The 144,179-nt window shown below is 43.1% G+C and overlaps 2 protein-coding genes and 1 pseudogene across 14 annotated transcripts; all 3 read left to right on the top strand.

Moving 5' to 3' along the window:
- The first annotated feature begins 28,606 nt into the window (after window positions 1-28,606).
- Window positions 28,607-93,646, top strand: WLS (Wnt ligand secretion mediator). 2 transcript variants are annotated; one of them, XM_027825870.3, is made up of 13 exons: window positions 28,607-28,912; window positions 63,536-63,808; window positions 71,970-72,094; window positions 77,554-77,715; window positions 79,041-79,177; window positions 79,943-80,111; window positions 81,608-81,679; window positions 81,807-81,904; window positions 83,274-83,337; window positions 84,361-84,504; window positions 86,195-86,278; window positions 90,228-90,381; window positions 90,793-93,646. In XM_027825870.3, exons 1-13 carry the CDS (start codon window positions 28,807-28,809, stop codon window positions 90,900-90,902), a joined length of 1,698 nt encoding a protein of 565 aa, XP_027681671.1. In that variant the 5' UTR covers window positions 28,607-28,806; the 3' UTR covers window positions 90,903-93,646. The 2 variants fall into 2 exon arrangements, with proteins under 2 accessions (XP_027681671.1, XP_007063491.1); XM_007063429.4 differs by lacking the exon at window positions 81,608-81,679.
- Window positions 93,647-97,990: 4,344 nt separating this feature from the next.
- Window positions 97,991-115,802, top strand: LOC102935542 (annotated as a pseudogene).
- An 11,052-nt stretch (window positions 115,803-126,854) lies between these two features.
- On the top strand, window positions 126,855-135,938 carry DIRAS3 (DIRAS family GTPase 3). Of its 12 annotated transcripts, XM_007063428.4 has the most exons (3): window positions 131,040-131,233; window positions 131,713-132,098; window positions 134,567-135,938. In XM_007063428.4, exon 3 carries the CDS (start codon window positions 134,657-134,659, stop codon window positions 135,251-135,253), a length of 597 nt encoding a protein of 198 aa, XP_007063490.1. In that variant the 5' UTR covers window positions 131,040-131,233; window positions 131,713-132,098; window positions 134,567-134,656; the 3' UTR covers window positions 135,254-135,938. The 12 variants fall into 12 exon arrangements, with proteins under 12 accessions (XP_043377250.1, XP_043377251.1, XP_043377241.1 ...); XM_043521315.1 differs by lacking the exons at window positions 131,040-131,233; window positions 131,713-132,098 and adding an exon at window positions 126,855-126,985; XM_043521316.1 differs by lacking the exons at window positions 131,040-131,233; window positions 131,713-132,098 and adding an exon at window positions 127,485-127,550.
- Window positions 135,939-144,179: the final 8,241 nt, after the last annotated feature.

Here is a 144,179-nt window from a genome sequence, read left to right on the forward strand (position 1 = left end):
CAAGGGAATCTGAATCTTTTCTGGTTTTCAGGTGGTGCCACCACAAGACAAATAATTAATAATAAGAGTACAGACATTTACACTGTAAGTTACTTGGAATTCAACAAGAGGGTATCCTGGATAATTTCCTTCATTCTCTTTAATGCCATATGTGCAGTTATCTTCATCATGTAAGCTTTGTCCTTATGATACCCAGAGTTTAATTCACCCTTTTTAGGAATACTGATAATTAAGGGGAGATAATTAATACTGATGATTAAGTGGGGCCATGGTATAATGGTCCGAGAATGGGAATGTAAGGCAGGAGCTCCTGTATTCTAGTCCTGGCTCTGATACTGACCTCCACTGTGACTTGGGTTAATCATTTAACCTAGCTGCCTCCATTTCCCCATTTGTAAAATTGGGGTGATATATATCTAGCTCATGTGTATCTCAAGAATTAATTTGATATTAATTAACTTTGAGATCTTTGAATGACAGGCACAACAGAAGTGCAAGGAATTATAATTAAGGTACATACAAGCAAATTTAATTTCTTTACATACCCAAACAGAGCTTTTCCAATTTTAGTATTTATTGTTTTGAAAATATTCTCCAGCTGCCCCTATTTATTTTTTATTGTTCTTTTTAAATACAGATCTGTGTTTGTCACTCTCTTGGTGTCAATAGATTCACAGATATTTATTTAGGTCAGAAGGGACCATTATGATCACCTAGTCTGACCTATGCAGGCCACAGAATTTCACCCACCACTCCTGCGAAAGACCTCTCACCTATGTCTGAGCTATTGAAGTCCTCAAATCGTGGTTTAAAGACTTCAAGGAGCAGAGAATCCTCCAGCAAGTGACCCTTGCCCCATGCTACAGAGGAAGGCGAAAAACCTTCAGGGTCTCTTCCAATCTGCCCTAGAGGAAAATTCCTTCCCGACCCCAAATATGGCTACAAGAGTAACATAATTTACATCTTCATTATTAATACTGTTGTAATTGTCTCCTACATAGATAGTAGCTTTTACACTGGGAATTTTTGTACTAGAACCACTATTGCACTGTGATGCATCAAATTTCCAGGAAGACTTAAAATATTTTTCTGGGCTGTAACATACATTAAAGTACAGAATTATTGACACAGTTGTTATGACCTGAATCTAAAGTAATAGTATATTAAAAAACACACAAAACACTGAGCTCAATTATGAACTCCTTACTCAGATTGCTGAACAGGTACTTACACAACTAATGCCACTGACATCAATGGGATTACTTATGTGAGTAACTGCTCACCAGCGTGATTAAAGGGTTCACAGTTTGGCCCATTTTCAGAAAAGGATCATGGCAAAGAGGCAAGCTGCCAGTAGGCCTGAGCAAATAAACCACAGTGAATGATACATCATCCAGCTAATTTAGTCTCTTTCTGTTTGCAGTATATCTAGGAACAGATTGTGATTTCTCCAACTGAATTTATTGTTTGAAATTTATTCAGCATGTTTTTTTCTCCTTTTTCCCCACCAAGATTTGATCACAGTTAGTTTTGTTAAGTTTTTGTATTCCATATTCAAAATGCCAGCTGTGTGGCACAGTTGTGATTTGGCCACATAAATCATAGTCTGGTTTGTGTTCCGCTGTTGGGTGAGCGCACAAGCGCTTCTGTCCATGAATATAAAATTCAGTTTCTGTGAATGTCATGTGCAACTTTGACATTGGCTTTCTACCAAAACCTATTCCAGTAAAACTCAGTTGCTTGAATATTCTCAGAAAATGATCACAAATGGGGCATGAACATGGCCTAAGCAAATTCATTTCAAAATCAGAGTGAAAATTCCCAGAAAACAACATGCAATATTCACCCCTCTCTAGCTAACAAGGATTTCTGGCTTTAATGTTTTCTCCTGTGAATCACAGATAGAGGAACAGATACTGAAGCCTTCTGCTGCTTCCCCCCCCGCCTCTTGTTTCTGGGGGCGCAAGTTAGAGCAGCCTCAGGGTTCCAGAACGAGATCTTTTGTGGAGGAACTGGCCTGCAGGAACTCGGTGGGGGTTGCCAAGGTTTGTCAGCATCTACAGCCAGCTCCAGTCCTCTTTATTAAGAGAATGTGTAATCTTATCATTTTTGGAGGGTTGTATGAATATGGGTAATCTTATTTTATATTCAGTTTTGCTGTAAAAGCATGGCTTATATACTTAAGCAAAGTATTATAACTGTAAAGGATGAAAATGTAATGTAATGAGAAAGATGGGGCATGAAATATGTCTGCCTGCATTTTGCAGTTGGTTTGTGCCTTAATGGTGTGTTTAGGCTTATTCACTTTCATGCTGTCCCTAAATAATTTCTTTGTTCAGCCACTAAGTTCTCTTTTGGGTTCTGTTCTAAGAATACTAGAACTTGTGTTTGGTTTCCAAACTGGAACAGGGTTCCTTGAGGATTTCTCCCATCTTGCTTATATTATTACGTTGTGTATTTAAAATGTCATTTAAGATGCATTTGACAACTAATTAAGTAATATGTAGCCACTGAAAGAGAGACATTTAATTATTCTTTGGCTCAATCTTTCTAACTTCCCCACTATTATTTTCTTAACATTTTTGGTTCAGAGGTGAAGTGGAAACAGTGATGGCACAAAATCTTAGTATCTTCTAAAGGTCTGTGGCCACCCAGAATGTCACAGTCACAACCAAGGGGACAATTTTGGTCCTTCTGCTAGAAAAACATAGACTCCTCCCACTTGGATTAAACAGAGAATCTCAAGTCTATGGCTAGAGCAGGTTCTGACATTACAGTAGAGGGCAGTGGTGATACTCCATCCAGTATTTTACATGTTTCTGTTTAACTTAATTTTTTTTTTTTAAATTCAGTATGTTTTAACATTTTCAGGTGGCAACCATATTGTCTTTGTAGTGTTCTTTGGCCCTTAAAGCATGCTTTTTATTTTAAAACAAAGACTGTGTTGGCTAAACTATGTTAAACTATATTAGGCTCTTCCAAGTTGAAACAGTTTTAAACTTGGTTATAAATGGTAAATGGGGCAGTGGGTTTCTGTCTCCACACCCAATTCTTGTGGCATTCAGAGGCAAGAACAGTGAATGTTGGGATAGCAGAGGTAAGGGTTCTGCAATCTGAATACCCCTGTTCATTACATCACAGTCAGTACTGCAGGCTGGTTATTTACTCTCTATATCACTTCCCAGCAGGGGTTCAAAGAAATCAGCAAATCTCCCCTATCAGAGCTATGAATACCTAGCACAATTCATTCACGCACAGCAGGAAAGCTAAGGATTAATCAGAGGGGGAATGTTGTGAATTCCAGAGAGTTCTTTCTTTCTGTTGCGCAGCTGGTGGCAGAGCATATTGCTACATGAAAGCAGCCCTGTCAGTATCAATCTTCATTACTAGTGCTGCTACATTCCAGAGAATGAATTGGCCTCATTTGGTAACTCCAGTGCTGCTGTTCCCCTCTGCTGGATTATACTCACCAAGAATCCAAATTCAGACACAGTGAATTTGCAAATTGTCATTCAGGTTCTGGGAATTACCACATTCCACAGCTCAGAAATACATCAGTCTCCAGTTCTAATTCTGTATGTGAATCACAGCTTTATGGAAACTAGAAATGGTAAAGACTATTAGAGCATACAGACAGTCCATCTTCTTGCCACTGCTGAATTGTTTACATTTTAATTTTACATCTTCCAAACTTGGAGGCTGCCACCACTTCCCTTGGGAGGCTTTTCCCCAAATGCTTCTTTATATATTTTCAAATAGAACTTTAATTTAGGTTGATAAGATACAAAACAAAGCCAATAAGTGCAGTTCTTTTAATATAATATAGTGGAATCTTGGGAAATTAAGTGTTTTCCACAGGATCATTTTCTTATAAATAGAGGTTAATTTTTGCAGTTCTTGACTTGTTGCAAAACTCTGAAATCTGGGTCTTCCATTTTTTCCTCACAGATTTTTGTTACGTATAGTGAGTCGATTCTGCTGTCTGTATATATTATAATTTATTGGTTATTTGTATTGTAATCCATAGACCAGGACCCCATTGTACCAGGTACTGTATATAACATATTTTTCACACAATGCTCTACAACTACACCAACAAAAATTAATGTTTATCTCTGTTACTTCAGAGATGTTGTTAGCAATGGAAATTAGATAGTACTGCAAGAAGCAATCCCACCACAGACCTGTCTTAATACCAATCATAGGGCACATGCTGGCACTATAACAAACTTCACTGAAGCTAAATTCTTCCAATTTTTCTGCCATATAAGAAAGACAACGAGTTCAAGGACTAGCCATTGCCCATCAGTGAAGGTCTAAAGTATACCCACAAATATAGTAGCTGTTGATTTACTTTTATTGACTAAAATCTGGTTAGCTTTCATAGTAAAGAAGTATCAAGAAGTTTGTAAGGTTATCACTTGATCTGTACTAAAACCTTTTTTTATAATTTTTTAAGCCCATACATAAATTTGCTTTTAAATATCAGAGAGTTACAACTGTGTTAAATGTCTATTCTAAATAATTTGGACTCAGATATTTATCTAAATAGTCTAGGTATGTAAATATTTAACATACCTGCAATTTTACAGCAAGTAAAGACCAAATTTTGCAGCTGGGATATGTTAATTGCATTTCAGATTTTTTAATTTGCTACAAACTTTGCTGATAATTATATAGCTAAGTCTCCTGGCTTTAAATTATTGTCCCTCTTGCTAGGTGGCAATTCTAATAAATGATCAGTATGCAAGATACCATTTTTGTTTAAGGAATGCACATATCCCTGACAAATGTGTGGAGTAAAAGTCCATTTCTAAAAGGACCTTAAAAGCAAGGGAGGCATATTTTACAGTTGGACAGCTCCATGTGGCCAGCCTCTGTTCCAGAGAGAGCAGAACCCCTTGGACAAATTCCACCTCAGTCCAATAGGACCCCTGTAAGTTCTGGAACCACTAGCTTCCAGGCTCCATCTTCAAAGACTGTGCCTGCTTTGTATTTGGGTAGGACCATTAAATCTAAATTACTCCTCTGGGAAGAGCAGAGGGCAGATCCTCAATGGGAATTTTTGGTTAAAGAGGTCTAAATCACCTCATCACTCCTATTTGAAGGAGACTCCATGGCCCAATCTGGGTACCACTGGATCTCTTAGAGTGTGGTACTAGGGCTCCGGTGTTGCCTCAAAAATCAAAATCAGCTGCCTCTGATAGTGAGGCCAAGGCATCATGGATTACCTTAGCACCAAGAGCTTCAGAACCAGTCATTATGGTATCAGCCTCATGAATACCACTCTCTTCAATGCTAATCACTTTCTACTTTCACTAAACACGGCTCCTTGGAAGAAGCATAGGTCTGATGGGTTTTCTGACTGAGCTGTACAGCAGTCTTTTTCTAAGGATATGTCTACACTATGAAATTAGGTTGATTTTATAGAAGTCGATTTTTAGAAATTGATTTTATACAGTTGATTGCATATGTCCACACTAAGCGCATTAAGTCGGTGGAGTGCGTCGTCACTACCATGGCTAGCATTGACTTATGGAGTGGTGCACTAGTTCCCACAGTCTCTGCCGCCCATTGGAATTCTGAGTTAAGCTCCCAATGCCTGATGGGGCAAAAACATGGTCGCGGGTTTTCGGTACATGTCGTCAGTCGCCCCTCCCTCCATGAAAGCAATGGCAGACAATTGTTTCACACCTTTTTTCCGTGCAGATGCCATACCACTGCAAGCATGGAGCCTGCTCAGCTCAGCTCACTGTCACCGCTGCTGTTGTGTCCTGGGTGCTGCTGTCAGCAGACGGTGCAGTACGACTGTTAACTGTCATCATCCACCGCTTCCGCTGCAGCTCTGCTCTCCTGGGTGCCATGAATCCACCTCGCAGGTCCTCTCGTCGTTCTGTATAAATATCTATTCTCTTAGCATCCGTTGTCATCCACTGCTTCCGCTCTAACGCTGCTCTCTTGCAGACGCCATACCACGGCAAGCATGGAGCCCGCTCAGATCACCGCTGTTGTTGTGAGCATTGTAAACACCTCGCGCATTATCCTGGAGTGTATGCAGAACCAGGCTAAGAGACACCAGCATGAGGAGAATTTTTATGAGGACATGGACACAGACATTCCTGAAAGCACGTGCTGTGGCAATTGGGACATCAAGGCGGCAGTGGGGTTGGTTGATACAGTGGAATGCAGATTCTGGGCCCAGCAAACAAGCACAGACTGGAGGGACTGCATAGTATTGCAGATATGGGATGATTCACAGTGGCAGCGAAACTTTCACATGCAAAAGGCCACTTTCCTGGAACTCTGTGAGTTGCTTTCCCCCACCCTGAGGCGCAGGAATACCAAGATGAGAGCTGCCGCAACAGTTGAGAAGTGAGTGGCAATAGCCCTGTGGAAGCTTGCTATGCCTGACTGCTACTGGTCAGTCGGGAATCAATTTGGAGTGGGCAAATCTACTGTGGGAGCTGCTGTGATCCAAGTAGCCAATGCAATCATTGACGTTCTGTTATCAAGGGTAGTGACTCTGGGAAATGTGCAGGTCATTATTGGATGGCTTTGCTGCAATGGGTTTCCCTAACTGTGGTGGGGCAATAGATGGAACGCATATCCCTATCTTGGCACCGGACCACCTTGCCACCCAGTAAGTAAATCACAAGGGGTACTTCTCAATGGTGCTGCAAGCACTGGTGGATCACAAGGGATGTTTCACTGACATCAATGTGGGATGGCCGGGAAAGGTACATGACGCTCACATCTTTAGGAACTCAGGTTTCTGAGCAGCTGCAAGAAGGGACTTACTTCCCAGACCAGAAAATTACCATTGGGGATGTTGAAATGCCAATAGTTATCGTTGGGGACCCAGACTGCCCCTTGCTCCCATGGCTCATGAAGCCTTACACTGGCACCCTGGACAGTAGTAAGGAGCCATTCAACTACAGGCTGAGCAAGTGCAGAATGGTGGTAGAATGTGCCTTTGGACGTTTAAAAGCTCGCTGGCGCTGTCTGCTGCCTATGTCAGACCTCGGCTCAACCAACATTCCCATTGTTGTTGCTGCTTGCTGTGTGCTCCATTATATCTGTGAGAGTAAGGGGGAGACGGTTATGGCAGGGTGGGAGGTTGAGGATTTTGAGCAGCCAGACACCAGGGTGATTAGAAGAGCACAGCAAGGTGCGCTGCACATCAGAGAGGCTTTGAAAACCAGTTTCATGACTGGCCAGGCTTCGGTGTGACATTTGTGTGTATTTCTCCTTGACACAAACCTGCCCCCTTTGTTGGTTTTAATTCCCTGAAAGCCAACCACCTTCCCCCCCTTCAAAATAAAGTAACTGTTGTCTTGAAACCATGCGTTTTTTTTTTTTAAAGGGGGAGATAACTGACAAGGTAGCCCGGGTGGGGGAGGAGGGAAGGACAAGGCCACATTGCTTATTGTAGCCACACTACAAATCAAACCATTTTAATGACAGCCTTCTGTTGCTTGCGCCATCCTCTGGAGTGGAGTGTCTGGGTGCCCGGAGCCTCACATTTAAAAGGAGGGGCTGCGGTTTTTGGGTGGATATGCAGCACACACACCTCCCCCTAACCCACCACGTGGCTATTCTCCGGGATGATCCCTTTTAGCCAAGTGCAAACAGCCCAGCATGAACAGGGTCCGTTTACTGTTCCCTTACAAAAATTCCCCTATTTCAACCAGGTGACCATAAATGATATCACTCTACTGAGGCTAACACAGAACGATATAGACCAAATGTTGCTTGAATGCGACCAAAACCCAGGACTATTTGCTGCCATGCTTTGTGCTGCAGTGATTCCAGAGTACTTTCAGAGTACCTCCAGGAGAGCTTCATGGAGATGTCCTGGGAGGATTCCCACTCCATCCCCAGCCATATGAACAGACTTTTCCAGTAGCTGTAGTGGCTGCGAATGCATCCCAATTCTTCAGGGCAAATCAGACATTAAACACTAGTGCGTTTAAACCCTTTACTGTAGTTACAAATGTGCACTCACCAGAGGTGCCTTCTCCAGCTTCAGGGTTGGGGATCCCACCTTCGGAGGGGATTGGCTCCAGGGGAGAATGGATTAATCGCTTGCCTGCTGCGCATTCTCTTCCTCCTCTTCCTCATCCACAAAATCCTCTTCCCTGTTGCATGAGACTCCCCTTTTGCAGGTGTCCACGGACAGTGGTGGGGTAGTGGTAGGGTCCCCTCCTAGAATGGCATGCAGCTGATCATAGAAGTGGCATGTATGGGGCTCTGACCCGGAGCGACCGTTTGTCTCCTTTGTCTTTTGGTAGGCTTGCCTCAGCTCCTTAACTTTCACATGGCACTGCTGTGTCCCTGTTGTAGCCTCTCTCCAACATGCCCTGTGAGATTTTGGCAAATATATTTGCATTTCTTCTTTTTGATCGGAGTTCTGCCTGCACAGATGCTTCTCCCCATACAGCAATCAGATCCAGTGTCTCCCTTTAGGTCCATGCTGGAGCTCGTGTGCGATTCTGGGGGGACTGCATGGGCACCTGTGCTCCTAAGTTCGCCACGCTGACCAAACAGGAAATGAAATTCAAAAGTTCTCGCGGCTTTTCCTGTGTACCTGGCTAGTGCATTGGAGTTCAAAGGGCCGTCCAGAGCGGTCACAATGGAGCATTCTGGGATAGCTCCTGGAGGCCAATACCGTCGATTTGCGTCTGCACCACCCCAGAATCGATCCAGCAAGGTCGATTTTAGTGCTACTTCCCTCACCGGGGAGGAGTACAGAAGTTGATTTTTAAGATCACTTCTAAGTCGACGGAACAGGGTTCGTTGTGTGGACACATTCATTTTAAAATCGACCTAACATGGCTAAATTTGACCTAACCCCGTAGTGTAGATCAGGCCTCAGTAGACTCCAAACACCCTATTACCTTCACATCAGGTCACTGTTTGTGAGTCACCTGGTGTGCAATACACATGGGCCAGCACTTGATGAAAAAAGAAAAGTTACTTATCTTACAGTAACTGGATTTCTTTAAGTTGTGTTGTCCATATGTATTCCATGGCCTGACCTCCTTCCTGGCTACTAGAGTCTTTTAATGTCTGGATTCTGCAGTGGCAAAGGAACTGAGTTGTAGTTGGACCTGCACTGCACTTTTTGCCGTTGATAGAAGCACAGGGACACTTAGAGCGCATACATGGCTTCAATAGACACTGTTGGTCAAAAGACTCCGATCTCAGGTGCGTGGGGCACATGTCCACATACATATGGGCAACCTATCTTGAAGAATTCCAGTTACTGTAAGACATGTAACTTTTTTCTTTAAAGTAATGACTACCAACTACAGACTTACACAGGAACCCCTTTTTTGTTTGCTATTTGTATATTGCCCAGTTGTATGTCACAGTATTTTATTTTGGTTTATTTTGCTTTCCTCTCCTTTCAAAGATAATCTTTGTTCCTGAAAGTGAAGACTCAAAGCCCTTGCTAAAGTCAAGTCTGGGACTAGGTAGATACTAGTTAAACACATGCTGTCCAGCTTTGCCAGTGTATTTCAATCATCTTTTGTAAAACAGAATTGTTGTCCCATTACTGGGGTTTTTCAGAATAGTTGTCTTACATTGCAGGTGATTTGTATAGCAGAATTGTGATATAAATAAATATTCACTATTATTTGATTTACTCCATCTAATCTAAGACAGATGCATAGATCAAGCTGTTAGAGGTAACTCGCTGTGTCATTTAACTTAGTTACACTAGGTGAAAGCCCATGCTGTCACATGGGCTTAATTCATAAAATATAAAGTAGAAAATGGCTGAGAACTTAAAAATTGGATGGTAACTGATCATGAATCCTAGTGATGACTGAACATGGTGATATTCTAAACAAAAAGAGTTCTCGGCCATGCTTGTCGCTGTTTCCATGACACGCACGGACACGCACACGCGCGCCATCCGACAGTCTAGACTTCAGAGTGACCGTCCTGGAATCTGATTATATAGTTTGCTCGTTTCAGAGTGGTAGCCGTGTTAGTCTGTATCAGCCAAAAGAACGAGGAATACTTTTGGCACCTTAGAGACTAACAAATGTGTTTGTGCATAAGCTTTCATGGGCTAAAACCCACTTCATCGGATGCATGCAGTGAAAAATACAGTAGGAAGATATAGATATATACAGAGAACATGAAAAAATGGGTGTTGCCATACACTATAAGGAGAGTGATCAATTAAGGTGGGCTATTATCAGCAGGAGAAAAAAATCTTTTGTAGTGATAATCAAGATGGCCCATTTCCAACAGTTGACAAGAAGGTGAGAGTAACAGTAGGGAGGAGGGAAATAAGCATAGGGAAATAGTTTTACTTTGTGTAATGACCCATCCACTCCCAGTCTTTATACAATTCAGCAGTCTCTTGTTGGAGATTGCTTCAGTTTTACATTGAAAATCAAATCATTTGCAGCTAGATTGTACCCATGCAAAGGAGTAAGTGCCACACACCTCTTTCCCCATTTGTGTATGCCTGTGCAGGCCACTGAGACATTGGGTCTGGGTGCACAGGAGTAAGTGAAACTACTCACCTTACTTCTTCCCTGGGGCCTCTACTCTCCTTACTCAGAGTAATTGAGCTGGGGTAATAATTTGCTGCTGATACAGGCCAGCAGTAAATGACTACACCCCCAATGACTCCTCCTGCAAAACACAAGGGGCCTGATTCTCCATTGCCTGGCACCTTGTCAATGTAAAATGATACCAGTTCATAATAATAGTGTTTTACACCCATTTTGTAATGCAGGACAATGGAGGCTCAGACCCTCATAACTGACAATAGTTCAAACATCTCATCATCTTTCAAAGTCAGACCAGAAACGTAAAACCTGCTTGAATCTAGTTTGGGTGACTCATGCTTTTTACTGTTCCCAAGGGTGATAAAATTCACTATTGGCAACATGCTCCTTGAACAATCAGATAAAACACCTTCTTCTAGCTTGTGCTAAGCAATGTTTCTGCTATTGCCTAAAACACATGAACATTTCAGCAATAGTCTCTTTAAATACCCATTTCCAGTACTGAATGCATAGTCCAGGGATTGGTAACCTTTGGCCCGTGGCCCGCCAGGGTAAGCCCCCTGGTGGGCCGGGCCAGTTTGTTTACTTGCCGCGTCTGCAGGTTCGGCAGATTGCAGCTTCCACTGGCCGCGGTTCACCGCTCCAGGTCAATAGGGGCTGCAGGAAGCGATGGCCAACACATCCCTTGGCCCATGTCGCTTCCCGCAGCCCCCATTGGCCTGGAGCAGTGAACCGCGGCCAGTGGGAGCTGCAATCAGCCAAACCTGCAGAGGCGGCAGGTAAACAAACTGGCCCAGCCCGCCAGGGCGCTTACCCTGTTGGGCCACTTGCCAAAGGTTGCCAGTCCCTGGCATAGTCATTACTCCTTTGTTCAATGGAATGACCCTCCTTAAACATGTCTAATTCACATTTGGATAGATTCCTTACTTATGAAATCTGAAGCTTACAGACAAGTACTATGAGAAATAAAGGACAGGCTGTTCAGAATACAAAGTTACACATACAAGTGACAGGTAACTGTCACATATCTGCCGAATGTTTGTATATCAACAGTTAGAGTTCACTTTTTTTTATGCTGGTTTAGCATGAGGATTTTGAGGTTTTAAGAGCCTGCCTACCTCTCAACTCTTTGACAGTAACTAAAACTCAGGAGCAGTCTCTGAAAAGTAGTAAAGAAGATCCAAAAAATGTTAACATAACTAGGATATTTTAAAAACTAAATTCAACTGGCATTTTAAAATCTGAGTTCATTGTTCTCTACTCTATGTAATAGTAATTTAATTTTTTATACCTTTCAGCTGAGTTACAAACCACTTTTTAATGAAGCTTAACAACTCTTTCTTGTGAGGGAAGCAAGTATTATCCCCATTTTAAGGATGGGTAAATTATGGAACATAAAGATCAAGTGACTTGGCCAACATTACACATTGAGAAACCTAAAGAAAATTCCTGTTTCAAGGACTACTGCTAAGAGTTTGTAACATGTCCCAGGACAATGATTTCAGGGAAATCTTTGTCTATTGACATACAAAAAGTAAATTCTAAATGTTTTATAAATGATTATTCCTGATGACCACGTTCATTCGTATTACAGAATCAGATGGCCTGAAAGTATATCATTTATGTAAGGTGGTGGGGTGGAGAGATGACCTTCTTCTCCTTCTCTTCCCCTGTCCTTGACATCCATCTTTCTAGCTAAGGAGGGCTGGAGGCTGTAGCCATAAACTTTTGAGCCTGTCAAAATGTATTCTTCCCCAACTCTACAAGTATCAAATGTATACCTATTTCTGGGGACCCAGAAGATCCTGGTCTTGCACTTGGATCCGCATAGGCAGACCATATTCCCATGTGGACTCTGCATGGGCACTGGGGGCTGCCTGCATGGATCTGATTCCAGATAGAGACCTCAGTCATTAGTTCCAATCCAGCACTGGTTAGTAGTCACTGAAAATTGTTACCATTGGTCACCTACATGATGGTGTCCATTCCTATCAGACAAGCATCCGCATCACAACTGATTCCTTGTTTGCAGTCTAAAGAGGCCAAAAACTGAATGAGATGCATCAGTAACCGTATGCTGTTGGAACACAGCAGATACATGCCTCCACCCAATATCGGGCATCAGTGGGATATGGTGTGTAGAACTTTGATGTACATCAAAGCTAATTGTGCTGCATTAGAGAAATGGCTGCATCAGGGAAATGCAAGAAATCTTCCTCACAGCTTAGACAAGAAAGCATGGACAATAGGATATGTATGAAATGTGTGAAAATCCATGTTAGAGCTGAATGGACTACTCTTATCGAACAAAATAAAAGCTCCTTAGAAGGCTAAGGAAATAACAATTGAGTTTGAAGAAAACAACCATGAATTTTTGAGGTCATCAGCATCGTCCAACACACATAGTCTACTGAGGACCGTTGCACCAGTCAGAGTGACCAAGGTCACACCAGGTATCATGTAGTGAAGTTCCCAGATCTGGCTCAATTCTGTGAATCCACAAATCTCTGGGATGGCCCCATGGGAAGTGCCAGGAAAGATAAGTGTATGGATCCCTTCATGTATCAGTGGAGAGTTTTGAGAGCATGGTGTGCTGGGGTGTATTTGTCCCATTTTGGCAACATGGCTGAAGAGGGGGCAACACTGCTTTTGAATATAACGAGCAATTGAAGGAAGGCCAGATCCCTGCGAGATGATGACATTTCTCATAACATTGAACCAATTTTAGAGAGAAAAATATATTTTAAAAGTCTGTCTTGGAGTTAGAGCAGAGACTGTATGTCTGGCAACTTGAGTTCTGTTCTCAAGTCTGCCATTTAGCTGCTGTGTGTTTCACTTGACCACTTTATCTTTTGTAAAATGAGGATAGTAACAATCAATTTTATGAAGTATGATGAGATTTTTTGGCAAGATGCTATACATGTGTGAAGTATTTTTATTATTATTTAGCTCAATGAAATGAAACCAGAACACAGTCAGCAGGACAAGACAGAAGGTCAATCGGAGTTAGTACACTAGGTAGGAGGATTGACTGCATAGACGTATAGTTGGGGTTAAAATGGGAAACATTTGGTGGGGGATTACATTTTCCTTTCTATGTTCTTCCTATATATTACACATTGTTTTATTTTAAGAGGATAACAGAGCTTTTGTGTTCCCTGTCAATTCAATCCCTGGGATTAATATACTAGCTACTTGATGCAGCCCTTTTTTCTTTACTGTCTGCTAAAAATGAAAATATAGTAATAACTGGCAAGAGGAATGTATGTCTAAAGAGAAATGTCAAATTACAGCTCATAGCTATTAGATCATAGGCTTGGCAATTGCCCATTCTGGTTACTCCAACAGAGATGTCTCTTTATAGGAAACCTTTTATACCAATAATAAGCATGGCTTTTTTTTTCTTTTTTTCAAGTGAGATTTTCAGAGCAATCTTACCGGGGTTATACATATCTTCCATTAAAATTAATGGAAGCTGTCTAAATCCCCTAAGATTTCTTTAAGAACAAGGAGTGATTGCTTTGAAAATCTCAACCTTCTAAGCAGTATCAAGGTTTATTGCCTCCAATAATCTGTTAATCTTCCAGGTCCTCAAAATCTTAAAATTCTATTGACTGATATATTTGTCCATATGTACAATCCTAATATTGAGACTGGGGCCAGAATAACCAGAATGGCCACACTGCATAACCTTGTTAACTTATATGGCACCAGAAGAGTATAAAATGCCAAAATTGGTACATATTTGTTGTCCTTTTTGTCATCTAATGCTACAATACTGTTAATGCTGGGACTCCTTGATGAAATCTCTCTCTTTTGGCAAGCTGCCTCAGTCCTCTCACTTAACTAATGTACGTCATCGGCCTTTTCTGAAATTGGATTAAAGCTGCATCTTCGATGCAATAACTCTGAAGCAGGCATTAGAATCCCAAGTGCTCAACCTGAGTTCATTTTCACTCACCTCTGATAGGCTCTGAAAAACTATAGTTTGGTTTAATTGTAGCAGCATCTACTAATTGAACCTTCAGTGCTAATCTGAAAATGGGTTACAACCATCGGTACAAAGGTAACCTTGATGTCCCAAGACAGCAGACTGTATATTATTTTAATATTAAAACTGCCCACAGCTACTAATAAGGACAACTTCCTAGCTTGTTTCCGAGGGGGGGAGATGGGTTTACAAACTGAATAGTGCTAAGAGATATGTTGTTTGTGGTGTATATGTGTGTACAGTATAATCATTTTATACACACACATTATTATACATATACACATATGCACTACACATGTAGTGGTGATATCCATGTAATAAAGAAATGTATCACTTTTTAACCACATCACCTGCCCTCTGCCCACTAGTGCATGCATTATTACATTCCAGACACCTGAGGAGCTCCGAACAACTTCCAGATAAATGTTTCCTCCACCTCTCCCCAAATGTGGGAATTTCCCCCCAAATTACCCCGTCTGCGGCCCATTTTCAGCACGCTTCAGTCCTGGGCCCGCAACAGTTCTGTGTCTGAATATTGGAGGCCAGGTCTAGACTAGAAGCCTCTGTCGTTCAGGTGTGTCATGAGGTGTGATTTGTGACAGTTTCTGTGTTGGCAAAAGCCCCTAGTGTAGATGCCATTATACTGACAAAAATGTGCTTTTGCCAGTATAGCTTATTTCACTTGCAGAGGCTGGAATAACCTATACTGGCAAAAGCACATTTTTCTGATATAAGATGCATTCACACTAGGAGTGCTTTCCCAATATAGTACACTGGTATAGCTATACCAGCAAAGCTTTCTAAGTGAAGACCTGGCCTAAGTCACCTCGCTTTTTGACATGGGTTTGGGGTTCTGTGTTCAGTAATGGGAAGAAGTAATATAATATGGGTTAGGAAAGGGAAAAGAGTGCTGTGGGAGACCCATAAGGTTATTTAGCTGTGGGTTGAGATGAATGTGTTAATTAGTTACATAGAGAGAGTGAAGTGGCACTAAACTGAACTTTATATTGTGGGAGAAGGTTGGACAGAAGTGCTTGGTTATTGGTGGTGGATTTTGGTTAGAATGGACTTCGTGATCTGCCCTGGTGGTTCTTATTTGCTGCAGCCCAATCTATAGATTATGTATTAATTATATAGATTACTAAAGAATTCCCAGTTATCACTTTGAGGATTGACAGGTTCTTGTCCCAAGAACAGGCCCAGTATTGTTAAAATTACTATATTGTTGGGAACCCCGATGTGCACAGCTGCAACACTCACACTATAGAAATGCTTCTACATTTACATTAATTTATAAATACATTTAGCAAAGTCACAAACACTCCAACTTAGTAAGGTAGATAGAGGTAATACAGAAAGTATTTCTGAACATCCATACTCACACTATCCCTTGCAGAACAACCAGACATGTTAACCATTATCTTCCTCATCACCATCATTTTCCTCCTCCCCCACAGTGGCCATCATTCTGGCACCTCCCAAGGGCTACATCTCTCCCTCTGACTGCCCACAGGCTGGGATGCAACTTTTATAGTATGTTATGCTGACGCCACTATGGCTAATGCATATTCAGTAGGGGTTTCTCCCCTCTTCTTTATTTGTATTTTCTCACCCTCCTAGTGTTGAGGTGTCCTTTTCCTACAGGTTAGTATATTAATGCTTTCAACTTATTATCACATATGTCCATTCATTGCCATGGCACTCTTGTGGTTGGATGGTCTTTCCGAAAGCTGGTGTTAGCTCACGTTTCTGTGATTGGCTGATGTCAGGATATGGGCCTGTAGGTTCCTTGCATTACTGCTGAATATAATAGAGGCAGAATATAATGAAGGCAAGGCAATGAATATAATAAAGGCAAGCTAGCCCTATGGGCTAAATGCATTCCCTGCTGCAGCAACTCTGGCCCTTGATGACCCCTTTATGGTGTCAAAGAAAGTTGAACAACACTGAAACATGTGGAGGATGTGGAGTATCCAGACAGCAGTGGTTGTAAGAGTTTGAGGCCCTTGATCCTGTGGTGAGGGCAGAGGCAGATAGATAAAGTAAATAATATTAAATAAAGTATAAGTAAAGTATTGTCTCCTGCAGGGAATCATAGGAGCCTATATTCTCACTGTGAAAGAACAGCATATGTCTTTATCAGATTATGAATTCCATTTTGGTTAACAGGCATCGAGACTTGCCTGAGGGCAGCCTAATGTAATGCATTCCAGACAGCTGCTCTACCTAGGAAAGGTGTTTTGACACCTCTTTGAAGGACTATTCCTCTGGATAACGCAAGAGTTTTACACTTGGACATCTTTACAAACAAATATAAAAGGATTGGTTTATAAAGTGAGAATTTTCCCAACTTCTGTGCACTGGGGATAGCAAGCACCACCCATTTCCTGTACTATGAGATAATTTCCCATGATATCAGTATTCTGCAAAGCAACAAAAACATGTTGAAGCTAATTACAAAAGTATTCGGGACCATCCCTGACCAGTAGATTTAAAACACTTGAACCTGTATAGCCTTTCACCCTTAGCACATGTTTGATGCTGCAGCATCAAAACCCACACTATTGATTGGAGAGAGTAATTGGTTTTTCCTTAGCACCCACAATGTGTGAGGTGTATTCCAAACATAAAAGAATTTGAATATAAATGTTAAAAAAAAAAAAATAGTTGATACACTGTATGGCTGAAAATCCCCCTCTACAGTTCAAGCCTAATTCCAGACACAGTGATAATCTCAAAAAAGTCTTTAGAAGCAATCATTTGGTTATAGTTAGGGAAGAGAATTCTGAACCTTAATTGTCACTTTCTGTTGTGACTATACTGGATGGCATGTTCAATGAGATCCTGCAAGCCAGTGTTGCATCAGACCATGGCGAAGACCTGGAGGGTGAATATTGCGGACAGCCTAGAGAAGGAAAGAGCAGACAGGAGAAAGGCCCAGGTGTCCCAGCAGGAAAAGAAGAGGGAGATGTACCAGGACATAATGGGGCTTCTCTGGCAGCAAACACAGATGCTGCCATGGGCAGAGGGTATAATAGGCCAGGAGAGGCTCTGCCTCCCACCGCGCTGCTGCAGCCGCTGGAACCCCAGTTGTGGGATTTGGTGGTGAAGTATTTGTTTTATTATGCCCCATGCAGGTTCCGGGGCAGCTGAGGAGGCACATACCGTCTCCTCAGCCATCCCAGAACCTGCATGCATGGGGCATATCAAAAGCGTCTTCTGACAGACGCTTTTCCCCTGCTTGGGTTATGTCCTGGGAGGGGAGGCATGGCAGGGCGTGGCTTCAGCCAGCCCAGGGCTCCTCCGGGCAGGGGGCTTCGGCCAGCTCCTTCGAGTGGGCAGGTGGTGGGGGGAGGAGGCTTGAGGCTTCGGCCAGCCCGGGCCTCCTCCAGCTGAGGGGGTGGGCATTCTGTGCTGTGGCCGGTCCAGGGCTCCTCTGGGGGGGTGGGGCTCGGGACTTGGGCTAGCTCCTGCGGCTGGGAGGGGCTTTCTGGGTGGAGGGGGCTTGTGGCTCTAGCCACAAGGGGAAGACGGGGGGCTCAGGGCTCCAGCTATGGGGGGGTGTGGGCAGAAGGGGTGAAGCTGGGAGCTAGCCTCCCCAAAGGGAGGGTTCAAGCTGCCGGCCATGCATGCTGCAGACCATATACACCAAGTTACTAATGTGCTGGGGGGGGTGCTCCCCTATGGCTCTGCCCCAGGCCCACTCCCATTCCACCTCTTCTCCCAAGGCCCTGCCTCCACCCTGCCTCTTCCTGCCCCCACCCCACCTCTTCCCACCCCATTCTGCCCTCTCCCCTGAGTGCAGCCAGCCCTTGCTCCTCCCCCAAGCACCTCCTGCATGACATGGAACAGCTGATCACAGCAGGCAGGAGGTGCTGGGGGGGAGGGGAAGGTGCTGATCGGCAGGGCTAATGGTGGGCTGGAGGCACGGGGGGGAGGAGGAGACACTGATGGGGGGGCTGCCGTGGAGCATTTTTTTCCCTTGGAGCACCCACAGAGTTGGTGCCTACACTGCGGACTTTTGTGGACCTACAGGTTCAATAGTCATTGGCTCACCTCTCTTTGCAGTCTGTGGAGAACTCCATTACAGCACCGCCCTACAACCTGCCCCCCCCCCCAACATTCCACATGGTACTAGGGTCCACATCCCTATCCTTGCCGCTCCACACCGGAGGGACATAAAGGACAACCACAGCCTCACATTACACTGACCTGTGAAAGCCACGGTTGCTGTATGTGTAGGTAAAATGCATATGAATGTTCTTTTCCCTTGTTAAGCTCTGTTCCATTAATGTGTTTGTATTTGCTTTTAAATTGCACAGATTTTTCTTTGCACTGGTTTTGTTACTGAATAAAATTATTTTTGAAAAATAATTCCTCTTTATTAGTTCACAACATATGCTGCAGAGTGCCTGGCAGTTCGGAAAGCAACTACTTTACTTGTTGTTGTACAGCATGACACAACTTATAGGATCAGCAACAAACACAGTGTAATAATCGTAAATGTACAGCAAGCACCACAAAATTAATAGGTGCATCAACAGTGTTATATTCATAAATGTACACCCAGCACCACACAATTCCTAACAGGCCAGGAAGAGCATAGTGCACCACAATGTATTAAAGTGGCTTACTGTTAACGTGCTCTTTCAAAGCCTCCCTGAGCCTTATAGCTCCACTTATAGCTTACATGCTCTTTTAATAGCCCTTGTGTTTGGCAGTTCAAACTCAACCGACTCCACCCTCAACTTCTACCCCAGCAGCAACTTTTCCCCCTTTGCTTCACAGATCTTATGCAGGACACAGATGGCAGCTATAACCATTGGAATACTTTTTTTTTCCACTGAGATTCAATCTCGTGGGTAAACAAGGCCAGGGCCCCTTCAATCTACCAAAAGCACATTCAACTTACTTTCTACACCTGCTGAGCCAGTAGTTGATGCTTTCCTTGGGCCTGGCAAGGTGGTTAGTGTATAGCTTAGTGAGCCAGGGGACCAAGGGGTAGGTTGGGTCCCCCAGGGTCGTTATTGGCATCTTAACGTTGTCATTGGTAATCTGACAGGAAAGAAAGTCCCTGCTCGTAGCTTTCTGAACAGTCCTGTGTTCTTAAAGAAGCAAATGTCATGCACCTTCCCTGACCAGCCACCAACATTGATGTCAGTGAAGTGTCCCCACTGACCCACCAGCACTTGCATAATCGTAGAAAAGTAGTCCTTTCTGTACTCTATGGCAAGATGGGCTGATGGTTAGTTTATCAATGGCAGTTTTATATTATTCAAAATAATAACGTAAACCACTTTTCCAGGTACAGATGGGAGTGTCACCCCTCTCCTGTTATCACAAATAAGCTGGTCCCCCTTTTCGGGGATTTTACAGATGACACCTTGTAACAAAGCGGCCTCTGGTGGGACGCTACTGAGAGTATCAATTCAGGACAAATTGCTTAGAGCAGGGCAGTCACAGCCCAAGGCTGGGGATCTTTCACTACTAAGGCACACCAAACGAGCCAAAGAGAGGACTTCGGTTTTACTCCACTGGCTAACCAGAAGTAATTCCCTCAGATACTCCAGTTCCCTTGTATCACCACCAGCACCATTCCTTATGGGGATGAATGGTTATGAAAACCAATACCCCAGTAAAAGGAAAAAAAAGGTTCTCCCAATCCCAAAGGACCAAGCCCCAGACCCAGGTCAATATACCAGTCAGATCTTACCCACAAATCACACTCCTTTAGAATCTAAAATCCAAAGGTTTATTCATAAAAAGAAAAAAATATAGATGAGAATTAAAATTGGTTACATGGAATCAAATACATCCAACAATTGCAAAGTTCTTAGTTCAGGCTTGTTTCAGGCTCAATGGGATTACTGCTGATTTATACCAACTAAGTCTCTGGAGTACAAACATCCCAGCTTGGGTCGTTCAGTCCTCTGTTCAGAGCATCAGTTTCAAGCACAGTTCCTCCAAAGGTCAGAAGCAGGATTGAAGACAAAACAGAGAGGTTTCCAGGGCCTTTTATATCCTCTGCCACATGTAAGGACCCCTTTGTTCTTATTGTGGAAAATCACAGCAAGCAGCAAGATGGAGTTTGGAGTCACATAGGCAAGTCACATGTCCACGTATGACTCAGTTTGCAGGCGGCAGCCATTGCTCACATGCTACCTTCAACGTTCCCAGGAAGACTCCTCAGATGTGGATTGGAGTCTCCCAAGGTCCATTGTCAGTTAAGTGTTTCTTAATTGGGCACATTGAGATACAAGTACATAGCCAATATTCATAACTTTAAATACAAAAATGATACAGACAGCATAATCATAACCAGCAAATTACATCCTTTTCATAGACACCTCACTTGACCTCCTTTGTACAAGATTGCAACAACGATCTGTACGGTCACAGTGCATGTCAATAACGTCACACACCTCTTCTCCAATCTTTAGGACAAATCTCCTTTTCCCAAACCATTCTTTACAACTTGCACATGTAAATCACAGGTTTCAGAGTAGCAGCCGTATTAGTCTGTATTCGCAAAAAGAAAATGGCACCTCAGAGACTAACAAATTTATTTGAGCATAAGCTTTCGTGAGCTACAGCCCACTTCATCGGATGCATAAAGTGGAAAGTACAGTGAGGAGATTTTATATATACACACAGACCATGAAAAAATATACATTGTAAGGAGAGTGATCAGTTAAGATGAGCTATTACCAGCAGGACAGTGGGGTGGGGGGAGAGAAAACCTTTTGAAGTGATAATCAAGGTGGACCATTTCCAGCACATTTCCAGGAGTTAACAAGAACGTCTCAGGAACGGGGTGGGGGGCGGGGGGAAGAGGAATAAACAAGGAGAAATAGTTTCACTTAGTATAATGACTCAACTACTCCCAGTCTCTATTCAAGCCTAAGTTAATTGTATCCAATCTGCAAATTAATTCCAATTCAGAAGTCTCTCGTTGGAGTCTGTTTTCGAAGTTTTTTTGTTGAAGGATACTCACTTTCAGATCAGAAATCGAGTGACCAGAGAGATTGAAGTGTTCTCTGACTGGTTTTATGAATGTTATAATTCTTGACATCTGATTTGTGTCCATTTATTCTTTTACGTAGAGACTGTCCAATTTGCCCAATGTACATGGCAGAGGGGCCTTGCTGGCACATGATGACATATATCACATTGGTAGATGTGCAGGTGAACGAGCCTCTGATAGTGTGGCTGATGTGATTAGGCCCTATGATGGTGTCCCCTGAATAGATATGTGGGCACAGTTGGCAACGGGCTTTGTTGCAAGGATAGGTTCCTGGGTTAGTGGTTCTGTTGTGTGGTGTGTGGTTGCTGGTGAGTATTTGCTTCAGACTGGGGGGCTGTCTGTAGGCAAGGACTGGCTTGTCTCCCAAGATTTGTGAGAGTGTTGGGTCATCCTTCAGGATAGGTTGTAGATCCTTAATAATGCGTTGGAGAGGTTTTAGTTGGGGGCTGAAGGTGACAGCTAGTGGCGTTCTGTTATTTTCTTTGTTGGGCCTGTCCTGTAGTAGGTGACTTCTGGGTACTCTTCTGGCTCTGTCCATCTGTTTCTTCACTTCAGCAGGTGGGTATTGTAGTTGTAAGCATGCAAGATAGAGATCTTGTAGGTGTTTGTCTCTGTCTGAGGGGTTGGAGCAAATGCAGTTGTATCATAGAGCTTGGCTGTAGACAATGGATCGTGTGGTGTGGTCTGGGTGAAAGCTGGAGGCATGTAGGTAGGCATAGCGGTCAGTAGGTTTCCAGTATAGGGTGGTGTTTATGTGGCCATCGCTTATTAGCACCGTAGTGTCCAGGAAGTGGATTTCTTGTGTGGACTGGTCCAGGCTGAGGTTGATGGTGGGATGGAAATTGTTGAAATCATGGTGGAATTCCTCAAGGGCTTCTTTTCCATGGGTCCAGATGATGAAGATGTCATCAATATAGCGCAAGTAGAGTAGGGGCATTAGGGGGCGAGAGCTGAGGAAGCGTTGTTCTAAGTCAGCCATAAAAATGTTGGCATACTGTGGGGCCATGCAGAACCCATAGCAGTGCTGCTGATTTCAAGGTATACATTGTCCCCAAATGTGAAATAGTTATGGGTGAGGACAAAGTCAAAGTTCAGCCACCAGGTTAGCCATGACATTATTGGGGATACTGTTCCTGACGGCTTGTAGTCCATCTTTGTGTGGAATGTTGGTGTAGAGGGCTTCTACATCCATAGTGGCCAGGATGGTGTTTTCAGGAAGATCACCGATGGATTGTAGTTTCCTCAGGAAGTCAGTGGTGTCTCAAAGGTAGCTGGGAGTGCTGGTAGCGTAGGGCCTGAGGAGGGAGTCTACATAGCCAGACAATCCTGCTGTCAGGGTGCCAATGCCTGAGATGATGGGGTGCCCAGGATTTCCAGGTTTATGGATCTTGGGTAGCAGATAGAATATCCCAGGTCGGGGTTCCAGGGGTGTGTCTGTGCGGATTTGTTCTTGTGCTTTTTCAGGGAGTTTCTTGAGCAAATGGTGTGGTTTCTTTTGGTAACCCTCAGTGGGATCAGAGGGTAATGGCTTGTAAGAAAGTGGTGTTGGAGAGCTGCCGAGCAGCCTCTTGTTCATATTCCGACCTATTCATGATGACGACAGCACCTCCTTTGTCAGCCTTTTTGATTATGGTGTCAGAATTGTTTCTGAGGCTGTGGATGGCATTGTGTTCTGCATGGCTGAGGTTATGGGGTAAGTGATGCTGCTTTTCCACAATTTCAGCCCGTGCACGTTGGCGGAAGCACTCTATGTAGAAGTCCAGTCTGCTGTTTCGACCTTCAGGAGGAGTAATCACTTCCTCTCCATCTTTTAACTTTTCAGCATCTATCGTATCACAATTTGGTGCTTTACCACTCTTTAGGTGGTTTATGGTCTCAGTTACTGCCTCAAAGGCGATTATTTCTAGTGATACAGGTAAGTCTGCTATTTTGCAGATATCGGAGTGTATGGTTCTGGTTGGTTAAGCATAGCCTGGAAATGTTCCAGTCAACAGGGCTCTCTGTCTTTCCTCTGAAGTTAAAATTGTACCATCTTGAGCCTTCACAATGCCACTACAAGGTTCAAGAGTTGTGATGTGATTTTTTTAGATACTAGCAAAATCTTTTTAGAATCCCCTCTCTTGTACACCTCTTCAACTTCTCTGGCTTAATTTTCCATCCATTCTCTTCTGGATGATCTTTTAATTTCCTTGTCTTTGTCCACCTATTCTTGTGGCAGTATAGCTCTTACTGCTGTCTTGTTCTTGTTGAATTATTTTCTTTAATTCGTTTCTCTTTTCATGTATTTAGTTGGAGCCATTCTTTCTTAGGGTTTGTCTACACTGGCAATTTACGGTGCTTCAACTCTCTCGCTCGGGGATGTGAAAAAACACCCCCCTGAGCGCAGCAAGTTTCAGCGCTGTAAAGCGCCAGCGTAGACAGTTCCCCAGCACTGGGAGCTACGCCCCTCATGGAGGTGGTTTTTTAGAGTGCTGGGAGAGCTCTCTCCTAGTGCTGCGCCGTGACCACATAAAGCACATTAAAGCACTGCCAGTGTAGACTAGCCCTTAGACCTTCCATCCCCATTGTAGTCCTGGCTCCATCCACACTTACTTCTTTGAAAAACTGCTGTTGTTCTTTTGTGTCTTCCAGCTTCTTTTAACTCTTCAGATCTATCTATTGCTAAGCTGCAGCTTGAAATACACCTCCCCTGGTGGATCTGCTAAATTTCTAGTATCATACACATACCTTCTGCCTTGCATGATGTTGCCTTCTTTAGTTTTATTTTGATTGACTCAATAACAAGATGGTGATCATTTCTGACATCAGCATTAATATACAGCCTAGAGTTCAACAGCGATCTTCTCCAGCACCTACTAACAGCAGTATGGTCAAGCTGTTTGTGGGTGAAGCCATCATTTGATCTGCACGTCAGTTTATGTCTGTCTTTGGGTGAAAATAGTGTACCCCCCAGTGCAAAGATTGCACAGGTTACAGAGTTCAACAAAGTGTTCTCCATTGTCAGTTTGTCCTGGGATCCCATGTCCGCCCATAATGCTTTCATATCCAGTATTATCATCACCGACCTGTACATTTAGATCTCCCACAAGGAAACAATGTCATATTTACTGATCTTCCAAGGATGCTCTGCAATCTTGCATAGAAATAGTCTGTTCATTACTATTGCCTGTTGGTACATAACACTGAGTTGCACGGTTCATCACAAAGCAAGCAGTCAATATTCCTGACTCTACAGATTCCCATTCCTTCAATGCTTTCGCAGCTTCCTTGCGAAATAATAAGGCTGTACTTTCCCAGTAGTTGTCATCCTCTCTTCCAGAATATAAAGCCATCACCCCTTCAGACAATAATTTGCCTTGTTCAGTCCACCTGATTTCAATCAACCCAAGTATACTTAGGCCAAAAATGTTCATTTATCTGATAACTTGTGTCATTCTATCTGTGCTTCAAAGTGATCTAACATTCCAACTCCCAATTCTTGTCTTAACCTCAGCTGTGAAGTTACCTTGTTTCAGATGAAGAACTTGTGGCTTTGATTTTCCATCATCCAAGCATCAGCTGGATTTGCTGGTTGGCCAGTACTATCTTGTCTTACATCCAGCAGATCGTGGTTCTCCACAGTTGATGATTGTATTTGCAATCTGGGACAGACGCGTCTTGTCTCTCTGGCTTGTTTCCATAACAGAAAGCATTTTTGCATGGACAGGTTGTTAGCCTGACACACAATCCGTACCACAGAAGGCAATCTAATGCTTAATGAATCCAAAGTTCCTCACTACACTATTGGCTGGTCTCCAGTGTCACCCTTCTATTTTTTTCACTTGCCCTTGCTAACATAAGACGTCTGAATAATCTGTATCAGTACCATCTTGCATATAATGAACCTGGAATTAGGGAAGTTGAGTTCTAAGTTCATTAGGTGCAATTTGCCAGTGCTCCCTTAATGACGGAATATGTTGGTTGGAAAGCAGATTCCCTTATTAGTTAAAGAAAATAGTACAAAGGATGGGATTTAGCTGAAGTTATTTAAGCCTTGATCCTGCAACTACATCTGAAAGGGAGGACACATTCTTACATGTGAATGGATGATTTCTAAACCTCTGTTAAGGAAGATAAAAGTACATGAAAAATTACCCCTGGTTAGACCACCCAAAACAATTCTTCTCCCCACCTTGATTTCTATTTATATAAAGTTAACATGTGCCCCCTCATCACCTCATACTAATTGGCCAAGAATTAATTCGCCTAAACTGGCCAGGCTCTTTGTAGTTTACTGTAATCACAAGTCAGTCCCTCCAGACCCTTGCTCTGGTTTATTGCCCTTCTCTGAATTCTTTCTAACTTCTTGTCTTTCTGGTTCTGAGGTGTTAATTATCTGTATTATTGAATGACCAATGGCTTCATTGTTCAGATTCACATAGATAAGATCTTTGTCCCAAAGAAAAGTGAATACAAGTGTTTGGGGGGGTTTTTTGCAGCCATATTGCAGTGCAAACGCTTATCTAATTTTACTGTCACCTCTGTTGGTCTCTTGTGCTATTACTGCTTCCCAGCTACCTACATTTCATTGACTATATATAATGTTTCAGGATATTATTCTTACAGCTTGCTGTTTGCATATTTGCCCAACTGGCTCCCATTTTGATATGCCTTGCCTCTATTCCTATCTCTTCTGTTCCTTTTGTATTGTTTATGTTCTCAAAGATGTTTTCAACAGCTCCCAATCTAGTTTAATCTGTAAATGGTAATGTTCTGTTTATTAAAGATCTCAGAAGTATCAAGATGTTAAATAATCAGGGTTAACAGTGGTCCCTGTGGAATCCCATAAATAACTGAAAACCAGTAATGCCAGAAACCACTAATGAGGGCAGCGGTGAACAGAGTGAATTAATTCTAGATTGTGATATGGCAACATGTGAGCAAACGTACTGTCACAGACCAGCTACTGATAAGCCCTCTCTGTGGCACTGGTGAGATTGCAGCTAAAATGCTACATTCAGTTTTGGGCACCTCCAAACTTTGTATGTAATTTGGAGGAAATTCAAAGGACAGCAACAAAAATAATTAAATGGTTGGAGGAATTGAAGTAAGGAAAGTACTTTGGCTAAAGTATCATTAATTGGAGGAGGAGACATAGCCTTGTAGCATCTGAAGGACCTGAACACCAAAGAGAGAGAGCCTTTATTTGATGATGGCATAACTGGGAAGAAACTGAATATCATAGAAAACTTACTACTGTCTTTATTTGGAGCGGCAACTGTCCTTACTGCTTGTGGACACTAAAGAATTTGTTTTGTTTTGGTGTATGATTTTTGGCGTCCTGACTAAATTTCAACTTAATTCACATTATGACTCATCTAAACTCTTCCTGCTGTATCAGATGAGTAACTTGACCCAAAATTGGGTATATACAATTGTAATTTGAGGATTAACAGGTTCTTGTCCCGAGATCAGGCCCAGTTAGATTATTGTAAAATTAACATATAATTTGGGAACCCCAATGTGCATAGGTGGAACACTCACACTATAGGAACTTTACATAATAGTAATATTATGGTATATAGTAATATGCTGGTAATAGTCAGCAGGAGAGTGAGTTGGGGGGGGGGGGGGCGGAGGGTGAGAAAACCTGGATTTGTGCTGGAAATGGCCCAACTTGATTATCATACACATTGTAAGGAGAGTGATCACTTTAGATAAGCTATTACCAGCAGGAGAGTGGGGTGGGAGGAGGTATTGTTTCATGGTCTCTGTGTATATAATGTCTTCTGCAGTTTCCACAGTATGCATCCGATGAAGTGAGCTGTAGCTCACGAAAGCTTATGCTCAAATAAATTGGTTAGTCTCTAAGGTGCCACAAGTACTCCTTTTCTTTTTGCGAATACAGACTAACACGGCTGTTACTCTGAAACCTATATGTATGATGTTACTCTATTAGCATACATGTCAATTTGTTGTCATGGCGCCTTTGCGGTCAGACGTTCTGTCCGGAACCTTCTGGATGCTGGTGTCAGCTATGTTCTGTGGGTGGCTGATGTCGGTATTCTGGACAAAATTCCCCCTCTTGCGTGCTACTTCCCTATAACTTACGAGTTACTTAAATTTATCTATTCCAAAGGTTATAGGCCTCAAGCCTCATGCCATCAGCTAAAGCCAAATTTTACAGGATAAAAGCCTGTAGCTTCCTTGTATTACTACTAAATATAATAAAACAGAATAACAAAGCAATGAATATAATACAGGTAAGATGGCCCACTGGGCTACAGATGGATGTATAGCCATTATATGAACAAAATACCCTCCTATCTCAATGTCTGTACTTTGACCCGCTAACCTTTTACCCCCAATTGGGGATATTGCAGATTATGTATTCCTTATACCATCCGATCCTAAACCAAACTTTGCGCCCCTTGGTAATCTGTAAATTATTCCCTGATAAACAGAAACTTCTATGCTTAAACTCTGTACCATTTTCTTTTTATTTTAACATCATTTTAATAAAATTAAAATTCTTAATTCTGTTCATTTATGGTGTTAATGTTTACCCTTAAAGGAAGTCTACATCTTGCCCCAGGGTGACTGTTTCAGCAGCATATTAAGTCCTTTCAGTGATGTGTTAAAGTCCTTATCCACTGGGGCATCCTTTATTTACCCTACATTTGTGCTTTGAAATCCTCCTTTTGAAAGGTGCTAAAATAGAACATAATGTTATTAAAACAATGGATAATGCTTAGCACTGAAAGCACTTAGTGTTTGTTATGCATTATGAAAAAAACCCTACTAGGCTAGTACAAACCTCACCCTTAAAACTGCACTGGGGAAGGCCCTAGAGAACACTCTCAAGGGGACACTCCTGGACTGGACTAGCCCTTCTACCTCCAACTTCTGTGTTTGTGCTATTCAAAAACCAAAACAAGCAACCCTTGACTGGGCAGCTCTGGCTGTTCCCGCAGCTGAAGAAGCTGCCACTGCTGCATGAGACTGACACCAATGTCTGCTGCTGCTGAATGGATCAGGGAGGGAAAAGGGGGGGAGTGGAGAGGAGGAGGTAGGTATCATGTGATTCGCTTTCCTGCTCCTTTAAAGCAGCCACATGCAGCCGAGAGCCGGCCACAATCACAGCTCTCAGCAGAGGGGGAGCCAGATCCGGGCGTGCCTGGGCAATCTGTGCTGAGTCTGTCTTCTTTCCATCCCTGCAGCACTTTCAGAGCCTTAAGTTTTGCAGCGAGAGAGAAGGGGGGGCGGAAATCTTTTAAAAAATGGCTGGGGCAATTATAGAAAACATGAGCACTAAAAAGCTGTGCATTGTTGGAGGGATCTTACTGATTTTCCAAGTCATCGCCTTTCTAGTGGGAGGTCTGATTGGTAAGTGTTCAAGGTGCAAACTTTCTCCTTCGCTCTGTCTTGTTTAGCTACTTGTTACTGTATCACTGCCTTGCTTCTATGATCTAATTAGTCCTGCTATTGTAGTTAAGAAAACATAGCTCCACGGGTCTCTTTGTGCACATTTCACTCTAGTGGCTACAAGAAAAGAAGGGGCAGGGAAAAGTTTTTTTGGCCTAGTTTCAGTGTCTGCTCAAAGAACGAGGAAGGGGGAGAAAATCTTAAGCATGGCGACTGATCGTGCATGGAAGTGTTGGGTTACAAAGTTTTGTTTTGTTTTTTTTTCCCCCTTACCTTCAACTCTTTTCTCTCTCTCTGACCCGCCTGCAGGAGGAAATCTAATCTCCTTCAATAAGCCAAAAAAAAAAAAAAAAAAAATCAATGAGAACTGCTCTAGCAGAGGAAAAGAACGTTTTTGTCTGTAATATGCGGTGTTTTGTATTTGGATCACTGTTTACTTTATTCTCCAGCAATCGCCTGTTTTTGGTTGTATTTCAGCCTGTGTGGGGCTTGGGGGGAGGCGTTCCTAACATAATGGGGGGTGGTGGTGGTGATGTGAGCTTTCAGCAAAGCTGGAGTGAGTGGGAGACTTTTGGGTGGGCATAGCAATAAGTTCTGCTCCGGGCTTTGTGCTTTAAAGGGTTTCCTCACCCATCCCCTTCCCCTAGCTCAGAAAGGGGGAGGGGGGAGCCTCCTCTGATCCTGCTTCAAGATGCTTGAGACTGGGGCGGGTGGTTTTTTTTGCCTATTTTTGTTGTTGCTTTTGGGCTTGGAAACACTCCCTTCCCCGAATGTGTATTAGCCTGCGGGTAAGAGATGCTGTCTTGGCCAGTGCTTCCTCACATTCAAATCCCTAGAACCAGGGAGGCTGCTGTGATGGGGCTCCACAGAAGTCCCATAAACTGGATCTTTTTCTTGCTCCCTTTGTTAATGAAGTGCCTGTGACTGCAGCTTCCCAGAGCCTAGCCACTTCCCAAAATTCCCTTTCTGGTGGTAGCCAGCTGGTCCATACTTTTTCAGCAGCACCAAGCTTTCCCACACCCGTGCAAACTCTCCTGGGTAAAACTTTAGAGCCACAGAATTTTTTTTTTCTTGTTGGTTGTTTTGTTTTTTTGCCTTGAAGGGGACAAGTTTATTGTTCACTGCAAAATCTTTATGGAAGTGCTGACATAACTTGTAATCCTCTTTCCCTCTCTTCCCCTGCCCCCCATAGTCTCATTCAGTGCCGATTGTCTAGCTTATTCTGTCTGTGATAGCTGTGATTTTGTTGGGGGGTGGGGTGTGGAGGGAGGGGGAGAACTGCTGATGGAGATCCCAGAGTTTGGACAGTCCTGGAGACATGAATTGTGCATTGGAGTAGTGCCAGAAAGCAGTTTTGTGGGTGGTTTTACTATCTCAGGTGTCAGTTCCTTGCACAGCCACTACAGCATCCAGACAAATATTATCTCTGTGTCTTGATAAATGGAGGAGCTGGTAGCAGGAGCAGCATCTCCTAGGAAAGACTTTGCCCCAAACCAGGTGAACTATAGAATCCCCTAAAATCTTTCCTCTTTTGTCCCTTTCTATTAGGTGGAAACTATCCCACAAACTAGACAAGTATTTGTCCACCACATCTCTGTGTACGGTTACTCAGCTATCTGATGTGAGTGATGGCACTGGCTAAGATTATCTAACAGACACAATTTGCTCATGAGTGGTTTGCTGTTGGATTTTTGACCAGCCATAATTAAAATCTGTACATCTTTTACTTTAGGAATAAAGCAGGGCTATTAACATACCTGACCTTTACCACTCTCTCTGATTTACTTTTATAGCCTATGAACCAATGATCTAGCTACACCCCTAAGAGCAGATCCATTGTGTCATGGTATGCAAGAACACCTTGAGGATTCTCAAATGCAAGTGTCCTACAAATGTAACCTGCAGCACCCCGTGAGGATTTTTACAGCTTGTGTAGAAGTGAGGCATAGACCCTTACTGATCTAGGCAAGGTCAATCACACAGGATGTCTGTGGCAGATCTAGGAAGATCTGGGTATTTCAGTCCTGTGTACTTGAATCATAAAAGGGTAACGTTACAGAGAAAGGGCTAAAGATCCAGACTTGCATACCTCTTAAAAGCTCTGCTCTAGTTTAAGCATGTTATTGGGCTAGATGCCTCAATCATTCTGTGAAATTCTATGGCCTGTGTCATGCAAGAAGGTCTGACTTTTGATGCTCCTAATGGTCCTTTTTTTGTGTGTGTGTCTTAAAAATACATGAATCCATTAACATCCTTATTTCCAATTTTCATTTGAAAATAGGGTGACTGGACAGCAGTATTCCTCATTTTAGTTGTAGAACAGGTGTGAAAAACACAAGAATGCTCATTTAGAGCCAAAATGACTTGGATCCTACAAGTTCAGTTTTCTCTTTTGTATCTACCATGCCACTTGCAAGTTGTGGACACAGCTACTTTGTTGAAAAAGAAATCCTGCTGAAATGAGATGGCAAAGTGGTGGCGTTCAAAGGTGGCACACAAAAATCCTAAAGGGCATTGCACAATGACCTTCTCCTCATAACTGAGGATGTAATTTGTCAGGGACTGCTCTAAAAACAAAGCTACACCAGTTAAAACTACCTCAGTGCCACATAATATCTTTAGTTAAACCAGTGAATCTTCTGTGTGGGGAGAAGGGGAAAAGTCCAAGGTATTTATTGTTAGTGAGCTTTTAATCCTTTTATCAAGGAAGCTGCAAATATAAGTGAAGTTGGACCACCCCCAACAATTTCTTCCCTTTGTGGGGTTTACAACCTTTGGATACATGTAAAGAGTTAAAGGGCTCTCTTTCCTCCCCATCCAGTTTAGTCATTGTCTGGGTAGCTTGCTGGTGAACTCAGTTTCTAATACTCTATCAACAATTGCAAGTATAAGCAAATATTGTATGTGCAAATTTTTTTAAAAGTAAATATGTATATGTAAACTGGGTGTGGTCCTCCAGATCTGGCATGTTGAGGATGTGCTCATGGTGCAAAGTTTACACTGGACCACCTGCACTAAAATGTTACTTCAGTATTCAGCAAGAAATCATCTGAGCTCTTCCTCCCCCAACAGTGGCCCAGTGATCCACACAAACCACCTAGTTAGTTCATACAATGGAAATTTTCTGAGTGGCGTTTGGGGGAAAAGTGGGTCCATGGCAGGATTTTTGTTTTACAAAGTGGCCTGAGTCTTAAAAAGATGAACAACGGCCATAGATTAGTCAATAAACTCTTCATGGTTTTGACAGGAATGGTAACGTCACACATCAGAATCTTGATCTTTTACATGAAATTTTACTACAATACAGGCAGGGATGGGAGCTGAAGATGCAAATGGTGACTTTGGTCTGCTTTGATTAAGTCTAGCATTAAAAAAAAAAAAAAATCCTTGATTTATTTTTAGTCTATCCAGGTCTAGATACATATACAACTGGAGCACAGCTACAAAGCTAAAACACCTCTCACTTATCAGGAAATTAGGTCATGTTTCAGAACAATGGCTAAGTGACGTTCTATGTTAGCAGATTACTCTGATTTAGCAACTGCAACAAAACTGCATGTTGTGAACCTCTGGATCCTGCCAGTGTTGGCTGTCTATATAGTTTTGGACACTAAATGGTATCAATACCTAAAATGTAATAAGGCTGAAGACATGCTGTTTAGGAAGCAGGGCTTTTATCAGTATTCACATGGAATTGTATGTCTGACTGAATTAAGGAGTAAGCTTTGTAGTAATAGTTCATTGATCTATGTGTAGTTCACTCTCCTAAATATTGACAGGTTTCAGAGTAACAGCTGTGTTAGTCTGTATTCGCAAAAAGAAAAGAGTACTTGTGGCACCTTAGAGACTAACCAATTTATTTGAGCATAAGCTTTCGTGAGCTACAGCTCACTTCATCGGATGCATCTGTAGCTGTAGCTCATGAAAGCTTATGCTCAAATAAATTGGTTAGTCTCTAAGGTGCCACAAGTACTCCTTTTTCTTTTTTCTCCTAAATATTGTACACATGTAATTGTAACTTAAATTGTGGGACATGAAGGAGATGAAGAGAAGACTGTCCTGTAAATCAGGAGACAGCTGTTTACACAGCAGAAGTGAAGGGTGGGTGTGCAATATGCCAGACAACACTGGCTAGGCCATGAGAACAAACAGGGACATTTTGTGAAGCCAGTCAGCCACTAAGGTCAGCAGCAGTGATTTGAGTATGAGAAACTAGGGTTGTCGGAACTTGATTTCATTGGTGCCAGGAAGCCCTCATAATCTTTAAGGCCGGAAGGGGCCATCATGATCAGCTAGTCCGACCTCCTGCACATCACAGGCCATAGAACCTCACTCATCCACTCCTGTAATAGACCCCTAACCTCTGGCTGAGTTACTGAAATTGTGGTTTAAAGACTTCAAGTTACAGAGAATCCACCATTTACACTAGTTTAAATCTGCAAGTGATCCATGCCCCATACTGCAGAGGAAGGTGAACACCTCCCCCTCCCGGGTCTAAGCCCTGCCTGCTGACACTGTGCTTACTCTGTTGGCACAGGGGGTGTTCAGGATTTGGGAGCGGTGTGGCCAGGGTGATCTGTCCCCATAACTGCCACCAAGCCATGGAAGTCTTGAGTTGCACTAATTAGCAGCTGGGTCAAACTGGCTCTAGGCAGCTCCAGGGTCAGTATAAGCCACAACTTCCTCTTCCATCTTTTTGCTCCGGTTTCTGCACAAGCATAAATCTGACCATACGCATCTTCCAGGGCGGTGAGCATTGAACTCCAGCATTGGTCTAATTGGGAATGTTCTTTCTTCACAGAAGCTTTGCTTCTCTCTTTCTTTTCTCTTCCCCCCCCCCCCCCCCCCCTTTCAGGTATGGTATTATCCAGCAAAGTGTGGATATGCCCCCTCCACCAGCAGCTCAAACAACCATTGGGTTTGAGTAGTTATTAAAATTGGTCTTCTGAGACTTCTGGGCCTTCTACTGAAGGGCCAGTTCAGGATTGAGGAGTCTCAAAAAAAAAAAAATAACCTGTTGCTAATCTCAAGCAATCTTCACCATAGTCAATATGGAGAATTGTTGACAGTTTTACACACACACACACACACACACACACACACACACACACACACACACACACACACACACACACCTGGGGTGGATGGGAAATTATATATGCAGTAAACTTCTTAGAAAAAATTATGAGTTTTTTCCATTTTTTTTTTTTTTTTTTTTTAAATTTCTTGGAGTCTGAGTGAATATTTTACAATAAATTGTTTTTATTTATGGTCTTAAATAGAACATTAGTTGTGTCCTTAAAGAATTCCATTTGCACTGCTGGTGCTGTGGCAGCATATTATGCAGGGGGGCTTAGACCATACCTGTGCATTACAACATGATTGTGATAATCTTGTGTAGATATGTAATCTTAGACTCGGTACTCCTGCTTAAGGGAGACTGGATTGCTCTATTTTAAATATTTGGAGTAGGGATAGCCTCCCATTGTCCTGGCTCTCCCGTGGCTTAGCATCTGCTGTAATTCCACATCTATATGTCAGTATGATTTGACCTGTGCTTCAGTGGTTTTTTTTTGTTTTTGTTCCCCCTCTTCCCCCGTCCTCCCCCAGTCCTGTAGAAGACCATGTGAAGACCAATGTATGGCTGCAATGAAGAGCATAGGACGTGCAAGAGTTATTGGGAAGTTGTCCTAAGATCTAGGCTTCCCCATAGTTATTAAAATGTTAATTCAAGTGAAGACTACAAACTGTCTTGTCACTAGGATTTTTGTTAACTTGAGTTAAGAACTCATCTTTCTTGTAGTTAAAAAGGAGGCCAAAGAGTGGGAGTATTGCTGAGGCTTGAAAGCATGCCTTACAGCCTTTGGTTTTGCAGGTAACTATTTTTATACAAGAGAAATTGAGGTTTTCATTCTAGTGTATAAAGTTGCTGGGAGGAGAGAGACTCATTTTTAAAACACCGAGCATCACTGCTTGGTTGTACTTGGTCAAGGCTGAGCAAACTCTGAAAAGTCCATGTGCTCCAATCAAAACAATTACTTGCAGGTCTTAACCAGTTAGATAATGAGCCATTTAGATAAATGGTTGAGCAGTTATCAACAATTCCAGTTCATTATCTAAGTATCATCTGCTTCTGTTACTTACCCCTGAGTTTTCTAGGGTTTCGTTTTCTTTTGCTCTGATTTGATTAAATTTTTAGGACTGAACATTGCTCCTGAGAGAACACCGTGCTTGTTTGCGTGGGTACATGGGAAGACCCCCAAAGTAAAATGGTTGTGAATTCCAGCACAAAACAATTTTATATTCCTGATTTTTTTTTATTGTGTGACACTCCAAAACTATGGACAAGTTGTGCTGAACAGGTCCCTGCCGTACTGTGGACACGAATACTGATACTCTCTTGTGTATTGAAAGATTCCTTCAGCCTGAAATCTTGGCAGGGATTCTGGGAGCTGATGGAAAAAACAGAAATGAAAGGTCACGTCTATTTAGTGTAGGTCTACTCAATTCTTCTTTTAAGAGCTGTTACTGTAGCTGAATGGGCAAACGTGCCAGAAGTTGACAATTCCCAGACACAAACTTCTGTCCTTAGAGGTTCGAGGAGCAGGCAGTAAACTCCAGAAGATAATATTTTAGATCCTCTTGTAACTACATATCTTTCAAGATACAATTAACCTGAAAGGTCTGGGTGACAGAAATTCTGTGCTTCATAGTTTATGTAAAGTAAAACAACTGCATGGTTTTCCCTCTTAATTGCGTCTGGTTTTAAGTATAACAAACTTTATTTCTAAATTTTATCTGAAGATTTAGCAAGTGGTGTTCTCGTGTTCATTCTCTCTCTCTCTCTCTCTCTCTCTCTCCCCTTTCTCAGACTAAACAGGAAGTCTTTCCCTGGCAAATAGCATTTGTCCTCTTGCAGTTAAATTACAAGTCTCTCCTGTTAACTCAGGAATGCCTCTGAAGAGGGAAAGGCGTGCACGCATGCATTCCAGTGTTTCCTTAGCACTAGTTCAGGCATGTGTAAAATACTCATACAGCCAACCACATGTCTGGGAGAATCTAAGCTGTTGATTTCAAAAGTGCATAATTAATGTCAGTATCCATGTATTGGGGGAGAGAAGCGGCAAGGAAATGTTAGGTGGGTCACCACTGCAGTTACAGATCTCCATTTTCAGGGATTTACTAGCTTGACTGAGTCTAGCAGGAAACACTTGTTTGATTTGACCTGAAAACTGACAAATGAGAGCTTGGATGAAGATTCAACTTGCTTTGTAATTGGAAAATTTAATTCTAGTATTTTTAAGTTAATAAAATATCTTGGGTGCATGTTTGTGCACCTATAGAACTCAAATTGCTTGTTGTTGTCTGTAAAATGACGACAATCTGTGTACTTAAATGCAGTGTCTGAACACACACTGCTTAAATTTCATTGTGAATCCACATTCCAATTCATGAAATGCTTCCAGCACAGGTGATTCTTTTCCAGGTGCTTTAAAAGCTAAACCCTGTTTCCACAGATGTGAAAAGTTTCATATTTTGGTTTTGTTAATTTAGTTTATATGAGAGGCGCACAGTAAGAATTCAGTACCTTGTGAAACCATGGAAATGGAGCAGTGAGGTACATGCCTGCTCCCTCTTCAGTGCGCCACCAGGTGTAAGTACACCCAGGCTCTTCTTGTGCTACCACTCTACCATATTGCTTACTCTGGGATTTGGGACTGGCAGCAATATCCTTTCCCAAAGATCTTGGCCCTTCTGTATTTGCTGTGAAAGGCCCTCTGAAATGCCTTCTGTCAGAAACCGTACAAAAGGCTCCTATGCCACTGGTCTATATCCTTTGTTTGGTTTGCAAACACGTTGGGAGTAGTTGCTATTACTGATCTGTGAGCAGTAACTTAGGATACCCCAAAAAACCTCTAAACATTTACTTCTCTGAAGGAGAACTTGCTGGGCAGAATTGCTGATTGCCTAGACAACTTCTCCCTCTTACCATCTACGGCCGCAGTTGTACATCTGAGTTCTTGCATAACTGCATCTAGTCCCCATGTGGCAATGTTCCAGGGCAATGATGGTGTGGAGCTGTTTTCCCTCTGCTCACGCCACTCTTTTTTTTTTTTTTTTTTTTTTTTGCTTCTTTTCTTTCTTTCCTGTTTACATGGACTCCCTTCCACACCAGTTACAGGAGTGTATGCCCCTAATCTATTTCCCCCCCCACACACACCCCCAATCACTTTTTACAAATTTTTGAATGATATATTCTTGTTACTTTTCTTGGGACAGTGCATATCTGGTCCTGTTTGGAACTGAACCGTACCAATCGGTCATATAATGTATAAAGCCAACAATAAGTGCGTTCTCTACATCCAATGGACAGTGTCTTAATGATGAACCTATCATAGGTGGTGATGGTTCTGAGAGAGAATCTTGTAAGCAGATCTTGTGTTGCAGTTAGATGGTCCATGCTGGGAGACTGATGTATCTTACTATATTGATGATCAACTAGTAGAGTCATTAGGGCACGGATCTATCTTGTCAAATGTCTCTTGGGTACGGGCAAGAGATGAAATATCTAGCAGAAAGCCCCAACTCAGGTTTACAATGGAAAACAAAAAGAAAAGAAAGACTTGTAGCACCTTAGACTAACAAATTTATTTGAGCATAAGCATTCGTGAGCTACAGCTCACTTCATCGGATGCATTTAGTAGAAAATACAGTGGGGAGATTTATATACATAGAGAACATGAAACAATGGCTGTTACCATACACACTGTAACGAGAGTGATCACTTAAGGTGAGCTATTACCAGCAGGAGAGCCAAGGGTGGGGGAACCTTTTGTAGTGATAATCAAGGTGGGCCATTTCCAGCAGTTGACAAGAACGTCTGAGGAACAGTGGAGGGGGAATAAACATGGGGAAATAGTTTTACTTTGTGTAATGACCCATCCACTCCCACTCTTTATTCAAGCCTAAGTTAATTGTATCCAGTTTGCAAATTAATTCCAATTCAGCACTCTCTCCTTGAAGTCTGTTTTTGAAGTTTTTGTTGTTGAAGAATTGCCACTTTTAGGTTTGTAGTCGAGTACCAAAGAGATTGAAGTGTTCTCAACTGGTTTTTGAATGTTGTAATTCTTGACGTCTGATTTGCCATTTAGTTTTCTAAGTAGAGACTGTCCAATTTGACCAATGTACATGGCAGAGGGGCGTTGCTGGCACATGATGGCATCTATCACATTGGTAGATGTGCAGGTGAACGAGCCTCTGATAGTGTGGCTGATGTGATTAGGCCCTATGATGGTGTCCCCTGAATAGATATGTGGACACAGTTGGCAACGGGCTTTGTTGCAAGGATAGGTTGCTGGGTCAGCGGTTCCGTTATGTGGTTGCTGGTGAGTATTTGCTTCAGGTTGGGCTGTCTGTAGGCAAGGACTGGCCTGTCTCCAAGATTTGTGAGAGTGATGGGTCGTCCTTCAGGGTAGGTTGTAGATCCTTGATAATGTGTTGGAGAGGTTTTAGTTGGGGGCTGAAAGTGATGGCTAGTGGTGTTCTGTTATTTTCTTTGTTGGGCCTGTCCTGTAGTAGGTGACTTCTGGGTACTCTTCTGGCTCTGTCCATCTGTTTCTTCACTTCAGCAGGTGGGTATTGTAGTTGTAAGAACGCTTGATAGAGATCTTGTAGGTGTTTGTCTCTGTCTGAGGGGTTGGAGCAAATGCAGTTGTATCGTAGAGCTTGGCTGTAGACAATGGATCGTGTGGTGTAGTCTGGATGAAAGCTGGAGGCATGTAGGTAGGCATAGCGGTCAGTAGGTTTCCGGTATAGGGTGGTGGTTATGTGGCCATCGCTTATTAGCACCGTAGTGTCCAGGAAGTGGATTTCTTTTGTGTGGACTGGTCCAGGCTGAGGCTGATGGTGGGATGGAAATTTGTTGAAATCATGGTGGAATTCCTCAAGGGCTTCTTTTCCATGGGTCCAGATGATGTCATCAATGTAGGGCAAGTAGAGTAGGGGCATTAGGGGACTAGACCTGAGAAAGCATTGTTCTAAGTCAGCCATAAAAATGTTGGCATACTGTGGGGCCATGCAAGTACCCATGGCAGTGCCGCTGATTTGAAGGTATATATTGTCCCCAAATGTGAAATAGTTATGGGTGAGGACAAAGTTCAGCCACCAGGTTTGCCGTGACGTTATTGGGGATACTGTTCCTGATGGCTTGTAGTCCATCTTTGTGTGGAATGTTGGTGTAGAGGGCTTCTACATCCATAGTGGCCAGGATGGTGTTTTCAGGAAGATCACCGATGGATTGTAGCTTCCTCAGGAAGTCAGTGGTGTCTCAAAGATAGCTGGTAGTGTAGGGCCTGAGGAGGGAGTCTACATAGCCAGATAATCCTGCTGTCAGGGTGCCTGAGATGATGGGGCGTCCAGGATTTCCAGGCTTATGGATCTTGGGTAGCAGAATACCCCTGGTGGGGGTTCCAGGTTACAGACTAACTCGGCTGCTACTCTGAAACCTGTCATTATGGAAAACAAGTTACAGTTGAAATTACAGAGTTACTGTTGCTGCATGGAGTTGCTATCAAAACCTGGCTATGACACTCACGTCTCCAGCACAGGAGTGTGCCTTTTTCTGCATAGCCTTAACTTCTGGGGCCATATAGTTGCACCCGTGTTAGATGGTTAAAGCATGAAAACGGATCGAACTTAATTAACAATTCTGATCTTTGAGCTAGAGTGGAATGAATCTATTCACTTAACTTTGACAGGTTTCAGAGTAACAGCCATGTTAGTCTGTATTCGCAAAAAGAAAAGGAGTACTTGTGGCACCTTAGACACTAACCAGTTTATTTGAGCATAAGCTTTCGTGAGCTACAGCTCACTTCATCGGATAGGAGTGAAAAGTGGCAAAAATGTACTCTTCTAATTACCGTTAGAGGCACTGTTGTCCAATGGATTTGGCACTGCTCTAGGAGTCAGGGCATCTGGGCTCTGTTACTTGATGTACCACTGACTTGCTATGCAGTCTTGGGCAAGACAGCTCCTCAGGGCCTCTTTCCTTTCCCTTGCCACCCCACCCTTTATTTTCTTTTAGACTGTAATCCCTTCAGAATAGGGATGATATTTATTTAAAAAAAAAAGAAACTGTCCCCAGCACAAAGGAGCCCCAAGATCTGTTGTGGGGGGAGGAGGAGAGGAGCCTCTAGGCCCTACCATAATGCAAAAATAAATACCTTATATATACAGGGAATGGGGATCTCTTATACAATAACTTCTGTCCAAAGAAGTGCTGCTATTGGTGATTGGAAGGGGATTTTCACTTAGTCTTGGGAAATTGTACCTGTACTGAAAAATCACCCCAGGAGTCTGATCAATATAATATACATGTTTATGCCAGTAGCAACGCCTTGGCTATCCGAGGTTATGATTTTTTACCTCAGGTTGATATTGCTGTGAATAACTTAAAAATCCACCACCAACAAACTTTTTTTTCAGAATAGTGAAAGCTAGCTTGGACCTGATAAATTAGCTTGTTTATTCCAATCCTGCTGCTGGTTAGTGTAATGAAGCAGAAGTCCATTGTGCATGCTCACTGGGTAGTGGTGGCTCTGCACAGAAGGGGGTAATTGAGTAGAAAAGCAGAATGCTCTTGGTGCATGGGAGAAGTTAATGCCACATGAGGTCACGAGGCTTCAAGCTTTAATCAATGTAGACACAATGCAATTGAGATTTTTCTAAAGGGCTTGTTTATATGGTGAGATCAAGGGTTAGTAGTTAATTTGAAATGCTGTAGGTGCTTCAGAAAAGAAAGTACAGAATATACATCTCACAAATATTGTTCCGAGTAGAATGGGATAGATGTGACCATTTTAAATTTTGGGCTGAACCCCCCTGTATAAGAAATGTTTCAAAACAAGGGCCCCTTAGATTACCTCTCCTCTAAACTACAGTTAATCTATGTACTGCTATAGATGTACCTAGTACTGCAAAATGCAATTCATCTTTTTGTCCAAAAGAACTTGACATCCTTAAACTAAACAGAGCCCTGAATATAGCAGAGCACTGGACAAACAGGGTGGGAGTGCGGTCTCTTGGAGCACTTCATGGGACAGGTGGGTATTCAGGGAGTGTGTGGCTGTCTGCTTCTTGCTGGAGAAGAAACAGGGTGCTTGGTGAATGTCAGTGGGGAAGATTGTTTGATTTATTTATCGGTAGTTAATTCTCTGCACTTGCTACAGCAGAGAAGTTATTGTGACAGCCACCATCTTAGGGCTTGTCTACACTGGCAATTTACAGTGCTGCAACTTTCTTGCTCAGGGGTGTGAAAAAACACCCCCCCTGAGCACAGCAAGTTTCAGCACTGTAAAGCACCAGTGTAAACCATGCACCAGCGCTGGTAGCTATGCCGGTAGCTATGCGGTGTGAGTGTTTTTTTGTTTTTTGAGTGCTAGGAGAGCTCTCCCACTGCGCTGCAAACACACAAGCCATGTTAACGTGCTGCTGCCACAGCGTTTTAGCATTGCCAGTGTAGACTAGCCCCCTTAGCTAACACCAGGATTTGAACCCAGGACCTCCAGAGCTGAATTGAGGACTCTGAGGCCTTGTCTACACTAAAGGGAAAAATCGATCTAAGCTACACAATTTGGGTTACATGAATGGCATAACTCAAATCAACATAACTTAGATCTATTTACTACAGGGTCCATACTATGCAATGTCGACGGGAGACTCTCTTACTCTTCTTGATCAGGTGGAGTTCAGGAGTCAATGGGAGAGCGATTGGCGGTTGATTTTAGCAGGTCTTCATTAGACCCACTAAATTGACTGTCAATGCATCTATTGCCACAGCGTTGATTCTCCGGTAGATGTAGGCAAGCCCTAATACTGATCTGCTTTGTGGAGACTTTGTAGTCGTAAGGATTTCAAGGAGGAGACTTTTCAAGTTCAAAGGGAGGCATAACAAATTGTTTTTAAAGTGGAACAAAGATAATGAAAGGGCCATTTAAATTTTACTCTCAAATAATTTTCAGAAAATGTGGTTTGTGCCTTATTTTACTTTATGATGTATAAAGCCCTGAAAGGCATGTTTTTTGGGGTGTCCTAATTTTCTGCTTGTTTTTTAACTTTTTACAAATAAAGTGAGTGTTAAATATAGCCTTTCCTTGGAGAACTGGCTGAGGTTCTTGGAGGTACATTGTTCCCTCAATTCTTAATTGGAGAGTTGGAGGTGAGGAAGCTTTTTGCTGAAGCTTCATCTTCTCTACGATTCATCAGTCATTTTTGTTAACACCTTACTTCATTTCAATCAAAGTTTGAAAGTGGTGATGGCTTTGTGCCCCGGCTACAGCTGATCAGATGTTTTCCAGTTGGTCTCTTTTTCATTGGAAAATGCAGATTCATCTAAATTGAAGTGTTCCATGCAAATATGTCAATTTTGATGAATTTCCAGTGGAAAACTGCAGGCTCACCAGGCTGTCATGGAGCTGGGACTCTCAGGGCTGCCAGGCTCTTCAGCTCATGAGTCAGCTGGCTCCCTGGACTACTAGAATCCCAGCAGTCTGGAAACCGTGCCCCAGAGCTCCTATCTCCACATCAGCCAGCGAGGTAGAAGTTTAGTTTTGAAATTTTTTAAATAGAACATTAAGTGTTTGTTTTTGTTCTCCTAGAATTTCCCTTCTGTGGGCAACTTAGAAATTTCTACTTTCTGTTTTGAAATTGAATTGTTTGGGAATTTCCCATGGAGGAGAACCCTTCTGTGACACACTTAAATTGGTTTGCAACTGGCTTATGTTAACTTGGGCCCAGATTTGGTTTACAAGCCACACAGGGATTTGCATCCTTTTAGCCAAATATTTTAAAATCAATTTAGTTAAACTGGTGCAAGTTGACTGTTTTCAAAACCACTCGAAAAATCCTTTCTCTTCTCAACTCCTTAATTTTCGCATCCTTGAGATGTCCTCTAATTCAAGTCTGTCTAGCTTGGACAAGACCTGAATATTGAGTGTATATCTTAAAACAAATCCAAAACCAACAATTAACTTCAGGCTCATGCTATATATTTTTTTCCTCCTTTATGTTGTAAAATGAACTTATGAGGAGTTTAAAAAAATTCCTTCACTGCCTTCAGGCCTTCTATATAATGTATAAAGAAACAAAAAAGAGCCCAAGCCTGGTTTCTGGCCCATTCCCTTTTCACTTGCAGGTCCTCCTTAGGAGAAGAGTGCAGCTAACAGAAGGAAAGGATGAGAGCACAGATGTAGACTGGGCAGGCTTATACATGGCCTTAAAGATGAAGGCAAGAACTATGGTGCAGAAGGTAGACTAATCCAGTGGCCCCTCATGACTGGAACAGCTTTAATTTCTTCTTTGAGTAGTGTCCTGTGCATGCTCGACCGCAGGATTTGTATTCTTTGTATTCTTGATTGGAGATTTATTTATTTAATTTTTTTTGTCAGCAGTGTCCATGGTCTGCAACTGCACCCTAGATATTCTCATTCTCTGGTATTGAGGGGTGGGGATGCTGCCACTCCAGTTCCTTCTCAGCCATCTGTGGCTTGAGCGGGGGGGTGTCACTGTGTCTGTTAGCTAGCCATGTGGCTTGTTACCTCTCTCACATTTTCTTTTTTTTAATTTTTTTTTAATCTTTATTTTTACTGATTTTGTTTTCTGTTTAGCACAGTTTGTAGTTTTTAGGGGAGGAGGTTTAGTTGAGGGGAGGGATATCCTCCTCCTCTTCATTCATATGCCTGATAAGGGCCTTAACCCACAGCCTTGAGTAACAGGTTATGCCCAAGACCCATGGGTTTAAACCCTGTTATAGGTCTTATCCCCACAGTGCTGGATGATCAAGCTGCCTCCACTGCTTGGGAGAGACTTTTATCCCCTCCAAGTGTAAGATCTGTTTAGGATTAAAAGCAGATCTAAAAAACGGAGGGAGAACAGGTTAAACTCCTGTTAATGGAACATTCCCTAAAACCCATGGCGTCAGTCACCCTCTGTACATCTGATTCAGTTGCCCAGAGACCTCTTGTGACTGTCGCTGCAGCGACAGTAAGCAAAGACCCTGTGGTTCCCCCAGACCAGGGGACGGCAACCTTTCATAGAAGAGCAGTCATTTTGGTTTGTTTGGGTTTTTTTGTCTTTGACCAAAATATTTCGAGAGCCACATCAGCTAAGCTACTTGTAGAGTTAGAATTGATCAACTAATTGAACATATTAAAGTTATTACTACTCCCCAATACTTTTAATGTGACTTCTGCTGTTGGACATCTTTAGAGAGTTGCTCAATGTTCGGTGAATATGCCATGATTTTCATTTTCAAGCAGGACTAAAGACTAACATCTTGCAGTTGGTGCCTCAGTTGCCTTGGTAATGAGCTGTTTGAATTTGAATATAAACAGGAGGGGGCTCTGGGCAGGGAATTGGGGTGCATGGTCTGGGAGGGAGTTTGGGTGCAGGAGGGGGTACAGCGGAGCTCAAGCAGGCTGCCTACTGAAAGCAGCTGGCTGCTGGCATGTCTGTATGCCCCTGGTGCGGGGGCAGTAGCTCCATGTGCTGCCCCCACCCCTAGCACAGTCCTCACAGCGCCCATTGGCCGGGAACCATTGGCGGGGGCGGTGCTTGCGGGCACGGGCAGCGTATGGAGACCCACTGCTCCCATCTCCACCAAGGGGCGCGCAGAGACACACCAGTTGCTGGCCCGGGAGCTGCCTGAGGTAAGCTCCAGAGCTGCAGGTTGCCAACCCTGCCGCAGACCATCAAAAAAGAAAGAGCCCATTCCTCAGAACAGGATAAGAAGCAGAAAGTCACTCTCTTGGTCTGGATTTCAGGAGCATTGTGTTCCCCCTAAGGGTACTACTGGGGGGGCCCCCATCTCCTCTGGCACAGAGACCCTCGGCACTGGCTAGAAAAACAACCTGTGTACTGAGAAGCCATCTGTTAAACAGCTTACAGCAGCACCGCAGCTGGCACCAGACTCGGTAACTCCAAAGCACAAGGGCTCTAAGGTTAAGCTGAAATCCTGGTCAGTACCACCTTCTGCCGCCAGCAGAAAAGGGCATTGAGATCATACTTCAGCACCGTCTCCAGTACCACCTGACATACTAACTCTTGAGAGTACTTACCCTGTACCATCCAGGCTCTTGCTGGGAGGATCTTTGGATCCTGGAAGAATCTGAGTCACTTTTGCCTCAGGGTAATGAAAGATGCTCCCTGCTGCCACTAACTTACCTTCCAGAATCTACCTACCCTCCAGTACCAAACCAGTCACCAGTTTCTCATTCCAACTGGTACCATCTCATCAGCCAAACAAGACTTGACCGCTGTACTGATGCGATTATTGGATCTTTTCCCCAGCTCCTGGTACCACTCAACTAGCAGTACTAGCACCACTTGCCCCTCTGATGGACCTGGGGTTTGACACCTAATCTGATTCTGAGGTGTCCATGCAAGGCTCCATTCCACTAGGGCTCAGTCTGTCTCTCTTGTCCTACTGACAAGCACATCTATCTTGTGTGTCTACAGAGCAGCCTGGTCTTTAGATGTACGTTTTTCCCAGCCCAAAGCTATTGTGCCTGCTTCCAGAGCTGATGTGGCTTTTGGTGATGCTGTTCTAGTCTGTACTGAATCCATCACTTCTGCACCCTCTTCTGTAATTGAGGCACTGCTTGGGAATCTCCTGTGATGGAACACCCACAGGGACGCTACTTGAAGAGCTTACTTGCCTTGTACAGTAACTCAAGTTCTCTTAGGGGTGGGTGGGTGGGTGTGTGTGTGTGTGTGAATGGGTTCTCCACTACCTGCCCTCCTTCTCCTCTGCCTCAGAATCTTTGTGCTGGACCTTGGAAACTGAAGAGGTGGTGGATCCACCTCTCTTCCCTCCCCTTCCCCGATATGCCCTTGGACCAAAGCACAAAGATATCTAGGGCACAGGCCTGTGGACACTGATTAAAATTTCTGGTCAGGAGTGCACAGATGTAAACCCACTTCGTAGTGGAGCACCCCTAGGGAGACACATCTCAAAGACCTCCAGTTACTGTGCAAGGTAAGTAGCACATACTCAAAGTTTTATGCCAGAGGAAGGCAAGAGTACTCTTGTGTGACTGTGTTAAGGCATCAGTTAATTCTGAATATTTGATATCAAACATGTAACAAACTTCCACGTCTTACCTTATAGGAGAGTGGTCTGTATGTAGTCTAAAAAAACTGAGCTGACAGTTAAGTATATTAACTATTGGAGGTCATTGGGACATTCCTTTATTAAGGACTTGGCATCAAACACTCTGCAACAACCTACATAGGCTTTTGCAGCCTGGTGGGGTTGTTTCAGATCAAATACTGGCACAAGTGAACTTGAGATCTTGCAGTGGGGGCTTGTCTACATGGGGAAGTTAGTGTGAAATGACTAGGGTGGTAAGTTAGTGCGATATAGCTGTGATTGTCCACATGGGGAGTTAAAATACACTCTTATTCTGCATTTAAGAGTGCCTCTTTGTGTTATAGGTTAATCTTTCCTAAACCACAAAAAGGCACTGGTAGGGCATGTCTGCAGTATAATCAGCTGTTGTGACTGCATGTGCAGCATGTACAGTATAAACATACTTGAGCTAGCTGTGGTCACACTAGATCAAAGCTACCTCCATTAACAATAGCAGTGGAGCTGAAGCTGTATGGGTTAGTGGCACCCCCTTGGGACGTTGGGTACGTACTCAAGCGGGTGCTTCACTGCTGCAGTTGTTAGTTGAACTAGCTTTGATCTGGTTAGATCAAAGCTAGCTCATATATCATGTGCTGCAGTCACACTTCCCGATTGCAATGCAGATGTACCTTCTCTGCAGAGTAAGATTGTTCACAGGTGGAGCTAGTGCACAATAGCTATTCTGAGCTGGCTATTATGGGCTTTTTTCCCATGTAGACAAGCCATAACAATATAAGAAACATGGCCCTAGGTTTTTGGGTAAAGGTTGAATCTGGGTGCTCTGGAGGAGAGACTATTAGAGTCCCAAAAAATAGGAATGCAGCATTAGGATTAAAAAAAAATGGCTGAGGTATGTACGAACTGGCAATAATAGCTAGCAATTTAAATAAAATAATGACAATCTCACTATCAAGAATTCAAGGTTGTAGGGTTTTTTTTAAAAAGGTCCTGAGAACAGTGCAGCACTACCAGCTTCAGTCTTCTGGCTTCCTAGAACTGATTGATCTATGATAAATAATACTTAAGTTCTAGCTTAAGTCTTTGGTTGCATCCGATGAAGTGAGCTGTAGCTCATGAAAACTTATGCTCAAATAAATTGGTTAGTCTCTAAGGTGCCACAAGTCCTCCTTTTCTTTTTGTGAGTACAGACTAACATGGCTGCTACTCTGAAACCTGAAGTTACATGAATTACTCAAATTGAAATACCCCTAACCCTAATAAATGATGGCTTGTTTCATGGATATGACTTGAGTGGAAGACCCATGTATCATTAGCTACAGAATTACTTTTAATATTAAAAGTTGGAAAAATTGTGTAGGAAATTATGAGGGTGGTACCACAGTGTATAGTGAGGAGTAATGCAATAACAGCAAAGGAAACTTAGCTGAAAATTCAAGAAAACCTCTTCATAAGGAGAGTTACTAGATTTAGCAAGAGGGAGAAATGTTGCCTGAGAGATCTGTTTTACCCTAACTAGATTATCGACTAAAAATATCAAAGGGTATAGTGCTTCCCTGGCAGGCTGTTGTGCAGGCTGCTGCATAGTCTGGCTAACTCCATGTAAACTGGAATATTCTTTCCCAAGGCTTATGGCTTTTTTTTTGAGAGTAAGGAATCTTTGCAGTTGCTCGTTGCAGAGGTAGAACAATCTGACCCCCTACTTAGTCAGACAGAGATGACCAGAGTTTGTCAGCAAATACCTTCCAGACAAACTTGTTACAATATGGATATGAACAAGCTCTGAACAGTGTTGTAGCCATGTTGGCTCCAGGATATCTGAGAGACCAGGTGGGTGAAGTAATGTCTCTCTTATTAGACCAAATTCTGTGGGTGAGAGGAACAAGCTTTTGAGCTACACAGAGTTCTTCTTCAGGTCACCTGTAGCTTGAAAGCTTGTCTCTCTCATGAACATAAGTCGGTCTGATTAAAATACTGTATTTAATACTATATTACCTCCTCCCCCTTGTCTCTTTGAACATAGTGTGAGAAATGGCAAATATTCATTGCTTGAATCAGGACTTCTTTGAAGAGCAGTGAGCTGCAATAGACAGGCTACTGAGGTGCCTCTTGTGTTCATCTTCTATGTCTGCCCACCTGTGAGTGTTCTCTGGGTATCCAGGACTGTGAGTTAGTTACCTTGTTACCTCCTGCCTCTAGCGAGAGGGAGTCATCTTGTGGGTGTCAGCTCCCGAACACTGCAGTGCTCGCCCTTCAGTCACTCAGTCTGTCTCCATTGGGCTATGCCAGCCCTTCCTTCACCTTGCAGGTTAACAATGGGTGAAGCCTAATCCCTGAATCCCTTTGATTGTTCCCCTGTGATATCCAGCTCCTGATACTAGCTAATCCCAGATCCTTTGCACCCAAAGATGCAACATACCCCAGTTTACAAGTTTTTCCTGGAAATAACACTCCTGTAAACCACACGCCACTTGTGAGTAAAAACAAAGTAGGTTTATTTGAGAGAATAAAGATTTAACTAGAAATGAGAGAGTGATGGAAAAGCAAGTGGTTACCGTACAATACAAAACAAAATCATAAACACACTTATCGATAGCTTCCTTTCCTATCTATTCAACTGAACTGGCGGAGGGGGCAGGATTAATTTAAAAAAAAAATCCCCTTACTCTATTGCCAAGAAGGCTGGCTTCTCGGTAACCTTGATCCAAAATGTTCGTGAGAGCTCACTTGCTCTTCCCATGAGGTTTTCTCAGTGAATGGAGCCAGAGTGCCCTTTCCTGTACTCTGATACTGGAAAGTCTTTCTTTTTGTTTGTGTTCACAGCCAGGGTGAAGCTCTGTCTGCAGTAATGACCCCTTCTCAGCCCCTCTCCCCACCACAAATAGGTTTTGATTGATTGGTGATGTCTTTGGTGGTTTTCCATTAATAGTTCTGGGAGGGAGCAAGCTTGGTCAGTTGAGCCTTGCTTTACCTCACTGGCTGATTAGGGAGGAGTGACAACTCCCTCCTGCCTGGATGGGCCATCCCTGAGGCCCATTACTTCTTGGTGATTTAAGCTCTACTCCAGTCCATAAAGCAAACTTCCAATATAAATACATTGTTCCTTTAAATGTGACCTGTACATACCTCTTGTAATGATTTTGAGTCTTGGTAAGTTACAAGCTTTCTGTAGACACCTCATGATATCCCTTAAGGATAAATGCCCTGCAAGATGTGTGTTTAGTAGTGTAATGAGTCTGTCAATAGCTTTCACCTCAGACCTGACAAAGAGCAGGGGGATCCTTTGCCAAGCAGTCTGTTACACCATCACAAAACTGGGGGGAGGAGGGAAATCTGGATAAACCTTGGTGGTAAGGAGACTTGGAGGTGACCATTAGTTACTCCTGATGCATCACCAATATTGCATGCACACTCACGCCTTGGAGATTCAGCCTCACCACCCAAGAAGTGAGTGCTATGAGTTGCTGTCTCGACTTGGCTAGAGGAAGGATTTTTCATCCAAAAATTCTACTGATACCTTTCAGGTCAACCAGCGTTAGCAACGGTGGGAACTCTAGCATAGCTGGCTTTCTGGCTCCAGAAGCTGTTTTCAGCACTATGTTAATTAGAGGGCTCGGAGCAAGTGTGTTCAGCACAATGTCTGCTTACACTTGCAGGTGCCAGTTTCCCAGTTGGGCTTCCAATGTGGCAAACTCTGGAGGTGTTTAGTGGTGGTAGTAGAGCAGTGGTCCTCAGACTGTGGGGCCCTGCCGTCTGGAGTGGGGGAGTGTTACAAACTTTTCGGGGGGGGAGGCCCAGTGGGGCCCAGGACAGCCCACACAGGGTTAGGGAGGAAGTGCTGCCCAGCCCTGCTCTGCCTTCAGGCTACACTCTGGCCCTGCCCCATGTGCTCCTGGCTATGGCCCCAGCCACAACTCCAGCCCCGACTGTGGCCCCTGGCTCCTGGGGGGAGACCAAAAAAGTTTGGGGACCCCTGTGTTAAAGGTATTTTCTGTTAAACCTTGCCTACACCAGTGGCTCTCAACCTTTCCAGACTACTGTACCATTTTCAGGAGTCTGGTGTGTTTTTTTTTTTTTGGGGGGGGGGGTCTTGTCTACCCTCAAAGTTACTCCTCACTAAAACTACTTGCTTAGGCCTGGTCTACACTACGAGTTTATGTTGAATTTAGCAGTGTTAAATCGAATTAACCCTGTACCCGTCCACACAACGAAGCCTTTTTTTTTTTTTTTTTAACGTAAAGGGCTCTTAAAACCGATTTTCTGTACTCTTCCCCCACCGAGGGGATTAGTGCTGAAATCGACATTGCCGTTTCGATTTAGGGTTAGTGTGGACACAATTCAAAGGTATTGGTCTCCGGGAGCTGTCCCGTAGTGCACCATTGTGACTGCTCTGGACAGCACTCTTAACATGGATGCACTGGCCAGGTAGACAGGAAAAGCTCCGGGAACTTTAGAATCTCATTTCCTGTTCGGCCATGCAGAGCTCATCAGCACAGGGGTGACCATGTAGTCCCAGAATCGAAAGAGCTCCAGCATGGACCGAACGGGAGGTACTGGATCTGATCACTGTATGGGGAGAGGAATCTGTGCTATCAGAACTACATTCCAAAAGACGAAATGCCAAAACATTTCAAAAAATCTCTGAGGCCATGAGGGACAGAGGCTACAGCAGGGACACAACACAATGCCATGTGAAACTTAAGGAGCTCGGAAACCAAAGAATCAAATGGATGCTCGGGGACAGAGCCACAGACATACCACTTCTACGCTGAGCTGCATGCAATTCGGGGGGGGGGGAGCTGCCACCACTACCCTACCCCTGTCCGTGGACTCCGATGATGGGGTACTCTCCGCCATGCCTGAGGATTTTGTGGATGGGGAAGATGAGGAGGAGGAGGAGGAGGAGGAGGAGGAGGACGAGCTTGAGGAGAGCACACAGCACACCGTTCTCTCCGACAGCCAGGATCTTTTTATCACCCTGGCTGAAATACCCTCCCAACCCAATGAAGCTGGAGAAGGGACCTCTGGTGAGTGTACCTTTTTTTTAAATATAATACATGATATAAAAGCAAGCGTTTTTAAATGATTAAGTAGCCCTGACGTCTTGGGATGCATTTGTGGCCAGTACAGCTACTGGAAAAGTCTGTTAATGTGTCTGGGGATGGAGCGGAAATCCTCCAGGGACATCTCCAGGAGAGCTTCATGGAGGTACTCTAAAAGCCTTTCCAGAAGGTTTCTGGGGAGAGCAGCCTTATTCCGTCCTCCATGGTAGAACACTTTACCACGCCATGCTAGTAGCAAGTAATCTGGTATCATTGCATGACAAAGCCTGGCAGCGTATGGTCCTGGTGTTTGCTGGCATTCAAACAACATCTGTTCTTTATCTCTCTGTTATCCTCAGGAGAGTGATATCGTTCATGGTAACCTGGTTGGTTGAAATAGGGGAATTTAATTAAGGGGACATTCAGAGGTGGCTGTTCCTACTGGGCTGTTTGCCTGTGGCTGAAAAGAAATCCTCCCTGCAGTTAGCCATGCAGTGGGTGGGGGGCATTGGCACTGAGCTGTTCGTGTTTGGCTAGCAGCCACGTGGTGGGGGGAGGGGTAAAACGATCATCCCCAGAGAATTGGATTGCGGGGGGGGATGACGGGGGTTAGTTTGGCTGCTGCATGTTAACAGGAAAACCACAGCACTAAATGGCCAACTCAACATGCTTTGCTTGGTATGGGAGAGGAGGACACTGCTGTTAAGAAGGTTGCAGAAGCCAAAAGACTATGGCTTTCCATGGCCACCTGCAAGCCGAATTCTGTTGCCTGGCACTGAATGTGTGATCTCTAACATCAAAACCGCAGGCACTCAATATAAGATGCAAAATGCAACCTTGTACCAATATCACATGTGCTATGTAATGTGAATAGTGTTGTTCACCGTGAAAGAGTATAGCTATTGTTCTGTAAAATGTATCTTCACTCCCTTTTTTTTTCTCCAGCAGCTGCAAATGTTTCAAGCCTCCCTCCTCTGTCCCAAAGGCTATCTCAGATAAGGCGGCGAAAAAAAAGCACGTGCGATGAAATGTTCTGAGCTCATGCAGTCGTCCAGCGCTGACCGAGCTCAGCAGAATGTGTGGAGGGACACAATAGCAGAGTACAAGAAAGTGGCCGATGAACATGAGGAGAAATGGCCGCAGGAAGATCAGAGGAGGCATGAGGCAACGATGGGGCTACTGCGGGATCAAACGGACATGCTCCACCATCTGGTGGAGGTTCATGAATGGCAGCAGGATCACAGACTGCTGCTGCAGCCCCTGTTTAACTGCCCTCCCTCCTTCCCAAGTTCCATAGCCTCCCCACCCAGATGCCCAAGAACGTGGGGGGGAGGCTCTGGGCACCCAACCACTCCACCCCAGTGGACAGTCCAAGCAACAGAAGGCTGTCATTCAAGAAGTTTTAAAGTGGCCTTTTCCTTCCCTCCTCCCACACCCCACCTGGGCTACCTTGTGAGTTATCTCCCTATTTTTATAATCCATTAATAAAGAATACATGTTTTTTAAATGATAGTGACTTTATTTCCTTTGCAAGCAAGATGTGATCAAAGGGGAGAGGGCAGGTGGCTTACAGGGAATTTAGAGGCAACCAAGGGGGCGGGTTTTCATCAAGGAGAAACAAACAAGTGTCACACAGTACCCTGTCCAGTCATGAAACTGGTTTTCAAAGCTTCTCTGATGCGCACCGCGCCCTCCTGTGCTCTTCTAACCGCCCTGGTGTCTGGCTGCACGTAACCACCAGCCAGGCAATTTGCCTCAACCTCCCACCCCGCCATAAACGTCTTCCCCCTTACTTGCATAGAGATTGTGGAGCACACAGCAAGCAGCAATAACAATGGGAATACTGGTTTCGCTAAGGTCTGAGTGAGTCAGTAAACTGCACAAGCGACCCTTTAAACATCCAAATGCACATTCTACCACCATTCTGCACTTGCTCAGCCTATAGTTAAACAGCTCCTTACTACTGTCCAGGGTGTCTGTGTACGGCTTCATGAGCCAGGGCTTTAAGGGGTAGGCTGGGTCCCCAAGGATAACTATAGGCATTTTAACATCCCCAACAGTTATTTTCTGGTCTGGGAAGTAAATCCCTTCCTGCAGCCATTTAAACAGACCAGAGTTCCGATGACACGAGCGTCATGAACCTTTCCTGGCCATCCCACGTTGATGTTGGTGAAATGTCCCTTGGGATCCACCAGTGCTTGCAGCATCATTGAAAAGTACCCCTTGCAGTTTATGTACGGGCTGCCCTGGTGGTCCTGTCCCAAGATAGGGATATGCGTTCCCCGTCTATAGCCCCACCACAGTTAGGGAATCCCATTGCAGCAAAGCCATCTAGTATGACCTGCACATTTCCCAGAGTCATTAGCTTTGATAGCAGCAGCTCAATGATTGCGTTTGGCTACGTGCATTACAGCAACCCCCACAGTAGATTTGCCCACTCTGAATTGATTACCAGCTGACTGGTAGCTGTCTGTTGCAAGCTTCCACAGGGCTATTGCCACTGGCTTGTGATCTGTGAGGGCTGCTCTCATCTTGGCATTCTTGTGCTTCAGGGCAGGGGAAAGCAAGTCACAAAGTTCCATGAAAGTGTCATTACACATGCGAAAGTTTCGCAGCCACTGGGAATCATCACAGACCCGCAACGCTGTGCGGTCCCACCAGTCTGTGCTTGTTTCCCGGGCCCAGAATCAGCGTTCCACAGCATGAGCCTGCCCCATTAACACCATGATCTCCAAATTGCTGGGGACTGCGGTTTTAGAGAAAACTGAGTTCATGTCCCCATCATCACGCTTCCATCACCTCCTTGCCTGTTTTTTCAGGTGCTGGTTCTGCATAAACTGCACAATAATGCATGAGGTGTTTACAGTGGCCATAACTGCTGCAGTGAGCTGAACGGGCTCCATGCTTGCTGTGCTATGGCATCTGCTTGGGCAATCCAGGGAAAAGAGCGTGAAATGATTGTCTGCTGTTGCTTTCCCGGAGGGAGGGAGGGTTGACTGACGACATTTACCCAAATCACCCGCAACAAATTTTTGGCCCCATCAGGCATTGGGAGCTCAGCCCAGAATTCCAATGGGCAGCGGGAACTGTGGGATAGCTACCCACAGTGCACCGCTCGGAATGTCGATGCTTGCTTGGACACACACCGCCGAATTAATGTGCTTAGTGTGGACGCATGCACTTGACTGTCCCCCAAAATTGATGTCTGTAAAATCGGAGTACTTTCATAGTGTAGACATGGCCTAAGAGACAGTCTGTTTCTGTTGGTCATTACTCAGTTTATTGCATGCACTGGAACTGGTGGCGGCATTATCTTCATGTAAGTTCTTAACCGAGGAGTCTGAGGTATTTGCACAACTATCAGCACATTCATTATAATTCAGTTTGTCTGCTCCTTTTCTTATATTAACAATCAGACCTAAAAAGACAAAAGTGTCAAAGCACCTATTACTGAAAAATTGCTTACTGTCTCATTTTTACCATATAATTATAAAATAAATCAATTGGAATATAAATATTGTACTTGTATTTCAGTGTGTATAGAGCAGTATAAATAACTAATCATATGAAATTTCAGTTTGTACTGATTTAGCTAGTGCTTTTTATGTAGCCTGTTGTAAAACTAGTCAAGTATCTAGGTGAGTTCATGACCCCCTAGAAGACTCTGTATACCCTCGGGGGTATGTGGTACCCCTGGTTGAGAACTACTGACCTACACTAAAGAATTTCTGAAAAGCTCCCCATTCTATGACACGCTTCCTGATTAATAGTCCTTGTACTTGGTTACCTCTAGTAAATTATCTAAACAGTAATTACTGCATTTGTTTTTCATTACAACAGCAATTGTAGATCTCAGGCTAGCAATACCACACTGTATTATGCTCAGAAATGTCATTTTTAATGATCTTTCTACTGAAATATACCAAGGCACATGTACAACTGAACCAAATGCAAGCATGTAAACAGCATGGTTAAAAACAGCATGCTTGGCACCAATATTTAACTGAAATCTCTTGATGGTAGAGTTGTTTTGCATAGCACTTTGTAATACTGTTAGTTGACTTGGCTGCAGTTTCACAAACCGTTTTCTCCACTTGGTTTAACGCTTTCTCCAATTTAATGGGATCTGAGCCAAACAAGTAATGTAAGCCAAGTGGCAATGCTTGTTTGGTGTACAGTTCCTGACAAGAAATATATAGAGATTGTCTTTTCTTTCTCAGAGCTATAACTTTGGCTGGGGAGATATCTGAGGTTGCAGGCCAAGTATCTAAAATCATAATCAGCCAGCAACGAAAACATATATTTAAAGCCATAATGAGTTGCATCAAAGCAGGAAACATTAAAGAAGAAATCATGATCCCTCTTAATTCAGAAATGCCTGCTTTAAATCAAAGACCTTACAATGTGTATAAAAGCTCCAGGAGAGCTTTTTTTCTTTTTATTTAAAAAAAACAAAACTAGAATTCAAACTCTTCATGCAAAGCTGCTGGTTTTTTGTTAGTCATTAGTGCTAGATTACTGTCTTGTGGGGCTAAAGGAATTTAACACTCTACTGCGAAGGTGCATGTTTAATGGGGTGGTGGGGGATGGAAAAAAACAAAGACACAAATCTGTTACATAATCATGGACACAGTTGCCTTTTAAAAACCTATTTCTTGGCTTTAACCATAGAATTATCAGGGATTTGTTTTTGCTGGGGCTGTGGTAGCCTATACTTTGCTTCTCATGGCTCCCTAGTGGGGCCTGTGGAAGCAGTGAGTAGGTGGAATGCAGTTCAGGGACTATTGGAGAGGGGCAGTATATGTCTGAGGAGATCCACTGCCTTGATGGTGCTACAATGGCATAAAGGGCCATCTGGGCACGACTTAGTCAGGTCTGTATGGTTTTTATAGTGGAGGGCAGAGACAACAAAAGGGATCTTTGTGACAAAAAGATCAAAAGTTGTGTGATCTGTTCTGTAGCTAACTGCCTTTAATAACCTTCCCAGATGAAACCCATTCAAAGCTGTAACTAGACATTTTAGTGCCCAGGAACAGCAAGCATATTTGCACCCCCTGCTGGGTTTTTTCCCCATGTGACGTTATTGACATGAACGGGAACCATATAGATCATCATTGCAACCAAGGCCCTGTAGTGGCACCAAATCTTGTATAAAGGGAGTCAAATAAGGTGTCTAAGACAAGGTTCTAGTTTGCTGCTTATGATTAGGTTATCTGTGTGCATGTATCATTTTTGTATTTAAGGTTATAAGTATTAGCTCTATACTGTGTGTAGTTCAAACTTATGCTATGCTTCTGGGAGACACACCAGACAAGTTGGTGTCAGCTCTGCCTAGCCTGCTTGATGGCCCATTAAGAACCATCAGCTACACAACTGACCCATTGAAAGAAGGCAGACACACCTTTCAGAGTAGAAGCCCTGTTAGTCTGTATCCGCAAAAAGAAAAGGAGGACTTGTGGCACCTTAGAGACTAACAAATTTATCTGAGCATAAGCTTTCGTGAGCTACAGCTCACTTCATCACTGTCTGATTCGTGAGCCATTTTATCTGTGTTTGAGCTTGCTGGCATGTGTGCTCCAACTAATTATAAAAATCAGACTGACCAGGATTTTGTCCTGTGAATTCCTACACCTTGCTGTATAATTGGAATTGCTGCAATCTGCATGTGGGTTTTATTACTTTGTGAGTAAATCAACATACCAAAAAGCATTACCAGCAAGTTCTTTACTGGTTGTTGAGAGCTAGTGGTGACAGCACGATATGCTATGCATCCGATGAAGTGAGCTGTAGCTCACGAAAGCTCATGCTCAAATAAACTGGTTAGTCTCTAAGGTGCCACAAGTACTCCTTTTCTTTTTACGAATACAGACTAACACGGCTGTTACTCTGAAGCATGAAAACAGAATTCTGTAGGAGCTTAGAGTCTGCATTGACTCTAGCCCCCTTCTTTCATATTTAAAACGACTTACTATGTCGTTTTCTTCCTGTAGATGTTTTGGCTTGGATCACTGGCATTCTGCATGCTATTTTTTTTTCTCCCCTCTCTAGGTGTTAGAGTGAAAATATGTAAATGGTTGGAAACGGTGTTTTGAATCTTTCCCTTTCAAGTAATTTTAGATGAAGTTTCCATTTATATTTTCATATCACCAGGGCACTTGTTGACATCATCTGTAATGATTCTGAGGAAAGCTGTTTGTTTTGGTACACAAAAAGTTTAGTTTGGGGAAATTTTTTTTAATTTTTTGTATGTGGAAAATTTTTCACTTTTCAAAACGTTCTGGTGTTTCAATGAAACAAAAATCAAAAGAACATTTTTTTTCAGAAAATACTTCTCTGACCAGCTCTAGCTCTGATTTAAAAAAAACTGGATAATTGAAATAAATGCAATACGGAGTATCTTATATTAATGCTACATCACTCGTAATGCTTCAGAAAGCTGGATATCAGTTGTTAAACTAGGACTGTGGTAGGAATGATCTAGTGGACGTTATTGAGAGCTCAAACTATATTGAATTGGTTGCTATGAAGAATCGTGGAGTGTGTTCTGGTTTGTAGTGACTCTCTTTTTAGTTCATTTGGTATAATGCACATCTAGACATAGCCTTATACTGTAAATACTTGTCATAATATTTTAGACCTATTATTACTTCCAGCACTTACCAAGTGTTGTGATATTTGAGAAAATGCCAGAGAGCTCTACTGGATGAACCAGAATGCAAGCTGATGTCACTTCCTTTTTTTAAATATTGGTTGTGGGTTTTTAATGGTTGGTGGTGGTGGTGGGGAAAGGAATATAACATTTAAGGAATGTCTTGATTGCCTCACTCTTCTGAGGGGCTAGTCATTGTAGCTCAGTTGCTAATTGTAATGACCATTAAAAGAGAACTGGTGGGAGACCAGATAAATGCGTACCACACTTCTTATTACTCCTTGTGTACTAGGGCAAACATTTATTAAACTGAGATGTTTTGCATCTCTGAACCCCTGACCCTAATTTAGGTAATCACTATTTAAGACAGTCCTTACGTCCCACTGAAATCAAATGTAAAGTTCAATGTGTTTCAGATGCTTTCCTGGATTGGGGCTAATGCAAACGCTTTCCCTTCTGGTCATAATAACCTGATTGTACTCTAAACGTCCTGTATCTAGAGACAGTGTGGCATATATTCTAAGATTCTTTTGGGGGGTATTTTTGATTTTTTTTTTTATACTAATGGCAGTTGGTTGTAAAGAGGAAAAAGATTGTTTTCATTTAACAAAATAATACAACATTTTTGTGATGCCACAATTTCCATAACCAATTGATACCAGAGCCCTGGCTTTTTAGACTTTGGTTTAAGCAGAAGCAGCAAGAATGTTTTCGTTTAATGTTAGCTGGTCCTCTCTTCTCCTTTTTAAATGCCACAGATGGGATAGTTTCCCTGACATGTTTTCTGCTTTGTATGTAGAGAATGTTTGTTTGTCTTTAGAAGCACCAATCTGGAAGTGATTGCATGCTTCATGAAATGCCCAAATGCTGTGAAAAGCACAAAACTTCTTCTCTTTTCCTGGTTCAATTTTTCTACTGCCACTTCCCACTCTGGAAAATAATTCCTACTGTGTATCACACAAGACTGCAGAAATATGAACACTCAGCTAGGAATGGGAGAACTCTGTCATATTTAGAACCCTCTCAAAATCATGATTGCTAGATTCAGAATCAGAATGATTCCAGTTCCACTTAGCTCCAGGGTTTGTGAGTTCTCTGATGCATATGTGTAGTTTTAAAATATTTATTTCCCAGGTGACATTAGAAACATGGCAGAACTACTTTCACACAAGAATGATCATTGTTTGCATAGTAGAAGCGATGTTAAAACAAAACCTTTATTTCTAAGAGAGAAGAACTTTAAAAACCCCCGAACACCATCAAATTCTTTGATTCCTACATCCAGTACTGAAGGATTTGTTGGGGTTTCATCTGTTTTATTTACCTTTTAAGTCTAAGGGAGTAACTCTTTTCTCATATTGGTGTAAATCAGGAGTAACTATTAAAGACCGTGGAGGTTCACTTGTGCGAAACGAGTTTAAGTGAGAGGAGACTAGGACCCCAAGTGCTTGCTTTCAGTCACATCTCTGGCCCACCATTGCTTTGAAGTGGGTAGCAGTCTAGATTAGACACTAGCCATTCCACTGAGATAAAACATAGTTTGTGCCATGGAGTAAAACTTGCTGATCTCTGAAGTGCTGCCAGACAGCTTCAGAATCCAGATGTCTTATAAATTTCTCTTTACTTCTCCACATGTCCTCAAAAGATGAGCAGCAGGGGCACAGAACAGCATATTTTTGAAGCATTCAAAGAGAGCTGCTAAAACTGCCATGAATCCCAAGTGTCCTGGTGGTGTTCTGACTTAACACAATAAAATAAATCTCCATACAAAACATTTCTCCTCGGCTGTTACCAGTCCAACTGGAAGAGCAAGGAACTTTAGAGAACCTTATTGCACCAACTTCTGCTTTGTGTGAGGAGCCAGTGGGTGGTATTAGGTTTCACCTGGGCTGCAGAACCTAGGCAATGGTGAGACCACTAGTGATCAGATGTCTTAGGCGATGTCTACACTTGCAGAATTTTTGTGCTGTGATAGGGAACTGGTGAAAGTAAAGCGCTGGTTTGTGTACTCACTTAATTCTGGAGGCGTCAGAGTGTTTACATTAGCAGCACTTCCATCCCCGATGAGAGCAGCGCTCTAGGGCAGCTATCCCCCAGTGCAGCTCTCTCCAGTTTGATGATGGGTCTTGTGGGAGGAGGGGGGTGTGATCGCCAGGCATCCTGGGTCACTGCACAGCCTCCTCTTCCCCCAAACACTGATAAGCTCCAGTAGCTCTGTATTGCTCCAAGCAGGGGATCGTTTGCTCCATGGAGCAGGCATTGTCGCCTGGCCAGATAAGTGAGCACTTGCCAAGAAAATAAGAAAGGGAGTTTCAAAGTTCCCGGGGCTTTACAGGGGGAGGGGTGGGTGTCTGTTTACCTGGCCTCCGAGCTGCTGGTCCCCTAGGCATTGTGGGAGATCCCCCAGAGGCTAAAAGCTGTGTAAACAGGAAGAACGTGTCTTCACTTGTATCTCACTACAAAAGCATCACCGGTAAGAGCTGTACGCCTCTTCGTGGTGGTGGTTTTCTTTTTGCAGTGAAACTTCTGAGTTTCTCTGCAAAAAGTCATTAGCAAGTGTAGATGCTCCCATGGTGTTTGCGCAAAAAGGACTTTTTCCGCTTTAAATGGCAAGTGTAGACACGCCCTTAGTCACTGTTGCCTAAACGGTCTCTGAACAAGTTTTAGACCACAAAGTGGCTGGTAACTGCTGGTCTGTCTACAATAGTGTTCTCTACCATTGCGACCACTAAGCTGACAGCAATGGTGGGAAACTTTCATGGAAAAACAGCATAATGTAGACAAGGCCATTGGGTATGAATACAATGGCAATCAAACGTAATTGGGTTTCTTTGTTTTGTCCAAATAAACCTTCTCTACGCTAATTACATAAAATAATCTGATTGCAACACAGATAAATCTTGTAGGGTAGACTGAATGTAGCCCTGCCTGCATAACAGGGTTAGGTCCCATCTACACTTGAGCTCTTTATCCAAGTTGTAATTGTGTGTCCTCTGAACTGGTTATAGCTGTGTAGTGTAACGGGTCTGTGACTTACTCACTCACACATAGGGAAATCAGATCTGTTCTGGGGGCTAGGGCAAGGGGAGAGAGGACGATGAATGCAGCAGCACTGAATTTCAATGCTAGAAACTGTTAAATTCATGGCTGTCTTCCAGATGGGACAGTAGCTTCAGACACTCATTGTACTATCCAACTTGCTTTTTTTTTGCTTTTTAAGTCATGATCCAGCAGCAAGAGAAATACACTTTTACCCGAGCAACATGCTTTGATTCAGTTAATCAGAGCAGGTCATTGTCTCATCTGCATGATAAGGTTCATGATACGGTTATTTATCAGTTACTGATATGAGCTTTACACAGGGACTTGCTCATTGGGACATATTGAAAGGGAATGTGTGCAAAGTAAATTGCTGCGACCAATAATATTCAGTTCATCTCTGTTATTGTTGAAGGTACCTGGAGCTGAATCCATTTATTCCTTTTCCACCAGCTAATCTTATTTTGATCCCACTGTGAAGTCACCCTCCTATGTCTGCTTACCTACTTGAGCACTTTTTAACTTCGCTGCAAGATTAAGCAGAAACTGGGCCATGAAGGATAAATATTTGTTGGAATATAAGCCTCTTGGGTAATTTATTAATATGCTAACTGAACATGGGGACTGTACGTTTTGAGAAACTTCTCCTCATAGAAGTCTTTAAAGAAACAGTATTTTTATTGGCAATACGCTGATCTTCATTAGGTAGGGCTCTGTCTCTCATACCAACCGAACTCGAAGAGGCAATTTCTGTGCATTCGTGTCTCCATTCAATTAATCTGCTGCCACACCTCTTCACAAACGTGAGAGAGAGAGGCTATATTCTTCTGACCCCTACATTCTTGGGCGTAAACAAACTAGGGAAATACAGCCCTATATGGAGCTGTTATAAGGTAGGTGCGTAATTGTGCAGGGAGTTTTTCCACACTGTAGAAACATATCTGGATGCCTAATTTGAAGATGTGTAGATCTCTCCCCCCCCCGGGCCACCTCATCCCGCAGCATATAGGAGAATATCCAGCAGATAGAGGTTGATGGGTGGCTACTACAGTCTGAAGGTTGCATAATGGTATAGTGTAGCTCTGCAGGCTGAGAGCATTCCTGCTAGCTCTACCGCCACATTTTGCAGAACTCTAATGCACAGGCCACTTACTCTGGTAACTCTCTGGGAAGAGCATTCTCCCCCCCTAAATGCACATCATGAGCATGAGGTCATGCATTTATCTGAACCCAACGTGTCAACCTGGGCAGTCCTGCAGACTCTTTCCTCTACCACTTTGCTGCTGTTCCCCAAGGTTTCACTTGATGGGCAGAGTCAAAGTTGAGGGGAAGCCTCATCTGTTGTTGCTACAACTCTGTAGCACCCAATGAAAAGGCATCCGAGTTGCTAACTCTTGTGAAAAGGCATTGTGAAATCTTGTTCAGGGGCCACAGTGATATCTCTGGCCCCAGCTGCACAGGATGCAAGTATGGCACAACTGCAGAAACTTGAATTAGTGACTGCAAAGACTGAGAGCCTCACAGCCCAGAGATTTTTAAGGTGACATTTCTAGCAAGCTACAAAAAGCGCAATAAAGCCTCTTACTCCTGGTTTGTAAAGCCCATCTATCAAAATTTCCTGTGAGTGATGGTGTCTCCTAGAGACCTGCTGCCATGAATGGAAGTCATTCGTTAATCCAGAAGTAGTAATGTTACCATGAGCGCTGTTTTGAAGACTAATTCAGTTTAAAATGTGTTAACATGGCTTAACCAACTGGGGTGGATGGAGCCAAATGGTGTCTCGTCTCAAGCTCTATGCATTCAGCTGGCTAAATCATGCTGATGCAATTTAAAAACAACTTGCATTCAAATTTCTCTCTGCAGAAATAAGGCTAAAGGCAAGGAATGGCTTTGTATTTAAGAACTAGGAGCGATATGTTTTCTAGCTAGATAAAGTAAGCTGGGATGCATGTGGCTTTTTGTTTTTTATAATGCCTCATCCTGGTCTCCCTTCTTATGTTAGAAATCTCCTTGGACAAGTATCTAGATGTGCAAGTGACATAACATGACTGAACCCACAAATTAGATATATTGTTGTCTAATGTCTAATATGACCCTCCGGCTAGTTTTTTTGTCTCTCAAATAAATAATTACAAGCACAAGAAAAGAGGCTAGATTTTGAAAATCTGTAATTGCCTCTCTCTTAAAGAAGTTGAAATGCATAGGTGGCACATTCACATCTGTAAATTCTTCCACTATGCCATGTAGCAACTGATCTAGTAAAATCACAGCGCACAGTTTACAGAAATGTCTTTTGAGACCACATTTCCTTTAGTCACTCCGAAGGGCCATAAGTTGGACAACACTGCCTGATCCAGTGGATAGACATACTACGTTCTGCATCTCACTTCCGGTTGGCCTCCTTTAAAAGTGGCCCTCGTGGTCACAGTGGCTACTCCATCATGTGATGCAAAATGCCACTGGCGTGCCTAGTCAGTGGAACAAGGCTAAAACTTTCTCACCTAGAAACTTCTTTACTTAACTACTGTGTTGCTTCTTGCATACGTTGAAAGGATTCCTAAAGTATTTTTAAAAGGCTAATAGCAATGACTGCTCTCTTGTAACTGGTTTCCTGTACTTTTCTGTGGGGTTGAGGGGATAATCTGGTTTTATAAACTGTTAGTCATGTAACATGTTAAAGATTCTAAAAATGTGGCTTGTTTCAATTTCAGCTCCAAGTCCCACTTCGGCTGTGCCCTACTTGTCAATAAAATGTGTAGATGTCCGGAAAAACCACCACAAAACCAAATGGCTAATGCCCTGGGGACCCAACCAGTGTGAGAGGATCCGAGATCTTGACGAGGCAATGAGCAGACAAATAGAAGCCAATGACATTGTGTTTGCTGTTCACATCCCCCTCCCCACCAAGGAGATGAGTCCGTGGTTCCAGTTCATACTTGTTATCCTGCAGCTGGACATTGCGTTCAAGAAAAATAATGAGATAAGTATGTCACTCACCGTATCCCCCCAAATGTTTGATCAGTACAAGAAAACGTTGACCATAGTGTGTGCGGTTTTTTGTTTTTAATTTCTCTTAAAATGTATTTTAATTTTCTATGTAGACAAAGTTGAGCTACATGGGGTACATACGAACTGAGAACATATAAATGCTGTTCCCTTTTGAAACCATCATCTTAAAGAGAATTTTAACGTCCCGAGGCTCTGTCAATTTATGGATTATTTACTGTGTATAAAATCATGGAAAAATCAAAATATCCCCCAACCATACAAAAGGGAGTGACCATGGTAAGAGCAGTGTCTTCTCCAAATCCCCCTTTGCCAGATGCTACTATATAACAAACCATTTTGTGCTTTAATACCGCTCCCACTGAACTTGGTGGAACTAGGACTTGAACCATAAAACAAAGGTCACTAGCTGGGATCCACGATCTCCCTCTGCATGGGAGAAAATTAGAAAAGTTCCAGAAACTATGCTAGGTTAGTGATGCTAACGAGATAGTGCTGTTTTAATCTGACGTGCAGCATTTTACTGGATGGGCTATAAAGCAGCGTGCTAGTGCTGGAATGGCCGGTGGAAAGAATAGTCAGTTGTTAAAATTTTGTGTGAGCTAGGGAGGCTCCTTCTCACTGAAAAAGAAATTGTGGGGAGGGGACAGCTCCATAAAGGAAGGAAAGTTAGCATGAGGAACTCTCCTCCTCCTCCTTCTTCTTCCTCTCCCTCCCAACAAAGAATGCTGAAGCGTAATTCTGATCTGATCTGCCATCAGAAATGGCCTTTTTCTTTACCCCCTCAGTTTGAGAGCACAAATATGGAGTGGACTCTTTCGTATGATCGAACGTTACCTTGAGATCATTCCTATTTTAGTCTTGCTCTTGTTGAGTGAACATGAATCTATCCTCTCCTTGCTGTTACTGGGTGTAGTAGCCTTACGTTTTTGGATGAGAACATGGGCTGGCCCCACCTGCAAGAGCTCATTCTGAAAGACTTTGCAATGGTAAAATGCATGGTTGATCTCCATTATGATACTGTTTGGAAGTCAGTCCCCTAAGATCCATGTCCCAAATTATTATGTAGTGTTGTTACAAATTAATCGGTAGTACTCCTAACAAAGCTAAAATCAACCATATTAAATCTACATTTTTTTTTTTTTCTTCTAGTGAGCACATATCCCTTGCATTTATAAATTAGCTTTTCAAGGCTACTGAAATCTGCATAGGCACAGTCAGAAAACCAGAGAAAGGATAAGAGGGATGTTCATCTGTACTCAACAGCGACCCTGTAACTTTCTGATGCTTGCTTGAACTGGTTTTCACTTTTCACTGCAAAAGCCAGGACCTCTGTTCATTAGGGGTCTGCAGGGTGTTTGAGCTGAACAAAAGTGTATTTGCAGTACTTCTCAGTACTCGAATTTTCTAGCTGAGTTGGATTATTTTGAGGAATCTGATATTAGGGTTCTGGGAGGGAGTATGTATACAATATTTGCCTGGGGGGAGGGGAGGGCGGGGCTCCAGTGACAAGGTTGCAGTGACTCATGTTATTTTTGATGTAGGTTTTTCTTCTGACCAGTTAGAGTTCTAAATTTTGCCATTTGAGCCATAGGGCAAGGATAATGGGAGACTGTCATAGTTCTACCACAGTTTAATTAGTATTACTCTGCTTGCTCATTATGCATCACTGACTGTTTAGAATGCCACAAGTTGGGGATGTATGTCAGTCCAATAACTTTAGAACTTGGTCACTGACTAAACAGGGGCTTTCCTTTGGTAGAATGAAATGGTAGTCATGGCACTGTGGCCCCAAGTGGACTCTGTAAGATGGGTTTTTCTCAAAGCAACACAAATTGGGTAGCCCTAAAATATACCTTCAGGAATGCTGAATGGTATTACGCTCTTCAGAAGAAAGGAAGACCACCTTCATGCACATCTTTAGAACGTGATTAGGTCTTTGATAAGGATCCAGATACTTAAGAACAAACTGCCTTTTTCTATGTCTTTCAACTCACATTGAAAGCTGCCTGAGCTTGGCTTTTCTCTAAAAATGGCTAATTTCTGGATCTAAACCGGCTATTTCTATTTAATGCAATGTTTACTCAAATATTGAAAACAACAAATCCTCTTGGTCAGTTTGACTGTTCTGCAAAGATGGGGAGCATGGAGAAATCTGCCAAAGAAGTCTGAACTGCTGAAGTAGTTAAAATGGTCTGTATTTGGCTATTGAAATGTGCCATGCATATTTCATTTAATTGGTCAAGCAGGTAACGACTGCAAATAGAATTCCAGTCTTATCTCAGTGCAGTAAGTTTCATTCACATAAGCTGTATGAAACAAATGCTCTGTGTGGATAACATTGGCCAGTCTCCATCAATAACACAGCTGTTGAAAGAGCTTAGTTACCAGGACGATGGATGGCACTCGCTGAGGGAATGTTTGTATGCAGTAATCTGACATTTAGCTGGCTGGCAGCAACCTTGAAAGTGAAGTAGAACTGGGGGGGGAGGAGCATTGTGGTGATCTGGTTTCTGACCACAAGAAATCGCTTGTTTAGAGTCGGCACAAAAGGCTTCTTTTGAAACCTGAAGTGTTACTCTATTACTGTGCAATTAGATCTTATTCCTGTCATTGAGTTAGAGAACACTGGAAACTTTTTGGGACTGGGTAAAATGCCACTCAGCTCATCAGTGCTCATTCCACCATAAAGCACCTGGTTTCAAACCAGCTGTTTCTTGACTGACCTACAGTACACATGCCTCAACTTAGCCCAGCACCTAGCCGGCCATTGCCTGCACTTATGCTCGTCTAAACTTTCATGCATTCTGGCCTTTGATCCTTCAGCAGTAACTTTGCATTCAGGAGGTAATATTCCAATTTGGGTACACATCCAACAACAACTTAAATCCTCTTTCACTTGCTTAATAGGTTTGCATTAGATTCTATCAGTTGTTGTTCTCATAACTTAAGTCCTTCAACTTAAATTTCTATTCCTCAGTCCTCTCTAGTCTTAAGTAATAGAAATAACTGTCTGAACATCTTGCCGCCATCACCACATTGGTTATAGCTGAATGCTTAGTGGAAGAGAGATAATGTGCTGTATCACTGGACACAGTATTTGTCTGCTGTACCTTCTTGGACGTAGGACTTCCTTGTTTATCAAGCTTCACCTGTTGTACATCATCAGTCCACAATGGTCCAGTCTTCCAGATCAGTAATAATGAACATTAGCACTCCTCCTCAGACTACGTTATATTTAACCTCTTATGCAAAGAACGGATTTACTTTTATTTACAGTTAGTGAACTTGGACTTGGTTTTATTCCCGACTCTTGCTACAAACTTGGCCAAGTCACTTGACATATCTGCCTCAGTTTCAACATGTATAAAATGAGGAAAACACTTGAAATCGATTATACGAAATGTGCTTTATAAGCAGGAGGTGCTGGCAGCATTTTATTACGTAGTAAATCAATGGCGTGACTTTACCTACAACATTCCCTAACTGTTTTGTGAAGGACGTAAAACACTTTCAGCCAAATAAATATAAAAAAAGTGGGGGTGGGGAGACACATTTTAAGTGAATCTTAAAAAAACCTAATAGATTTGAATGACTTAAGTTTCCAGTACTGTCAGCATGAAGGAAAAAAATCTCCTTCAGGAAAAAAAAGTCACACCATAGTTCGTCTAGCCCTGCATGCTCCTACTAAGATTTGTGTGAGCTGGCCCGTTGCTTTTCCTAGGCTGGCTGGCTTGTACTTCTATTGTTTGCTAGCCGTCTGCTAATGCCAAAACTGACAATTTTTTCTAGTTGCAAGTGTCTTTCCAGATTGCTCTATTAGTATGCGGCTGGCACAGACCTGTCATTCTGTGAAATGACTTCCCTATTTTTAGACTCTCTCTCTCTCACCCTCCCCCCCCCCCCCCCCCCCCCCCACTCTACTAATAACAGTTTAAAGGGAGTCGGGTGAAAGCTCCTAGCAGTTGAATCTCTAGCCTCAAAATCCAGAAACATTGAGATGTGACGTGGGGAATGCAAAGAGAGCAAAATCGTCTTTCTTTAGGGCTTTTGTAATTGTGACCTCAGTTATCTTATGGATGTCCATGAAACTGTCATGGAGAAGTCTGTGACTGGCTAGAAGCCTTAGGAGAACGTGGGTACCAGGAGACAGTCATCCTTGGCACACTGCCTACTGTATAAACAAGTTTATTTTCCCATTTAGAGAGTTTCAAAATAATCCAGTGGGGCAGGTCAGATTATTATTCACCACATCTTGGTATTGACAGCTGAGGTGCTATGAGGATGTGAAATCTGGAATTTTCTCCAGCCATGGCTCTGTTATCCATGCAGCATCTTGTTACATTTACAATGGAATTGCATAACCACCTTTTCTGTGCACAAGTGTCCTGTGCATCTATGGAAGATTCATCTAGTCTGAGCATGCAGTGGGGGGAAGTGGAAGGGAAACCCTCACAACTACACATGCTTAATCTGAATCTTAACTATATACAGTAGCCTGTTATAGGTGCCTGGCCAGTCTCATGTTTTGACACCAAAGGAGGTGGTGGATACCATGTTTGTGTGTAACCCCATCCACTGCAGTGTTTTTGCAGCCATACATGGTTCTGCAAACTGGAGAATTCTATGCAACATGGAGGAACTGAGTAACTAATTCCCTGAACATTGATATTTTGACAAGCTAAATATATTTATGGGCACTCAGAGACAGGCGAGGTGCTGCTCTTCCTCATCTACTCTCTCTCTCTCTCCCTGAATCGGAAATCTCTCCTGCTTTCTCTATACCTTAAGTATGGAGAAGATACTACCCCCTCTTCACACTCCTCTCTACCTTTCCCTGCCCATACATGACTCTTTAATTCCCTTCATAGGAAGGATGTGTGGCTGCCTCTCCAAAGCCTTGAAGGTGTTGCCTATTATCCTGGTTCTGATTATGTTTTGGGGGATGGAATCCTTACTCTCATCCGCAAAAGTACCTGGCGCTATCTGGAATGGGCTCTGTTCCCATCCTGCAGCTGTCTGAGCTCAAAGAGCACTCCATATGATCTGGAGTGGAGGCACCCAAAAGCCAGGAGTAGAGAAGATAAAAGACCACTGGAAGATGAGCCCTTAATGGAATATGAGGGGGCAATTTGGGTGAGACTTTCGTTTAGAGGTCTTAATATTTCTTGTGACTTCATCTGCAAGGTCCCTACCCTCTATATTTAAATCCCTCCTTGAAGACCCAATTTTTTGCCATGCTAAATTCCTCATAGGCAGCCAATTTATACCAACTAGCTCAAGAAGCACAATTTTGACTACTTTATTTGTATGTTGTACCCTTTTCCCATGCCCTATTCTCAGTTCACCTCTCTAACTTAACTTAAAGTATAAGCTCCTCAGGACAAATGTTGTGCCTTACTTCTGTAAAGAAAGCACATACTGTGTATTGGGCGTTACAAGAAGCAAGTAATATGTTGATGGGGAGTCTCTTTGTTCGTTCCTCCGATGATCTGTGTCTGACATCCAGTTTTAAAACCACTCCCTTGTCTTGTGGCCAAACATAGTGGGGTGTCTGCTTTTTGCTCCAATTTCCACACCTTACTATAGTATGTTAACTATATACATGGTCCCTGTTGTGTGTTTTTTTTTTTTAAATCTGCAACATCAGCAATGTTACCCAGCTGAACAAAAAGTATGAAAGAACAGTTAACTGTCTAAGGGGTTTAGTATAGCCAATACAAGTAGGAGTTACAAACCTTTCATGGTTTAAAGTATTTAGCAGAAATTGTGTGTGTGTGTATATATATCAAATAATTTTAACCCCCCCCCCCCCCCCCCCCCAATGCACCCAGGTGGGGAATCCAAGTCTCTTTATACTGTATTGGTACGTAAGAACCTTTTTGTTCTTGTCAATTTGAAGGGACACTTCAGTCAGGTTGCATCTCTGATGGGTGGAGTAATCCCATACTACTGCTTAATAAAACTCTGAACATTTGAAAAATCAAATATATTTCTTCTTTGCATTTCTCTTGGCTAGGACAAAAATATACTAGTTTAATTTTTTGCTTTCTGGTTTTCATGACCGGTGATAATGCAGCAGTGTTTTAGTTTGCAAAAATGAAGTGGTTTTTAAAAACTGTTCCCACTGGAATTGAAGTCCTGAATATTCCCATTTTATGGTTTGTAAAATTGGGGTGTGTGGGTGGGCTTTTGGGACCAAGTTTGACTGGACTATTTAGCCATTATTTGCTGAAATGCTAAAACAGTGGACCTGAGCTCATGTATTCATATTTCAAGGAAGCCTAACTAACTATTGCAAAGATAGTTCTGGGATATCAGAACTCATGATCGATCTGGAAGACACAGATCACACATGCGACAAAAACAGCTCAGAAAAACCATGTTGGCGTCCACATTAAAGTTTGAGAGAGCCACCTCCAAACACACTATAAATAGCAAGTGTAAACCACAAACCCATCCACACCCCTTCCCAGCATTCTGTATGAGTGTACCATTACATAATCCCAACAAAAACATAACTCTGAAAACGATGACACATGCGTAGGCCAAGCAGAGCTTCGAGAATCTGTTCTTATTCTATTGTAGAGTTGAAATATCATCCCTTGTAAACTGTAAAGGCCAGTTGCTCAAAAGAGCACAGCATCCATGGTTTGGGCCAGAGATTCAAAAGAATATGTTGGGTACAGAGTTCCTTGTCAATCTGCACCCATGTGAACTGTATAAGTGCGGTGGGATGAGGTGGATTTTGTTTCGAGATCCCTTTTGTAAAACATATCTGTTCATAGTTTGTATATAAATGGCCTTTCTAAACCTCTTCAGTTGAGTAGACTAGATGGAATGTATGTGGCGACTTATCACATGGTGAGATTCTGGTCTGTTCGCAACCATGCCACCTTCCACTTTTAGGGAATTTCAAAGCAGATGCTGTTTGTGGCAACCTGTACTTTGAACAACTACTGCTCCAGGCCTGTCCACCATTTTCTGCATCTGCTTCAAAGTGTGAAGTGAAGAAAGACACTCTTCTGAGAAAGACATTAGAAATGGTGAAAATGGACAGGAAAAGAATGAGTGGGAGAAAAGCAGACGAGAATGTCCATTAAGGTTTTTTAACATGTTCTATCTTACTATACTTAATATAAGTACGTGAAGTGGGGTAGGGCCCGTTACTGAGTGAGAGTTCTGCTTTCATTGGTAGCTATAATATAAATTCAATTGCAGCCATGGTGAAGTGAGTCATGAGGCAGCAGAGCCTTGACATAGGGTGCCAGATCATGTGCGTGTGCCCCAGGAGCCGTGTTACATAAGACTACAAGTTAGCAAGCATAGAAAAGAATACCCAACACTCATGACCAATAAAGATTGGTCACCCTGGACTTCTAGGATTCTTACTGGAGAATAGATAAACGTCCTGTAGAGCAGGGATCTCCAACTCAAATCACCACGAGGGCCACATGAGGACTAGTATGTTGGTCCGAGGGCCTCATCACTGAAACCTTTTCTTACAACGATACAAAAGTATGGTCAAAAATGAAGAGGAGTATAGTATGCTATTAAAAGTCAATGTATTAACTTTTTTAAAATTGTAATGCAAAGGGGGTTTTAATAAAATATAAACACTCAGTAATGCACCTCACTCAATGACAAAACACGCATTTACTTTTAGATTTACTTTGGTTAAAGCTGCCCCACCCCCACTTCACTCCTCCCCCAAATCCCCACCCTGGCCCCGCCTCTTCTCCGCCTTCTCCCCCGAGCATGCCACATTCCTGCTCCTTTCCCCCCACCCCCCACTCCTGGAAAGTCCTAAGCGCTGCCAAACAGCTGTTTGGCGGCGGGAAGTGCAGAGAGGTAGGCAGAGGAGCGGGGATGCAGCACGCTGGGGGGGGACAGGGGGTGAGGGGAGCTTGGCTGCTGGTGGAGTCTGCACCTATGGCGAGCCGCAGGAAATAACTCCGCGGGCCGCATGTGTGTTTGAGACCCCTGCTATAGAGGGTAAATATTCATATGAGTTGAATGGGGGAATTTCCATCACCATATGTAAATCAGTTCATCCTTATGTTCTAAAATATTTATTCTCGCACCTTTTTTTGTTATATACTGTTCCTTTCATAATAAGCTTGGTTGTTACTCTTGCAGAAGACAATGCAGAAGTTACACTTGATGTGTCCTTGGCCTATCGTGATGACATGTTCAGTGAATGGAAAGAAATGGCACATGCGATAGAGACCCGAAAGCTAAAATGTTCTTTTGCCTCTCCAAAAGTAGGTATTGCTGGTTTCTATGAGCTCTTTGTTAGAATTGTGTTCAGTTGCAGCTTTCAGCATTACCAGGTTTCTGTTGGGTGTACAGTAAGTGGATGTGAGTTGCAGAGGGGAATGCTGCCAATAAAACCGACTTTAGAGACTCCAAGGCAAGAGTGACACTGTGTGTGTTCTCTCTAAGGAATGAAATTGGGATCCCAAGTAGTCATTAATCCTGGGGTCTAAATTGATTTTTTTTTTTTTTTTTAAAGCATTACAGGTCTACTTTAAGAAATGATTTTTTTTTTTTTTTAATCACTGCATGTTCTGGAAGGAAAAAGTGTCATGAACAAAATTTTCTACAATAAGGTGTTAAGGAGTTGTGAACACTGGGCTAACAATTGTGACTTGGTGGGTTGCTTGAGTAGGTACCTGAGGTTGAGTAATGGGGGAGGTGGGAAGGAGAAGGAAAGGTAACTCTCCATTTTGTAATTCTAGTATTTGGGGGAAGATAACTGTGATTCCAGTTCTTTGTGCTCCTGGTGAGGAGTCGGAAATGGCATTTCCTGTAGCAAATCACATCCATGGTGGTGGTTATATTCATGCACGAGAGTCCTGTTAGGGACCAGGGGCCCGCTGTGCTGGGTGCTGTACAGACACAGAACAAAAAGATAATCCCTGCCTCAGAGTTCACAGCCATGTAAGACAAGAAGCAATTGGTAGATATAACAGATGAATGGGGGAGCTCCAGGAAATAATGATAGTATTAGCATAATGAGCAGTGGTGTCAGTGTACCAGCTGACTGTCTATTGTCAAGTTGGGTGGTGGTGCTGGGGGTTATGGGTTTGAGTAGGTTTGATGGCAAAGGAGAGTGTTAACTAAGTATTTGAAAGAGATCAATGAGGTAGCTTTGTAGGTGTTTGCAGGGAACTATTTCCGGGAGTAAGAAGCAGTGTGGGGAGGAATCATGAAGGTGCTCATTTGAAAACTGAACACATGGGTATAAAAGCTGGCCATTGGCAGAATTGACTAGGGAAGTCAATATCTCAGCATGAAGCGAATGTGGGGGTAGGCTTTGAAAGTGAAGACAAGTACTCTTGCGTTTGATGCATGGAAGAGGAGGAGCCAGTGAGGGATACAAATACTGGGTGATTTGGACAAAATAATGAGTCAGGAAAATGACCTTTGCAGCAATGTTTTGAATGGATATAAGTGGGGCAAGATTGGCCTTGACAAATGTAGGGGAGAGGGTGTTGAAGATCTGGACAAGAATCTTAGATGTGCAGATGGAGAGACTGTATCTTCAAGATATTATGCAGGAAGAACTGATCAAACTTAGCCTGGATGTGAGGATCTGTGTCTATCTAGAGTGCTTACCTCTGTGTTGGTCATGTTGAGCTTAAGCTGACAGCTGGAAGTCCATGAGGAAATGTCTGAAAGACCAGCTAAGATTTTACTCTCTAAAATAGAGAGAGCATCAGCAGGGAAATGATGGTGGAACTTGTATTTGTGAATGAGTGAGATTGCCAAGAGACAAGGTGTAGAGAGAGAAGACCTGGACAAAGCCCTGTGCGACCTGTTCTACCTCCTCCTGAAGTTGGAAAAGGATCTTTCAAATGACATGCGGAAGGCTGATCAGAGGGAGGGAGAACCTGGAAAGGACAGAGTCACAAAAGCCAGGACAAGAACTTCAGCATAGTCAACCATGCTCCTCCTCTTGAAAGTGGCCAACGGGTCAAGGAGACTGAGGATAGAGAATCCGTCCTAATTCGGGTAGGAAGAGGTCATTAGAGAAATGAGAACTGTTTCAGTGGAGTGCAAGTGGTGGAAGCTGTATTGGAGAGGGTCTAGAATGGAATTGGAAGAGACTCCCTGTAGGGCTTGTAGACAGCACATCTGATCGATGAGCTTGCGGATGAAGGGGGTGGATGAGGCAGTAGCTGGAGAGGCAAGTGGGGTCAAGGATATCTTCTGAGGATGGGAGAGCCTAAAGTATGCTTGTATTGAGAGGAAAGAGCCAGAGGAGAGCGAGAGGTTAAGAAGAAGGGTAAAGAATGACTGCGGGGCAGAGATTATGAGGTTGTTGAGGGATTGTACTGAGTTTATATTTAATGGCCATCTTGCATATACAAGCTGGAATAATGCATAAAATAACTGTATTTAAGTAAAAGTGATTAAATATCAGGGTCTTATTTATTTATTTATTTATCTATTTATTTATTTATAAATCAAACTGATCTTGTTTTGCTAATTTTTTTAAAATCTGTTTTAAAATGAAATGTGACTTTAATACAAAATATGTTTTAAGGCTAAACTATGATAAGCTCTTAAAACATTTAAATAATAAATATGCTGAATCCCTGATGGAGCCTCTACCTAAAACTCTGAGTTAAAGTCTGCTTTTCTATATGAAGAAGGATCTTTTCTCCAATTCTAACTTTTGAGGTAGTTTTTTACAAATGTGGCACAAATAGGTCGTGTACTGTAATAAGGACATGATCCTGTGGTGGACTCTGCCGTGCACCCAGTAACGCAGCCCAAGTCATCACAGGCATTGGGACCGGGCCTCTGATTCCAGGAGACACCATCATTTCATCAGGATCATTCAATGAGCCCATCTAGTTTCTCATTAAGCTGTAACAAACTGAACAAAAATTCAAGTGTGTAGCTTTGTCACAGTCAATGCTGCAAACATAGAAAAGATAAGCATTCTAGAAGATAATGAAGGGAACCTGAAACTTGACACATGGGTGCAATGCTTATTTAAGGCATCTTTTAGCAAAGTACAAATCTAGGAATAAAGGAAAATCATGTTGAAATTACAAGATACTTCCATAACAACCACTTTGCCTCAGCTTCACTGAAGAGAGCAGGAGGATCCAAACTAGTTCTCCCCCAAGATGCATGATGGAATTCCTTGGTTGACTGTCTGAAGCTGTTTGTTAAGAACTGGCCCATTCTGATGACAATCTGTGAAGAAAAGCATGACAAAATAGATGGAACTATCACAGCCAAAGTAGGCAACATCAAACTTAAGGGAAAATGTAAGTGGTAGAATTCAGTATATTCCATTTATTTCCATAGCCTTGGGCAAACTGAAGAAAGAGTGCTGCTGTATTGCTGATGCTGTTGAAATTTTGGAAAGTACTTAGACATTGAAAAAAGAGATTGCAGGCAGTAAAGAAGCGGATGGATCAAGCACTTACTCCACCTAATTTTCCTGCCAATATTCTCAACCAGGGTAGATGCCTAACTGCTGAAGATCATATTACTATGACCTAGATATCTAAATATTCACCCATCAGTCATGCCAACCATAATAAATTGAAGGGCTGGAGATGAACCATTCGAGCAGTGAATGTTTGCAGCTGATCTTTTAAAAGAAAGTCACACCACTTAACTGATTTAAATCACTAGCCAAGCACTTGGAACCATAGTTTGTTGAAGTTCTAAACCAGCTTTTGACAGCAATAGCCTCTTCTGCAGGCACGGAGTATTTTCTTCATTTGAACTAATTCATGCAAGGTTGAAAAATCAAGTGGGAGTTAAAATAGGAAAACTTGTCTCTCTTTCTTCCAGGCTGTGAATAAGAAGGAAGGGGATCAGATCTCCTAGTTTAAGTTGGAAAAACTTTGGAAACAGTCTCTTGAAAATGAGACCGAGGGTAGGTATGTCTACACTAGAAACACTGTACTGTGGCAGTGGAAACACTACAGTGACAGAAGGGAGGGTTCTGTTGCTAAAGTAAATCCACCTCTCTGAGAGGTATTAGCTAGGTCATCTGAAGAATTCTTCCATCTAGCGCTGTCTACACTGTGTGGCTTAGGTCATCTTAATTATGTCTCTCTCAGGTGTGACTTTTACACACCCATAAACAATGTATCTAGGTTGGCCTAACTTTCTAGTATAGAGCAGCCCTCAGGTGAGTAGGAAATTAAGCTCAAGTCACTTTCACTTAAGCATATTTGAAATTTTTCCAGGCTCACCTGAAAGTTTTAATTAATTTGCTGCAGTTAATCCCTCTGTTCCTTTAATAAATCATTTAGCTGAAAATGTGAAACATCTTATGATAAGAGATTATGTATCCGAAACTTTAAGGTTGTTTTGTTTAATAAAAGTACATTGAGTAAAACTTTAATTGGCCAGTAAATAGGAATATATCATTCACCATTTTCTAACATACTAAAAATCTGAAAATATCAACCTATATAATTGTTTAAACAAATATATATAGTTATAATGTATCCTCCTAGGTAGCAAAAAGGTACCAGTCTAATGTAAAGGCTCTATCTAATTGTAAATAAACACATTTTAATGGTTATCAACCAATGAAAATGTACCTTTCTTTAGAAAATTAACTGAAGTACAAATGGAGAGGTTAATGAAAATCAATTATTTTAAGCATGATTTAAGTGACCAAGTGGAAAGCATAGGTTTTTTTTGTTTTTGTTTTTTTTAAATCAATCTACCCTGATAAATATTAAGCAACAATGGATCTATTAATAGGGTTTTGCTGGCAATTTGACAAACCATGCTGGTTAATTGATTACAGACCTCTTATCCCTTCTTAGCATCTGATATTTGAATATTAGATGCTGCATAACTACTTCCTGCTTACATTTTTTGTCTAAATGCTTAATACAATCAATATCAATTACAGACTTTAGGTCTAGGGGTCTAAATACAATTTCTATTACTTATTATATTCACTACCTGTATTTATTTGTAAGTCTGTATGAAAATTGAACATTAAAAATGCATGACTTACATTCTAAAACTTCTACACAATAAAATAACTTTTAAAATGAACATGCCTAAGTACACTTGATTGGATTGTAGTGATCTGCGCTGTGAAACAAACGGAATAATTTAACAGTACCGATATTACTGACTAATGCTGCAATTAACTGGCTAGTTTAATGTGCACCTATAAGCTCTACTGGATGGAACTGGAACTGTTTAACCATGTATCAAGCCCTGTTCTGCTAACAGAGAGTCTCCTTTAACTCTGTTAAGAAAAGCCAGACCAAGACGATTTGTAACCTACCCTTGCTACCACAGGAAGTTCTGAGTAGCCATAGCATATAGCATCGTGACACCTATGAACTTCTTTTTGGCCACGGATTAAAACGGGCAATAGTTATAGTATTGAAGCAAATTGTTACTGTTCAGGAAGAAAAGGGCTAAAATATGTTCATCAATTTATATTTTCAGAGAAAACTGGTTGATACATAATGAACTGCTTCTCCATGTGGATTTGCTTTCTTTTTTTATTTATTAGTACTTACTTCCTGGTTCCCTAAAAGGGGAAAGGTTGGGATGTGATGAAACAAGAAGTCTATGCTGTACATCTCCAAATTAGAGCCCCTGGAAGGACTAGTTACTGCTTTACAACTATCGATTTATCATCTTAGAAGTCCAAATAAAAGTGAACAAAGCTGACCCTTTTGCATTTTCCCTCTCTCTGCTATTCCACTAGACCATAGAGCATGAAGGCCGATACTATGACTGTGATGTGCTCCCTTTCATGGAAATTGGAACTGTGGCTCACAAATTCTACCTCCTCAACATTCGACTCCCTGTGAATGAAAGGAAACTAATTAATGTGGGAATTGGGGAAATAAAGGATGTTCGCCTGGTGGTAAGTGTGCATGTTTCATTTCTATCTTTGCTCTGGGCTCCCGTCTCCTCTAGAGTAGGTGTTTAATGTAGACTCACTGCTGTGTCAAAGGTGGGAGGATACCTGTAGAATCCAACCTTTATTGGGCTTATGATTTTACTGTGGTAAAGTAACCCATGACTGATGGCAAAACTCCTTCCCATTTCTCTGTTCTGTACAAAACCACAATTGCTCTATTCCCTAGTAAGAGTATAGTGACGTATTTTCTAAGGTCAGTCAACTTGTATAACTCCCACTGTCAGTGCAGCCCCTTTTCCCAATGGATCTCCCAATGGATCTCTTCTTTGACTGTTCTCTTCTAGCTATTATCCCTCCCCTTTCCCACCACGCTGACTTCGCTTGTAGGATAATTCACTGCTATTCTAATCGCTTTCTTGATTGACTCCAGAAGCCCGCAATTTTACTATGCCCGACTAACATTTCTCTATTGCATACAGTCTGGCTTTGGATCAGAGTTTAATTAAACTGGAAAAATATGCCTCCTATTACATGGCCACTCTAGGCATAGAACTTGAAATAAGGGATGAGAGGAAATAGGAGACCTAGAATAATAGCACTTGAAGAGGAAACTCTTTTAATCCTGTTACCTTTGATTTCAACAAATGTGTTAAGTGTCTTTGTCTATCCCCCATTTCAGTCTTGGATAATTTTGTCCATCAAGGTGCCGAGAGCCTAAAAATGGTTCTCCTGTTTACCACCATTTAATGCAGTAGAGCCGGTCTCTCTGCTCTCACTGTTTTGGCTTTTGATCGGAGCTATTTCTGGAGCAATGATCAATTTGCCTATTAGCTCCCAGTATTTATTGGGGTTACCATCATGTATGTCCTCATCCCTCCCCATTCCGCATTTAATATTAAGTTGACTAATTTTCATGTTTGAATAAATTAATTTTGTTTAAATGCGTGGCAACTTTTATTGATTAAATTGTATGAAAAAATATACCTATTAAACACCAGTACTAAAATAGTAGATTTCCAAATAACCAGAAATTGATAAAAACAGAAGTGGTGCAATATTTGCATTAGTTATCAGGAGTCCTAAAAATTCTACTTGAACTGAATGGTCAGGATACATTAAACAGCGGTGTACAGCTCTTTCCATTTTGTCAAACACTTCAGCTGTGCATTTCACAAGCACTACTCTTTAATGTTAAGTGGCTGTAGTTCAGACTATTGGAATTTCTATCAGGCCCTCTGACTATAACAGGATAATGCAAATCTGATCTTGTCTGTAAATAAGGAAAGTGAAATACTGTACAGCTCCCACGTTTAAACTTGTATCCTCAGGGTATCCATCAAAATGGAGGTTTTACAAAGGTATGGTTTGCAATGAAAACCTTCCTCACGCCCAGCATCTTCATCATCATGGTTTGGTATTGGAGACGGATCACGATGATGACACGCGCTCCTGTCCTGCTGGAAAAGTGAGTAGACAAGTAACTCACTGTGATCCAGACAACACATAAGATTTAGGCCAAAATGTATGCCTCATGCAAAGCCTGGGTAAACTGGCCATGTGCTAGATTGCCATCCCTGTGGATCCAATTTCCTTCCTTCCCCACTTTTTGCCAAGCCAATGTGGCAGCAGAGCTGCTCTTCAACCTCTGTTGCAGTCTTTGTTCTGCAGTAGTCTGTATAGCTGGGTCCTGTGTCCTGTGTGTGTGACTAGACCCTTCTGCCGTTCTCTCACAGCAATCATGGAGCCACAGAATTTGCCTCCCAAAACTTTTTGGTGATGCACGGGAAGCCCCTGCAGGGCTGTGTGGCAGACAGTGTCTGTACCCTCTGCGTCAGCTTCCCAAATTCTGATCTCCTAATGTGGCAGAAATGCCCTAGGCTGCTGCATCAGGGTCCCCTCTGCCTGTGGGTGCATGTGTAGGATTAGCACCATAAGAATTTGACTGCCCAACCAGTCCTTTGAAAACAGCAACTGGTTTTCCATTTTAACTCCTAAGCATGAGCTTTGTTTGAAATAGATACATTTCTTGCCAGTTACTGAGTCACCCTTCGTTAGTGGTGTCTCTGTGGAGACAGGATAACAGTACTGCTATGTGGGTGGGCCAACAGGAAGGTATCGTGGCAAAAAGGAGGAAACCTCTACTTCTTCATGAAGTTTGAGCTCCTTTGGCCTAGTCCTCTTGGTCCTTTCTTTGAAATAGAAAGGGATTCTGTTCTGTCTGCTTCTCCAGGGTAATCTTTGCTCTTGGGATTTCCATGACGTTCATAAACATCCCAGTAGAGTGGTTTTCCATTGGATTTGACTGGACTTGGATGTTGCTCTTTGGAGATATTCGACAAGGAATCTTCTATGCCATGCTTCTGTCATTTTGGATAATCTTTTGTGGAGAGCATATGATGGTGGGTGTGACTATAGAGTAAAGAGTATCTTGTTCCCTTTAGAAATCCGATAAGTTGTTTGTAGCATATGTGAATAAATGCTAGGGAGAAACTGTTACCAACCAGACTTTCACGCTGGTTTAGATGTATACATCTTAGCTAGGAAACGAGCATATCCTGCTTTAAAAACCCTCTCCCCAAGAGCAAATGCAGCATCAGTGGTTGCTTTAGACAAGCTCCCCTGGTGGAAACTAAATATTTGCAAAGCAACAACTTGGAGTGTTGTGCACATTTTTCATCAGATCTCTTCCTTGGAAATAGCATAGTGTTCCAGTGCCCAGACTGGCAGAACAGTGTTAGTCTATGGGCTTGGCTACATGGTGCTTTAGCCCACACCAGTGGGGTGTAAATTCTAAATCACACCAGCATGTCACACACTAACTGGCCCATGTGGACGCTTCTAATGGGCACTTAAAGATCCCTACTGCCTGTTAATGTACCACATAGACAAGTCCTAAGTTTAAGCAGAACTCCTCACCTGCTTTCCTCCGGATGGACACGCTGCTTGTTAATTTCCCACAAATAGAAATGTACAGATGCCCTCAAAGCTGAGAGGTTATTTATCAGTAATTCTTCTTTGGGAGTCACCTCTGTGCGTTCTCACTACTTGCCCACCTTCCCCTCTACTCAGAAGTCTGTATGACATCAGGACTGTGTGGTTTGGGAGAAGGAACAGAGGCAGTTGTTTGTGGGGGGGGAGGGATGGGGCGGGACTGCATTCCCATATTAGGGTAGGGCAGGGCAGGGGTGGGCAAAGATTTTGGCCTGAGGGCCACATCGGGGTGGGGAAATTGCATGCAGGGCCATGAATATGGGGCTAGGGCTGGAGCAGGGGGTTGGGGTGCCGTGTGCAGGAACGGGCTCGGGGCAGGGGGCTTAGGGCAGGGATGCAGGAGGGGTGCAGCAGGGGTTGGGGTGTACAAGGGGGCTCAGGGCAGGGGGTTGGGGTGCGGGGTGCCGCTTACTTGGAGTGATTCTGGGGTGGCAGTGGCACGCAGCAGGGCTAAGACAGTCTCCATGCCTGCCCTGGCCCCGCGCCACTCCCAGAAGCGGCCAGCACCACATCCCTGCGGCTGCTGTGGCGGGGGTGGGAGGCAGAGGACTCCGCGCACTGCCCTCCCCTGTGGATACCTCCCCCGAAACTCCCATTGGCTACAGTTTCCTGTTCCCAACCAATGGGAGCTGTGGGGGACGGTGCCTGGAGGTGAGGGCAGTGCAAAGAGCCCTCTACCCCACCCCCCCAAGGGGCCTCAGGGACGTGGTGCCGGCCGCTTCCAGCAGTGACGTGGGGCCCACGGCACCATGGGGGTGATAATCTTGTGGGCTGGATCCAAAGCCCTGACGGGCTGGATCCGGCCCCTGGGCCATTGTTTGCCCACCTCTGGGATAGGGCAATGATGTCTCGCTCTCACAAGCTCTTTCATATATCCCCCAATGAACATGGCTTCCCCGTGAAGTTATGCAGCTCGAAATCTGGGATGCCATATCCCACCATGGATATGCACAGAGCTGACACAAAACAGCACCTAGTAAGTAACCTCTTTCTTGACTTAGGAATGTCCTTTGCTATCAGCCTCACTGTGCGTGCATAATTCAGTCACTTTTTTTCCCCCCTTCCATAAATTAACTTTCTTTTATCATGGCTTGATTCATTAGGATCAAAATGAACGAAATCGTTTTTCTGGGTACTGGAAACAGGTTGGGCCCATAGCTGTTGGTGCCTTCTGCCTTTTCATCTTTGACATGTGCGAGAGGTAACGGAGACATTTTTTTCTCTTACACTCTGTAGTGATAATACAATTGTGCTCTGATCTCAGGTGCTGCCCTCTTTTTACAGGGGCATACAATTTTACAGGGGGATACAATTGATCTTTACACTGGGTCCATGTTGGTTTGCCTTTTTCTAATAGCTTTATTGAGACAAGGATTGAAAAGTTGGTACAAAGGCTTCGCACTCTTCAGGCCATTTGGGTCTCCTCATGCCAACACTGGTATTCACCAGCCACCTTTCTGTGCTCCTTGGGGAAAGGAATGGCAAGTCCCTTTTCCTCAAACTAGGTATTCAAGTCATTAGCCCCCTTATAACTCAATTTCCTCCAGGCCCAGAGTTCAATTTCTTAGACATCCCAGTAGCAATTTCCCCAATTTAAGTTTTCCCTTCCAGATTAGATTGCATTACTTAAAAGTAGACTTCTTACTGGAAAATGACTGAAAGTAAGAGAAAGAGATAAAAGATAGCTCTTTGCCTGCCTACACATAAATTCACAAAGCATGGAAATATTACCTGTCACAGGACAAAAAAAAAATTTTTTGACTTGTAGGTCAAAGGGTATATTGAGTAATCTCAGAAAGCTGCATTGGAACAGTGAATGAGCTTCCGGACAAAAATGCAGTAGACCTAGTCCTGTCTTTTTTTTTTTTTAAATGAGGCTCTTATCCAGCTCTGTACCCATTGTGGGCTAAAATACAATTCCTTACAGTATCGCTTCATTGGTACATGTCATCAAAACATAAAAGTTAGCCCAGTCTCTTATATTGTTGTATATGAAAGTTTCATCTTTTTCCTGTCTTAACACTTACATGGGGAAGATTTTTATTAGCTGTACCCTATCCATTTCTAACGAACGCTTTTTTGAAGCCAGGTGGAATCGTTATAATTCTGCATAATTGAAAAGGAGGTTTAATACTGTGCAAGTGACAAGAATTCCTTCTCAGCCAGTGTGCTTGACACCATAAACAATGCATATTTTAAAAATGCTATGACTTGCATAGCTGATACAAGTCACTTTGGGACACCCCCAACCCCCACCCCCACCCCCCAATGCTGACCGCAACTGTCCAACCATTTGCTTCACCATTTTTCTTGCAAAGAGACAAGAAGGCTTTTCCTTTGGCTTTTATAGTGCCGTGAAGTTGTGTTGGAACAGTTTTTGTAAGATTATGCATCCACTGGAATGTAAACTGAAGTTTCCCCACCCACCTCCAAACACACTCCCAAACTGCAAAATAACATTACTCATTTTTCCAAACTGTTAAGTTAGCTGTATAGGAATGTGTATTTTACTGTATCTTTGACTCTTTGCACGTGAATTCTGATTGCCCTGAATTCTCTCCTATTTTTAGAGGGGTACAACTGAAAAATCCATTCTACAGTATCTGGACCACAGATGTTGGCACGGAGCTGGCTGTATCCTTCTATCTGTTTTTATGCAGTAGCATTTATTTTGTGTTAGGTTTTTGGAGTGAGAAATACATTTTAGTAACTAAAAATTTCACTTTCTCAAAGTACTTATGGAACCTGATGAAAAGCCTGTTCACTTTGGTAAGATGGGACTGGGAAATTGGTTTCTGACTCGAATATAGTAGAAGATCCAGAGTCGCCTTTGAATGAACAACTTTATGGCTCTATAGGGGGACACTGCTATAAAATATTAGTGCAGTCTGTAGATTTTGCTGCAAGAATGAATTCTGAGATTAGTATTGAGATAATGGAAATGATTAGAAAAATTAGGATCTGCCTCAAACTGCAGAAAGTCTAGGAAATGGCACATCTTGAGTTAGTGATTCTAGAAAAAAATCCTGTTCTCTCTGAACCCTGTCTAAACTGCACCCTTTGTGCTGTTCCTTCTCCTGGTCTGAACTAGAGCTGTTTTTCTCTGGGGCAGTTCATTTAATTGCTGACACTTGGAAGCGTTGTCCTACAGCATTTATACAAATTGCTTTTTAAATTTGCCTGGTCAGGCTGGAAGTGCTTTCAGCTGCATTTAATTTTTATTACCAGGCTAAGATAAGGTAATGTGATTAGTTTCACTTCCTCAGCATCCCAGTCCTCTTACAGGAGTCTCCTAGATCGCATGTTGGTTGGTTATTACTTCTCGTCTTCTCTGCTAAGCCTCGTCTCTTTGTACCAGCGGAGCAGAAGTGACAATTCCAGCTTAGCCTTTTCAGCTTGCAGGAGTTTTAATATTTTATCCCTCGTTAACACCATTTTAAGTGCTTGGGGAACAACCGGAGCTTTGGCTCTGGGACTGAGCTGGGGAAGGGACCGTGAAGCACTCAGACAGAAGCTTCTATTTAATACACACTAGAAGCCTGAATTAGGATTATTGCAATAATTAGTTTACTTTTGTAAAGTTCTAATTACCTGGATAATATTTTCTTCAATCTCTTGCTTTGTCAAGTAGCTGTTTCCTTTAACTTTACTGCTCAGATGGCATTTATTATAGTTGCAGGAATCTGCCTTTGCCTCTACTTCCTGTTTTTGTGTTTTATGGTGTTTCAAGTGTTCAGAAACATTAGTGGGAAACAATCCAGCCTCCCAGCAATGAGCAAGGCTCGCAGGCTTCATTATGAGGTTAGAAAACCCTTGTTGGATTAAAGGTGTGCATGTACATGCACTCATTGCTTTAGTATTCCAAAAAGAAGGCTACTGATAATCTACCAGAAAAACTGTATCCACCCTCATTAGCTTTTTTCCATCGTTTAGAAAACTTCATATTTTACCAGCTTTCTCATGCTGCCAAAACCATCCTAATGTCAGTTCACAAAAAGGCAATCAACTTTTCTTCGTTCTGATGTTTAGCCCCCACCTAATGCTTTCAGTCTTCAAAGTACTTGACAAACACTAATCTGCCCAATGTACTCGTAGGCATTTACTCCCAATCCACTCTGTTTTTCTCTTCAGAGTGGTGTGGCCAGGTGGTAAAACCTTTTGAGATTTACTGATGTAAAGCACTATTATTACAGATGAGGAAAATGATGCAGGGTGCTCATGTGACTTGCCCAAACCACTCAAGAGAGTCTGCATCGGAACAGGATTAAAAATCCAGAGTTCCTGGTTTGCCATCCTCTCCTTAGGCCACGCTGGCCTCTGGTCAGAGCTGTGCTCATTCCTCTTTAATTGCTGTTGTGGAGCAGAAGGAGGAGCCAAGATAGAGTTGCAGTCAAGCCATGAATGCCTGTTGTTTTCTTGGTGATAAAGATTTGTGTCCATAAAACTTAGGTAGACAATGGTCTGATGAGTCAAATTCTGTGTCTAATCAGGTTGTTTGTGACTCATTAAAAGGTACATTACTTGTTCCAATAAGAAAATCTGGATTTTTGCAGACATTTCCCCGAAGTCTTAGCTCTTCTGTCATCTTTTTCCTTGAGTTAAAAGCACGGCACAGGTATTATGAATTTGTGTTGCAATAGAGCTTAGGGCTCCACTGCTCTAGGCACTGTGCAAACGCTTAACAAAAAGACAGTCCTTGCCCTGAGGCCTTCAGTCTTGCCACCTCAGCCCACCTGCTGCACAATGGCAGCTGTGCACAAACTAACTTGTAAAATGTCCTCACTCCCCCAAGGTGCCCGAGTCAGTGTGATTCAAAACTAACATAACTAAAATCTGTCTTTGTTAAATTCAAAACAGGTTTAAAAAAGCAAACAAAGTCTGTGATAAGCCCCACCCAAACCATGTAAATTTATGTCATTTGTTTGATGTCTTTAATCTACAATCCAACATTCATCTAGTCGCCTTAAATTCTCAGCCAAAGAAAATTAGATAAGGAAAGTTTGCACTCTCCTCACGTGAACTCATTACACTTACAGAAACAGAAAACATTTGTAAAGTAGATCACTCCTGGTATAACCTAACAAACCCTCATCACAGATATATGTTCTAGAAAGAAAGCATATCTGATTTATCAAGGAAGCCACAGACTATCAAACGTGCTGTTAATTTAATGAAACCTTGTTGCTTAAACTCAAGTGCCTCCTTCACATTAGCTCTAAGTAAATCTGTTTAATTTCACAGGAGCAAATATAACGGAAAGCAGTAGCAGTCAAGACCTCTACACCCCACACAATGTAACTGGCAGGAATGCAGACGTCTGGGGAACAGAGAATACTGGCTGTCACCAGTGTAGGACAAAGGAGCGAGTGGGTGGTTGTGGGTTTTGTGGTTTTGGACTAATCTTTTTTTCCAACTTCCATCTTGTAGAAGCCAAAAATTGAAATGGGATTGTCTGTTCCGTTACGATGACCAGTGTCCTCTTTCTAAATAGGGGCTGATTTTTAGGTTCAAGTTCTTGATGCTCATCACTCTGGCCTGTGCAGCAATGACTATCATCTTCTTCATTGTCAGTCAGGTGAGTGTGCTGAAACCAAACTGGGTATGAGAGAGTGCAGTATCCAAATTCCTAAATAGCCAACATATTGGTTATATCCTAGTTCAGAGGACACAGGAATGCATAGATTGTAGGCTGGGCTGGTAGTGTCTGCTTATTATTAAGGCTGCCTGATCTTTCCCATTATAAGACCCTGTTGTCAGTTGTTTAAGTTTGCCAAAAAGTTAACTGTTTGGGTTGAAATTTTTCATACTGAGTGTCTGCCTCAGGACAAAAAGAAAAGGAGTACTTGTGGCACCTTAGAGACTAACACATTTATTTGAGCATAAGCTTTCGTGAGCTACAGCTCACTTCATTGGATGCATTCAGTGGAAAATACAGTGGGGAGATTTATGTACACAGAGAACATGAAACAATGGGTGTTACCACACACACTGTAATGAGTGATCAGGTAAGGTGAGCTATTACCAGCAGGAGAGTGGGGCGGGGGGGAACCTTTTGTAGTGATAATCAAGGTGGGCCATTTCCAGCAGTTGACAAGAACGTCTGAGGAACAGAGCCAGAAGAGTACCCAGAAATCACCTACTACAGGACAGGCCCAACAAAGAAAATAACAGAACGCCACTAGCCGTCACCTTCAGCCCCCAACTAAAACCTCTCCAACACATCATCAAGGATCTACAACCTATCCTGAAGGACGACCCATCACTCTCACAGATCTTGGGAGACAGGCCAGGTCTTGCTTACAGACAGCCCCCCAACCTGAAGCAAATACTCACCAGCAGCCACACACCACACAACAGAACCACTAACCCAGGAACCTATCCTTGCAACAAAGCCCGTTGCCAACTGTGTCCACATATCTATTCAGGGGACACCATCGTAGGGCCTAATCACATCAGCCACACTATCAGAGGCTCGTTCACCTGCACATCTACCAATGTGATATATGCCATCATGTGCCAGCAATGCCCCTCTGCTATGTTCGTTGGCCAAACTGGACAGTCTCCAAGTAAAAGAATAAATGGACACAAATCAGACATCCAGAATTATAACATTCAAAAACCAGTTGGAGAACACTTCAATCTCTCTGGTCACTCGATTACAGACCTAAAAGTGGCAATTCTTCAACAAAAAAACTTCAAAAACAGACTCCAACAAGAGACTGCTGAATTGGAATTAATTTGCAAACTGGATACAGTTAACTTAGGCTTGAATAAAGACTGGGAATGGATGGGTCATTACACAAAGTAAAACTATTTCCCCATGTTTATTCCCCCACTTTGCGCCCCCCGCCCCGCCCCCACTGTTCCTCAGACGTTGTTGTCAACTGCTGGAAATGGCCCACCTTGATTATCACTACAAAAGTCCCACCCCCACCCCCGCTCTCCTGCTGGTAATAGCTCACCTTACCTGATCACTCTCGTTACAGTGTGTATGGTAACACCCATTGTTTCATGTTCTGTGTATATAAATCTCCCCACTGTATTTTCCACTGAATGCATCCGATGAAGTGAGCTGTAGCTCACGAAAGCTTATGCTCAAATAAATGTGTTAGTCTCTAAGGTGCCACAAGTACTCCTTTTCTTTTTGGGGATACAGACTAACACGGCTGCTACTCTGACACCTGCCTCAGGACACCTTCCCCCCCCCCCCCCGCCCCCAAATTTCAGGCAAAATAGTTTAACCATTTGCAATATGAAGGTAGTGGTGGTGTGGTGGGGGCGGGTTTCCATGTTTAAAAAAAAAAAAATTCTGGTGACCTTTTTCTTTGAAAATCTCTCTAATATGTGAAGATGCAATTATAGACTGGGTCATAATACATGTTCACAAGGGGGCCGAATTGAGGTTGCATAGGAAACCTTAATTGGAAGAACAGCCATACTGGGTCAGACCCGTGGTCCATCTGGTCCAGTATCCTGTCTTCTGACAGTGGCCAATGCCAGATGCCCCAGAGGGAATGAACAGAACAGGTAATCAAGTGATCCACCCCCATATTGCCCATTCCTAGCTTCTAGCCAACAGTCTAGGAACACCATCTCTGCCCATCCTGTCTAATAGCCGTTGATGGACCTGTCCTCCATGAACTTGTCTGGGGTGTGTGTGTCTGTGATTTTTTTTAATTCTGGTGTTTAACTTTTGAGTGCTTGATTTTGCAGTCTTAAATGCTCTAACTGTTTGTTTTTTTGGGGAGGAGGAGGAGAGGAGAGAAAGCGAGAGCATGTTCTCTTCCCTCTGAACGTGGATTTAGCCTATAGATCTAGATATATAAGTATAATAAAACTATAGGGTATTGGGCTATGTTTTAAGTTGCACAGGTAAAACACCATGCACCCTCTTGAAGGCCTACCCCACAATATTCTTCTGAGAATAAACCCCTTCACTCTCCTGACCGGTTCCCAGGACTACAGCCTCCCAAGATGACTTTCCATTGTTAAGATGTTTTATTGGCCTCAGGTGTAAGGCAGCAATCACAATTGTACATAGACATGCAGGCTTTAGTTGCAGAAATACAATGAATACACCCTTACAAGTTATAAAATAGTCAAACTCCTTTCTACTTTGAAAGTAGAGCTGTTCTGAAACCTTTTTGTCTGAATTTTCTAAAGAGTAATGCTCTTTTCCCAAGGAAAATGTCAGTTGTAGGACAATTTCAGTTTTGCTTGGGGGGGGCTTCTTTTATATAGGGGAAACTGAAAAGACATCTCCCCAGCTAGGCACTGGGGTGGGGGGGACTGAGAGCCCCAGTTCTTTGGCTGCAGGAATTGGGAGGAGCGGGTCAGCTTCACTGCAGGCAGAAAGCAAAACTGATGATGGGCAGCTGAAAGATTCGGTTTTGGGAGAAGCAAAATGGAGTTTTCCTTGAAATCCTTTCCTGTGAAAAAAATTTTGGATGTTTCATCTCTGCTTGTGGTGCAAACTTTTTCAAAAAGGTGAAATTTTTCACACAAAGGGATTTTATTTTCTTGCCAGTTTTACTGCTACTGTTGAGTCATGCACAGAAGTACCCTCAGACATACTATGTTAGGGAGTCTAGTCGCTGTGTTCCCTTTGCATATGAAAACAATGCCGTAGTCTGATTGGCATGGTAAGATAACTCTGATCTAAAAATCTGTTCAGTTGAAGCAGTTGGCTTGAAGGTCTACCTCAAATCGGGCAAATCATTTTGTCTGGTTACTTGCATCAAGTTTGGTATTTTTGTTTGTTTAAAGACTCTGTTCTGCCACTGTCTCTTTTTCTTTAAAGCAGAGCACCTTGTTTTCTATGGGGAATTCTGCTTTAAAGTCGATGGTAGGGTATGGCCCCAAATGACTTGTTAATTTGGCTTTTAAAATGGAAGGCAGTCTTAAGGTGCACAGCTCATGCATTTCATTGTTTTCAAAAGATTAATATTAAATTACTGTTTTCTTAACTCTCCATAGAGTCTCCTGTCTTTCTCTTTATATCTGGAACTAGTGCTATCAGCCATAGGTCTCTGCCGTAAGACAGAAGCAGTGAGACATGTTGGATGCCATTAGATCTTTGCATTATTCATGCTGTTTTCTTCTATAAAAGGTTTATTTATAGACCCTCTAAAGTTTTCAGACATAGCTAGTCTCCCAGGTACTGCTTGAATATGATTATCCTCTCACTAAAGTCTTGAATGACTGGAATGATCTAACGTGAATGTTCTGAGATTACATTTTGTTAGTTTTTTAAAAAAACAAGGATGAATAAAGTTTCTAATGTGAATCTTGTTGCATGTGCCATTCCTTATAGACTGGTGGCAAAGGAAGAGACTTTTTAGTATAGGCTTTACTTTGATGTGTTTGTCTGGACATGAATTGTCCATGTACTTCATTCTGTCTTAATTTCAGATTTCTATGTAGCTGCTCTTAGAAACATATTTGCTTTGTAGGTGCTTGCTCATTATAGGAGAATTCTCTTTACCTATCTGTCCCTATTGAATCTCTGGCTTTCTCGTGGACAGGTGACTGAAGGCCATTGGAAATGGGGGGACTTCACAATACAAGTGAACAGTGCCTTCTTCACTGGCATCTACGGGATGTGGAACCTTTACGTCTTTGCTCTTATGTTCCTATATGCTCCATCACACAAGAATTATGGTGAAGATCAATCAAATGGTAAACTGGGCTTTGGTGTGGCTCTTAATTGCATATGAATACTAACCTGAAATAGCCTGGGGACAGCATTGTGTAGCTGTGGTGGAGGAAGTGAAAGACAAGGCTGAGGAATGGAACTAAATAGTTTGTTTACTGAGTTTACAGTTGGTTTCCTTGGAATATCTTTCAGTGGCACAGTGGCTCTTCAGCATTAGCTCATGTAACAGTGTTTGTTTTGGACTGAAACCACTGCAAGGGAACATTCTTCTCTTCAAATGAATCTGACTACATGGAAACCCTTCGTAGTCCTCGGTTTTAGAAAAGCTTATTCTTTCCAAAACCCAAACTCTAGGGAAATTTAACCTGGCAGTCACTCTCTAGTTCCCAGGTCCTTCTTTGTGCATCAAGCTGAAATGTAGCTTTGTATTTCAGGTGACCTGGGAGTAAGTAGTGGGGAGGAGCTTCAGCTCACCACCACCATCACCCATGTGGACGGGCCAACCGAGATTTATAAGCTGGCTCGCAAGGAGGCTCAGGAGTAACTCCTGGAACACCTCACTTGGGACAAACGCAATGAAGTACAATACACAGATTGAGACAACAGCCTCCTTGAGGACACATCAGAAGTAACTCTACAACTGCCCAGTATTTATAGTGTGTTCACTGAGCGGTGGCACTAAAATAGAACCTCTGTAAACTCTCTTTAATATAGTATATTATCTCTGGGGGAGGGCAGGATATGTAGTCTATATTTTACGCAGACACGCTAAATGAACACTAAGGGTGCAAAGTGAAACCTTCAAGAGTTAAAAGCCAGGATTAATGTTGCCTGCGGAACCTTAATTTGAATACTTGTGTGTATGCAGGATGATAGTCTTTAATTACTGGGGTTTTTACACAGGACTCCTGCCTCATTCAATGCACAAAATGGATAGTGCTCACTTAAGAAGAAGTATTTAGTATTTTGTTTTCTTAGTGTGCAATTTCCTCATAAACACACAGAAAACGCAAAATTATATTCTGTATCTAACCATATTGACACCCTCTCTCCCTACCCCCCCAGTTAGGTCACTAGCAGGGTTCAGACCTTTAGATCTGTAGCACAGACCTCTGCCACTTAAGCTAACAGTGACTGGTAGCAGTAGTAGGCTGTTACCTGATGTGTGAACTAGGCACTAAAGACGGGAGAGATGCACATTTTACTAGTAGGTTTCACAGCTATTTGCTGACAGAGGAATGTAGAAACTCTGGACTCCTGGATTCTTTTCCAAGTCCTGGAGGGGAATATACTCCAGTGGTTATAGACCTTTCTGCCCTTGTGTCCCGCAACTTTTTTGTATCCTCCTATCTGCCCCACACCCATTGGGCTCCTGAACCCCCTTCTCTCCCCACCCCTCCTTCCTCCATTTCTCATTCCTCTGCATTCCAGTGATGGCTCCTTCTCATCCATGATGCCTGGGTGTCAGGAGAGGGAGCAATGAGGACACAGGAGAGACTGTTTCCGTCCTCTGTTGCTGTGGCACTGGGCACAGGATCCTGCAGCAGCTGGGAGGAGCAGTTGCAGGGCAACTCCTACTCGATGCCTGCAGCACTAGCATGGAACATACTCAGCAGAGATGGAATGTCTGGAGAACTTAGCTGCCAAATCGGCACTGAACATGTGAGAACCAGTATTTTTCAGTGTCTCGTAACTTGGCCAAACTTCCTAACCAGCTCTTAGACTCTTTGGGGAGTTTAGCTCTGGCAATGTCTCATCCCTCTGTAGAGCTTGGTCCATGCAGAGGATGACAGTCTACTGCTATCCATTGCTCAAGTAATAGAGGTTTGTGCTGTGAACCTAAAGGTTCCAAATCTGCTGATGACTCATGCGTAATAAGTCTGTTCGTCACTGAGGTCATGGAAGTCACAGACTCCGTGACTTCCAGAGACCTCTGAGACATTCTCTGCTTCAGCCCGAGGGGCTGCAGGACTCTGGAGCTGACAGCCAGTGGGGCCCTGGCAGGGTTCCAGTGACAAGTGACAGCCTTGCATGGGGAGAGGGGGTCACTTCGGGCAAATGGCTGGGGTGTCCCATTTTCTCTTTGGGAAATGTGGTCACCCTGCAGCTCCCAGTTGCCATGGACAGAGGAGGGCACAATCATTTTTCAGTTGGCTTTTTTCTTTTTTTTTTTTTTTTAAAAAGCCTGGTAAATCACACACAAACTACAGTATTGCTAAGGTTGCAAAGTCAAGCACTCAGTTAGGAAATGCCAGTATTAAGCTTGTCTGTGTAACCTTAATATGACTCTCTTGGACATACACATTATGATGTATTTTTTAATTAATGATCTCGCACTATTTCCTGCTCCCCATAGGCCCCCTCTGCCTTATCCAGTGCAGAGGATGGACCTGCTGTGGGGATAAGTCAGGGATGTGCAGTGAAGGACATTGCTGTCTGTAGCATCCCCATCACTAAATGTGCGTGTTTCAGTTTCTGGCTGCTCACCTTGAGATACCTAGGACCGAATTTTCAGAAGTGCTAGGTGCTCCAACTGAAATCGAGTGGTGCTCTGCTTTGAGCATAGATTGTAAAGTGCTATGAAAATGCCAAATCTCCTAAAAACAAGGCTCTGGGCTTCTCAAATTCGGTACCAAAAATTAATGGAACTTTGACAATTTTCTCCATAATTTCTGTGCCTCAGTTCCCCATCTTATTATTAATTTTGTATCCAGTGCAGAGTTTGGATGGGTTTTGTCAAATAGAGCCTGGACCCACATTGAGGAGAATAAAAGAAGATATTGAATAAATATATGCTCACATAATGAGACAGGGGTCCTCTGGAGAAAATATAGATAAGCATATAATTAAAGACTGTAACATAACACACATATTCCCAAGGGGGCAGAGCACTTCCATTCTCAATTCTGGCATTTCACAACTTTTAAAGGCTTGACTCTGCAACCTTAACCTACTTTAACTTTAGTTTTTTATCTAATATCTATGTACCTAGAATAAATTCATCCTGATTTCTTTTATAGTATAGTGTAACATTGCATGTTGTAAAGATTGATTTACAAAAGACTCATTGCAGCTTCAAAACCAAATCTCGTGTGTCCAACACTAACAAGTCTGTTATGGTGTAGATATCTCTTTATATTTGCTAAACTACTAAGTGCCACTTGCACACCAGAAATAGCCCCTGGGTCTTAGTAAATTGTTCGTTGTATGTTCCCTTTTTACAAAATGCTTTAAGCAACCTGGAAAAAATGTAGTTTTGTTAATTTAAATAAAATATACAATATTGTGGGTTTGTTGTTGGTTCATTGAGTGAGGAGAAATTGTAGCCTTTTTTGGGTGTCTTTTTATGGTTTGTCTGCTGAACTACAGTGGATAGACCAGTGGGGCAGAACTGTGCTTTACTGGAGACCTGAATTTCCCACCAAGCCACTTAGTTCTTGGTGATATCTTTTTGGCTTTCTAATCATTGTATTTCTTATGAAAATGCAAAACTGATTTTTTGGAAGCTGGAATTCTTTTTCATAGCTCGTTATGCAGCAAGATGGCTAACGTAAGCAACTTGTCACTTCAAATGTGATGAGATGCTGAAAAGCAGTACTTCAGTAGCTGAGCTCCTTCTCTCTTTAATCCCTCACTTTAGAAGCAGTTACGTTATCAAAGTAACTTAGGTCTTACTTACACCAGGCCAGATCCAGTGCTTTTTGAAGTCAATGGGAACTGAAGCGGGGCTGGTCTCAATATCACAGGTATTTGGCATTGGACCCTACAGCTAACTGGAATCCCCCTTCTGTTTCCTTGTACTTCAAACCGACTTTCCTAACTAGTTTGGCATGTACATCTACCAAGGGGTGTTCTGTGAAGGGAAAGCTAATGTATTCAATGAAACAATTTGAACGGACTGTTGAACTTATGGGAAACTGTCAGAAAGAGTGAGTTCCCTTGGTCGGAAAGTGTTCAGAGCTAAAACCAAAACCTACCTCCCTGATTGGGCTTTCTTGCAATAGTACCCTCCCTTTCCTACTAGTGTCCCCAAACACTCCCAAGCCTGCTCCTTGCCAGCAGGAAATGAAGCATGAGGTGCCCTTGGCAGTTTTACTTGCAGGAGGTACTTGGCTGTTACAGTGTTTGTGCCGCAGGGAGAGCATTTCTAAACACAGAGAGGCACCATGCTCATGTTACATGATTTCAGTCTCACATACGCTGTTCTGAACCCTTCCTATGCCATCAAACAGCACGGAGCATGAGCAAAAGTGCTGCTCTATGATCACTTTAAAAAAGCAAGCAAATCTGCAGAGCTTTCTAAGTACATGCTGCCACCTTTATTCAACAGAAGAAGGTAAAGTAGTTTTAACACTATCCTAATTAACAGGCTATATAGGAATGACTAGCACCAGGGTACAAACTTCTGTATTGAAGTTTCTTAGGGTACTTCATGGCATAGTGTCAGCTAGGACTGGTTTATGCTGGAAACTTCCATCGGCATAGCTACATCTCTCAAGGGTGTGAAAAAATCCACACCTCTGAGATGTAGTTAAGCCAACCTAACCCCCAGTGCAGCTGGGTCACTGGAAGTTGTCTTCTGTCAATCTTGCTACCACCACTCGGGGAGGTGGATTAACTACAGCAACTGGAGAACCCTTCCTGTCGGTGTAGTGAGGGTCTACCCTGTAGTGCTAGAGCAGTTCAGCGGTGGCACTGCAGTGTGGCACTGTAGCATTTTAAATGTTAACGTAGCTTCAGACGTAAGACCATAGTTTGTTCAATACCGGCAAGATAGCAGGAGGCATGAACTGTGCTGTGAGACTTGTGCTTCTGGAAGCACCTGGAAAGGAGGTGGAGTCTTGTTTGCACTTACGCCATGAGCAGTAGCCATTATGCTTCCAAGCAGGCTTTGTACATTTTACTTATCTGTCTTGATCCCACAGACCTTGAGTTTTGTCACAATTCTAGGTGCAGTTCACCACATTCGTAGTGTGACTTAATTTACAAAACTAGCTGTACACTAATGCACCACTACAATGAGTTGCAGGCATCTGGGGTACCCTACACCTGGCCCACATTCGTTATAGGAACCCAACCCTGCATTTCTTATGCACCCAGACTTCCCTTGTCTTCAGTGGGAATCCTGGGTGCTCAAAAAAGGCAGGGTGAGGCCCAGCTCCCCCTCTGCACCCCTGCCTGTGATAGAATGTGAAATTACAGTGATGCTTTTTGGCAACCTTTAATCAAACCTCCTTTGTAACTTCTGCACTTTGTCGATGAAACAGTATTAAGCTAGTGCCCATAACACTCTTAACAATCACTCTTCACTCTATCCACTGCCAACAGTGGGGAACACTTTCTTGACGAGAAAATGTTTCTGTTGTATTTATAGTGCAATAAAAGGGGCCGCATGACTTTATGCATTAGGATTAAATGGAAAACCAGGATAATGGATTAGGTAGAATACCGAAACGAGGCATCAAACCATTAAAAATAAAGACTATTTGATTATGAAAAATAAACTGGGAGCATATATTTAACAAGAGTGACAGATGCGAAAAGAGCTGAGAACATCCATTTATCCAGCTAAAAAGAGCATGTTGCATGACAATGAGTGGCTTAATGGGAGACCGTGCTAACTGTAGAACAAAGTTTTAGACACTTGGCTTATTACAGGCCATGTCATTTATCTAACGGATGTTTGCAATTAACATTTAAAAACAAAGACCAACTAAAAAGTCTCTTGTGGCTGTTTGTGAAGCTGATTTAAACTGCTGGCTAGGTTGCATTCGATAGAAACTGATGCAGTTTGCATTTGCTTCCCTTCTGTGGAGATTAGGGCACGCACATTCAGACAGGTTATTGACACTGCAGAGGTGGTCCAGAAAAGCAGGGATGGTTAAAGAGAGAGTATCAATTTAATTACAGTCATGTCTGGACAATTGTTTTACTTAGTCTGATATGGAACATCTAAGAATACTGTGTGTGGTTTTTTTTGGTTGTTTCAGCTTGTTTATTTCCACCCTCCACCCCCCCATATAGTCTATTTCCCCTGTTGTTTGTGTGGTTCTTACACACAGCAGCAGGACAGAGAAACCCTTTTTTGAGTAGGAAAAGGTGACTGTAAAACCACAAAAATTGGTAGAGGATAGGCATGGGGCATGAAACTGACTGCATTTTACATCAGTTTAAAATCTAGAGGAAGCTATTTGCAGTGCACAAGAAGTTTTATCGGGCCTACAAAACCCAGAAACTATTCAGCATATTCTTGAGTACATCTACTGGTGCCATATGTATTCAGGAACTTTTCAATAAAAGGGTTCTTCATTGGAAATGTTTTGTCGAAACAAACACTTTTGGTGGGAGCGTATCCGTTTGGATTAAACTGTCATCAGGAAGGTTTCTCAGGCCCAGAAATTTCTGGTCAAAACCAGAGAGTGAGACCCCCGGAATAGCCAGTAACCTGGGGGTGAGAGCATTCACCTCTGACATGGGAGAGCCAAATGTGTGTCCCGACTCTGCCATTCTCCCACAGTGAAAGTGAATGCCCTCCTCCCCAGGCTGCTGCCGTTCTGGGCTGGGTCTCTCTGCCTTTCCTGCTGGAGCTGTTCCACTTGGTATAAATAACTTAAGCATTCACTGAGAGAGACGGACTCTGTATCCCACTTGGGATATGGGGGAACCAAGTTCAAGTCCCTGCTCTGAATTAGGAGGAGCAGGGATCTAAGCCTGGATTTCCACCATCCCAGGAGAGTGTCCTGACCACTAGGCTGCTCTGGGCCCTGGTTCGTGCTCTCATAATTTTCACAAAACCTTTGGAAAGCTCATGGATTCTTCCAGTATGCAACAGGCCATGTTTCTGAAATCTCCTAGCTCTAATATGCATACAGAGTACTCCTATAACAGACGGGAGCCTTGATAGGCTAAATACAGTACAGAAATCTAAATGCCCCCTATGTGTCCCCTGGCCTTGTGTTCTTACAGTTCCCTGTAGGTTTGCTTGCATGTTCTTCCAGATTCAATGTCACTTTAAAATTGCCTGAAGCATATATTGTAGGGGACAATCCTACTCTAGCCCCAGCCTGTGGATCTGACTAGCCCTTCCATCTCCAACTTCTATCGCCAGATATGCACTAAGAGCACATTGCCTGTACAGCTATCCCAGTATGCTGCGCTTGCAAAGCACTCCTAGTGTGGATATAGTGTTTACCAGCCCAACTGCATCTACACTGGGGCTTTTACCCGCACAGCTATGTTGGCCAGGGATCACACCGCATCACACCCCTGACCCACCTCTGTGCCAGCAAGAGTTTGTAGTGTAGAGCTAGCCTATGGTTCTGGGACTCAAGAACTAAAAGAAGCACCTGCTGAATGGGCAGTTCTGGCTCTCCCCACAGCTGAAGAGGCTCTATGAGACTGCCATAAATAGCTGCTGCATGAATTGAAAGGCAAGGAGGGGGAAGATAGGGTCATTGATTTACTTTTGCGTTCCTGCTCCTTTTAAAGCAGCCAAGCACCAATCTAAATCACAGCTCTCAGAAGAGGGGAGGCAGATCCAGTTTTGCCTCAGCAGCCAGTGCTGAGCCTGTCTCCTTCCCATCCCCACAGCACTTTTCAAGCCTTCAGTTTTGCTGACGAAGGGGGTCAAGTATGGCTGGGGCAGTTATAGAAAACATGAGCACTACACAGCTGTGCATTGTTGGAGAGAGCTTGCTGATTTCCCAAGTCATCGCTTTTCTAGTGGGAGGTCTGATGGATAAGTGTTAAAGGTGCAAACTTTCTCCTTCCCTCTGTCCTGTTCAGTTAAGTGTTGCTGAATTGCTTCCATGAACATGTATCTTCCCCAGACCTCTTTGTGGACTCTAGTGGCTACCAGGAAAGAAGGGTCAGAGGGGAAAAAGATGGTACTGCATAGTTTCAGTATCTGCTTGGAGAGGAAGGGAAAACTGAATAAGAACTCTGGAACTAAAATATTTAACTTCTCTCTGAGCAGTTGCAGGAAGTAACCTAATCTTCAGTTAAACAAATAATAACAACAAAAACTTCTGGGAACTGCTCCAGCTGAAGAATCTTGTTTATCTGTAATTGTGCTGTGATGGTGGGTTTTTTTCTCTTTGAAGTCTCTCTCAGATTTCATTTCAGAAACTCCGCCAAGAGGAAGCTCAGTACAAGTTACAGTAAAAGGAAGTCTGCTTCCTGAGGTGGGCTCTTGACAGTGTGGGAGGAGAATGGAAGAGACTGAGGAGGCATTTTGGTAGAGTGACACTTGGGGTTCTCTGTGTTTTGTGACTATGTTTTTCACCTCTGGGCTTTTTGAAGAGCTCCTTTCCCAGGTCAGGGAAGCTGTTAAGCAGATTCTCACAGCAGCAGAGAAAAATTGCTTCCTTAACCAATCTGATTGACTTGCCCAAGATCACACAGGGATTCTGTTGCAAAGGAGATAATGGCACCTGGCTCTCCTAGTCCCATTCTTTCACCACATGATCATCCTTCCTGGCCAGATGTGCTATTTGGCATTGAAGGGGAACACATGTAGTAAGTGGTGTCACCCTGCATTATTTTAATGACCTGGTAAATTGGCCCCATCATATCTACTGCAGGGAGTGGCAGTGATTGACAGCTGGGCAGACTTTAATTGCATTGGAGGGGCTGACAGTGTACTGTCAAAGAGTGGAGGTAACATCATTTACTTATGGCACTGTCCATTTACTGTGTAGTCCTTTAAATGACTGCCATTTGTTGTGTCTTCATAGATGATCATAAAAATGGGGACATTTGATTTTTGATTCATAAACTGCTTGTTGAGTGATGCAAAACCCGAACAAGCTATTGAGCAGTGAGTGTTTACAAAACAGAACGTGTCAGCTCCATGCTGGGCCAGTTGATAGAATGAGGCCAAACACAGAGCCTGGTCCTAGCTGAGCTGCTTCACTGGCAGCAGGGGGAAATGCTGTTGTGGGGCTCTATGGCTCGTGTCATTGCTTCATGGCATGGAGTATCTGCATGCTCAGAGCTTGGGGTGAGACCATGGTGAATCAGGGCATATGTCCCTTTAAAAAAACATAACTTCCTTCCTAATAAGCGCCCCCAATCTGGTATTCCCCTCCCTCCCTCACTGCAATGAGCACCCCAGCTCAGAGCACGAGACCAGCTGGATGTTGCAAGTTATTCTGTTGGCTTTCATAGATTCATAGATATTTAGGTCAGAAGGGACCAGTATGATCATCTAGTCTGACCTCCTGCACAACACTTTGTCCCTCTCTCTGCCCTAATAAAGGTTTCCAGAATATTGAGTTAATGTCTCTTGATGTAGCCATTAATATTAAATACAGCAGACACCAATATTCTGTCTCAGGCCTTTATAAGGAACCGGGGGCAAGGCGGGGAATAGCAGCGTGATGTTTGGTTTCCACAGATGATGGATTTGAGGTGAAATCTTTTTACTCAATGCCAGGTTTGCAACAGTTACTGGAAAGTTTTGCAACTAGAATGTTGCTCAACAGGATTTCAGAGCTTCCTTAGTTTCATGTCCATTACATGCGGCTTGTGCAACCTCCTTTATTGGGAACAATATGGTGCTAGGAATGCAGTAGTCCCTTTTTAGCTCTAAGAAAGGAGAGGTAATGGTATAAAAGGAGAGGATCTAGCTGAAGTGACATGGACATTATACATTCAGCCCTCACTCCTATCTACCCTGCCAATTGCAGGTTGCTGATGCCCTTATATATAGTATTTTTGGGGGATGGGGGGAATCGCTGCATGGGTGGATGCTTAGAGGACCAAAGCAACAACAAATCCACGATCTCCACTGGTAACTGGAGGACTAAGTTGATCAATGGCAGGTTCTGTTGATGAGGAACCTTGCCAATCCTCTGGCAAGAAAGTTTGAAACCAGCTCATGCTTCGCTGATTTTACGAGGCAGGATTTAAAGTTTTATCATTTATTCTGGCCAGTATTTCTACTCTGGCTTTAATCTGTCAGTAGCTCATAGCTGTCACAAAGGGTGACCCCACTTCCCCTCCTACTCGTGCAGAGTCCTGGTGATGGCCTTCCAGCTAGTAAAACCATATTGCCTGAAGCAGCTAACCCCTGTTTTCATCCTGGTTGAACTACGAGTGGGGATGGACTCAGTGTTAAACCTATTTATTAAAGCAGCAATCTGAACTAGACTGGTGGTTTTAGCACAGCTTGGCCAGGTCCTACTAGCCAGCTAAACCCTGTCAAAACAGCTTGTGGTAAGTGTAAAACCAAGAAGTGTAAAATCATTTCTACTCTGGCTTCATTACTGCTGCATTATCCTTAATGAAAAGGAGGGGTTGGGCCCTGTTACCACAATGTCCGTGGAATTACCCATGTGCTTAACTACCTTGCTGAATGGGGACCCTGTAATCAGAGCGGGCGTTAGGCATAAGCAGACTAAGCAATTTGCTTAGGGCCCTGAGCAGCTCAAAGTGGGCCCCCTATTTGCTTTTTGTTTGTTTATTGTGTGTGGGGGGGGGAGATGTTCCTGTGAAGGACCCCCAGAGGGGTAGTGCTGCCTCTGCCTGTCGTGTCTTCTAGAGGGAGCCTTGTCTATTGCTCTACGTGTCTGGGAGCCACAAAGAATGCATATTCTAGATGTCTCATCATAAAGGTACCTGGACCGGATTCTGATCTAGTTTATATCTGTTTTAATTTCCTTGACTTCATGGGAGTGGCTCCTGATCTACACCAATGTGAGGTCAAAATCAGGCCCAAGAAGGCCTTTTTCATCTTAGAATTTTTGCCAAGAATTTCCACTCTTGTGAACATGAATGGTAGATGGGATGGGAGTGTTCATGCAGACCAGGCTCTCCCAAGTTGTCTAGCTCTGCGCCAAGCCACTCTAGACAAACAGGAAGATGTAGCCACGCAGAGTCCTGTAACACTTTTGCTCCCATAGTTGCTATCTTCCATTGCCAAAGCTGACCCAGTGGTAGCAATGGTGGGAAACTTTTGGCAAAGAACTCAAGTGTACACGAGGCCTGTTTACCAGAGCAAGAAACAGAAGGATGTAAAATTGGGTGCCACTGGTAGTACCAGTATGTGTAATTATATGATGACTGGAACACATCTGTCCAGTTATCAGAGTCTCCATCCAGAGGGTGAACAGGCTTGTTCTACAGGTTACTGCAGCCAGGACCCCAGCTGAGGACCTCATGCCTGGAGCAATATCTTCAGAGGGGAGCTTAGAGAGAGTGTCCCTCTGGCACAAGTAGATGTTGCTTTCACTTATACTTGCTCCTGCATAAGCAGAAGGGTTACTAGGGAACATCCTCTTTTTAAAGACCTGCTGGAAGAGATTCACTGGCACAGAGCTCATCCCACATGCACACCTGAGGAGGGGTCGGTGGTGAATATGTGCCCGAAAAGCAGTTAGTCATTGTGCCATGGATTTGCAAATTTTATGAATGTGGTTTGTGTTACATTTTCAGCTCTGAGTGCCTCTACACTTGTGCCTTATGTGTCAATAAAATGCATAGATGTACAAAAACCCCACCACCAAACCAAATGGCTAATGCCCTGGGGACCCAGCCAGGGTGAGAAGATCTGAGATCTTGAGGAGGAAATGAGCAGACCAATAGACATTGGTGATATTGTGTTTGCCTTTCGCTTTCCCCTCCCCAATAGGGAGATGAACCCCTGGCTCCAGTTCATGATTGTCACCATGCAGCTGGACATCATGTTCGAGATGGATAATGCCATCAGTAAGTCATTTACTAACTGTCCCTATGCTGCTTGATCAAAATATCTACCTGTGGCAGGCTTAGCATTTTTAAATGGATTTTAGAAATATTTTAAGCAATTTTTTTTTCCTGCTTCAAGTGACAATAAAACTTGAACAGTCCCGAACAGAGGCGCTCCTGGCACAGTTCAGAATTTCGGAATGATTGTAGAGGAGAGAAGTAGACAGCCTGGGAGAGCTATTACTGCTTGATGTGCTTGGTTAGTATTAATTGTATTACAGTAGCACCTAGAAGCCTCATTTTGCTAGTCCCTATACAAACATATGGCATGAAACGGTCTCTGCCCTGAGGAGTTTACAGTCTAAACTCCTTTGTGTTCTGTAGTGTTATGTGTGTCAGCTCAGCTGTCCCACACTCTCCCCTCCATCAGTAGCATTGGTTCAGGGATGCTCTATGTTGTGTTTTGGGTTCCTTCAGGCTGACGGTGTTGTATGCATATAAAACGTTACAATGGACATTTTAGCCTCCAGTGCAAGTATATCAGAAAGTGGGATTGTTCAAAGCTGGGTGATCAGGGTAACACTGACATGCCCTCTTTTCTCGATCATGCCATGCTAGCAAGGGGCAGCTCCAGACAATTAGCCTCAAAATTGCACAGTCCGTGTGGCAGGTACTGCTCTTCCATTTTACATGTCAGGGACCAAAAAGGGATGATCTTGTCTAAGCGATTATTCTAATCTGTAAAAATGGGTACAAATGGATACATTGGTAAAATGAATGTACTATCCAGCTCACCAGGAGACTGAGACAACATGAATCTGTGCTGCTAATATGACTTGCACTTTTCATTTGAAGAGCTCTCTGAGCGTGAAGCGCTCTTGTTCAGAGTCAAGCAGCATGTAGTGTACAGTTTGGTTCTGCAGAGATGGAAATAATGACTCCAATTCTAGTGTGAACGGACTTTATTAATAGAGGAAGGTTGGGCTTATGATTAAGCCCTGCACTAGGACTTAGGGTGAGCGAGTTCAATTCCTGGCTTTGCTACAGACCTCCTGTTTGACTACGGGTAACTCACCTCACTTCTCTGACCAGCTTCAAGCTGTCACTGCAGCTCTTCTGTGCAACTTGGAGCTGGTCAACAGATTTCCCACAGGACTTGCTTTGCATAGATTTTCAGGCCACAAGGGACCATGATCATCTGGTCTGACCTCCTTGGTTGAGACACACAACCTCACCCACTGAGGATAAGTCATGAACCAACGCACATGCTCTTAGAAAGCCAACAAGCTCCTGAGACACAGCCTGGTCCCATTCTCTCCGAGTGTCTCTCACCAGGCCCAGGGAAAACTGGGTTTTCTGAAAGCCCCCACCATCCCTGTGTGTGTATCGGCTCAATGACCATATTGCTCAATGGTGTCTTTGGACTTGCGTAAGTGTGGAAATTACACTGGAATAAAGTTATTTTTATTCTAGAATAGTGTCCTTGTTGGAAGCTATACGGGCACAGCTATAGTTATATAATTATACTGCTATATGTCTGCCAGTCAGTTTCCCCCGTGAAGACCAGGCCTTCGTTATAGGGCGAAGATAATTAAGTCTTTCTTCTGCCCAGTTGTCCAGCCAGTCCATCTAGGATCCAGCCACAGTGTCCCCATGATGGCTGCTCCATTGTTTGGGTAGTTAAACTCATTCAGTCCCAGAGGCTTGCAATCGCTGGTCTCATGACTGTGTATATCTGTGGGTGAGGGTGCCGAAACTGTCTGTTGCCTTCTCTTCAACTCACACAGCACATAAATCACATTTTGGAAACAGAGCAATAATTGTTACAGAGCACCCCTCCTTTCATTATAGGGGCATAAACCAACTCAAAGTGGATTGCACATGGGGCCCTTTGAAAAATCTCAGCTTCGGAAAACAGAATTCGATGTAATGCTAGAAGTGAGTGAGCTCTATTACGTCTAGAGAAGGGTACCATAATGATTGAGCAGCGGGCTCTTTGACCTGTTCTCAAGTAAGGCCGTAAATATCCAGGATGGGCTAAGGGTGGATTTTCAAAAGCAATCTGTGTTGGCCGATCTTTATTCCCCTTGACTTCAGTGGGGCAGAATTAGACCACTGCTGAGTGCCTTTGAAAATCCCTCCGTAAATCACCACCTGAGAGAATTCAAGGATGTCTATCTATCCTCCTTCCCTGAGCCAACATTGCCTACAGTTCGCGTTATAATTATTTTGGTTGGTTACCCTTGCAGAAGACAATGCAGAGATTACATTTGACGTGTCACTGGCTTATCGTGATGACATAGTCGCTGAATGGACAGAAATGGTACATGCAGTACAGACACGAAAGCTAAAATGCTCCTTTGTATCTTCAAAAGTAGGTTATGGGACAAAATTTAGTCAGGGGCCCACTACTACTTCAGTATTCTCATGCTTCACAGGATTTAGCTGCTGCATCCATGTGTCCTGAATGAGTGTTTGATTGCCCTATCTGGACATTGCCCTGTGATCAAAGCATTAACTAGAGGAAAGCAGACTAGACCTAGTAGTGAGTGCAATTTTGGAGCAGAAAGATTGCCTTGTGAGTAAGACAGCGAGTCAGGAGATCTAGGTTCTGTCCCCACTCTAACAGCCTTCCGGTATGACCCTGGGCAAACCACTTGTTGCTCAGTTTCTCCTGTTTTTGTTAAAAGGAGCAGGGCGGGAAAAGGAAATAATGCCTGTCATCCCTGTGGAGCTGGGAGAGTTAATCCACTAATGTTTGTAATATGCTTGGAGATCCTTTGGAGATATTATAGCTGTGCAAGGTCTATGCATTATGCAAAATATTCTGATGTGATTGGAGCACAAACGAGGTGAGACTAAAGAAAGTTCATTTGTCTTAGTTATCCCTGTTTTGTTTTTTGCAACAGTGCCATTTACAGTAACTACTATAGTCATTTTTAAAAATAAATGATAACTCAATAATACGTTTCAGCTACAGGTATCTGCTTAACCAGCTGTCCCACCTCACAAGTGAAAGGCAATATGGTAATGTAATTGCCTGTCTTATTCCACAGTCCTGCTTTCCCTGAAAAGGGAATACTCAGGATATGATAAGGACTTTGTACTGTGCATCTCCACATTTTAAAGCAGTAACTGATTGTTTCGGTGAACTGAACGAAACCATGGTAAGGTCCAATTAAGTGTGAGCAATGCTGACTCTTGTATTTTCCCTCTCTATGCTGTTCCACCAGACTAGAGCACATGAAGGCCAACTCTGACTGTGATATGCTGTCTTCCATGGAAATTGGAACTGTGGCTCACTTATTCTACCTCATCAGCATTCGACTCTCTGTAAACGAAAGTCAGGGAATTAATGTGGGCGTGGGAGAAATAAAGGATGTTTGCCTGATGGTAAGTGTGTGTGATATTTTTATCGCCTGCCTTCAGTAAATGACATCAAATATCTTAACCGCTACCACAAGTGGACTGGGACAATCCATTTTATTTCATCTGTGCCTCACAGGGCAACTTCTAGTCATCGCCAATCTGCACAAAATGGAATTGATGATTTAGAAATAAAATACCCTAGTTCCTATTCCTAATTCATTGAGCTGTCTAGCCACTACCATTGTGGCACACAGAACCAGAAGAGTTTTTGTTTAAAACATGTTAGAGTTCACTCTGAACTCCAGAAAGCTGCAGGGGTTGATGGCATTCCTCCAGAGTTTCTCAAGAATCTGGGGAGATGGGGACGAGAATGACTGGCAGTGCTTTTTACTGCTGTACATAGAACTGGAGAAGAGCCAATAAGCTGGCAATTGTGGCTGCCCTACTGAAGCCTGGGAAACCCCAGAGGAGGCAGCCAGCTACCACCCCATCTCTCTCCTCTCAGCCGTCAGCAAGCTCATGGAACAGGTGCTGCTTCACCATCTGTCTGACATTATCAAAGACATCCTCCCAGCGGAGCAGGCAGGATTTTGCCTGAAGAGGAACTGCTGTGACCACGTAGCTTCACTTACTGGCCACGTTGAGGAAGTATTCCAACTTAAGTTGAAGACAGGGATCGCCCTTGTTGATCTATCCTTGGCATACGACACTGTCTGAAGACAGGACCTCCTCCTCAAGATCTCTCACGTCATTCAACTGCCGGTAATGATCCACCTCTTGGCAGCAATGACGGGGGACCACCGCTTTAAGGTACACCTTAATGGCTAGATCAGTAGACCAAGAACTCTTAACTGTTCTGGCCTGGATACTTTTTAATCTATACACCGCGGATATACCAGCGACGGAGTCAAGGAAGTTCATGTAGCTGGTATTGCTCTACCTGTTCAGCATACAAGCCTCCATACCATCAGCTGCACCCTAACCTGAGATCTTAGCACAATGGCTGGTTATTTCCAATGCTGGAAACTTAGGCCTAACCCATCCACCCCCGCCCCCCAGGTGACTGCTTTCCGTCTGAACAATAAAATGGCAAATACCAACTTGTTGTGCCATTCTGAGGTGAGAGCGTCAGCCATGAGGCTAATCCAAAGTGTCTTGGTATTACACTGGACTGGAGTTTTGACCTTTCAACAACACCTCGAATAAGGTCAGGTCTCATGTTGCGCTTCTCAGAAAATTGGCTGGAACATCACAGGGCTCCAGTCCACGGACCTTACAAACTGCAACAATTGCCTTGGTATATTCTGCAGCTGAACATTGTGTGCCAGTGTGGTCCCCTAGCAGTCACACTAAACTCCTTGACACTCAACTTAATAATGCTATGCGCATAGTGTCATGGATGCTCAAATCGACTCCAGTTGAGTGGCTCCCAGTCCTATCACACATCCAGCCTCCACAGATTAGAAGAGCTACTCAGACATCTCGCTTTTTTAACCATGTCAATGCAACTGCGGGGATCCTGCTGCATGATGACCTGCAGAACTCCCAAAGATGAGATTAAAATCCTGCAACCCTCTATGGAACAGTATCAAGACCCTTACAGCCAAACTTCTATGCTGAAGCTCAATGGAGAGTCACATGGAGCATTTCGACCGCTCAAAACAAACCGCTCATCACTGACCCTGCTGAGAAACTATCAGGTTTTGGTTTGTCGGAAAGACTGGTGCAGATTGAATCGCATCAGGATATCTCCTGCGAGATGTGGACAAACCCTCTTTAAATGAAAAATGAGGCAAACACCTGTATGTGACTGTGGTCACCAGGCACAAACGATGGAGCACATCACATGTGAGTGTCGCCTTCGTTCTTTTGCCGGGGGCCTGAAGGACATTCACCACCTCACTGCTGTGGCAATGTTCTGGCTATCAAACTTAGATATAAATTTGTAGTTGATGCTACCTAGCCAAGCCATACAAAAGAAAAAGACAGAGAGGGCAGGAATTAAATCTTTCCTCAAGATTAGAGCTGAGGCTCACTGCCAGGGCTGTGTGGTGAAGTTTGCTCTGCTACTCCCTGGCTTATAGCTGGGGGTATTAAATAGGGTATTTTACCAGCACTGTTTGCTTTAAAACATATAAATATAAATAGCTCTTTCCCAGGGCCTGCAAAGGAAACTGCACAGAGACAGTCTGCTATATAGACTGCAGGTAGGGAAAAGTGTGAAATATTGTACAGTTTCCACACTTAAACTTGTCTTCCCTCAGGGTATCCATCAGAATAAATATTTTACCAAGATGTGGTTTGCAATGAAAACCTTCTTCACACCCATCATCTTTATCATCCTGGTTTGGTATTGGAGACGGATCACAATGCTGACGCGTGCTCCTGTCCTGCTTGAAAAGTGAGTAGCAGAGTAATTCTCTCTGATGACCCAGTGAACACAATGGACTTCAGTCTAAATGCTGCTCCCCAGTCAAAGCCTGTGTAACTAGAGGGGAATCGAGATTTACCCCATCGGGATTTGACTACTTCTCAGTCCTCTGCATAAAGTAGCATTTTATTTTCGTTTAGACTCCTACTCCTAGGCACAGATATTTTTAATAGCGATGCCTTACTTGCCAGTCACCATGTGAGCCTTTAGTCGTGGTATTTGTCGGAAGACAAATACCAGTGCCACCATGAAGGTGGGGGGAAGTGTTAACAAGGATAGGCTTTGGCAGCAAAGTGCAAATATCTTCCCTTCTCCCAAAATTCCAGACTCTGCCTTTTCATGATTCTTTCGAACCTTGTTGGCCTTCAGACCTAACTCACTCCTAGCCCTGTTTCATAGTCACTAAACTAATTGGCCTTGTTGACAAGCCTCTTGGTAACCAGTTGATTCATCTCACTTGATACAGATATGGCGGTGAGCTTTAGTAAAAGGATCTACACATATACGAGGTTATATTAAAAATAGCTTAAGACTTGATTTGGAAAGCCTGGTTTATGATAGAAAAACTATGGAGACAAGTGACTTCTTAACAAAAAATCTAAGAATTGGGTGACAATGGAGTTTGTGACTGGTGCAGAAATGTGAAGATGCTGCTCAAACATGCTACTGTATGTCCACACCTGCCTCCTCAAGCGTAGCTGGGATTTTTTTCTTTGAAATCCAAAAGGATTCTGTTAACTCTGTTTCTGCTTCTCCAAAGTCATCTTTGCTCTTGGAATCTCCATGACATTCATAAACATCCCAGTAGAGTGGTTTTCCATTAGATTTGACTGGACTTTGATGTTGCTCTTTGAAGATATTCGACAAGGAATCTTCTATGCCATGTTTCTGTCATTTTGGATAATCTTTTGTGGAGAGTGTGTGAAGGTAGGTGTGACTATAGAGTAATGAGTCTTTTATATAGATAAATTGTGAAGACTTGCACTAAAACCAGCTTTGCTGTCAGTCAAATTCATGCACATGTGCTTCTTCCAACATCCAGGGTGAAATTATTCCAAAACTTGCCTTCCATTTGGGCAGGATTTGAAGCTGATATATATAGAAGTACATGAAGGTGGTTTCAGCACAATCTGGTAACTAGCCATACTTGGACAGGGTTAATAAAGCAAGAGATGGAGATGCCAATGTGTACAACAGATCTGGAAAATCTAAAGGCTTGCCTTTTTTTTATTATTTTCCATTTTGTAAAAAAGTATCTTTTTAAATATAGTGGTGCTGGGGTCTTTTCCCCCCCAGCCATTTGGATTAAGTTGCAATTTGGTGCCTGGTAAAGGCTCACTTTTTGGCAATATAAAGGACCACCTGAATGTTGAGTGATGATTATTGTTTATTATATTACACTGGTGTTCAGGAGCCCCAGTGGGGATTGTGGCTCCATGGTGCTAGGCACTCTATAAATACATGGTAAGAGACTATTTTACAAGGGGACAACAAATAAATAGAGGAAATGGAAGGAAAATGCAACAGAAGAGCCCTATGTGACAACTCAGTTTATGCCTGTATGTATCTATATCAAACTACAAACTCCATTTTGTTTTGGGAGCCCCGTTTTGGTTGTAAGACTGTACTGTGCCTTCCCTGAGGTCTTTTTGCCTCCATTTTGGACTGACATTCCAAGAGGTGTTGACAGAGGGCAAACAATACCAATTGTCCAAGGGTCATTAACCTGGAGGCTCTCCTACTCGAACACAAGCACCCTTGGATGATAAATTGGGCACTTCCCAGACAACCCCATCCTTCCATGAGAGCTAGGAGCCAAGAAAAGGATCACCAAACAAAGGACTTGAAGTGAAAGATGGTGGTCACCTGACAAAGGGGTCTGCAACTTCTAAAAGAGTGGCTCTTGGACTGGCAATTTCAATGGAGGGGAGAGACCAGAATCTGAAGGCTAAGCAGCAAGAGGGATCCCTAGAAAGGACTGGCCAAAACCCAAAGGCCTCTGTCTGGTGAGGGTACTGAAGAGAGGGATTTTTGCAAAGGCTTATTATTTTTTCATGGATCTGTAAATCTCTTATGCTTTCTCTGTGAGTAAGGTAGGAGTGTGTGTATGCGTGTGTGTGTGTGTGTGTGTGTGAAGGAGTTACTGTGCAAAGCCTCCGTTCCTTGCTGTAACTCTCAGCTGGACTGAGGGTCCCGCTTCCAAGAAGGGGCACCTGTCAGGGAATCCGAATCTTCTGATTTGATTGACCTGAGAGGTTAGAGACAGCATGTGGTCACTGCTCAGTCTCAATGGGTTTAGAAGCATGTGGGATCGGATCCAGCACTTGGATCCAAACACAGCAACGCACAGCAGGGTGAGTTTAACCAGGCCTGTGTCCTGCGTGTTGTGCAGTATCCTAGAACCTGCCATTGTGCTACATGTCATTTCAGAGTCATCATTCTGTTTGTTTCAAATAATAATAATAAAAAAAACCCCAGAATAGTCTGCCCTGTGCAATTTCTCCATGTTTTTGTAATGAAGTTTATGCCTCTAACTTTGCTTCTTGGCTCTACCTGGCATGGAAAGAATACCTTTGATTATTTTTTCCCCATCCTTGTTTGCTTAGGATCAAAATGATCAAACGTGACTCTCTGGGTACTGGAAGTGGGTTGGGCCAATAGCTGTTGGCTCCTTCTGCCTCTTCATCTTTGTCATTTATAAGAGGTAAATGAGACACTATCTTCCAACTGGCCTCTGTAGTGCTAACGTGATCATGCTCTGATTTAAAATACTCTGCTCCTCCGAAAATGGATAATATTTGGAAACATGGACAAGTATGTCCCTCCTTCCCACTTCCTATCCCTTTCCCCACTTAGTTGAAAATAACATTACTCAGGTTTTTCCACGCTGCAAAGAATAATGCTTAAGAACTTGCATCTTGCTCTATTTTCAACTTTATACTGATGTGGTCTATGACTATCGTGGATTCTCTCCTGTTTTCAGAGGGGTACAACTGAAAAATCCATTCTACGGTATCTGGACTACAGATGTTGGCATGAAGCTGGCTGTATCCTTCCATCTATTAGTACCAAGTGTTTCTTGTGGCAGAAACTAGGAATATTTAAGTAACAATTTATTTTTCTCCAAGTTCTTATTTAACTGGTGAAAAGCATCCTATCTTGGATAAAATGGGACCGATAGTTGGTTTCTAATTATTTTAATATTGTGGATGACCTAGAGTGTCCTCCTGAGTGAACAGTGTTATGGTTCTGTAGGGTGACACTCTCTCAAATATTAGTGCAGCATGTAGATTTTGCTGTAAGGATGAATTCTGAGACTGATGTAATATAAGGGAAGTAACTAGAAAAATTAGCACCTGCTTCAAGCTGTAGGAAGTCTGGAAAATGGCATATCTGGAATTAGGGTTTGGGTATTACAGTGATTCTAGAGCAAATCCTGTCTAAATTGCACCGATTATGCTGTTCCCTCTCCTGATCTGACTGTAAGGTTTTTATGTTTGTTTTGTTTTTAACTCCAGGGCAGTTCATTTCATTGCTGATCCGGAGCATGGTCCTACAGCATTTATATGATTTTTCTGTTTAAAGTTGCCTGGTCACACTGGAAGTTCTTTCAGCTGCCTTAATTTTTATTCCAGTCTGAGATAAGGTAACATGATTAGTTCCACTTCTCCAGCATCCCAGTCCTCTTGCAGGAGTCGCCTAAGATTGGTTGGTGATTACTTCTCAGCTAAGCCCTGCCTTTTCATGCCAGTGAAGCAGAAGTGACAATTCCAGCTTAGCCTTTTTAGCCTGCAGAAGTTTTAATATTTTAAGCCTCGTTAACACCATGTCAAGTGCTTAGGGGGAACAACAAAGCATCAGCTCTGGGACTGATCTGAGGAAGGAACCGTGAAGCATACACCCTCACTCAGACGGAAGCTGCAGTCTGAAGCTTCCATTGAATACGCACTAGAAGCCTGAATTAGGATAACTGAAAGCAGACTAATTACCTGGATGATTGTTTCTGTAAACACCACTCTGTCAAGTAGTCATTTCCTTTAACTGGTATGCTCAGCTAATGGCATTCATTGCAGTAGCAGGCATCTGTCTCTGCCTCTACTTCTTGCTTCTGTGCTTCCTGGTGTTTAAAGTGTTTCAGAACTTCCCTGGAAAGCCATTAAGTCTCCCACCCATGAAGATGCCTTGCAAGATTCAGTATCAGGTTGGAAAACCCTTGTCAAATCGATACTGTCAACTACCTGTAGGTGGTGGGTGGGTGGGTGGTCGGGTTCCGTTCTGATAATAACTTTTACTAGGGAGACTGAAGTCTGGACCAGATCCTAAGCTGGTATACATCAACATAGCTCCACTGATCGATTGCAGGTCTGCTCCCAATTGGTTCCTGCTGCAGGGGAGAAAAGGAATCTCCCCTCTAGATTTCTGAACATGCTCAAAATGTCCATTGTGGTATTATTAATGATGGATTATTTTCCAAAAATATTTAAGCCCTTATTGAACATTTCCTAGTAGATATTATCACAGGTGGAATCTTGATCTTAGGTGATTCTCTCACCTGGAATATTTACTCCAATAAAAATCATATGCAGCACATGTGGTAATTGGGCTCCAAATTTACCCGGATTGGGAGCCCAACTGAATGAAAGTTTATAAAATGTCACAATAACCTATAACAACAAATGTTGATGCAAAAGTGAGCCAAAAAATCTGAATTAGTCCAAACGAAAAGGCCTACTGATTTAACTGAAAGATTGTGTTAAGAGCATGCCTAGCACAGGTACAGAAGGTCTGACCAAGCTCTTTGTTAACTGAAGAGGAAGAATTAACGGAGCCAGGGTACAGTGTATAGACAACGAGCCAAATACTGCCTTCTGTCCAATTGTAATCTAGTGCTAGGTTTTCTCTGTTGCCCCTCTCTGGGGTATCTCAGTGCTGTGCAGGGAAAGTCAATGACTATAGCAAGGTCCATAGTGGATGTCACAGAGGATTCTGCATCTTGCCATTCTTTGGTTATAGGAAGATATGGTGGAAAGTCTTTATTAAAAAAGGGGGCAAATGTTGGGTAAGTCTAATTCCCCATTTAGAAATACATCATAATTTGAGCAACAATTTTCAAAAGCAACTCAGTGATTTAGGTGTCTTAAGTCTGGTTCCGAAGTCACTTAGGCACACTTGAAAATTTCACTCTTATTCCTAAAGTGCCTCCTTTGTCTCTGACTATGTAAGTCGAAATTTTGTCCAGTTTCACACTGTAAGCATGGTGAGAGTGTAACCAGCTAAGCATGGAAGCCTGGGGCTGTCAAATTTGCTGCCGTTTTAATGAAACCTCTTGATTAAGTTGTAGTGCTGCCTCCTGCACATTCACTTAGTAAATCAGCCTCACTCTATCCTGTATCATTTCACAAAAGGGATGTAATGGAAAGCAGTAACAATCACAAACACTGAAACCACTTCTCCATGCATCTGGGCGGAATTCAGATGTGTAAGGGAATGAAGAACATTGGCTGTCACTCCTGGAGGATGTGTACAAGTCTTATTTGTGTGTGTGTGTGTGTGTTAATGCTGCCTGTGTACCCAGGAGTTGAATATCAGGTTCAAGTACTTGATGGTCATCACCTTGATCTGTGCTGCCATGACTATCATCTTCTTCATTGTCCGGCAGGTGAGTGTGCTGAAAGGTAATCTTGCATGAAAGCATTCCTGCGTTGTGTTGTGACACCTCAGGTTCATCCAAGCTCAGTCTGGAGTGAGAAGGGCCATAGTCAGAAAGGCCATTCAGTGCCATGGATTTTCATCAGTGTCTCAAACACTACGCAGCTTCTTGAGGCTTATCCCAGATTCTTCCTCTGGGACTAATCCCCTTTTCTCTGCTGAACAATACCCTTGAAAAACTAAATCTTCCAGTGTTGGAGGGATTTCTGCTCTAGAAATTATAAGGCAGCACATTGGGTCAGTGAGTAGAAAAGGGGACACACCTTCAGGAAGAAATGGTTATGATTCTTGGTTAACTATAAGCCCTATGTTCTGGTTTTGTGTGTAGAAGTACTTTCTCATGGGCTGCAGTGGTGATGTAGAGATATGTGATGTCTTAATATAGAGCCCTTTGAAATGTTTAAAGAAAACAATGCACCAGTGTGAGCTGCCTGGTTATATTTTAATTCTAAAAATGTGGCAGTGGGTTTCTGTTTACCTAATAGATTTTACAGGAATTTACTTGAGCAATTCCGCCACCTGCTCTGTCCATTGTCCTGTATTTTATTACCATCTGATTCTGTGTGTGTGTGTGTGTGTGTGTGTTCGGTTCTGGGTGGTAAGCCAAACATTCGGTCCATTATCCATCCACAGAGCAACTTGTGGGCTTTTTATTTCAGACAGACGCGCGCAAGCACACACACTCCCATTGAGATACTTTGATTATATCTAGGTGCTCATTCAACATATTTGAGACTCTTCCTTACCTTCCTGGCCTATTGCATCTCTGCTTTCTCACTGACAGGTGGCTGAAGGGCATTGGAAATGGGGGGACTTCACAGGGTACATGAATGGTGCCTTCTTCACAGTCATCTATGGGATGTGGAACCTTTATGTCTTCGCTCTTCTGTTCCTGTATGCGCCTTCACATGAGAAATTTGGCAAAGATCAGCAACTAACAGTAAACTGGGCTGTGGAGCTGTTCTTAATCTGTTGCATATTGAAGTAAAGTGGTGGTTACTGCTGTTTGCATATCTAGCAGAACTGTACCAGTAGCGGGCCCTTTGAGAGAATCCTAGAGCTGGTGAAATGTCTAGCGACCATCTGTTTCTCCAAGGGAAATTCGTATTGTTATTGGCTGGATTTAGAGCCCTCAGCACACGGCAGCAAATGAAAAAACAGATCTGAAAAGTAAAAATTGCAAATACCCCTTGGCTTTCAATGGGATTTAGGTGCTACTGATATTTTTAGACACAGGTAATAAACCACTAAAAATGTGCTTTAGGGAATGACTGACTGGATCATCCAATAGGTATTTTACTTCTCTAACTTCTCTGATTCTATACAAAGATATTTTTCTTTTAAAGGAACACTGTAAAGTTACTCTTTTTTTTTTTTTTTAAAGTAATTGTCCCAACCTACATTACAAATAACACTTTGGATTATTAAAATGGGAAGGCCTTTAAAAATCTAATTCTGTTTGTTTAGTTTCTGCATTTCTCCCAGCATGGACAATAAAAATAAACTAGTTGGATTCATTAACTGGGAAAGCAAGGTCTCTAATGGACAGAACAACTAAGAAGCCTGGGTTTTTTTCCTGACTGTACTACTGACTTGTTCTGTGACCCTGGGCATGTCACTTAGCTCTGTTTTATTGGGTTAGAAACTGAGGCACAGGGAAGTAAATTTACCCAGCTTTGTGGATTGCTTTGAAATGGTCAGCAGAAAAACACCTACTATGGTATTGCAAAGTTTTATCACCCGTTTTTTTATGTATCAGTTTCACTTTCAGTTTTTCATGCACTAGACCAATGGTTTTCAACCTTTTGTTCATTTGCAGAACTCTAAAAAATTCCTAATGGAAGTGTGGACCCCATTGGAGATCTTAGACACAGTCTGCGGATCCCCAGGGGTCAGCGGACCACAGGTTGAAAACTACTGCACTAGACCCATGTCTCTTCCACACTAGCGTAACAGTGCTCAGGTTTACAACATTAATGGGGAATTATGATTATTATTATTTTTTAAAGCATCCATTGTAAAGAAAATGTGACCTTCAGATTGGTTTTGGGGTTTGAAAAAAGATCTTTACACCACTTTTAAAATTTTGAGCCAAATTTGACCTGGTAGTGTCTCATCAATCACCAAGTCTTCCTCTTTCCTTTTTAAATCAAAATAAAAGTCTCCAAACTTTTTTGTGTGTGTGTGTGCGTGATTTAGGATGAGGAGTGGGGAGAAACTTCAGTTCAGCTCAAACCACTAGGCTGGCTGGCCAGCAGAAGTTTGTAACCTGCTCGCAAGGAGGCCTAGGAGTAACTGCTATGCCATCATCTTTAAGACAAACCTGAACTGAAATACAAGATACAGGGCTCCTCAACAATTTCCATGAGGAGCTACATCTTAAACAGCTCACTTTATAAATGATCAGTGTTTATAATTGGTCTTCTCTGAGCAGGGGCATTGGATAGTCCCTTGTCCATTATTCCACCCCTCAGCCCATAGAAACACCTGCCAAAGCTACTACAGCTTAGGGTCCCCCCACATACTCAGGGATTTGGACACCAGCTGTTGGTGTCTCGAGATACTGGGTGGAAACAGCCAGCTTTCGGGTGGGGGCCCTGCAGATTTTTCCATGATGGTGGACAAACCCCTAACCATGGAAGGATCTCTGAGGGGACTTCTGCAGAGATTTCCAGCCCAAAGCCTCTTCCTGCTGGTTTTATTGCAGGAGAAGACAAGTTGGCCTAACATTTGTTAACTTTCTTTAATGTGGTAGCTTTATTTTTTGTGGGTGGGCAGAGCAGGAGTGTTAGGTAAGTGGATCCTTTTTTACTACTTATTTTCTGGGATAGGTGTAGAATATTCTATAATATAATCTCTATTGGCTATTCAGTATCCTAAGTGAAGGGAGCTAGTTGCCTCAGCAAATCTCATTATGACTGTCAGGAATTTGCTCTGCTAGTGAACCCCACATGTTTAGGAATCTATAGATTCGCAAATATCTTAACCATATGAAAATCTTATTAAATGAACTGTGAGCCTAGAACTCTTTTTCCTCTGCTGTAGGTGTTCTTGGCATTAAATCCAAAATTCAGATTTATTCCTTAGTCCTAATGCCTAGTTCAGGACCATTTCTGTTTTTTGGTTTACATTACAAATAGCTTATTCTATAAATATTTAGGTACGTCAGAATATAAATGCTTCTCTGATTTTTTAAAAAAATAATCTACACCTTTATTACATATTGCCATTTTAAAGCATAACTTTTGTGTCAAACTAAGTAAGAATTACAGAATCAACAATAGTCTTTTGGGTCTTGTGAAAGTTTTTATCCTTTTTTGTTTAGAATATATTCATACTATAATCCACCTAGAAAAAATAAGACTTGCTTATGTCAGTAAAGTGTCCAGGACACTGTGCCTGTGTGAGTCTGCCTCAGAGATACACTGCCGGGCTACAGTAGGCTAGGCAGGGAACCAAAGGGACCATCATGCCTTTGGTAATTTGTATTGTCGGCCTTGATCTTGCAAACACTCATGCATCTGCTTAACTTTAGGTATGTGAGTAGCTCCATTGACGTCTGTAGGCCTCTGTGCATGTGAAAGTGTTTGTAGGATTGGGTTTGTTAGCTTCCAACTTGATTTGAGGTACGGGTCCCCCTTTAACATGGACTGTGTTCCCTAAAGCCGAGCTTCCAGGGGTGTTTTATACTTCAAAAACATTGGGTTCTTAAAATTCACAGCCTGGAGCTAGTTGCACACATCTCTCTCCCTCCCTCTCCCCCCTGCCCACCCTCCCAACTGTAGCTTGAGTGATTCACCAATTTGTGGCAGTTATTTGCTGCCATCTGCTGGAATATGGAGGTAAGTTTCTCCCATAAATCTTTGTTTACCTCTATAATTTACAAATGTCTGGAGATCCATGTGCAGATCAGTTTATTCTGTAACTGTGTGTGTGTGAGAGAGCGCGTCTCTTCCCTTTTAGTGGTCAGATCAAGAATAGAGCTAGGGCCTTTCCCTACCTGTTCCTCATGATGTCAATATGGCCAGTAGGCCTTGTGGAGTATAGATTATAAGGCTAAAAGGGACTACGGTGATCATCCAGTCTCCTCTCTTTGTATAACGCAGGTCATAAGACTTCCCTGAATTCCTGTTTGAATTAGACCGTGCATTTTTTTAAAAAAAATCCAATCTTTCTTTATTTAAAAATCGCTAGGGAAGGAGAATCCACTGGACCCTTGGTAAGTTGTTTCAGTGGTTAATTACCATCACTGTTTTAAAATAAATAAATAAATTAAATTGTGCCTTATTTCTGAACTTGCAAAAAGTAAAGGCGTATTTGTGGCACCTTAGAGACTAACAAATTTTATAACACGGCTGCTACTCTGAAACCAGTCTGAACTTGGGCACTTTAGCCAGATTTCCCCTCCTCTTCAGGCTCTAAGATCACACACTATTAGCTATTTGGTGGTTTGGTTTCTAAGCTTCCTGGAATGAGAGGTAATGTCTATTCCCATGGAATGAATGTCAGGTGAATGTATAAAATGTGGCACCTTAGAGACTAACACAGTTATTTGGGCATAAGCTTTTGTGGGCTAAAACCCACTTCATCGGATGCATGTGAATAGCATAGCTCCTATGAGAGAACAAAGTGCTCCTTTCCGTGGTTGGATGCAAATGTGCCTGCTGAACCTCCCATAGAGCCCCAAGCATGATGTACAAGTTGACATACAGTCTACTCCATACGGACTCATCTTTTGTATGTGAACAAGGTCAGGCTGGCAATTTGTTTTCTCTTACCTAGAAGGGAAAATTGCTGCTGCTTAATATGAGTTAACACAGGGTCTGAGCATGGGGAAGAAACAGTTAATCACTACCATGAAATGACATGCTCATTCTCTTCCACTTTTCCATAGTGAAAGATGTTGTTTATTTGCAGAATAATTATTGTGTGTGCAGTATCCACGCAAGCTTCCCTACTCTCTCCTGCCAGCATGCCTCTCTCCCCCTGAGCTGAAAGGATCTTCTGGCAGGATGAGAGGAGAGTTCATTTTCCAGCTCTACTTAATCCTTGGTTTCTCTGTGCAGATGCTAGCCAAAGTGCTAGTTAGTGACAGTCATAATGAGATTTGCTGAGGCAACTAGCTCCCTTCACTTAGGATACTGAATAGCCAATAGAGATGGTTACTGTTTCCAGTCACTCTGAACTATGGGCTGGAACTGAACTGGGGATGGGTTTCCTATTTTATGGTCATCTTGTCTGACCTCCAGCCTAACCCAAGCCATAGAATTTCATCCAGTCACCCCTGTATTGATCCCAGTAACCTGTGTTTGACTAAAGCACCAGACTATCCCAGCCTCAGTGAGCTTCTAGTTTGAAATACACCTTTGTTAATGCTGTGAGCTGCACCCTGGGAAACAAAAAAGGATCTCAGCTGATGTTCCAGCACAGATCTGAATGGAATAAATAGGGAGTCAGCCTCTCTCTAATGCTATTAACTCCACTTACATTTCATTGTGCAACTCTGCAGGGAACCTTGTTACAAAAGCAGTGCCACCACCCCTGACATTTCCAATGCGTGAGGTATTTTATTTGTTCGCAGTCTAATCCTCCTACAGATTGTGTGGTTATGCTGCGTGTAATACTGTCACGTTAACTCCCAGTGAGCTGAGAACAATTTCTTTTTGAGAGATGACTAATAACAGAAGGAAAATGTCCTGAACAATACACAATCTCCAGATAGCTGTGATTCATTCAGCATGATTGTAGTATGTAAGTTTTACTATTGTAAAAGAGGTACAGTTTGCCAGAACTAATTCCCGTCCTTTTTTTTCCACACAGAACAATAACCTGGGTTTTATTATTGATTGTTGACTTGATATAACATACTCTTTTCCTCTCTGATTTTTATTTATTAATTACTTTGGGGGGCTGGGATTTTCAAGGTAGCCCAAGGGAATTAGGCATCTAACTATCTAAGGCCCCTCTGAAAATTCCTGTTGTGGTTCCTCTGACTTCTGGCTGGATTCTGATCTTAGTCCCACCTGTGTGTGTTGCCAAGGATCTAATCAGGTGGTCTGGGGACAAGCTGCACAGCTGAACTCAGAATCAGCCCTAGTCTTTATCGGTGACTGAGACTGTACCATATTACAGTACTTCTGCTTCCAGAATGTGACAGAGCTGGCTTTAAAGTTTTAGTACCCTTTTATTAGCAGCAGCATAAATAATGTAGTGGGTGTCTATATGCTTAACAGAGACCAGGAGTTTACTAAGTAGGAGCCTAAAGTTAGGACTGGAAATCCATTGTGCCATGGTTACCAGACAAGCTGCGCCCTAGACAACCCCCCAAACCCCCGTTTGTCCCTCTTGAGTGCACCCCTCAGGTTACAGGCCTGGCTGCTAGCACCTTACTCTGGGTGGGGCTACAAGGTTCAGAAACTCTGAGTCTCAATCTCTGGCCCATACGCCCCCCTTTAAAAAAAAATTGTGGCAACCTGAGAGGCCCAACTGGGTTTGGCAATACTAAGGGGTTCCCTTCAGGAGCCTGTGACCATAAGTTTGCAACAAAACAAAGTGTCTTAAAAACAAAACGTTCTTTCACCCCCAGGTACATAGCATAGCCAAGCAAGGGTAAAAACAAGAGCAATCTATATACATATTTTTCTCTTTAGTCAAGCTTTGGTACATTTCATCTCTCGCAGGCTGGCATGCTCTCAACATACGTCTGTCTCTGTGTTACCTTGCACTGCCTGACACTGACACTCCCAGGCTGTCCCTGCTCATTCCTGGGGCCAGCATCTCCACGGTTTCAGATTCCCTTTGGCATTAGGGTTAGCCTTGGGAAGAGTAAACTGTTCTCAACCTGGATAGAGTCAGGTAGGGGGTATTCCCCCATAAACCGCTTCCCTATTGTTTCCTTAAGGACTCTTATCTGCATCATTGTTTTGCCTTTCCTGCTTGGTTCCTTTAACAGCCCCTTTGATTTAACTAAAAAGAACAGGAGTACTTGTGGCAACAAATGTATTAGAGCATAAGCTTTCATGAGCTTTCATCGACGAAGTGAGCTGTAGCTCACGAAATCTTATGCTCTAATAAATTTGTTTGTCTCTTAGGTGCCACAAGTACTCCCGTTCTTTTTGCGAATACAGACTAACATAGCTGCTACTCTGAAACCTTTGATTTAACTCTAGCTGTTCAGCCAGCAGAAAATATCGCACAGGTAACCTGAGGGGCATATGCTATTTATTTTTAAAAAAAAAACACTCCACAGCTCTCTTGTTCTCCACACATAGGTAAGATTATCACCCCTGGTCTGGCCTTTTTACGCTGGAGAAGAGGGCCAGAGCTGCATAAAGGGGCCACAAAAGCTCAGGTTCAAGCTGGGGAAGGATTCCTCCAGCACAAGCACTGCACATGACCCCCCCTCCCCCAATCTATGTAAGAGGCCAGTATTTCAGAAATATGCAGTTCCCATTGCCCTTAATGGAGTTACTCAAATTCTCCCCTGGTGAGAGCACAGAATCAGGTCTCCCCTCAGGGAGCTTACAACTTAGGTTAGCCATGACACTGCTAGACACAGGACAAAAGAAGGTTACCCCTTAAGCATCCTCTTGATTCCCTTTGATCTTGGGCTTGCTTTTATTTTATTTGTATTAACGTAGATTTGATGAGGTTGTAGGTCATTGCTGGAGAAACTGGGAAGTGGGTTTGGGGTGGGGGGGGCCATTGAAGCTTGCATGGGTAAAGTATTGGAGAAGACATTACAAGGAACAGAGGGAGCTTAGCTGGAAATGCCGAGGTGCCTGTAGGAAAAGGCTATGTACAAGATGTCTGCCAAATGTCACCCATCAACCCAGTGCAAAAAGGGAGAGCCTTGGTTTATATTTTCCAGCAGTAGTGACCCCTGGCTGTTTGGAGTAAGAGCCGACCTTGGCCAAATCCCTCTAGAAGTTTGATGTTCAGCATGAATGCCTTCTATTTGTGTATATTTTTACAGGAACTGAGTTGGTGGCTATAGCAATATTTTACCTCCTTTTGGCTGTTTCTAAGAGGAGGAGCCCTTCCCCCAACAGGTCATTTTCCCCCTCAGAGACAGGCAGCGACCATTATCCAAGTTCTGGAACACCCTGGTTCCTCCCTCTTTCCTGCACAAGTCTCTTTTCCAATTCTGTGCTGCCTGCTTAATCCTTGCCCAAACCAGCTGTAAAGGGGTTGCCAGGTGTTTAAAGAATAATCTTCCATAGGTGCTCGAACTAGCAGTGCTGGGGGGCCTGCCGCACCCCGTGGCTTGAAGTGGTTTCCATCATATATAGGGGGTTCAGTTTGTTCAGTGGCTCTCAGCACCCCTACTGTACACATTGTTCCAGCACCCCGTCCTCTTCTCTGTTGGTCAGGCTCCTAGTGGGTGGGTCCTGCAGACCAGACTCCAGCCAGGCCCCTTGTGCCTCCGGGAAGTGGGGCTGGAACTAGGGTTCCTGGGGTGCTGCTGCACCCCCCCCCCATCTTGAAGTAGTTATAACACACCAACTATGTGATTTCCCTCATCAGCCCCCCCACTATAAAAATTGTGCCAGCACCCTGCCTCTGGGCAGCAGCGCCCCCCCCCCCCCCCCCAAGGTACACAAGTGCCAGGCCTGTCTCAGCTGTAAATTGCACTTTTTTTCATCTGACAGGAAAGCCAGCCCACTGTTGGGTTGCCTGTAATCTCTGAGGAATGTGGGTGGGAAAAGGAGGCTTTCAGCTGGTTATCGGTAAATAATTCCCCTCTTCAGTAACCTTTTCTTATGCACTACCTGTAGGCCATTTTGCCTCGTTTAAGTGCTAGATATACAACTTTTGATCTGCAAGCCCAACTTCCATAAACCCGATATCTTTTGCTAACTGCCCCCTGATACTGCTTGGTCACAGCTTGGTCTGCTCTCTCTTGGCTGGCTTTCTCGTGTGAGGCAGAGCATTCCTCCCAAATCTGTTCCCTCCATATGCTCGTTTTAAATTTCTTGCCCTGGAATTTTAGAAATTAGAGCAGAAATGATGAGAGCCACTTGGGAATTTTCCATATGAATGAGTTCCAAATGAAAATGCACAACACATTCCACAACATCAAAGTTTTGCACAGGAAATTTTTGACTTTTTTGCTGATGTTTTTCCATTTTTCTGTCTCGAAAATTGTCAGAAAATGTTTAATTTCAGATCTGTTCAACCCAAATTGGAATTTTTTTGAACTAGCCAAAAGATTTTATTTTTAATCAGTTCAGCAAAACATCAAACTGTATTCCACTATCAACGCATTGCCTTAAGAGAGCTGTAATTTGGGCCCCCATTCTCTCCTATGGACTGGACTCCCTGGAGCACTACATCTCCCCTAATGCACTGTAGATTTTTCTCAGGCTAAACTGAATAGTGCATCATGGGAGTTACATGACTCAGGGTGCATTACATTGTAGACTAGCCAAATAATCTGGCCTATTGTGGGTAATGGGGGCATCAGTCTCCCAAACTACAACTCCCACAAGGCAATGCACACTATGTGGAATGCAGATTAGTGTTGAACTGACTCAAAACAAAGCATTTCAAGTCAGGTTAATAAACCAGAACTAAACATTTTGATGTTGGGAATGTCAAAATGTTCAGTTTCAATTGAAAATGTCTAAACAAATTTCTGAATCTATTCTTTTTTTCAGAATTTCCACATAATTCAAAATTTCAACTTTCTATCCCAATTTGGGGTGAAAATAAATACTGAAATGTTGGAATTTCCCAGGGGATAGAAATCTCATTTTTCACTCAGTTTTAGAAAAGACTCATTAGGTCACCTAATTCATGCTCGATGCAGAGCAGAGTGTTCCATGCTTAGTATCAGCCCATTTCTCCTAGTTATATACCCTTGTATGACCCTAAATAACTGCTTTCAATCCTCAGAGATAATCTTATATTACATCTTGACACACTGTCTCAGGTGGAAATCAGCTGCTGATCTCTGTTTAGATAAACAACCTTCTATGGCTAACTTCTGTATCAGATGCAGTTCCTGATATAAGTAAGGCACAATTGGGCCCCTATTGTCAGTGTTGGTACTCTGTTTATAGGAAATCATTGTGCACCATGAATCACACATCTGTAGAAGAGTCATAAATAGACACCTCTACATACAGTATTATCTGATACAATAAAATGAAAGCTTGGCTATGAAGTGAAACATCTGTTTCTGGTGGGTGCTGCCACTCCTGTGGAAGGCTAACTACAGAATTTTGATCATTCAAAAAGCCCAGAACCTGTCCTGATGATACAAGTGCTGAAGCTAATTCTGTCACAATTGTCTGATGGGACAAGACGGCTGTGCTACCAGCTGTTTGACTAATCACCTACCTACCATGGCTGTGGTGATGTGGCCCTAAAACGTTGCCCTTTTAACCCAAGTGGTTAGCCAAAAATGTAGGGTCTTGTGGACATATTGGTGACTGAGTCAGGTATTTCTTTGATGCTATCCTGTTTATTACAACAAATATATGTAAAGGCCTGTTACTCTGAACACAGCAGGCATCAAACAAGAAGACCGTTTTGTTGGTCATAGTTCCAAGACCCTTTCCAGCCACTACTTTGCCCAGAAGCTCACCCTCCAGGCATTTTCAGGGCCACATTCCCAGCACTTGTGCTGACTGGGTCCTTCATTTTCTGCTGCTTCTCTGGTTTTTCTGCCTCTCTCTCATTGACACACCTTCACAAGAGCTAGTGAAGCCCCTCTGCCTGGCACATGCCTTTGTTTTGGGTGATTACATGTGCCCATCTTCGGGGTGGAGGCTGCTATTGTTTTAACTACCTGGTTATATAGAGGAGCTTAACTGTTTCTTACAACTATTTTAAATGAAGGGAGGTGGTTACACCCCCCAGTTTCAATGACATTTAGCCCAATCCATAACCCCCCTTCCCTACCATCTCAGCTTCACTCATGACCTTGCTGGAGCCTACAATGGTGACACCATAAACAACCCATCCCACACAAAGCTGATGTCCAAACCAGAGGACTGCTGGAGTACACTTTGTACTCTGACTACTGTTCTATAAATCATCAAAAGGACTGGGATATGTCAGTCCCATTCCCTTTGGTGCTGTTCTAAAAAGGTAGCTGGCTGAATCCCTGGAGTCTGATTAAATCTTTCCATCACCACATCAGACTGTGGGTGTGTAGGGTGGTGTGGATCCCTAGAATCTCACAAAGCTGCTGAAACACTTTCAATTCAAAGTTTCTCATCTTAGCTGTGTGTAACTCACCTCCCCCAAATCTAGTGAAGAACTGCTGCTATGGCCTCTTAGTTCCTTACTGAGTAAGCCTCAGCCATTTTGTAATTTAGTCCCTAGCTATTAGCCAATATTGATTGGCAACCTTTGTCTTAGGCAAAGGCCCACGCACCTCAACAGCAATGCACTCCATTGTTGCTTCCACAAGATACAGCTTAATGGAACCCTTCTTTGCAATGCCCAAGATACTATGGTGCAGGTATTTTACTGATAGGTTGTGTACTTTCAAGTCCTTGTTACAGCGTTTCCCCAAATTAATGCTGTTTTCTTCTTTTAATAGAAGTGTATTTGTTAGACACAGACTCTTCCTGTGAGTGGTGAAGCAGTGCCTCTTAAAGATGCCCAAGGGTTCCGGTTTCCCCAGTTACTTGTGGGGGCTCGAGCCAGTCCTGTTTTTCTGCCTACCCCACCTGGCAGAAGGGTTATGCTAGTTAGTCAGCAGCACCTGCATGGTGAGGGGAACCCCAACAGAAGCTGCAGGAAGGAATGAGAGGTTCTGTAGCACTAATAACAGCCCTCCTCCTACATAACTAGCTCAGATAATGAGACCTGAGGCACATCTGCTAGCAGTCTGCTGTATCCACTCCTCCCATCTCTGAGTCATTGGCTGAGTCAGCTCTGTTTGCCACAACTGCAAAGAGGATTGGTTTTTGTTTGAATTAGTCAGGCGCAGCTGGTGGCAAAACCTCCTCCTTCACAGTGGCTAGAAATTAACTCTTTTTCAAGAGCTCCTAGACAAAATGGGAACAGGTGCTGTTTGGGAGTCTCTGTGTAATAGGCTACCATGCCGGGCCCATCAAGGAACCCTGGTGTGGAAAGCATAAATATGTGTCCCATTCCGCTCTCATTTAAATCAGTGAGAGTCAGTGGGTGCGACTTTGTACCAAAATGAAACCTATTTACAATATCTGGGGCCACTAGTGTGGCACCTACCTCTCTCCCTCCAGCCGCGTGACCTACGGGAAAGAATCTGCAGGGTGGAACCAGCCAGAGACTAAAGCTAGCAGAGCAGCTGTAGAAGCAGTTTAAGCAGAGACTGATGGACACTAGTGGTGTTGTCAGACCCTCTTCTGTAGGGTTACCAGATAGCAACTGTGAAAAAATGGGACCCGGGGGCGGGGGGTAGGTAATAGGCGCCTATATAAGAAAAAGTCCCAAAAAACTGGAAAATGGGACATCTGGTCACCCTACTTTTCTGCAGCTTTCACTCTGAATATTCTCTCCCCTGTGCTGTTGGCTCCAAGCTTCTCCCTCCTTTTGTCTTTCCAATTAGCTAATCCCCTCCTAACAAAGCTCCCCTGAAAGATTTAAATGTCTAAAATGACAGGAACAACCAAAGTTGTGGCACTAACATATCACTTGCAGACCATCCCACTGTTATAATCCTAGCCTTTAGCCAATATCTGGTTAGACTGTAAGCTCCTGGGGCAGGAAACCACATCTTACTCTTACTCTGTGGTTGTACAGCATCTAACACAACGGCCATTCTGCATTGGCCCCCCAGGCACTGTTGTAATAAATATTCTAGCCATTTTATTTACTGAGTCTGAATAGAAATGCAGCCTCCAAAAGCCTGTGACATGGGATAAAGGAAGACTTCAGGGTGAGATGTTCCAAAGCTGCTGAGGGAATTTAGCCATACACCATCCCTTGAATGAATGGGAGCTGCATGGCTAAATCCTCTAATGAGTTTTGAAACACTCACATTTTTAGTCAAGTTCGCTGGTAGACAAACTATCAAGCAGCTGGAACAGATCCATGCAGAACTGTGGAGGGGGAAGGGGGGGAGAATCAGCTTTTTTACTGAAGGGGAGCACACAATAAAACTGTTTCTTAATGTGCACTAATTCTGCGGTGGGCTGATGCAGCTGTAGCATTTGTAGTGTCAATATACCCTTAGGTGCATAAGTTCCTTAGGCACTTTAGAAAATTTTTAACCTACACCTAAAATTGATCCTGGTAAGGCTCCGCCAGACGCCTCTTGCCACATTGACACTTTGTCATTTTCCATTATGCTTTTTGGAGGTCCAGAATATAGTTTCCAATCCACTTCCAGTCAAGGGAAATGAAATGGTAGATTCTCCATCTCCTGAAGGTCATCAGATCAAGACTGGATCCTTCCTAGAAGATATGCTTCAGCCAAGCCCAATACTGGTGTAAGTGGATGTAATTCTATGGCCTGTGATACACAGGAGGTCAGACTGGATGATCTAATGGTCCCTTTTGACCTTAAAATCTGCGGATCTATGCCCTTGTTCCGATCAAAGCCAAGGTGAATTAATTTTTCATTTAACATTTTGTGAAATGCAATATTTAAGGCTTTATTCTCCAAATGCATGTGGAAGGCATAGGTACGGACTCTGGGCTGGAGCTGCAGGGGCCAACTTTCCAATGTGCCGAGAGGTGCTCACTGCTCAAACCCTGGCTCTGCCACAGGCCCTGCCCCCACTTCACCCCCTCCTCTGAGCCTGCCATGCCCGCACTCCTCCCCCTCCCCACACAGAGCCTCCGGCATGCCACGAAACAGCTGTGTGGGAGGGAGGGGGAGGCGCCGACTGGCAGGGCTGCCAGCTGGTAGGAGGCGCTGGGAGTGGAGGGGTGGAGCTGATGAGGGGCTGCTGATGTCTTACTGTGGCTCTTTGGCAACGTACATTGGTAAATTCTGGCTCCTTCTCAGGCTCAGGTTGGCCACCCCTGACATATTTCAAGGGACCACTCAAGGTGAACTGGCCATTAGATCAATAGTCTTTTTGTTTGAACTAACCTACTTTTTTGTTTTCTTTTTGCAGTTTTTCCCACCGAAGATATCTTTTTAGGGTATTTTGGCATTTTATGAGCTTCACTTGCTTTCCATAATGGAGCTCACAATTAGGGTAAATTTATAGGCCCAATTATTACAGCACCCCTCATGTTAGAGCTCGAAAGTTAGTCCTCAGAGAATAGCCTTACACTTATCATTAGCAGGTCTTGCATGGGGGAATCCCGCCTCCCTAGAACTAAGGCTTTATGCTTCTATGGATGGTACCCATAGGCTGGCAGGTCTGTGGGGGACACAACAGTTAGCCACACCTAACTCCATTTAGCCTTCAATACAAGCTCTTTATTCTTCTGCTACATAAAAGCCTCCCTCCCCAAAAAGTGAGTGTCCTGACCTGGAATGATACTGCTGGGTCCTCTACACCTCAGTAGCTCATGGCTCATAACCCTCCTTAATCTCAAGGGTGTCATTGGACCTGCCTGCCCTCTTACAACCTTCTAACACTTACAGAAGTATTTCTTTCTTATGGGGCTGGGTGCTCACTGATGTCTTCCAGCTGGGAATCCAAGCCAATCATTTGCTGCTGCTTAGCTGGACCCACTGATTCCCAACACGTGCCTTCTAGGCCTCTCCTTAGGCCAGGGTTTACTGCCCCCAGGCTCTCCTCATGCCTTTAAAAGGGCAGCCCACCCTACTCTACAACATTTCACCACCAGTTTAAAGGAGCTGGAGCAGCAATAATGACCTCATTCTGTAGACTTAACTAATTAGCAGAGTCCTGCAGCTGGTGGAGGGACTTGTGAGTATATCCAACATTTTCTGCAACTAGGAACCTTGTGGCCTGCAAGGAGCAGATGTATCAGGTAAACCAAAGTATGTTTCCTTCTCCCAAGTCATCAAGAGGTGTACTTGTACCAGCTGTGTTAGTCACACTTCATCAGTTCTCAGTAATGTCTCACTGATAAGACTACAGTGTAAATAAGTAATAACTAGCCCTTTTTAAACCACAGGTTATTTGATATCCTGTACACCATTTGCTGACAGAGGATCCATTATCTGTTAAGCACGTATGTACAAGACACATGTTAAGACAGTCCCTTCCTTGGAGAGCTGATGTTAGATATAGACAAGATGTGCTTGGAGGTGCAGACAGAGGAGTGTCATATATACTTAGTATATTTTAAAGTGGAAAAAATCCAGATGCCTACTGGTGTGATGTCTAAGAGAAGTAAGGACCATTTGTGTAGTTTGGGGGAGGTGAGAAATGGAAAGTCAGGCCATGAACAGTTGTTTATGGAGCACGGTGATAATGTCCTTGCCGAGTTTTGGAAACACATTGTTTGGTTGATCTCTAAAGTGACACCTCAGACTCTATCCTATAAATACCTGGTTATGACATTTGTTAAGAAAAGCTTTCCATTGACAGTTCAAGGGTCAGTTTGGGAGATATTATAATCAATCAGTTCCATGTATATGCTGCATATATATTGTCTCGATGGCAGTAGATCCCAACCCTGGCGTGCATAACAGTAATGTACTCAGACTCTTGTGACAGACATTCTAGGCTCCCTTTTTCCCTAGTGAAGGGTCTTCATCCTCCTGTGGATGAAGAGGAGACTGAGGAGACTTGGGTTTCATTCCCGGCTCTGCCACTGATCTGCTGTGTGACTTTAGGCAAGTCACTTCCCCTCCTGGTGCCTCAATTTCCCCAACTGTAGCAGGGATTACGGTCCTTGCTTTCCTTTGTGAAGTGCTTTGAGATGTGTGGATGAAGAGCTGCTAAATAAGAGTCAAGTATTAACAATGGGCTTTGGCAGTGCCCATTGCACTGTCATCACCCACATTCCCTTCAATCTGCTTTAATCGGCCGGGAAACCCCTCCAAAAACAAACTGCAGCCTGACAGGTTTAGGACATTCAAGCGCCATGGTGGGTTATAGATGTACGCATACACACTGGAATAGGTGGCAGCAGGCACTGAAGCAGCCAAAGTCGGAGTCTAGTAATGTTACTCATACAAGGATGGAAACCACAGACTTCTGATCAAAAATGGGTTGAAAATGTGGGTGTAATAGGCAGGGTGGGTCTCTCCTTGTGGGTGGTCACCAGTCTGTTGTGTCAGATCTAACCATTGGAACCATGTCCTCCTAAACTCCCCAGGCCTGGATGGCCCCTGATTGCTGCTCCTAACTCTGAGTTACTCAGCATACTCTCTAGGCCTCGTGTTTTGGTGGTAGGCCCCTGCCATGCAGCCAACTGCCCTTGAAGTAGTGTCTCAGCCCTTCTGAGTCCCCGCAATAGTTTATGCATGCTCCCTTCAGCATTCCACCCTCGAGTACACTCCGGTGTACAGTCTAACTCTTTGGGAACCACGTGACCATTAAAGCGAGGAACACAGGCTTTGCAAAGGAACTTCTTAAACACACTCATGCTTTACTCTTAGAAAGCACCAGTTATAGACTTAGGCAAAACAACAGACTCCTGAACACAATCCCCACTTAGTCTTGGGAATCTTGTGTCCCCATTTTGTGAATCTTGGGGCTTGGTCCAGGTCCTTCAGGGAGGCCAGGTCCCTCCTGCCTCCACTCCTCCTGTTGACTCCTCTGGTTCTGGTAATGAAATGGCTGCTCTTGCTAGAGAATATGTCACTTTTTAAATAAGCGACACCTCTTCTTTGTTCCTGTCCTTCCCTTGGGATTTTCCATGCTGCAGCCCCATGTGGGATTGCTGGCAGAGAGTCGTTAAAAGCAAATGTTCTATGCCAGTTATAAAAGAGAGGTAATTGGCCACAGACCTATCATCCTAACTGTCACAGGGAGCACAGACACTCAGGTACACAGATGTAGTTTCCATTGTTCGGACAGGAAATGTCTCCACTAACAATGAGAAAGCGTAGTCTTGGTTTTTTAGAACTTGTAACGAGGCACCTGTGACCTAGCGCTTTGATAGGCCCCTTTGCTAATCTAAATAAGAAAAACTTCATGTGAAAATTTATCCTGAAAGAAAATTAGGAATTTCCTTTCTCTTACACATATGAGGAAAGAAGACGAAATTGAATTGGAATAGTTCTATGGAGACAACCTCCATTCACTGGGGACAATACAATAGATGCTAACATAGGAATCCTATTTTTAGCTAAAGCAAATGTAGACCAGCCCTATACAATACATACTCAGAGATTTTAGCAATAGCCAAGAAGAAGACAGGCAATTAATTTGTCTGCTTTTTAAATACAAATAAATAATGATAGGTCAGGATGTAAGAAAAAAGAAGCAGTGCCACACTGCACAACTAAATATAGAAAAATCTTCTCCCCTGTTATTTGTTAGTATAAAGAAGTGCTCAGAAAAGCCTTTTTATAATGAAGATCAGCACAGCTGCATGTGATGGGTTGGAAAACTAGTCCTGCTGGATAACAGAAGGTTAAATCACCCTGTCTCAGGCAATGAGGCTGGGACTATAAGGAGAAAGAACACCTGAGCTCCCCTAATGAGACAGCATAGCTTCCTTGAACTGCTGATCTACTAGAGATAGTCTTGGACTGCTTGTCCTGAACAAGATATCTGTGCAGAATGTCAGGAAGTTTCTGGCTGAATGTTACTTACGCTGCCCCTAAAGGAGGAGGGCATCTCCAATCTTAATAGCAGGTGATTTCAGTTTGAGGGGATGGAATAGAAGGGATAGAAGCACTCACACTCAGCAGTGTAGTACTTGTACCTTCAATTCCAGTGTTGGCTTCATTTTTTAAAATGATTTTTACTTGGGAGTAAACTGATTTTTTCACCCACGGGACGGTAAAAGGTGTAAAGAGAATTTGGGAAAGATCTAGCCACCACTGGGATAAGTACTTTGGTGCAAATAAGAAATGAATAACAATATTGGTTTTGGATCTGGCCGAGAAACACTTTAATGTCAAAACACGCAACTTGAGCCTAGCAGAGACAATACCCTGCCTCAGAGAAAGCCCTGCTAGCATTTGCATTATACAGAGCTGCTTCTTCCAGCACTAAACTCTGTGTTTGGCTTTGGAAAAGTGCTCTAATAAACCCAGGCTGTTTTCCTCAGACAAGATAATAACCCTCCAATGGAAGACTCGTCTCCTTTAACTATTATTATTCCACTCCAGCAGCATGAATGGGATGTTCCACTCCTGGAAAAACTGAATGAAATACAGGGTGACTGCAAGCAGGGGCGAGTCTGTGCAGCTCCATCACCTTGGAAATACAGCCAGGCAGCTGCTGGGGCAGGTGTGCCAGAGTGGCCCAGCTGCCAGGGCAGGGCAGGTCTCCCAGCAAGGACAGATTTGGAGGCTGGCTTTAGGGCTGCTACACAGGGGGAGCCAAGCTTGCCCTCTCCCTCAGTGCAGTGGTGCTTCCCAGCCTCTGCTCTCCATCGGGCACAAGTACAACAGTGGAATTTGTATTTCCATTGAGTGCCAGCTCTACACCAGGCTGCCTGTGGGTGTGGGCTGCCCCCGCACTAGCCAGCTTTTTGGAAGAGCAAAAGAATGAGGTAAAGATTCATATACATATTTATTCTTTGTTGAGGCTTGGATGCAGAGAGTGGGGTGCTTTCATTGGCTGTTGCTAAAGCCCTGTGCTGTCTTCAGCTGCGCTGCAATAATCTTATTACTCATCAAAAAGCCAGCAGTGGTGCTGTTGCTTGCTGCCTCCTGGCTTTGGGAGGGCCTGGGGCTATCACTTTCTCTTGCATATGGAGCTTGATAGCTGAACAGTACTGGCGTGACTTGCATGAGAGGAAGCTGCCTGTCTGGAGCTGGGAGCACTTGTTGTGTCTGCTCTACTGTTGGGGAGTGGAGGGGGTGAGAGTGGTGCATGTTTGGGGCTCGAATGTGGCAGGTAAGTGGGTGAAAGATGGAGCTGGCTAGGTCCTGCTGATATTTGCAGCCACACCCCCAAATGTATTACCAAAATAGCTACTTTCCTGCCACCAAAACACCCAGACCAGGACACATCCTGATGCAACTGCTCTGCAAAACCCACCTGGATCCTGCCAATTTGGGCCCCAATCCCCCCAAATCTACCATGTAAGTAGAGAACATATCACTGCTTCTTCTGTACCTTTAAGAAGTCCAGACCTTGATGCAGAAACTTGGATCTGGGGATCCAGCCACATCCTGACAACTTTTGGCTTCATATGCAGAAATTGTACCATCAAAACAGAGAGCAGGTGTAGCTTTTACTATTCCTCCCAAGATATCCTCCTTCAAGAAAACTGCAATCCTCTGCTTTGGCACTAGTGTCTTTGTAAATCTGCATAATTTTTGGCTGCATACTCTCCAGTCTTTCTACTTACACTTACTGTATATATGCACCTTCCCCTACATCACCATCATAATCTGGATCCTTACCTATCCTAGTGCAACAGCATTGCCAAAAAGGTGGTGGAGATGCACATTTCACAACTCTCAGGTTTCAGAGTAGCAGCCGTGTTAGTCTGTATCCGCAAAAAGAAAAGGAGTGCTTGTGGTACCTTAGAGACTAATCAATTTATTTGAGCATAACCTTTCGTGAGCTACAGCTCACTTCATCGGATGCATTCAGTGGAAAAACACAAGTCTGTAGAACACTGTAAACATACCATTGAAACAGCAACAAAATTAGGTCTATGTGTTCTAAATAAACAGACTGCTAGAAACATCCTCCAGTCTGTGATGTCCCATAAATGATCAGCCATGCAAGTTGTGAAATATGCATCTCCACCCAGCCCCGCCCCCTAACTAAATAGGGCATTATTTCCTTAACAGCAACAAATCAAAGCACCAGAGCCTAAACTGGAAAATATCAAGGCTTGGTGGCTTGACTGGGTACTGGGTGGGGGTGAAGGCTGTATTTTTTCCTTTTAATATCACAGTTCACCTCTGTAGCTTTAAATGATTCCACCAGAATAAAACCCACACAGAAGTTCTGCTGATATACTTGATCCGTGGAATTATCATGGTTGGGGACAAAAATTGGCTAGATCTAACAGGAACCAGGTGCCACCTCTGTCCTACTGTATCTGTCCTACTGTTTCTCTGTGGTGTATCAGAGTCTGGAATTTCTTTTTGGTGTAAGAGGTACCTCTGTACTCGTTCTCTATTTGTTCAGTAGAATTTGAAGGTAGGAGCCAAAATGTGGCAGGATCCAGCAGAGTCCAGGTGCTGGATTTGGGCTTTGGGAGTCTGTTGTGTCAGGATGTATGGGGGTCCAGGCTTTCTGGGGCAGATTTTTTTTTTTTTATCCTGATGGTCCAATTGAGGGGGGCTTGGATGCAAAAATCAGTAGGATCCAGGAAGATCCACCTTACCCCTTTTTTCTGAAGGGGACTGATGGTGCAGCCACTCCTGGTTATAGATGGCCCTAGTGTGTGACTGTCATGCCTGCATGCCTCACTGTTTGTACCATCAGCTGAAATATTGCATTAGCTTAGATTGATCATTCGAGGTGATGCAGCTTTAGTGGTGGCCAGGTTGTGCTCACTGTTGCTCTGCAAGAGCCAGTTTGGGAGAGTGCACAAAAACTAGAGAGAAAAACAACCCCCCCGGGATTAGCATCCGACAAAAGGTGGGAAGTGAGGGAGCCTGTCGCTGGGATTGCTGTAGGCAGCAGGAGGTGATTCCAAGGCATTTGCTGAGCAGAGCCTCTGTACCAGCTGCAGGGGAGTTAAGTGCTGCGGGACTATGTTGCTTGGGCACAGAAGAACTTTAATGAGAGAAGCTGCCTGATCTCAGCTCTGATGGGTGATTTTAATCTCGTTTCTCCAGATATTGGAGCTGGGGGCCACAGGTGAATTACAGTTTTCGCTTTCAATATGATGCTGTGTATGGGACGTGTGCCCAGGGGATTTGGTTTGGCTTTGTAATACAGCAGAGAGATGAAGGATGGGAGTAGGGGGTGTATTTATCGGCATAGCAAAACCTCTTGTGTACTGTGAATGATGAGGGCTGTTTTTTTTTCCTTTGTTTTTCCTCTCTGCAGGCCATCTCTGCATAAAGGCATGTAAACTCAAGAAACCTGGGCATTTGCAATTCAGACCTTCCTCACTTGTTGGGTCACATCAGAGTGAACATGCCAGAACAAAGCAATGATTACAGGGTGGTTGTGTTTGGAGCTGCAGGGGTTGGTAAAAGCTCCTTAGTCCTTCGGTTTGTAAGGGGAACTTTCAGGGAAACCTACATCCCTACCATTGAGGACACTTACAGACAGGTGATCAGCTGTGATAAGAACATCTGCACCCTTCAGATTACAGACACCACTGGCAGCCATCAGTTCCCTGCTATGCAGAGGTTGTCTATCTCCAAAGGTCATGCTTTCATCTTGGTGTACTCTGTCACCAGCAGGCAGTCCATGGAAGAACTTCAGCCAATCTATGATCAGATTTGTCAGATCAAAGGGGATATCCAAAAGATTCCAATAATGTTGGTTGGTAACAAGAGTGATGAGACCCAGAGGGAACTGGATGCCAATGAAGGGGAAGCCTTAGCTAGCAAGTGGAAGTGTTCCTTCATGGAGACATCGGCTAAAATGAACTACAATGTACAGGAGCTCTTCCAAGAACTCTTGAATCTGGAGAAGAGAAGAACCGTCAGTCTCCAGGTGGATGGGAAGAAATCCAAGCAGCAGAAAAAGAAGGATAAACTGAAAGGCAAGTGTTCTGTTATGTGAGTGTACCTTGAATGGCTGGACTCGCATCACTGCATGATGTAATAAGAGCATGGACTTTCTCTCAAAGAATATTCTCATGTAAAGTGAAAACAGTCTGCTCATAGGCATTCGCTAGAAATCCAAGAAGAATAAATGTCCTGAAGGGTTTATTTAAGGCCCATAGTTTCTCTCTGATAACTCAATTGGGTCATTTTAATCATTGACTTGGAAGAGAGAGATTTTTTTGAATGTCTTTTTAAGCAAATGGAATGTCCAATGTTAGCCATTACACAGTAGTCCAGGTTTTGAACAAAAAAGTTTACAAACGAGATCAAAATACCGGAATGTGTTAATAGAGGCAGAAATCATCTTTGTTATCCCTGAATATATATTGGTTTTTAAATATTCTCAGATTATGTATTAGCCTGAAACAAAAATCCTGTTTTTGCCTACAGTGTGTATATACTTCAAGGAAAAATGTTTTCAGAAATATAGTGACCACAGCAAATCTTTCACAAAGTTAGGGTGTCTTATTACTAAGGAACAAACACATGATTTTTCAGATATGTACGTATTTGGGGAGAGACTGACTGGCTTACCAAAGACATGCTTGTTGTTTCATAATAAAAATTAAATTTTGTGTATTGTTATGCAGCTAATAATATTTTACAGCTATGTGACTTATTAAAGCTATTCCTGCACGTAATTAGTTTGTTTGCTGGGCTTTTTTCTTGCCAACAATACTCATTTCTATTGCACCCTGTAACTTGGTTAATTCCCTATGTCTTTCTCACTGCGTTGTGCCTAGGGGCCCAATCCTGTAAAGTGGGAAGCATCCTCAGTACCTTGGCTTCAGCTGGAGAGGAGGGAACTCATAACCCCAGAAGATCAGGCACTTATGTAGCATAGTTACTAACAGAAATTGTCTGCTAACTTGCCTCTTATTGCATAGCTGAGCACCAACAATGGAAATAATTCTCGGCACTGTATATAGCATTCTTCAGCCATAGATCTCATAGCACATCACAAAAGTGAACAAGCTTTACAATCTCTGTGGAACTGCTGGGAAAACTGAAGCATAGAGGTGAAGTGACTTGCTTAAGTCTGCCTCATATGTGTGATATGGGCCACATTATCACTGTATCTGAGGTAACAGATTTCAGTCTGTCTGACTTCTAGGCCCATGGCCTGTCCCTTTCATCACCCTAAAGAGAGATGGCCTGAGTTCTTACAGAGAAGTTCAGGTAACTCCAAGCACAGGTATATTATTGGCTGCAGTGAGGCCGATTATTTTGTCTACCCAACCTACTCTTTTGAGCTGCAAATCCAGCTTTGCACACTCCTGGTGATGCTGCTTTTTTTTTTTTTTAATAGTTGTTATAAAGTTTTTCCTGCTGTCTCTTCTAAATTGCCTGGCTTTGGTTGAAGCCCATGACAAGTTATTCTTGGATAAACGTTTACAGGAACATCCTGATCTCAGATTGATTTTTTTTTTTTTTTTCCTTTCTGAACTTGAACAAGAGTCCCAGTCAATTTATATGCCATCCCTCCCCTTTTTTCTGTCTCTGGCAAGTGTTTGTAATTGTGCCCTGGCTCTGTTTCCTTCTGCAAATGCAACCTTGATCTGCTGTCTGCAAATCAGTAAAGATATTTTAATGAGAATGAGGCTAAATCATGTTGTGTCCATTATTAGCATATAGTATAGATATCAACATGTTACTTTTTGGTTCTACTAGTTTTAATGTCCCAAATTCACGAATGGACAGCCTAATATGATTTGAAGTGTCTTCATGAGTTTGGGGAGAAATAGTAATTAACAGCTGTAATCTTCTGGTCCCATGGCAAACCCTACTATTTTTTCCTAATGCATTTGTGGAGCATCTGGGCTGAGATACTGTGTTGTTGATAAATTGGCAAGTTATTTCATTCTGGTTTGTAATGGCTCTATCGGTAAGCTGTTGGTGTTAGAGGTTAAGAGCCTGACCCAAAGCCAGTTGAAGTTAGTGGCAGTCTTTCTATTGGCTTTTATGTCACATTGGATGAGATCCTAAATTTCTGCATAAAATGACCTCTTGTTTTATGTTTTGTGAAGCGTCCAGAATTTGAGACTGATTCTACAAAAGTTGTTATAACTAACAGGGAAAGAGTGAGGATTTAAAAACTCCACTGAAGCTTTGAATTTAATCAACAACATATTGTTAGGGCATGACAATATTACAGTGAGCAAAACTGACTAGAAAAGGGCTATCAAATGAAGGGAAAATCCACCAGTCTAATTTCATTGTCCAAGCTGAGTGCAGTACAGAAAGAAAACAATATAAATACTGCCAAGAACATTTAATTTAAAAACAAAATTTTTTTTTAATTTGTATTTTAACATCATCCCTGCCTCTCTTGTTTCCAGCAGTATGTCTGCTTTATATTGACAGTGTCCCTGTAAACACAGAGGGGACAAGTGTAACCCACGCCCCTCCTGGATGTCTGTACCCTCTAGTGGGAGCGAGGCCACTTAGCTAAGGCGGTAGCACACTCATTAATCTCTAAGGTCCACATTCCTAGAGGCTCATTCATTTGGCTCCACAAGTCCCAGGTTTGATCCCGCCTGCTGCCAACTGGGGTCTGTCAGTGTTACACAAGGACAACATTTTCGCTGATCAACATTTTGTTTGATTTGCACTGATCTACCTATTAATATAAAATAGGGCTTTTGTATGTATTACTGTAAAAAAAAAAAATGGAATTCAACGTAGCTTACAATATATTTCCCCACTTTAAAGCAAAGGCTCACATTCTAACAACTTGTAGTTAGACGCTAACACAAGAGGCAATATATTGAATGTAAGGATAGCTATCGTGCTATTAATGTGTGTGTGTGCGTAGCTACAATGCTCTGTTACTTCTCTGTGCAGGCTCAATGCAAAGTACAGGTCAGGTGTGTGCTGCAGCTAGCCAAGGCACAGTACAGAATTCACAGCCCAGGCTACGTCCTCTTTTGCAACATTCTGATCCTTGCCTGCTCTGAAGCAGCGCCCAGCATAATTTAGACAGGCCCACAGGCTGCTCTATGGACTGCAGTGCTGCCTGGAATCTCGGAAGCACTGTCTGTTATGCCCCTCCGGGTCCTGACACACCTGTCACACCCCCTACATCAGGGCTTATAAGGGGTCCTTGGAAGGCTGCCTTTCATTTGTCTTTGCCTTCATTCCCAGCCAGAACTGGGACTATTATGTCCTCTTTATGCCCTTTTACCCAGCATAAAGTGGCTGGAGCAGGTATGAGGATGTCTCCCTAGATGTCTTCCAGAAATCTGAGCAGACTTAGTCAGCACTGAGCACTCATGCGGTTAATAAATGTGCTGAACCTTCTCTCTCCATCCAGTCTGTCTCCAGAGTGCTTACTAAACACTGAAAGCTACCTGCCAAATTCCTTATTTGTTAAATCTGTATAGGTATGGGAGGTAACAGGGAGTGCATGTTGCAAATCTGTGACCCTAAATGGTCAGACTTACATTTGATCTTGGAAGAACTAGTAGTGGTTGTGTTTGTAAATAACCTTCCTTTACGTCCAGGACTTTGATCTCTTTCTTCAGCATTTCTGAACAGTTACACAGTGCTTCCACAATGCTCTCATGGAGCGTTTGGCGGTAATGTTGCCAGGGACCACTTTTAAATTCCATCTGAACCTGTTGTATTCCAGTCTGTGAAATCCTGATATGACGTTTTACATGTAAATCTTTAGAAAAATAGACATACAGCCTAAAAATGTCTCCATAACCACAATGCCCTCTGCCTTATGGAAATGTCCGTTCGTATCCAAGAGTGGAGTTATTTATTCACATTTACCATTCTGGAATGTGTTATCACTATTTTTCCTGCTTATCAAATGGCAATGATAACTAAACCAAGGGTTGGGCAGTGTACAAGGAACAAGTACTATTTATGGTAAAAGGGTTCAAGCCATCCTGCACCCTCTGAAGTCCAGGGCAAAACTCATATTGACTTCAGCGGAGGCAGGATCACAAGTTAGAGATGCATGGCTGGAAGTGCTCAGATCTTGCAGTGATGGGGATGGTATAAGAACCTATACAGAACAGCAGTAATTCCAGCATCCAAAGCTTCCCTGTTTAAATGTATATGTGCTGTTTCAATCATAACAGCAGGGACATTCTCCTCCATCAGCAGAGTCTTGAAACTATAACATTTTTACAGTCCTATTACAAGCTGATTTTTCAGTCGTGAGAATAAGTACCAGAGACATATTATACTGCCAAATTATCTGCCTCAGGGTAGCTGGTCTCCGTAACTAGTCTAGGCCCAGTTACCTTAGAGCAGAGCAGGCAAGTCTAATCTAGCCCATTCAAGGGGGCTGGGCTATACCTGGGCCTATAAAGAACTGCTAGTAGGCAGGAAGAAATGGGGTTTGATTGAGATAGGTTGGCCCAACCTGACGCTGTTGTGGGCCCGCCAGAGCAAGGGGGCTAGGTGCTCAGGTAAACAGCCCTGAGGCTACTAACCCAGAGAGGGAACAGAACTGGGAAGCTGCCAAGACCCTCAAGAGGGGTGGAACTGAAATCTGAAAGTAAGAACTGAATTAAAATACAGTTTTTCTGTTTGTTTACTTGCTTCCATTAACAAAATAAGCCTCCATGAAAGAAACTGACCGTGGCAGTGTATATTTTGGCGCTGGAGAGACAGTCTGCTTGGTGACAGTCTCATAAAAAGATATATATGGGGGATGTAATAACCCAATTATAAAGCTTACTAGACCTGAAAAGGAGCTCTGTGTGGCTTGAAAGCTTCTCTTTTGCCAACAAAAGTTGGTCCAACACAAGATATTATCTTACCCACCTTGTCTCTCTAATATCCTGGGACCAACAAGGCTACAACAGCACTGCAAATAGTTATAAAGACACCCTCCCTCCCCCCCCCTTATGAAGGGTCACTTTTATGGAGCTGGTTTTTGTTAAGATTGTGGCTATTAATACTTGGTTACAAATATAAACTACAAGATATCTACTAAGCCATCTACTTAGCCATCTCCTAAAAATTATTACAGCTACTACTATCTAAAGAATTGTTGGTGTAATTGCTGTATTGCTTTGTGACAAGTGCTAATACCATTATTAAAAGGCTTCTTGAGCACCTTCAGCCCCGTATTTAATTCTGCCCTTCTCAGGATCACATTCTGAAGGTCTTGTCTGCACAGGGAAATTTACTGGCATAATTCTGGAATAAGGGAATAACTCCATGTGGAGGGTTACACAGGTATAACTACAGAGGTACAATTATGCCAGTAAATTTCCCTGTGTAGACAAACTTTAGCTGCCTTTCAGAAGACACTTTAAGGTAGATGTTGTTGGACTGATTGTCAAATGCTTTGTTAAGACCATAGTTTGAATAGAACCATAGAATATCAGAGTTGGAAGGGACCTCAAGAGGTCATCTAGTCCAACCCCCTGCTCAAAGCAGGACCAGTCCCCAGTGTTTGTCCCAGATCCCTAAATGGCCTCCTCAAGGATTGAACTCACAACCCTGGGTTTAGCAGGCCAATGCTCAAACCACTGAGCTATCCCTCCCCCCCCAATAATAATACTTGTTTTAGATGCACACATCCAGGAAGGTGCTAAGACACATAATGTGAGTCTATCCCTATGCAGGACAACAGTTAAGCAAGAGACTTAAGCATATACTTAAGTGCTGTCCCAAATAGCTATGCTTTTAAAAATCAGTAAAATACCCTACAATGTACTGGGGACTCAGTTCACATGCTTGAAGCTAGTACTTAAGTATTTTGCTGAATTGTGATTTTAAATTATGATTACAGGTCAACAGAGTTGGTCAAAGAATTGTTGCAAAGAATCTTTGCCTTTTCTCAAAATATTGAGATATTTCAGCCAGCTTTGCATCTCCCTGCATGCTAGATTCGTGAGTTCCTGGCTCCTAGAATGTCAGTGGTGCATTAGGGCTGTCGGAAGCAGATGGTCTTTGTGAGGTAACAGTGACACATTCTCTGTGGAGATATTTATATGTTCCATTAATTCCCACACTTTTCTAAAACGTGCACTCTCTGCCTATGCCGTGTCACTTCTCTTCATTCTTACGAGCTGACAACAATGGCATTTGTTGTTTCTCAAGTTGATGCACTTTCTTAAGTGTTTGCTCAGCCTGTCCCAAAACTCATACTGTGGGGAGATGGGGTTAGGGAAGAAGATATGACAGGTTGGGGAATTGCTATTTACTTGTCCACAACACTTCTTTCCAGGACCAAGAGGTGAGAACATTCAACTATATTTTCCAGGTGTAGCTGAATATACTGGCTCAAGTAACATTTGTGGCAATGGCTGGTTGAAGGCAGCCTCACTGAGGCATTCCAGTCAATAAAATCGCAGCGTACACTTACCCAGCCTCTTCTATGTTTCTCAAAGCACTTCATGAAGGTTTGCTTCTCAATACCCCTGTGAGCAAGATAAATATTATTCCCCCCCCCACACACACATAGAATAATAGAAGATTAGGGTTGGAAGAGACCTCAGGAGGTCATCTAGTCCAACCCCCCTGCTCAAAGCAGGACCAACCCCATGGCTTACTGATGTAAACCTCATCAGTAAAGTGGCATGCCCAAGCTCATGCAGCTCTTAGCAGAGCCGGAGTTACAACCCAGCTCCCATGTCTGCTAGTTTCTGCAGTGCCATCAGGGAAAGGAACTTGGTGCTGGTTGGTGTCATCCATTATTATGCTGTTCATCTATTTCCATCCAAACGAGCAGCTAGCTGAGGAGAGTGGCTGCAACGCTCGGAATGAGGATAGGAGCAACAGCAGCCCTGGGCAAAGCACCATTCCTGTCATGGAGGAGAATTATAATTTCAAAAAAGAAAAGGAGTACTTGTGGCACCTTAGAGACTAACCAATTTATTTGAGCATAAGCTTTCGTGAGCTACAGCTCACTTCATCGGATGCATACTGTGGAAAATACAAAAGATGTTTTTATACACACAGACCATGAAAAAATGGGTGTTAATCACTACAAAAGGTTTTCTCTCCCCCTGCCCCACTCTCCTGCTGGTGTTAGTCCAGTCTGTGGCATAACTGTAGTGAAACTTGGAGCCTCCTCCCAAAATCTGGTTAACAGCAAACGAAGAAGCATAAGAGAAGCTAGCACTGATGCTGTGTAGCTGTCTCTATGTGGGATGCAGGCGGCCGCTCTGCACAACCTTCCATAGGCCGGTCATGCTCTGACAGAGGAAGCTAGAACTGGGGGAGGCCAGATCAGCTGTTGGAGCAGGTTAGAGTAGCTTGAGGGCTGCCCAGCTCGAATCTATCACTGCCACAGCTCCTTTGGGGAGTGCATCAGGTTGAAGAAATACCTTGGCTGTTCCTCAGACATGCCATTCCACCACTCCCACCCCCACCAAGGAGAACTCAATGTGGGGACCTTCAATTGCTTTGCTGCCACTTACACTGGTGGCACTGGCATCAAGTCACTGCAGCATGGGAGGGTGTATTCTCTCCCTCATATATGATAGGGTGAAAGGAAAGCACCAAGTGTGCCTGGCAGATTTCTGAGGAGAGAAAGCAAAGCAGAGTTTCAGACTTTGTTAAAACGCACCACAAATGTTACTCTTAATAACCTAAAATAACTTTCTACTGCTTCAGCCCCCTGACAACCATTTAAAAAATGTATAGAAAACACTTGGCAGCTTAACCATACAAAACAGGTTGAAAAATAATCATACTAAACGAGCGAATGTCAAGTCAAACGTGTTTTCAGGGGCAAAGAAGAGGTTTTTTTGGTTCGGAGAAAAAAAAGTGGGTGCTTTAAAAAGCTCCCATTTTAAAACATTTCCAAAGGTTTTCTGCTCACAATCCAGATATTCAAACATTTATCAGTTAACAATATTTATTTTCATGCTACACTTAGAGACTGGCTTAATGCAGCTTCCTTCCTGCATCTGGCCAATAAAATTACCCTCAGAAATGACAATGATAATCATAAAACAGCTGAGCTGCAATCTGCAATAGAAAATGTAAGCAGCAAACTCAGAGTCCACCCACACAAGTGCTTAAAGAACAAGTAGCCAGGGAGATTTGCTGTTATTGTCTAATTCCCCTTATCAGAGTAGAGCATGCCCATGATTAGTATAATTAGCATTTTTAAATAAGTGACGTGGGTTTTCATGTCTAATGTTTCACAGCTAAAGCGTACTCCGAGGAGGAAATGGAAAGGGGGCTAGTGGAGTACGCATATGTCTGATTTAATCTTAGTCTGTCATTTTCTGCAGTTTGTTTTGTGACATAGGTAAATTAAGTACTCAGAAAGCATCTACAAACTAAGGAAACCTATAAAGATCTTGTAAAACCCACTCCAGCATGATAACCTGTTAGATAATTGATCTTAGCTGATACCAGGATAGCATGCTAAGCTTAATTATGTTCCTACGATTTCTGCTTTGACCGGGATAGAATGGTAGAAAAGAACAATTTGAACAAGGAGAGAACAAGAATATTAGCTCTGATTTCTTTGTCATTTATCCATTCTGTGTCATGTCAAAGCACATCACATTGACCAGGTCAGGACAGCACTGGTTTTAGCCTAAATAGCACAACTGATCTGTTTTGGTACAGTACAAAGAGGCATGCTATCTATTTTGTCAGATCTTATTCACAATAGCTGTTACAGAAAGATTGTTACATTTTTCTAGCACCTGTCAGCTTGAAGGATCTCAACTGGCTGCACAAATTGTACCCAAGGATCATTTTTCCATCACTTTTGAGTCACCAGTTCCATCCCCCTGGTTCTTCAGATATTTGGGGCTAATTCTCTGCTGATGTAAATGGATGCAGCACCACCGAAGGGAGTTGCTCCCATTTACATCAGCAGAGAACGTCTGTGTTCATCTCAGAGAGAGTGTTTTATGCCTGGGTCTGGCTTCCAGGCTGGGGTATAGCAT

This window comes from Chelonia mydas, chromosome 8 (assembly GCF_015237465.2).
Source record: "Chelonia mydas isolate rCheMyd1 chromosome 8, rCheMyd1.pri.v2, whole genome shotgun sequence".
NCBI lineage: Eukaryota > Metazoa > Chordata > Testudines > Cheloniidae > Chelonia > Chelonia mydas.

Bases quoted from the DNA above. Each gene is read 5' to 3' on its own strand.
- WLS (XM_027825870.3), top strand. From the start codon at position 28,807: ATGGCTGGGGCAATTATAGAAAACATGAGCACTAAAAAGCTGTGCATT. The intron at 81,680-81,806 runs GTAAGTAACCTC...TTGATTCATTAG, and splicing joins CTGACACAAAACAGCACCTA to GATCAAAATGAACGAAATCG. The intron at 86,279-90,227 runs GTGAGTGTGCTG...TCTCGTGGACAG, and splicing joins TCTTCTTCATTGTCAGTCAG to GTGACTGAAGGCCATTGGAA.
- DIRAS3 (XM_043521315.1), top strand. From the start codon at position 134,657: ATGCCAGAACAAAGCAATGATTACAGGGTGGTTGTGTTTGGAGCTGCA.